At 38.1% G+C, this 144,179-nt stretch overlaps 2 protein-coding genes and 1 long non-coding RNA gene across 8 annotated transcripts; 2 read left to right on the top strand and 1 right to left on the bottom strand.

Moving 5' to 3' along the window:
• The first annotated feature begins 7,071 nt into the window (after nt 1-7,071).
• On the top strand, nt 7,072-113,858 carry ZNF292 (zinc finger protein 292). Of its 6 annotated transcripts, none has more exons than XM_063619038.1 (9): nt 7,076-7,262; nt 32,714-32,787; nt 67,900-68,054; nt 68,266-68,344; nt 70,576-70,711; nt 85,352-85,554; nt 93,711-93,847; nt 95,731-95,872; nt 104,816-113,858. In XM_063619038.1, exons 5-9 carry the CDS (start codon nt 70,594-70,596, stop codon nt 111,968-111,970), a joined length of 7,755 nt encoding a protein of 2,584 aa, XP_063475108.1. In that variant the 5' UTR covers nt 7,076-7,262; nt 32,714-32,787; nt 67,900-68,054; nt 68,266-68,344; nt 70,576-70,593; the 3' UTR covers nt 111,971-113,858. The 6 variants fall into 6 exon arrangements, with proteins under 6 accessions (XP_055113861.1, XP_063475108.1, XP_063475117.1 ...); XM_063619040.1 differs by lacking the exons at nt 7,076-7,262; nt 32,714-32,787 and adding exons at nt 33,489-33,816; nt 37,293-37,436; XM_055257886.2 differs by lacking the exon at nt 32,714-32,787 and having other exon boundaries at nt 7,072-7,262.
• A 17,585-nt stretch (nt 113,859-131,443) lies between these two features.
• LOC134732664 (uncharacterized) lies at nt 131,444-134,091 on the top strand. Its single transcript, XR_010116083.1, has 2 exons — nt 131,444-133,678; nt 133,870-134,091. It is a non-coding gene; the product is annotated as an uncharacterized lncRNA (long non-coding RNA).
• Nucleotides 134,092-134,352: 261 nt separating this feature from the next.
• On the bottom strand, nt 134,353-136,983 carry GJB7 (gap junction protein beta 7). The gene is given in 3 exon segments (XM_063624332.1): nt 134,353-134,460; nt 136,269-136,496; nt 136,498-136,983. Coding segments are annotated over 3 exon segments (822 nt in total).
• Between the last annotated feature and the right edge of the window lie 7,196 nt (nt 136,984-144,179).

Genomic DNA, 144,179 nt, shown 5'->3' on the forward strand with positions numbered 1-144,179 from the left:
ATTTACCCTTACATGTATAAAATGAAAAATGCCTTTTGTCATAGCAGATAAATACAGGAAAAGTTTTGAACTGTCTTCCTTCTATCCCTGCATACCTCTTCTGATACAGCTGTTAATAAGTAATAAAGTTATTATCCTCAGCAAGTAACCTTGCTAGAGAATGCACAAGGAAGGGATTGGAAAATGCATATTTATTGAAAACATACCCACTATGTGCCAGGCATTGAACTAGGGCTTAGGGTCCAAATGATTCACAAAACAAACGCTTAGGATAATCAGGATGATCTGAAGAAATTATGACAAGTTGGCTCTAATTGTTTTAAAGTTGTTTATGCCCATTGCTGGATGGAGCCAGAAGGAAGGTATTCAGGCATTTTTTGTAAAATTGGTGAAAGGGACATAAGTTGAAGAAAAGAAGGAGAAGACAGAATTAGACAACCACAGGTCTAGAACTGTATAATCTGAAAGGCCCTGGAGTGTTAGTTAGAAATGCAGGTTTCCAGTGCCCAACCTCAATCTACTGAATAAGACTTTCTAGAGCTGTGACCTGAGAATCTGCATTTAAGTCAAATTGTCTAAGTACCCTTTATAAGACTAAGTTTGAGAAACTCTGCTGTAAGGTTATTTCCACTCTGAAGAATGAGTCCTACCTGGAGATACTCTCCTTATGTTTATTTTCTCCTTAGATTTCTAGGAAGGTCTTAGGGCCCATATTAGGGAGTGAGGTAGATGTTAGGGAAAAAACTCAATCTGTGCTTTTTAAAATTTTGCCGTCTCTCTTACATTTTCTCACAATACAGATTTTTAAATTCATCTCAAGAGATTCTAAATTTCCAATCCAATTGTTTCCTTAACATGATTATTTTCTCAACAGCTTCATCATGAGTTTTTCCCTTAAGTTTGTGTAAGAGAAAGCTAGAGACCATGTATTTGCAGTTCATCTGTTATACTGTAATAACTGAGCATACATCTTGTCTTTTGATTTTACTTGTGTTATAACTTTGATTACAGATAATTTTGTTGATAAATCAGTCTCCTAAAATATTTGAAAGACTGTTATAAATAAGGTCCTAAAGTTTAGAAGGCATCTGATCTCTCTGTAGAGTCTAGAACATTTTAGATAATAATGACGATAAGTATAAATCAATATATGACTGCCAAGTATAAACAGAATTGAATCTAGTTCAATGTGCATTTATCGATTACTTATTATACTGCAATTTGCCAAAGGGTATTAGAGGAGGTAAGCTGGTTATAAGATACAGTTCTACCCTCAAAGGGCTTACAGGATGGTGAACAAAGCTCATCTACAGACTAACTTTAATAAAAGGCAAAATGACAGATTTCAAATAAAAATGCAGTAAGTAGTAAATCAAAATAGGAGCTTTGGAGAGTGACTATTTGTGAGGCAGGTAACCTAAGGAAAAGCAGAACAAATAAGTCAAATCTACTCTGTTTACAGATGTTGCACCCAGATTTTACTCCACCAGAGCACACCAAGCACAACAGAGAAGGCTTCACAGAGGAGCCTGGTTACAGAGAAATTCATGAGGATGAGGATTTGAGGAGAGGGGCAACGAGTAAGATAATATTTTTGTAAGGCCTTGCGTGGCGGCTCAAGCCTATAATCCCAGCCCTTTGGGAGGCCAAGTCGGGTGGATCACCTGAGTTCAGGAGTTTGAGGCCAGCCTGGTCAACATGGTGAAACCCTATCTCTACTAAAAATTCAAAAATTAGCCCAGTGTGGTGGCGAGCACCTGTAACCCCAGCTACTCGGGAGGCTGAGGCAGGAGAATCACTTGAACCAAGGAGGCGGAGGCTGCAGTGAGCCAAGATGGAGCCACTGCACTCCAGCCTGGGAGACACAGCGAGATTCCATCTCAAAAAAATAAAAATAAAAAAAAGAGAGAGAATATTTTTGTAAAGATGTGATAATGTGATAGAGGGTAAGCACTTGGTGGGAACAACAATTCTGGCCTGATACATGAGTAGAATACTACTCAAAATGATATTATTTACATTATTATTATTGTTGTTATATTGAAGAACATACCTATAAGAATTACAGAAACCAGCAAAACTAAGAAGTTGATGTCCTAAAATGGGAAGAGACCTGGGAATTTCCAAGTTTGTCACATCTGCACGGTACTATTTCTTTAAAAAGCCAAATGCCACAAAAGTTGTATTCTCTAATTTTTTTTAATCACCTTGAATTTCTGATGAGGCAAATGAGGCACAGTGATTAAAATTTAGAAATATAGGAAAAAAAAGGCACTTTAAAATATTTCTCTTTGATTCTTCGGAGAAATGCTGTGAACCAACTCCAGGATTCTCTATAGAAACAGGCTGGGTGTGGTGGCTCATGCCTGTAATCCCAACACTTTGTGAGGCCGAGGCGGGGTGGGCTGATCATTTGAGGTCAGGAGTTCGAAACCAGCCTGGTCAACATGGTGAAACCCTATCTCTGCTAAAAATACAAAAATTTGCCTGGTGTGGTGGTGGGTGCCTATAATCCCAGCTGCTTGGGAGGCTGAGGCAGGAGAATCACTTGATCCCGGGAGACACAAGTTGCAGTGAGCAGAGATTGCGCCACTGCACTCCAGCCTAGGTAGACAGAGTGAGACTCCATCTCAAAAAAAAAAAAAAAGAACAATGTATACCACATTTATGCTTCCAAGATTTTATTTTGCTTTATTTCACAATTATTTTCATCTTGGTTAAATTAGAAGTTAGGATAATTGAGGCTCTATTAAAAGCATTTTCTTTAAATGTTATTCTCCTTATTTGCATTTGGCTTTTCCTCAAATGGAAAGGAAAACGATATCCAAATAGACAATTTTTTAAAATCTCTCCTTATTTAATTACCTGTTCATGTAAATATATGAAAATATATATGCTAGCCTTTTTTTTTTTTTTTCTGGGAAAAACTCAAGAGCTACAATTAATCCTCTTAAATGTGAGTCCCATGTTTTCTCTGCTTCTGGAATCACTTCAACATGTGGCACAGCACCTGCCTTAATATTTTTAACATCATATTGACTCCTTTTGCTGTTCCTCTCGAAGAAAATGTCTTCCTTGGAAAAGTGTGGTGTCTAACCGATCCCAATAGCGCTTTAACCCATGCTCTTTCTCTTTGCATCTGTGGGCACAGCACTGGTTCCCAGACTCTGGGGGTGGGGGTGGGGGGTTTCTACTGGACCAAACCCAGGATAGACTCCGTCCCTCACTTCTGAGATCCAGAGGCTGCCTGTCTGTGACTGGGCTGCCCAGCCCTTTGGAAGAGAGTAGGTTGATGGAGCCTCTTCGAAATCAGGCAGCAGTGCCTGCGCCACGGCCTCTGCACGACAGACTCCAGCAGCCCCGGGGTGGGTTTCCGGAGGCCCCGCGCCCCGCCGCATCCTGGAAAGGCTCCAGAATCTCTCGGCCTGGGGGCCCCTGGCGGCCTCTGCTCCCAAGCAGGGAGTCGCAGCCAGGCTACAGCTGGCTTGATCCTCAGTGCTGGGTGGAAAAACCGCGGCGGCAAACGCCGGGCCTGCAGCTGCTGGTTGTCGGCGTTGCTGGCTAGCGGGCGGCGGCGGCGGCGGCTCCGCGACAACAGAGGACGCGAGCAACCCGCGCAGCGCCCAGCAGGGCCTTGGAGGGTGGAGGGGCGCAGGCTGGGTTAGCGGAGCAGAGCGGACCGATCTGGTGCCCTCCGTGGCCCCAGGCCTGCGGACCTTCTCTGTTATGCGGCCCAGAGCGAGAGCGGGGGAAGAGACAGCGCCCCGATAGTGGCGTGCGCACTCCGCCATCCCCGGGCCTCAAGCTTTCACCTCGCGTGCTGGGGCGAGGGCGGGGCTGCGGGGTGTACTGGGTCGGGGGTAGGAAGGACCTGCCAGGCCTTAGCCCTGAGCTATCCGTCATCCGCTAAAGCCGCGCTCCCTGCATCCCTGGCTTGGCCCCCAGGTTTTGCGCCGCTTGTCTGTAGCAGACACAACCCAGCTCCCTTACTGTCCTCAGGCCTGGCTATTTCAAGAATTCCAGAAAAAGAGTGCACCGGCGTGTGCGGGCCGGTGCTGCCCGGAAAACCCGTGAAGCAGGCACGCACGGCCCGGATGCAAGCACATCTGTCCCCTCCCCCAAAGGTCTCCCCAGCTTTATTGATCGCGTGGGTGGGGGTAGGGATCTAAATTTGTCTCCCAGATTTTCTCTGAAATCGAGTCTCTTGGGAGTGAAGGTCCATATGATTATACCACGTCCATAGCAGTCGCGTTGTGTTCAAAATGGGCATGGGTGCTCGCGGCGCGGATACTGAGTTCCCCAGAGACGCGGAGTCTTTTGCTCCAGGGGCTTATTCTTGTTTTCTCAATGGAACAGGTCTTCGAATTTCCCCAGGAACATCTCAGTAAGTAGGGGTGTGCGTGTTTGTGTGTTTGTCAGTGTGTGTGTGTAAATGGTTCCTATGAGCTGACAGTTTGGTATTTAAAGAACAAATGGACATAAGCACAGAAGTCATGCCTTTTCTATGGATAAGATTGAGATTTCTGAGATTTCCAAGACAAGGTTGACCTGTCACGGGATATATTTTCAATCCTTCTCATTTAATTAAAAAAAAAAAAAGCCTGCACTTCTGTAGAGAATCGTTGGACATTCTTGTTAGTATCTTAGATTACTTTGATGTTCTAAGTTGAATACAGGCATGCATTTTCATAATAGAACATTTGCCATATCGTATGTATTCCCATTGCAGATCATTTTCCCACAAAACTGTAAGCTTCTTCAAGGCAGGAAGAGCTTTTATTCGCCTCTGGCTTGTCCCAAACCAAGTAGTGCCTGCAAATATCAAGTACACAATAAATAAGTGTTAATTACACCACTCACCCCCAATCCTTACATTTCCTGTAGGCTCTAAATATTTCTATGTGTGTGCAAAGGAGAAGAAATGGAGGAATGTGGAGATAGGGTTCACAGATACCAAATAAAAGTAAAAGACATGGCCATCCATGCTGATGGACATTTACCAGATAGTAATGGTGCTCAGAATCAATTTGCTAATCAAGTCTCCATAGTTTTAGGGTTGTTATGTGCAAGAGGTAGGAATGACCTACATTATCAGGCAATTCTCTTAAAAAATCAGTATCTGGATATATATGTCTCCCACCCCTCAACCCCTATTTTTTCTTCCTTTCTATAGATTAGGTGTGGTGTAAACCATTATACTTGAAGTGGAAATGAGGTTGCTAACCTGTGATACCTTACCAGTCCTTGGATTTACGGGTACATTTGGCTAATCTCATATTTCCCTTTTTGCATTTTTTCACTGGAATCCTAAGATAACATAAACTGGTGAAACCTGGTTTGGGTATCTAAAATACTTAACTTGGGAAAGTGAACTGCAAATATTAAAAATCATTAGCTGCCTTAATTGTTGCTTTTTCAACTCAGTGATACTATTATATCCTCTCTTCTCAGCCTTTCAATGTACTTCCCAGTCTCTTCCATGAGTAAACATTTGAAGATTAAACATTTGAAGATTCTACCTTGTTAATATGTAATATTAACTGATACTGTTTTTCATAAGGGGTTTAACTGTGCCTGGTCACCTTATATAATGCGCTTTAAAAACATTACCATCACTGATGCGTTATAAAACATTTATTCTGGACAACATAGTATGTAGAACACTTTCCATTAATTACTAGAAATCTCTTGAAGAGGACACTGCCCACAATGGGAATTATTTTTTAGATGCTTGTACTAGAAAAATATACTTCACCCAGAGTAAATGAAAAGACTGGGTGCCTTATCAATATCATTGTTTCTAAATTTCTGTAGACTATTCAGTTGCAAGACAGATAGGTCTTTTGTCTAATGCTCTAACTGTAAAAAAAATTAGTTTTATTAAGAACTTTAAGGTTAAGCTCTTCGATTTTTGTAGCACCTCTTCTACTCTTTTGTTCAAGTGCCAAGTATTAATTCCTTTCAGCTTGTAAGTAAAATGTGGTTCAGAATGCTACCTCTATTTGTAGCATTAGGGAAAAAAATGCTGTAGATATTTATAATAATTCTCGACATTGTTTTATTTTAGCATCAATTTCCTCTCCTCCGTTATGATTTCTAATGGAGTCCTTATTGGTGTTTTTTTTTTCCTTGACCTACTTTCTTTTCAATAGCTTTCATATATAGCCTGTTTTCATTGTTGATTTCTGTAGAGTGTAGCAGAGTCTAAATCACGGTGAAACAGAGTAGTTAGTTATCACTTACTCTAGAAATGTTTTCATGGTTTAAAAGTCATCTGGTCTGTTCATATTGTGACTTCTTTTAAACTACGCTTTTCATGAATTTGCTCCGTTCTCCAGACTGAGGATTGAACCTCATTCTGCTCTGACCCAATTGTTCTTTTCCTTTGTTGCCTCCACCCCCTAGAGAATGTGTTTCCAGGGGACAGGCGTTCTTGGTGCTGAAGAGGAGGAGAGTCAAGTGAGACGAGATCTGGTACCTCACGCACTAGATCCCTCCTCTCTGGCCTGGTGAGAAGTCAGAGACAATTTTGAGAGTTCATAGTCCTGCCTCGGCTCTCACGCTTGCGGTCCATGGGCGGGTTTTACCTTCTCTCTCTTCCTCTGCTTCTGGCCTGCTTACAGGCCAACAGCAAATGCAGCCATTGCCCGAGACCACTCAGAACTCTCCCTGTGCCATCCTCTTGGGGAACAGGAGGATATGTCCGTAGAAGACTTCGTGGACTGGGGAAAGCCACGCCGGGATCGGGACGCCGGAGAGGGTCGCCCCTCCCCAGGCTTTTTCCCGTCGCAGCGCCCACGTGACCGAGAGCAGGCCTTCACCAGCCCGCCCCTTTCGGCCGCTGCTGCCTACTTCCCGCTCGGAGTAAGTAAACCGCGGTTTTCCGCACCGCCCCAACCCCGCCCTTCTCCTTTCCCCTTGCCTTCACCTCCCTCGGGCTCTCTCGCGCCACTCTCCCCACCCCCATATCTTCCCCATCGGGTCCTTTGTACGTGCTCGGCGCCGTGCAAGCGCGCCCGGCACGTGACCCCGCCGAACGTGGCATTGTGTTATCACGTGACCCAGGTGCGTACGCGACGGAGCGGGGTGTGAAGATGGCGGACGAAGAGGCCGAGCAGGAGAGGTTGAGTCGCGGCGAAGGCGGCTGCGTCGCGGAGCTGCAGCGCCTGGGCGAGCGGCTCCAGGAGCTGGAGCGACAGCTGCGGGAGAGCCGGGTACCGGCCGTGGAAGCGGCCACCGACTACTGTCAGCAGCTGTGCCAGGTGAGGGCGCCCGGTGGTCCCCTCCCCCTTTCCCCAGCTAGAGGGGGAAGAGGGCGAGCGAGCGCCAGGCGGCCGAGAGGTGGTCGCAGCTTCCTTGGCATCATCGGCGCCTCCGCCCGGGTGGGAGCGGGAGTAGAAGGAAGGCGCCTTTGTGTGGCTGCAGTTGTGGCGGTTGTTGTCTTCTGCAGCTCCTGGCTGGGGGAAGGGAGTTGTGGTCAAGGCGGAAAATCCCCCCTCCCCTTTCCTTCCCTGAACTCGGGACTGCGCGGTCCCCGCGGCTGAGGAAATGTAGACGGTGCGGATTGGAGAGAGTAGGAGGAGAATGGAGGCCAGGTTCTCTTCCTCGTCCTCCTCTTATTGTGCACTGGGGATTACCGCGCCTCCCGCCTCTGCGCCTCTGCTTCCCACTCCGACGGGCCTCCGCCCCCACTGGTTTGATTCCTTTGCCTTCCCCTGCTTTCATCCGTCCCGCCCCCAGCCCTGGCCCTGTCCTGGCTGTCTCCGGGCCTTTGTTGTTCGAGTTTCGCCTTAGGACTGAAGGGGCCTTTGTTGATGTTCGGAGGAGCAGTCCCCGCCGACCCCTTCTAGTTGAGCTAGACGTTCGGGAGGGGGTGCTTGGCGGAGGTTGTCCCCTCCTGCCCATACTTGCTTGCTTGGTGCACCACTTATCTCCTTAGTGTAGAGGAGCTGTCCCTATACATCTGTCTCAGGTTGAATGTCCTTTTGGGGCGGCTTTTCCAGAGTCCGTTTCTCATTTGCTTTCACCCTTCGAGGAGTATGATTTCCGCTATCCTTTCTCTCCCGATCACCCCCTCACCCCTGTTTCGTGGAGTCCTTCCTATTTGGCTTCCTGATGAAGTGGGAGAAGACTGAGGTTCATGTGGATCTCTGCTTTAGGTAGTTTCAAATCTTTTCTTTGCTTGCCCAGGGACACTGATCACCAGTGACTGCATTCTAACCAGAATTTGGAATGTTAATAACACTGTTTGCTAATGATGAAAATCATTTCATCCATGATGAAATCGGAGAGTTTGGGACTACATTTGGACTTCATTACGAGCCTTACACTTAGGATTGAAATTTCAAGGTAGTGTTGCTGGCTCTGGTGAAGACTTTGATTTGGTTGTCTTGAGGAGGAAAAAGAAGACACAATTTACACAGGTCATATTTAGATTTAACTTGTGAGTGTATCGTTACAGAGAATTCGTTTTGGAAAAATATTGGTCTAAACGTAGAACAATGGTTGACCATTTTAGCTGAGTAGATTACATTTTCACTTATTTTTTAGCTTCCAAATATTGAAATATTTCCTTTATTATGTCGGGGATACGTGATCACATACAAAAGAATTTCCGTTGCTATATGCACTTTATTGTCACAAATTATGTGATGGTTCATAATCTTAAAAACAAAAACTGTGAGATCAAGTGGTGACGTCTAGGAGGATGTGCAGTGTGAAAGCTCCCTACTTAGGTAAATAGGTCTGGTGGGTACCTGTGGCAAAATTAAAGTCTCATTCCTTTGAATTCTAATATTAAAAAATTGTTGAAATTTCTCAGTTTCTCTACCTTGCAGTACCCACTCATTCTTAATTGGTCTTTAAAGATTTATTTTAGAGATAAAAAAATTTCTCTAAGGCACCCATAATAGGAAGTATTTCATTTGTAAGTCGAATCAGTTTTTATATAATAATCAGTGAAAACTATTAAAGTCTAGCTTTGCTGAAAGACATTTTCCCCTAATAGTGTCTACTGATAGTTTTAAGGCTAATTACTGTAAATTCTTTTTTGTCAGAAGTATTTATAAGCAGGATTAATAATTCTGGGAAAATAGAATCTCATGCAAGCTGGACTCCCCCCACCCTTTTTGTGAGTGTGTGACATTGTAAAGTTATCACTTAAAGATTATTTATTGATTTATTTGAGAGAGGAGTCTTGCTCTGTCACCCGGGCTGGAGTGCAGTGGTGCGATCTCAGCTCACTGCAACCTCCATCTCCTGGGTTCAAGCGATTTTCCTGCCTCAGCTTCTCAAGTAGCTGGGACTACAGGCGTGTGCCACCAAGCCCAGCTAATTTTTGTGTTTTTAGTAGAGATGAGGTTTGGGGTTTCACTGTATGTTGGCCAGGCTGGTCTCGAACTGCTGGTCTCGAACTGCTGACCTCAGGTGATCCACCTGCCTCTGTTTCCCAAAGTGCTGGGATTACAGGTGTGAGCCACTGCGCCCCGCCAGACTTGAGTTTTTTAATGAGTGAAACAGCATTTTAAAAATCAGAATGAAAGTAATTTCCTATATTAGTTTCATTAAGTGATTAGTCTTACCACATAAATTGTTATTGATGCTACTGACAAAAACATCAAACACTAATGAAACGAATGCTGGATTTGTGGATTTCAAAAATTATAAAATATCTCATACACTGTAATCTCAGAATAATTTAAATATGCTTAAAAGGAGTCTTCATTTGAAACGATACAGAATGTGATTTCCTCTGGAACATTTTCTGAGGTGAGGTTTTTTGTTTTGTTTTTCAGGTAACCTATTTATGTTAGTGATCTTGTCAAGTGGAGGTAACTTGAAACAATTGTTTATTTATGTTTATTTACAGGGGTGGAGGTGGCTCACACCTGTAATACCAGCAGTTTGGGAGGCCGAGTTGGGCGATCGCTTGAGCCTGGGCAACATGGCATGGCCCCTTCTCTACAAAAAATACAAAAAAACAAAACAAAACAAAAAAATTAGCCAGGCTCTGTGGCGAGTGCCTGTAGTCCCAGCTACTCAGGAGGCTGAGGTGGGAGGATCATTTGAACCCGGGAGGCAGAGGTTGCAGTGAGCAGAGATGGTGCACTGTGCACACTCCAGCCCGGGTGACAGAGCAAGATTCTGTCTCAAAAAAATAAAAAATAAAAATAAAATTGTATCTTAGCAATTATTACCTAGCATTTTGATACCAAGTTGAGTGAAGCAATGGTTAACAATTATAGAATTTATTGGCGCAATCTAAATATAGTACCAGGGATACTAGGAGCTAGAAATTATGTCTTAGTTTCTAACCTTGAGATTATTATTTAACTTTTTCTATTTAAGCTTTTCCTGTAAAACTGGGATAGGCACACGCTTCAAGAAGGCAAAGATGAATAAACGTTTGTCAAAGTTAATGGGCTTCAGAATTAATATTCTGTCAGTGTTGATGCTCAGTGCTTGTGTAACTTAGTTTTGCACTTACTTTAAAAAATGAGTTTACATGCTATGTAATTTTTATGAGCAAAAGTTCAGTTTCTGGAGAATGTGGTGAAACCCACAGAAATAGGAGTTGCTTATGATCCCTAGTTTATAGATTTTTATTTTTGAGTGAGGTAGGAGATTAATAGATTTTTTGAATTCTGAGTAGCAAAATAGAAACGAAAGGCATTAAATGTTTTTCTTATTAACAGTTCTGGAAATAAGCCACCCCCCCCTTTGCTTATTTAAATGAGAATTTGCTTAAAGCTTAAGTGGGAGGAGGGAAGAGTAAGTAGAGGATGGGCATAGTAGAGCGCATGTCATAAATTTTAAATTTTTTATATATTTTATTTTATTTTTGAGGCATGGGGTCTTGCTATATTGCCCAGGTATGATCATAGCACGCTACAACCTCAAACTCTTAGGCTCAAGTGATCCTTCTGTCTCAGCTTTCTTTCTTTTTTTGAGATGGAGTTTGACTCTTGTCACCCAGGCTGGTGTGCAATGGCGCAATCTGGGCTCACTGCAACCTGCACCTCTCGGGTTCAGGCAATTCTCCTGCCTCAGCCTCCCGAGTAGCTGGGATTACAGGCATGTGCCACCATGCCCGTCTAATTTTGTGTTTTTACTAGAGACAGGGTTTCTCCTTGTTGGTCAGGCTGGTTCCGCCCCCCTCGGCCTCCCAAAGTGCTAGGATTATAGGCGTGAGCCACCACGCCCGGCCCTGTCTCAGCCTTCTAAGTAGCTGAGACCTCAGGCATACATCACCATGCCCAGCTCTTAAATTTCCTTGTATCTTTTCAAAGTTAGCTTTAATATGGGCAATATAACCAACTCATTTTCTTAAAATTGACTTAGAATAAGTATATAGAATAACCAGAAGTAATTTCTTGCATTTACTTGTTTTAGGATTATTACTGTATTTATTGTACAAAAATTGGTTATAATTGGAACCTTTTAGACTAGTTAATTGTATTAGACTGGGCCAGTAGTCACTCATTCAACATTTCTGTTGAACATCTACTGTATACAGGCTAGGCAAGGATGATCATGGTCCCTGGCTTCAAAGAGTTTATAGTCTCTGGAGGAAGGTAGACAGGTAATTGTAGTAAACTATGATTTATATATTTTATCACTGAGATGAGTACAGTAAAGAGGGAGGTTATTTGGGAGTTTTAAAAGAAGCATTCCAACAGAGAAGTTGTTCTAAAGGGATTTTAAAATAATAGTTCGTTGGAAAAATTGGCCATTGTAATAGTTGATTTGTTGGAGTATATTTGCTGACAGCACTATATACTGGACTGGCTGACTGGTTGATTGTAACTGTTACTGACCATTGATCAGTAGTGATCTGGTGGCTGACAGTTGTTTTAAAGGGTTGAATTACAGTCGTGTGTGTATGTGTATACATACATACGTGTGTGTATATATGCACGCACACACACACACACATATATATATATATATATATGCAAGGACCTAGGTTTAGATGTTACAAAGGATATAAGATACAGGAGACTCTAATAAAAAAATATGTGTTTGTGTGTATATATACATATATATGATGTGTGTGTATACTTATATATGGTGTGTGTGTATACTTATATACGGTGTGTGTGTATATATATACATATATAATTGATGTGTGTGTGTGTGTGTATATATATATATAAAATTTTCTTAATTCATCTAAGCAGTGCTTCTCAACTGGGCATAGTACTTTCCTTACCTCCAGTTCTCTCTTCAAGGGCACTTAGAAATATGTGGGATCAGGTTTTTGGATGTTGCTATGACTAGGGATGTGGTACTGGCATTTAGTGCCCATGACCTTGAATGCTAAATTTTCTGAAGTGATCAGGACCGTCCCAACAAATGAAAACATAATTGCTCTAAGTACCCTTTTCAGAAACATTGAACAGAAAGAAAAATAGTATATTTAGAAGTTTTTTTTTTAGTCCTTATGCTCTTTTCATATTGAGATAGTTAAGCTTCAGAAATGTACTTTATTTGGAACAGTTCCAGGTAAATGATATTCAACAATATTTAAGTATACTTTATACTGACCATGAGAGATCAAGAAACTTTTTACTTTCTTAGCAGAAATTACAAGCAATTACTTAAACAGTTAGTAAAACAGCTTTTACTAGGTTAAAGAGGGTAGCAAATTCAGCATAGTTATCCTGATTAAAGAAAACATTTGACATTTCGATATAATAAATTCTGTACTTTTAAGAAGGCATTTATATGCAAGGACCTAGGTTTAGATGTTATAGGAGATAAAAGATACGGGCAGCTAGTGGGATATAAATTAGTAAGATAATATTTAAATATCACTTCAGAATGACAGCTGAAAAGATGTCAAAAGGCAGTGTATTAACAAATTTGTTTTGCTTTATTTTTATTTATTTATTTATTTTTTGAGACAGGGTCTCCACTCTGTCACCCAGGCGGGAGTGCAGTGACACAGTCACGGCTCACTGCATCCTTGACCAACTGGGCTTAAGCGATCCTCCTGCCTCAGCCTACTGAGTAGCTGGGACCACAGGTACACATCAACATGCCTGACTAACTTTAAAATTTTTTGTGGAGACAGGATCTCCCTACATTGCCCAGATTGGTCTCAAACTCCTGTGCTCAAGCAGTCCTCTCATCTTGGTTTCCCAAAGTGCTGGGACTATAGACGTGAGCCACTGCACCCAGCCTGGTTTTGCTTTTTTGTTGTTTGTTTTAAATTGAAAATGTACTAGTTGAAATGGTTTTTTTTAAATTCACCCTGAGAAAGGGCATACGATGAAAACTTGATCTTTTTCCCATTCTAGAGTTCCGGTCTCATTTCCACAAAGACAAATGCCCTAATGGTTTCCAGAACTAGTTTGCTCTTTTTAAGAAAATAAAGATAACTACACTGCATCTTGCTTTCCCTCCCCCCAAAAGCATCTTCTAGCTCATTCCATAGCTGCTCATGTAAGTTTATGGCTTTCCGTTTTATAGTATATAGTAATTCTAGTTTATGGCTGGGTCTAATTAATCAGTTCGTTATCAGTGGATATTTAGGAGAGTAAGTTAATTTTATGTATAGCAACTTAAAGAGTTCAAAGTAGGTAGTAAGCACTTCAGGCTGGGGTATCAGGGAAGGCTTTACTGAGGAGGTACTATTTGAGCTAGTCTTGATTACCTTTATTAGCCATTATTGGTGCCTGATTGGTATAAGAAATAAAAACCAAATTAAAACTGTTAGAGCTACAGAATATTTAGATTACATATTTAGGACATTTCTTTGTGTATTTTATGTCTCATCAGTTTGATACACGTTGATTCTTTTGTTTATATACATGTTACATTATAACTGCAAGATCTTTGAAACTAAGCATTTTCCTTAAAAATTAGACTTTCTTTTTGACTATTAGAGGCTATCTTAATTTGTAGGACACTTCAAATCAGAAGAAAAGATAGCTTGCTTGTTAATTAGTGATAATTACTTTAGGTATTGAGGGAGCAATAAGTCATTTAAACTTTTAGAAGTTTAGATAGTGCTCATGGGAAATAATTTTTTAAATGTTCATAATTAGTATGATTGCATGTTAGAGATAATAAATTCTATTTTGCAGAGTATGCTTATATCAGTTTTAGCAAAACTAAGCTTTGCTTGCCCCCTTCTTATCCTTTTTGGTCCTAAATTAAAATGAGGGAAGAGAAGATTTATTCTGCAGCTGTACTTCATAACATTTACTAACCTGCCAAACAGGATTTTCATAGGTTTTTGACTATAAAACTGCTGCTCTACTTACTTTCTTGAGATTCTGTCAAAGATGAGAGGTTACATTATTTTTCCCAACTCCTACAGATAAATTCAGTTTATAAAATTAACCAATCAATGTGAGTATCCTCATATAGTTGTAAAATGGAAAGTTTGCTTTCATTAATATGTTTCCCAGCATACATACACTGCAACTTTTAACAATGTATTATTTTCCAGGAGAGCCTTCTGATTCATTGTTTTTCTTTTGGCATTGGCAGTTGCACAATGTATCTCAAAATAAAAATGTTACCTTTTCCCCCTTGACTTACATTAAAAAAAGAAAGACTAAAGGTCTCTAAGTATATATGTTCAGCTAAGAAGATTTGTTAAAATTCAGTTACATACATAGGGCTGGGCACAGTGGCTCAAGCCTGTAATCCTAGCACTTTGGGAGGCCAAGGCAGGCGGATCATGAAGTCAGGAGATCGAGGCCATCCTGGCTAACATGGTGAAACCCCGTCTCTACTAAAAATACAAAAAACTAGCTGGGTGTGGTGGCGGGCGCCTGTTGTCTCAGCTACTTGGGAGGCTGAGGCCGGAGAATGGTGTGAACCCGGGAAGCGGAGCTTGCAGTGAGCCAAGATGGCGCCACTGCACTCCAGCCTGGGTGACAGATCGAGACTCCGCCTCAAAAAAAAACCAAAAAAAAAAAAAAAAACCCACATACATTTTAGTTACATATATCTTTTGATTTATTCTAATCAGATGTTTAAATTGCTCTTATGTGGGAACACTAAGGTAGCTATGGAGAATTATGGAGTGGACCTCTACCCGTAAAGAGCTTACAAAATCTATAGCATGTATCAATTGTTAAGTGACAGTATTAGTAAGGCATCTAGCGGTATAGTAAGTATGGATTAAGAGAAGTAGAGCATCTTGAAATTATTTTAGCCGAAAATTGAACAGGAAAGGAAAACACTATTTACATTGGATCTTGAAGGATTTTGGATAACCAAAGAGAAGTGGGAGGGATGGGAATAAAAGCTCAGATAAATGGACCAACTATTCAAACTGGCATTTTTGGAAAAAATGTCAAGTGATAGGATTGAAAGGATAGATTAAAACCAGACTAAGACTTCAGGATGCCAAGCCAAGAAGTTTTGATTAATCTTATAAGCGTAGATTTATGGTTACATGGCCTAAAGACTCATCTTTCTGAGTTTGAGGCATTGAAATAAAAGTTAAATTCAGAATGTTACAACCCTTGTTTCCCCCACCCTGACCCCCCAGGTATCCTATATCCATTATTGTCATGTTACAAACTATCCAAAAACTTAGTACCTTTAAAAGAACAGCCATTTTTATTACTGTTCACAACTCAGTGGGTCTGCTGAGTGGTTCTGCAGTCAGCTCTCAGGTTTTCTGGGGCTAAATAGTCCCAGATGGTTTCATTCATATGTCTGGTGGTTGTCAGACAGGCTGGTCTAAAGGCTTCACTTGGGCTGGCTCATTTCTCTATTCTTAGCCTTCTCTAGTAAGGTAGCCTGGATTTCTTTACATAGCATCAAGAGAGTAAGTTCTTTTCCACACATGCTTTACTTTGTATGCCCCTCCTGGTGTCATATTTACAATGATGTCCCGTTAGCTACTGCCGATTAAGTGGTCAAGCTCAGCCGCCTTGTGGGAAGGGGACCACACATGCTATGGGTACAGGGAGATGTGATTCTTTAGCGACCGTTTCTATAACACTCTACCGCATGTCCCTTTTCCCTTTATTTCCTACTGTAGTGTGAGGCACTTTTATAAGACACATTTAATTTTTTTCCTTTCAGTAGCACTGCCTCTGCTTTCTTTTTTGTCACTCATCTTCTCTAACCACATCTGACTGTCCCTTCGATTTGCAAAAGTGGCTCCCATTCCTGCTTTCTGATCTCAATCTCTAAATAGAAGAGAGGCATCCCCACCCCATCACTGAGACTTTAGAAGATTTGTGGAATGACCTCTTTTTTTTTTTTTTTTTTTTTTTTTTTTGATATGGAGTCTCGCTCTGTCTCCCAGGCTGGAGTGCCGTGGGGTGATCTCGACTTACTGCAACCTCTGCCTCCCAGTTCAATCGATTCTTCTGCCTCCACCTCCCAAGTAGGTGGGACTACAGTCATGCGCCACCACGCCCATCTAATTTTTTTTTTTTTTTTTTGTATTATTAGAGACGGGGTTTCACCATGTTGGCCAGGCTGTTCTCCAACTCCTGACCTCTTGATCTGCCCGCCTCGGCCTCCCAAAGTGCTGAGATTACAGGAGTAAGCCACCTCACCTGGCCAGAATGACCTCTTTATTTACCATGGTTCTTTACCTTGATATTAAACCTGGTCTGAATTTGTTGTGTTACATTATCTCTACCTTGTATAGTCTAATAATGACATCCTAGTTCTCGTCCCAATGAACTTGCTTTTAACATTCCTTTCAGTTTGTGAAATTCCCCAAAGTCCTGCTTTTGTCTTTCTCAGTGGCAGTCTTGTAACAGTGTTTCTCAAATTTCAGTTTGCAGAAATCAAAGAGAGCGTAGATCTCAGTTAGAGTTACAAGTTATTAACCTCAGCTTATCCAGGTTAACCATTCCAAATCTGAAATGGTAAACACTTCTGGTCCCAAGCCTTTTCAGATAAGGGATACTCAACCTGGTGTAAGATATAACTTTATTTTACTTCACCATTTAGTTGTCACACCGAAACAAAATGACCACAAAACAATACTTACCTTTACTACGTGAGATACATTCTGTTTTTCACTTATTTTAAAATGTTGCTCTTGATTTTATAATCCACCAATAGGTCATAACCCACAGTTTGAAAAATACTATTTTAGAGGGTCACTGGGATTCAATTCAGTAGTAAGTAAAAAAGTAGGCAGTTCCTATGTTTAAGCTAGTCTTTTAGTCTAGTTGGCCCAGAACATTCTTTTATTTAGGAGAAGCATCAAAATTAAAATACAGTTTTACATTTCTTTTTTTTTTTTGACATAGAGTTTCGCTCTTGTCTCCCAGGCTGGAGTGCAATGGCGTGATCTCAGCTCACTGCAACCTCTGCCTCCACGTTTAAGCGATTCTCCTGCCTCAGCTTCCCGAGTAGCTGGGACTACAGGCAGGCACCACCAAGCCCGGCTAGTTTTTGTATTTTTAGTAGAGACTGGGTTTCACCATGTTGACCAGGCTGATCTCAAACTCCTGACCTCAGGTGATCTGCCTGCCTTGGGATTACAGTCGGGAGCCCTGTCACCTGGACAGTTTTACATTTCTTAAAGTGAATGCTAGAAACCCAACATATTATGTTCACAGAACCCGATTTGAGAAATACTGATGCATAGGAAAAAATCTTCTCTTAAGCATGAACCCAGTGCTCTCCCTCCTTCATTGTTTACTTTTTTCAGCATTTTTATTATTCTACAGGAACTTTCTGCTCCATTTAAATTTATTAATTCCTCACAAGCATATCTGTTCATTTTACTGCCTTTGTGACTGCTTAGATAACTTTGCAATGTTACAATAGTGGAAAGCCAAATGGCTTTGAGTTCAACTATGAGCTCTCCCACAATCTGGGAGAAATATTTAGCTCTGTAAGTCATGCTTTCTTTGAAAAAATCAGGCTGAGGTAAGGGATGATAAATACCCACCCATAGAGGGTAGTAAGAGACACTGGTGAAGGCTCCCAGCACAGTGTCTGGCACAAGGAAGACATCATAAACAAGTAGTTTTTGAGTCATTCTCAACTCTACTTGTACCTTAAAGCCCAGCGTGATCACGTATTTTCCAAGTATACCCTTCTCTGGTCTGCACTTGCTCTGAGAGTTACTTCTGACTTCTGTCATTGACTATGTTATGTTGCTTGTATAGCATGGATTTTTCAGTATGGTTTAACTTTATTTTCAGTGTTTGAAAATTTTTTCAAGCTTTGTCAATTTTGGTTAGGAAAGTATACATGAGTCATAAATATGTATGCATTTGTTGCCTTTTGTTTCTATATTGCATGCTTTATGTCCTCAGATTTTGGATTCCTTCATTGTACGTACAATGCTTTGATGTAGTAAGTTCTTCGTAAGTATTTCTTTGAGATTTTTTCTCAGAGCTTTACTTGTCCTCAAATATTAACACTTTTGAGTTTTGATTTGCCCAAGGTCCCAGAGTTAGGATATGGTTAGAATCTAGGTTCAAATTGAGTATATTTTGCTGCCTGTGTCTCCCGTGTTCTATTGTTAAAGAGTTACTTGACTCTTTTCCTGAAATAGGTTATACTGTTTTATTGTAGTAGTGTTGGAAAACTATTTTAATAGTAAAAATACTACCATTTATTTCCTTAAACTAGGAAATGAACTGCAGGAAAAATCGTTTATTTATTCCATTAGCAGTTACTTGGTGCTTGATTTGTGGCAGACACTGTACTATTGGTATAGGAAAAATTTGCCGTCACTTCAGCGAAAAACTTGCAAAAGCTAAACTTCTGAAGGCAATCCTGAAATCTTTTTTCCCTCAGTACATTTTGTTTTCAGTTAAAGTAAAGCTGACTCTTGAATCTTCTGTTTTAGGCCGGGCGCAGTGGCTCATGCCTGTAATCTCAGCACTTTGGGAGGATGAGATAGGTGGATCACCTGAGGTCAGGAGTTTGAGACCCGCCTGACCAACACGGTGAAACCCCGTCTCTACTAAAAATACAAAAATTAGCTGGGCTTGGTGGCACATGCCTGTAATCCCAGCTACTTGGGAGGCTGAGCCAGGAGAATCGCTTGAACTAGGGAAGCGGAGGTTGCGGTGAGCCAAGATCGTGCCATTGCATTCCTGCCTGGTCAACAGGAGTGAAACAAAATGCTGTCTTAAAAACAAAAAACAAAAAACTTCTGTTTTAATGACAACCTTGCTGTTTGTACGTTTAGTTTTCCTGTAATACTTTTGAAATTATGAGATTGAGGAGAGCTATGTTTGTCAGATATATTTTGCTGCTCTTTAAGTGGTTGAGAAAGTAATTTGAACTAAGATTGTGTAGGAATTCTTGGCTGATTCAGAAAATGCCACCTAACTGGCATTCAGAATTAAATGTGATTATCCAGAGTGTAGTCCTTTCTTTACCTATAAAGGCAGAACCAAAAGGACACTTAGTGAAGCTTCTGCATTGTCTTTGGCTGAAGGCACCCATCCTCACTCAGACTGTCATTGTCCAAAATCAGTAACGTTGTTTTACTTACAAGTTAGGAAATTCAGTTAACTAATTTCCATAATCTGCAAATGGGTGAAACCTTGGAGTTAGAGGCAAGACCAACCAGATTGAAGAGAAAGGGAATCAGTATTCAGAACAGGCACTGTTAGATGCTTTACTAATGATGAATTCTTTAATCTGAAGACCTAGGAGATCATAGGATTCAAGAACCATTTAGTTTGTTTTAGTGTCCAAGTTAATTCAAATTGCCTCCTAGGAACTCATCATTACTACTATGTAATACTTGCTCAGTATGACCCAGTGTCATCAAGAAATGTTAAATTTTATTAAGTGATTGTTTAGGAAGACTGAGGCATATGGTTGAATGGCTAAAACTAAGCAGTGCTTTAAAAAATAAAATTTCAAATACCTGGACAATGTCTTCATGTGGAACATGTGGCATCCTTATTGATGCCTGATATAGGAGGTGATGTTATATATTAGCTTCGTAATAGTTTTTTTTGAGGTCGAGTTTCACTCTTGTCAGGCTGGAGTGCAGTGACGTTATCTTAGCTCACTACAACCTCTGCTTCCCGGGTTCAAGTGATTCTCCTGCCTCAGTCTCCCGAGTAACTGGGATTACAGGCGCGCACCACCATGTCTGGCTAATTTATCTATTTTTAGTGGAGACAGGATTTCACCATGTTCGCCAGGCTGGTCCCGAACTCCTGACCTCAGGTGATCCGCCCACCTCAGCCTCCCAAATTGCTGGGATTACAGGTGTGAGCCACCGCTCCTGGCCAGTAACAGGTTTTATATTTAGAAAGAGGTAATTAAATTTAAAAATAGTATGATCATCCCTCGGTATTCATAGAGAATTGGCTCCAGGACTTCCCTTAGATTCCAAAATCCCCAGATGCTCAAGTCCCTTAAATGAAGTGGCATAGTATTTGCATATAACCTGGCACATCCTCCCAAATACTTTCTCTGTAGATGCTATGTAAACAGTTGTTATACGGTTTTGGTTTTTTATTTGTATTTTTATTGTTGTATTGTTACGTTTTATTGCTTTTCTTTTTAATTTTTATTTTTTTGAGACAGAGTCTTGCTCTGTTGCCCAGGCTGCAGTGCAGTGGCACTATCTCGACTCACTGCAGCCTCCGCCTCCCGGGTTCAAGCGATTCTCGTGACTCAGCCTGCCGAGCAACTGCAATTACAGGTGCGCCATGATGCCCAGCTAATTTTTGTATTTTTAATAAAGACGGGGTTTCACCACGTTGGCCAGGCTAGTCTCGAACTCCTGACCTGAAGTGATCTGCTCACCTCAGCCTCCGAAAGTGCTGGGATTACAGGTGTGAGCCACTGCGCCCGGCCTGCTTTTTTTTTAAAATGTATTTTCCATCGAAGTTTGTTGAATCTATGGGTACGGAACCCATGGATACTGAGGGACCCCAGTAATTAACAGTTGGCTTGGTTCCTCATTGCAGACAGTGTTATACAGATAATCAGAAAGCTATTATATCAACTATTTGATACAAATAATCTAAGTCTAGCACTAATTTTGATTTACCAAAGTTAATTGAAGTAGTTATTTGTGATATTGAGAAAATTATTTCCAGTAAATAGGAATGATTATGCTACTTTTAAAAGATGAGCCATTAGCATTTAGTTGTTTTTTTTGTTTTGTTTTGTTTTGAGACAGGGTCTCACTGTCACCCAGGCTGGAATGCAGTGACGCCATCAGAGCTCACTTCAGCGTCCATCTCCCGGGCTCAAGCGATCTTCCCACCTCAGCCTCTTGGATAGCTGGGACTACAGATGTGCACTACCATGCCCAGCTAATTTTTGGTAATTTTAGTGGAGACAGGGTTTTGCCATGTTGCCCAGACTGGTCTTGATCTCCTGGGCTCAAGCAATTCGCCCATCTCAGACTCCCACAGTGCTGGGATTACAGGCGTGAGCCACCGTGCCCAGCCTAGAATTTGTATATACTCAAAATAGTTTACATTTTGCATTTTTCTATGTGAACATATGCATGTATTGCTGATCTTTCCCTACTTTTTGCAAATGTGATAGATTTCACTATATATAAAACTTAAAACATTATACGTTAACTCAAGCATTGTCAATTTATATTCTGAAATAATGCAAATTTTTATTTTTAAAAAAACAAAACTTCTACAAGATTATTATATTATTTTAGGAGACTAAAACATAAAAGCCTGATACTTAAGTAGTTTGAATCTGGTGATTTATTCCATGACTTAACCTATTCATATTTGTATAATCTTATTTTAAACCTTGGCTTGGGATTTTTCTTAATTGCCTCCCTAAAATAGGGTAGTGCACATTGCATAAAGTGACATTGTCAATAAAATTTATATCCTCAAACTGACCATGAAGTTCATCAGCATGAAGATATTTTGTAGAAAGCATTTCTGAATGCATGTGTCATAAAACTGCTTTTTTAGTAATTAAGAATTAACCCTAGTAAGTGAAGTTGAGTATGTTGGCAATAAATTTATCAGTATATCCAGTATTGTGACTTGCTTATGAAATATTTTTGAAAAGATTACCTGATACTGCAAATTCTGCCTAAGGAGAAATTATTTTCAACACCAAAAGACCTTTGAGGATTTACCTATAATTGAATGAAAATATTTGTGGTGTGGGTTTTTTATTCCATGAAAACCATTCTTTATAGGTCTTGTTTTATTTGACCAAAAGAAACTACATCCTAGATTTTGTCTTTCATATATAGTTTGCTTGACAGCCCATTAGATACTGCGAATTAAAATCTTGGGATTCTAAGGATGTTGGTTTTTTCACATATTGTTTGTTGTGACCTTGGCATGCCACTTGTAGCTTTTCCTTGTTTCTTTGTAGTTTTCTTTGTTTCTTTGTTTCTTTTCTTTGTTTCATTCCTTGAACTGGGGACCTTTTGTGGTTGTTATTAGAATTGATGAAAGCCATAATTATTTTAAATGATTGTTGTAATATAAAGTAACACTTTCATTTACACTTAGACTACTTTGGAAACACTTTGGATGTTTTATGTATGATATGACCTAGCATAATTTTAAAACATTAATAATTCCACTGTTTTCAAATTGCCCATGATTATCACTTTTAAAAATAACATTAAATTACTGATTTATTAATTTGTTTGAAGCCTACATTTTAAAGAAAGTAGGATTAGACTTTATAATAATTTATAAAAGATCCTTTTGCATGTGTGTGGTGGAGGGTTTGGAGTTAGTTGATGGGAGTGAATGTACCAGGAGAAGATTAGTGGCTTTATAGTTGAAACCTTTCCTTTGTCCAAAATTTTAAACTAGAATTTGAGAGGCTGGGGATGAGAGAGAAGCTGGGATTATATAGTAACTAAAAGAACAGATTTTGAACTATGATTTGAATTCCAACTCTGGCACTTCCTGAAGGACTTCAGGGTTGTGATTTTTTTGTTTTGTTTTGTTTTAATCTCTGTTCTTACATATAGACTAGAGGTAATAATATCTGCTTAAAGCTGTTGTGATTAAGGCATAATGTTTGCTGAGTACTTTGCTTATTATGGTGCTAGAATTACAGAGTAATTGTTAGTTATTAATACATTTAAGAGGAGTAGATCCAAAATGTTCCCTCATAAAATAACATTAGTTTTAAAAAATTATTTAACCCACTATACCAAAAATGTTGTAATTTCACCAACATAAAAGTTGACATAGTTTACAGTCTTTTTTTGTACATCTTCAAAGTCTGGTATGTATTTTATACTGATGGCATATGTCAGCTTGGACTAGTTAACATTTCAAGGGCTGTATACTCACATGAATCTCAATTGTAATGAAATATACTGGTTTGCACCCTTTCATTGTCTGGCACATCTACTTGTAAACCAGTGTGAATGTCTGCCACTCTCCAACCTCTATATCCTATCACCTAGATTTAAATCAAGATATACCACCAGCGAAACGTACTTATTATTGAACATTAAACTATGAGATTAGCACTATGTCTAGTACTAGTTAAATGGCAACAAAAATGCCTGATATGGAGAGTTCAATTCAACCATTTATCTGTTTGCAAATACTAACAAAGGTAACTGTGAATGGGCAGTCTCTTTTTCTTCATAGCACTTAGCACAATTACTAATTTTCTGTAGTCTCTTTTACTGTGTACTGTTTCCCCTATGATACCGTATGAGGGAAGGAACTGCATCCACCTTGTTTGCTACATTTTCTCAGTGAAAGCAGTGAACAGCTGTTTTTCTCTTTAGAACAATTTATGATAGCCTACCCCAATCATTAAAAAGTAATCAGGAAATTTCCCAGTAGTCAGAATCACATTTATCTTACCTTCATCTGACTCCTCCTCGAAGACACACCAGAATCAGAATGGTAGAGGCACAAATGGACAAGTAACAAGAGAACAGCTCTTTTCATCAACCTCTTAGACTTAAAGAAAAAAGAAAACAATACATATGCACCTGGTGGGAAAGAATAGTGAGTATTGTTCCCCAGGAGTCAGTGAGTGGCATGGTTCATTAGCACCCTGGAGACTAATTAAGCATTCTTTAGAATGTTTAACCATTCTAAGTTAAACAATAGAAGTACTATAGTAGTCATGATAAAGGAAAACCTAATACCAAGAAATGCCCTGAGTTTTTCAAAATGCAAAATAAAATAGGACCAGGCATGGTGGCTCATACCTGTAATCCCAGCACTTTGGGAGGCCAAGGCAGGTGGCTTACTTGAGCCCAGGTGTTTGAGACCAGCCTGGGCAACATGGCAAAACCTCATCTCTATAAAAAATACAAAATATTAGCTGGGCGTGGTGGTGCACACCTGTAGTCCCAGCTACTCAGGAGGCTGAGATGAGAGGATCACCTGAGCCTGGGAAGTTGAGATTGCAGTGATCCAAGGTTGCACCACTGCAATCTGGGTGACAGAATGAGACTGTCTCAAAAAAAAAATTTTTTTTTAATTAAAAAATGAAATGGCATGTAATGATTAAAGGTGAAATCTGTTTCAAATAAAATTAAAAACCTATACTTATGTTTTAATGATATAATATTATATTATAATGTCATTTTGATAGTCTCAAGATTATAGGAATAACTTTATGTAGTATAAAACCTGGAAAGATGGAAGAGTTGAGAGTGACAGCAGCTCTTACTTTTTTATTCTATATACAGTAAAATGGCACTTTAATAATACTGGAATTCTCCAGATTAATTTATTGTCAGTTTTGTAATTTTTGCACAAAAAAAAATCCAACTCCTTATCAAGTGTTCCCTGTTTTGTAAACTGCTGATGTACACTAGCATTCCATATCATTCAAAACATTTATTCATCCATTGTGTATAAGTCAATATTTTAAAAACTGAATCATATTTAAAACTCCCTAAAGAAGATTACTTTTTTATTTTCTGTTTAGGCGAGCATTCCAAAAGTGGGGTAAATTTAGCTTCTTCACTGTGTTTCTTTCTTTTTTTTTTTCTTCGTTTTATGGTCACTTTGATAACCGCTGGAGTCACTGCATTGGAAAACAAGGTCCTGGTCCTGATGCTTTTTCTGTTTCTCCTCCTTTGGTTCATCTTCCCAGAGGCTATTCACATTAGTAATAATCTGCAAGTCTAACTCTTCCTTTGGGGTGACATCTGCAAAATTTGCTAGCTTGTGGTACCATCATCCACTTCATTCATCTCTGGGTCTTTCTGATTTCTCTTTTTCTTTTTTGGAAGTTTTTCAAAAGCTTCTTCAGTTCTGGTTTATCAGAAACTTCAGAGCTCTTGGATTGTAAACTAGTGATTGTTTTCCCTAAATGCAGAATATTTCAGCAGCATCTTAATCTAGATGAAACACTTCATATTCTGGTTCATCACTCACATTTATCTCCACAGCCTGCCACTGCTCGGCTGACATCTCAGATTTAGGGATGGACGTATTAAAATATTTTTGTACAAAATAGCCAGTCTGACTAGAAGACACTGTTAACTGTACTATAACCTTTTACCCTGGTTCAGGGCAGAAAATAACAAAATCTGCTTCAATGTTAAGATTAATGCGTTCTTGATAATCATAAATATCTCCCAGTTCACCACAACTTTCATGTTATATGCAATGGGGACACCTAAAAGGCTCTCAGAATAATGCCGGAGCTTCACATTGAGCTTCTCTGCAATGCCAGTGTATTTCCTGTTAAGGTAGCAGAGTGATGTGCTTTTGGCTGGGCCACCAGGCAGGAATTCACCAGCACCCAAGCAGCAGGATAGGTCGGCAGCTCTAGGAAAGGAAGGACATGTTCAGCCTGCGGCAGCACCTCTGAACAACCTGCAGCCATGTGGCTTGTCCAAGAACATTAATCTTAGTGTTAATAAAATACTGTTCAGTTTCTTGTCATCTAGATAGTGGTTTTACAGTTAAAAAAATAGAATAGGGAAACTCCCTTTTCTCCCCAGTCTTACCTGATACCTTGATTTATAAAATAAAGAAGTTACTGCTGCAGAACAGTTTGACAAGTAGTGCTCTAGAATATAACAGCACTGTTGGTAGGGGTCGTGAAGGGAGTTAAAGTGTAGTTCTGACAGTATTTTCTTCCTAAACTGTTGTTTTTTCCTCCTATTTCCTCTTTCTACTGCTTGCTTCTCTGTACTAAGATAGTGAATGTTCTTGTCCTAGAGGCATAATAAAGCCATTCCTGAAGAGTTTCATACCTTTGATTTAATTTTTAAAGACTTAAATGCTGCTTATTCTTGTCTTACGTACTAAGGTACATTAAACTCATTTTTTTGGTACCTAAGATTTTAAATATATTTCTCTGGAATCATGGCACTGATGTGTATATAGTATGAATAGGGGAATTATACTTTATCAGAGGAACAATAATATCAAACAGTGAAATTTATACAGATAATACTCAGTGCTAATGTTTCTAAAAATTTATTGCGAAGACCGAGGTTATCTTACACATTTCCTCAAGTCATCTTCTCAAATTTTCTCTGGACTTTTCATTTCCTTCCTGGGAAACCTAAGGAAGAAGTGGCTGTTCCCTTTCCAAAGTGCATCTTTCCGTATGTGTACTTGATCCCCACCACTTCAGAGAACCATCCCACTTTTTTGAGTCTTCATCACTTTTCATCACTTCTGTCTTTTAGCCTATAAATGTGTACATGTCTTTTTCATCTTTTTGCTTCACTGGTCATCTCTCTTCAGATTTTGCCCCTTCCTCTGACTTCTTCTCTCCTTATGTGAAACTTCTTCCTAAAAAGATTTTCCTGCCGGGCGCGGTGGCTCACGCTTGTAATCCCAGCACTTTGGGAGGCCGAGGCGGGCGGATCACGAGGTCAGGAGATCGAGACCACGGTGAAACCCCGTCTCTACTAAAAATACAAAAAAAAATTAGCCGGGCGTGGTGGCGGGCGCCTGTAGTCCCAGCTACTCGGAGAGGCTGAGGCAGGAGAATGGCGTGAACCCAGGAGGCGGAGCTTGCAGTGAGCCGAGATTGCGCCACTGCACTCCAGCCTGGGTGACAGAGCCAGACTCCGTCTCAAAAAAAAAAAAAAAAAAAAAAGATTTTCCTTAATTCTTTTTTTTCCCCTCGTTGTTATTGCCAGACTTCTTGGAAAGGTATTGTTTTTATTGCCTTCATTACTTTTTCATTGCAGTTTGGATTCAACTCCTCACCATTCAAAAGAAAATGTTCTCTTTTTTTGGGTTGGGGTCTCACTCTTGCCCAGGAGTGCAGTGGTGCAGTCATGGCTACCTGCAGCCTTGAACTCTTGGGCTCAAGTGATTCTCCTGCCTCAGCCACCTGAGTAGCTAAGACTACAGGCCCACACCACCATGCCTGGCTAATTTTTAATAATTTTTTGTAGAGACAGTGTCTCACTATATGTTGCCCAGGCTGGTCTTGAACTCCTGGCCTCAGGCGATCCTCCTGCCTTGGCTTCCCAGAGTGCTAGGAGTACAGATGTGAACCACTACCCTTGACCAAGAAAATGTTCTTTTAATGGTCACTTGGCTTGGCATATCTGTAGTACTTGTAGACCTGCATAGCAACCCAGTAGTTCAAAGACTATTTCATGTGCCTATACATTGTTTTAAAGAAAATTTGTCAGCATTTAAAAAATCATAAACTTTCATATTGAAATGAGAGTTTGGGGCTTTTGGAAAATCAGAAGATCTGGCAATATTGAACTAATGCCTGGCTCTGGACTGAAATGGCTTCCTGGCCAACCCCTCTTGGCTGTTTAAAATGTTTGTGACCCCACCTAGACTTACCTTCAATTTATTTACACTAGGCTCCTGGTTCTACGTTTGTGACTGTTTATTGTCTTTACTCTTCCTTTCACCTTCTGGAAGGTAAATAGTAGCTATTATTAATATATTAAAGAGGACTAGATCCAAAAGTTTATAGTATATGTGTGGTAGGGGGGCTTTCCCTCGCAGGGAAGAAAAAGTATTATCTTTTTCCCACCTGTCACTAGGTTCGTGGCTGAGTCACCTTTAACAGAATACAGATTAACAAGAGAAAATAACACAAATTTATTTAATAAAAGTTTTACATGACATGGAAGTTTTCAGAAATGAAGACCCAAAGATACAGGGAAACCTGTGTATTTCAGTGCTTAGATTTGATGAAGAATAGACAGTGGTGGGGAAATATGATTGGACAAAGCAGGTAGGATCTAATGGTAATAAACTGGGGGGGAACTTAGCAAGGCCTGTTTGTGCAGATTCTTAATGTCCCTGTGTTTTCAGAGATAAGGACATTTCCTTTCCTCAGGGAATAGCGAGGGCACATCTGGAATGAGGGTCTTATGACCTACTTTAGAGGAAGGTCAGAAAATTGTTTTATGGCCTGTTTCAGGGGAGAAGGGTGGGAGGAGGTCAGAAACCTTCCTGGTTCTGCTACTTTCTCAAATGCCAAGGTACCATATTTTGGGGTAGCGTTTACTGAACCCTATCACCCTCAATGTTTTCCTTTCACTCTTCACTAGCAACACTCAAGCATTTTTCCCAACTCATCATTATGTCTGAGGCAGGACTTTCTCCTCAGAAAGTGGTTCCTGATGGCCTGGTTGATAATCCATGCTTTACATACTCATCTTCAGCAGTCATCCACTCTGACAGTATCTCCCATCACTCACTCTGGATAGGATTTCCAGTTGTCCATTATTTTTATAGACTTTTAGCCCTTGGCTTCCATTTTCAGTCACCTGTGGAACTCTAGCTTGTGGATGTTCAGTAAGTACTTCTAATTAAATGTCTAAAATGGAACTCACCCACTTTTCCCTCCATCCTCCCACCAATAAGAAAGCCTGTTGCTATTCTAATGCACCGCCTCCCCCCGCTCCCGCCCCCCCCCCCCACACACACACTTAAGTTTTTAAGCTTTGGCCAGGCACCGTGGCTCACGCCTGTAATCCCAGCACTTTGGGAGGCCAAGGCGGGCAGATCACCTGAGGTCAGGAGTTCAAGACCAGCCTGGCCAACATGGTGAAACCCCGTCTTTACTAAAAACACAGAATTAGCTGGGGGTGGTGGCACATGCCTGTAATCCCAGCCAGTCAGGATGCTGAGGCGGGAGAATCGCTTGAACCTGGGAGGCGGAGTTTTCAGTGGGCCGAGATCGCACCACTGTACTCCAGCCTGGGTGACGAGCGAAACTCCATCTCAAAAAAAAAAAATGTTTTGAATCCTTCAGTCATTTTTAGCTGCTCTCATTTCCACAGGCCAGTTACCAAGTTTTGTCAATTTTATTCCTGTACTATTTCCTGTATCCTTTGCTGCTTAAATTTGGTATGTCATTACTAGCTACATAGTTTTCTTGCCATAGGAAAATTTAACAAATACTTTTGTTTTTCATGAAGGTACTTTTCTGTCCTCCATTCACTTCTTTTTAAATCTGTCTTCTATACTGTCACTAAGATTATTAGTTATCCTTCCAAAGCACAGATACCATAGTTGTTCCTTAAAGACTTTAAAAGACTATGTGATATTGAAGAATTCAAATTCTGGATTGGACACCGTGAGTTAAAATCCCAACTTCACCATCTACTAGTTGTGGGCTCATTTTCTTAATTTCTTTAATGAGGATAGTAGTCATATCTACTTCATAGGTTTGTAAGGATTAAGTGAGGCATCAGTACAGTGCACATCACATTAACAAGCACCATGTAAAATGCTGTTGTTCCATGAAAACTAAAATTCAAGCTCATTAACCTTACATTCAGGAATCTTTCATGCTTCCAGTGTCCCATCCTGACTGATTGGCACCATATCTCTTATTTTTTTGTAGTCTTAGGGCTTTGTAGTCTGTTCTTACACTACAGCTTATGTATCCTCCCTCACTTCTGTGCATTTGCCTTAGCTTTCTCCTTTAGTGTTTTCTTTTTTTTATTGACTGGGTTTCACCACATCTCTTTGCTTTAGTCTATGGTAAGGCTATTCAAATTCTACATTTTTCATTAGGCCTTCCTATGCTACTAAAGGGATTTAATTACGTATTCCTCATTCTTTTTATTGAACTGTGTATGTTTTTCATAGTTTCTTTGTATTATGATTGTGTTTCTTTCTTCTACCTCCCAAGTTGGTGTTCTTAAAAAACGGGACCATGCCTGGTTTGCTGAATTGTAGGTTATTAAATCTTGTTGAATGGTTTTCTCCTTGAATAGGTGGTTTCAGTTTTTGGAAGAAAGGTGAATTTTGTGCCTTTAAGAAGCTGTTCTTTACTGAAATTATGTTACTTTTGACTATTCTTATTTCATCTCATTTCTGAATTGGGTATCTATATTCAGGGCAAGGATTCAGTTTGATCAAACAGTTCTTATAAAGCAAATGTGAGTGTATAATTAGTAGTACTCTTATTAGCTTACATTTATTAAAGTTATGTGCCAGGAACTGTTAGACGTTTGTGTGTTGTGTATGTCTACCTGTGTGTGTAAGAGAGAGGGAAATAATTTATTTAGTCCTCAGCACCTCTCTGAAATAGGTGGTTACTATCCCTGTTTATTTATGAGACCACTAAGGCACAGAGACGTAAAATAGCGACCTAGTCAAGTAACTAGGAATTTTTAACAACACAAGAAAAGCAGAACCCAAACTTAAGTAAAACATTTTATTTCTTTTTTTAGGGACAGTGTGTAGGTGTGATTGTTGAAATTTGCTTTAGGGTACTAAAGGAATTTGTAAAAGAAAACTTTAATCTTTTGAAACTAAGTTTCAGGAAAGCAGAATGTAAGCATTTTACCCTTGTGGAGTCTGAGTAATACCCTTATTTAAGAATGTGCTAATTAGGGTTCTTTGTTCTATAGTAGTGGGAATTTCATTAGTTTTGAATTTGAGTGATGTATAGGTCCTTTAAAGGTGAACAATACATATTTATGAACTATAGTGATAGCAATTTGTTGAAGACATTGTTTCCCAATCTTTAAATATTAATATAAGATTGTTTGTTTTATTGGATTAAACAAAAACAAGTCTGTGTTTGTGATATATGTGGCTTCTTTTTTTATTTATTTTTTTATTTTTTTATTTTTTGGGAGATGGAGTCTCACTCCTTTGCCCGGGCTGGAGTGCACTGGCGTGATCTCGGCTCACTGCAACCTCCACCTCCCAGGTTCAAGAGATTTTCCTGCCTCAGCTTCCCGAGTAGCTGGGATTACAGGTGTGCGCCATCATGCCCAGCTAATTTTTATATTTTTAGTGGAGACAGGGTTTCACCATGTTGGCCAGGAGGGTCTCAAACTGCCAACCTCAGGTGATCCGCCTGCATCAGCCTCCCAAAGTGCTGGGATTACAAGAATCAGCCCTGTGCCTGGCCAGCGTGGACTCTATATAGTATGAAGGAGTATGTAAAATCTGTGGAGAGAAGTAGGGGTATTTTCTACAGCAGTGGTCTTTAAATTTTTTAATTGGGTACCTTACCAGCAAACATTTGAATAGGAAACCTCAATATAAGTATATCTAATTATAAATCATACGTATAAATATATATACTATCTCGGCGTATATAGTTTTTCAAGTCTGGTTATGATATAATTTTATGTTTTAGAACAATTTAATAGAATTTTTTTCCTACTGTACTTCAGTGTACATCCTCTGTTTGGAAACCACTAGTTTATAGTGCTATGAGTAATGAAGTTTTCTAAGAATACATTATTACATAACTGCCTGATTTATTTGCCCTATTTCCTCCATGTACTGAGACATTACAGCAACAGCCCATTCAGATTTTTTTCATACTATCTTTTAGTCAAATTTAATGTACTGTGTATTTCTAGTTTATTGCTTCTGCCATGTTTTATTCTTTATGAAGATCCCCAAGTATTGAGTGTGCCAGTTATCAGATTCTCTCCCAGCTCTAAATTACGTCTTCATTACTTGATCTGCAATATTGGAGCCTAACCCTTTAGGCCAGGGGTGTCCAATGTCTTGGCTTCCCTGGGCCACATTGAAAGAATTGTCTTGGGCCACACATAACATACACTAACAATAGCTGATGAGCTGAATCTCAAAAAAAAAAAAAAAAAAAAAAAAACCAAAAAAAACCCAGAACGAAACAAAAACCTCATAATGTTTTAAGAAAGTTTTACGAATTTGCATTGGCCCGCATTCAAAGCCATCCTGGGCCACATGTTGAACAAGCTTGCCTTCAGCATTTCTTCTTTGTATGATGTTAATTTTGTGAGTAGAGAGTGCTGGAAGGACAGTGCACAAGGGCGGGCGTATGGTTTTGTTTCTTCTTACTGTGAATGCACGGCTGCCAGTAGTGTGGCTATGGATATCCAGGGGTCCTCTGCCCCAGGTATGTGCCAAGAGCAGTCAGACCCTTGTCTAGCTTATAGCCCCAGCCTCAGCTTAGTGACCTCCTCTCTGTAGTTTTCCCAGCATGAGGCTGCACACCCCAGACCTCATGCCTGCCTTCTGGAGAGCCAGCTGCCAATATTCCAACTTCCCCTGCATGTCTGCTTACATTCAGGAGGGCTTTCCTTGTGCAGGCCCTGCTGGTAATCAGATTCTCAATGTCCCAACTGACTGTGTGTGCTCAACCTCAAGCCCCTTAAGCCCCAGCAACCACACAGGGAGAACTACTTTGCCATCCAGTGGGCTGCAGCCATACTTCCAATAAGGCCTGAACCCTAGTTTTGGCGAGGAGACCCTCTTTTAAGTTTGTTCCTTCCGTGGATACCCTCACTCAGCCCCTGAGTACTTGAGTATTCTTCAGAGTTTTCATTACACATTGATAATTATTTTCCTATTACAATTAATAATTGTAATTGAGAGTTCCCTGATTCCCCTTGCAGGACGTGTGACAGAGGTGTGGCTCACCTGCTTGGTCGCCCCGCAGCTCAAACCCCTAGGGGGAGCATGCAGACAGGTAGGTGCAGAGACCAGGACGAAAGCTTTGGGCCCTTGGCCCCATGGTAGTGTCTAAGGGTGAATGCCTGCAGCCCCACTGGTACAAAGCTCTTTCTTTCAGCTTTGCCATCTGCAGACGGCTTTGAGTGTTAATCAGCTCAATGGACCCTCTGCGTTATTACAAGGAAGAGGGCCAGTGTGACAGCCTTCCATATCCCAAGCTGTTCCCCAGCGTCCCGGATCACACGCAGGCTCGAAGGATGAGTGCAAGATTTTATTGAATGGTGGAGGTGGCTCTCAGTGAGATGGATGGGGAGCCAGAAGGTGGAGAGGTGGGGGATATAACCTTCCCCTGGAGTTCAGCTGTTCTCAGCCAAACTCCTCTCAATATTCAGGTGCCTCTTCCCTCCTCTGCCATGCCACCCTGATGCTATCTGCCGCTCTCCACCGCTCCTCTTGACATTCAGCAGTTTGTGTGTGTGCCCACTAAGGTCTTGAGTTAAATGGGGGCAAGATGGGGGAAGTGGCGGGCCAAATGCAACTTTTTGGGCGCAAAAACAGGAATGGCCGTCCTCTTTTAGGGCCACTGGTCTTCAGACTTGAGGGTGGGGCATTTGCCGGGGATCCGCCCTCTTCTACCCAGTATTTTCCTGTCTCCTGTTCATATGTATATGAAACTTTGCCTGTTCAGGTTAGGGTGTGGTTCTCTTTGTTTTTGTTTTTTTTTTTGAGATGAAGTCTCGCTCTGTAGCCTAGGCTGGAGTGCAGTGGCACTGTCTCCACTCACTGCAACCTCCGCCTCCTGGGTTCAAGCAATTCTCCTGCCTCAGCCTCCCAAGTGGCTGGGATTACAGGCACGCACCACCACATCCAGCTAATTTTTTTTTTTATTTTTAATAGAGACGGGGTTTCGCCATGTTGGCCCGGCTGGTCTCAAACTCCTGACCTCAGGTGATCCGCCCATCTCAGCCTCCCAAAGTGCTGAGATTACAGGCGCCCGGCAGTTCTCATTTTTTTGATTGGATCCTACCAGATGCAATGGGCTAAAGTGAGTTAAATTACATATTATCCTCGTGCTTGAAAACTGAAGATTAGTACCAGTGCTTCCTCCTCACCCACTCATATACAGGGCATATTTGGGTCACTGCTAGCCCATGGTAACTAGCTTTGTTATTAAAAAATATCATGGTTGTAAATGCAGTTATTCACTCTAGTGGGATATTACTATGCAGGAGTGGCCCTTAAAAGTCATCGATCCCAAAAATGAGCTGAGAGAATGGAATACTTGTGTAAGTGTGTTTCCATAGTTAAAAGTCTATTATATTTTAATTTAAACAAGAAACATCAAATGAGAACTTTTCAGTTCTATTACTTTATTATCATGCCTGGTAGCTTAAAAAATTTCCACCTGGTTATTTCCTTTTGAGTAAATTAGCAAGTGACAGTCATGTAAATTATCTTTTAAAAATTTCCCCAACTAGGAGGCTCGGGTAAAAGAAAAGCACTCCTACACTTTCAGAGGATGTGGGGTTGGTGAGGCAGAGAGACAGAAGACGAGCTATTGTGACTAATTTATTAGTGCTAACTTGTTACTAATAGATGGTTCATTTGTAGACATCTAAATATGATTGTGTTCATTTTCATATTTGACTTTTCCTTTGAAGTTATATGTGTAAAATAGGTGATGATGATATGTTTCTAGAAATTGAAGGAGGAAAGAATAAAAGCAAATTAACAATCATTATTGATTCCATAGCAACGTGTTAAATTTGCTATATCCAGTAGCCTTTACATTAGTATAGAAGTAATGAGCCTGCATTTTGTATTAAGTAAATTATATTATTTTTAATAAATCAGTAAAACAGCAGGATACCAGAATCTTTTTGAGAGATTTTCTGCTTCCTGGTCCTACTGCTTTAACTTCACTGTTTGTGACAACTTTGTGTAGAGAGATATTATTGAAGATAAAACTGATGGCCCTGGCTCTGTAGGTGATCTTCCCAGTGAAACACTCATGGAGATAGTATTTTACATAAATTTTTAAAAGCAGTGATGACTTCTGTGTAGGAGTCAGTTTTTTTAAACTTAGGTTATAAATGACTGTGTATACAGTGAATGTTGCTGAAAAAGAAAAAATGCTTGCAATAAAGTTACAAATAGTCATTTTCCCCCTGCAATTAAGAGAATGATGCTTCATTCAAGTCTTTGACACCTTAGAGTCAGTAAGGGTGTTAAGTACTAGAGGAAGTTTATAATTACAAAGAGCTGCATCTAATAATCTTAAAGGCAAATAGAATGCTTTGCAACAGACAGTAACAGGGAATAAAATAATTTAAAATATATATTGCTATCACATACTTTTTTTTTCTTACAGGCTGGCCCCTGCAGGAAAATATAACATGAAATTCAAGCATATTGTATCTAAGAAGTTACTGTTTAAAAAAAAAAATGGTCCCTTCAGTTGGGGTTGAATCATAATTTTAAAAGACACAATCCTGAACACCATAATCCCAAATGTTGAAATCCTGAAAGATCAAAATCCCTAATGTCTAAAATCCCAAAGGATTGAAATTCCATTAATTCTGGAAAAAATAATTTTTACAAACTTTTTAAAAGATGTTTATTTACATTTTTAAAAGGGGATTTGAGAATCATAAAATACCATAGAACATAAACCACTTTACACCATAAAATAGGCAGTAATGACATACATATTTTTGCAAGCATAAATAGATATACTAAGGATAGTCACATGGGTATAACAGTTATGAGCAGATAAGCCATATTCATAAAGAAATAGGTCACAAAGTGAAATGTGTAAATACGTATCAGTATGGTTGGTAATTGTATACACGCAGTATTATAGCTGTAGTCATCTAAAACACCATGATGGACAACTAAGTCTTTTGATGAGGTCAGCCAAAAACTGTAATGATCCTCACCACCACATATGCAGTTGCCCAGAGAGCCAAGATCTCAAGGGATTTTGTCTTTCACAAATACAGAAGTAAAAAAAGGACATCTCTATTTATGGAAATTTCAACGTTTTCACATATACACACAGTGCTTACACACAAAGTCAGTGTTGTGATAATGCACTTTTGTAGAGTCACATTTACTAAAATGCATATAACGAATTAGAACTCTCTAAACCTTTATACGATTTATACCTCCAGTATTGGAAATGATGTGAAGATGAAAGATAGCATAGCTAATTGGCACAATGTGTGAAGGGGCAGAAGTAAACATGATTGAATAATTTGGCATGGGAGATTTCTCCTACTTTTTGCCTGCATTTTCACTTCTGTGAACTTTTGGAGAGTGGTGTACTCTACACATTTTGTAAGTATATGTTGTCTATTTGGAAGTCTGGTTATTGTTTGGCCATTGCAATTAAGTATTTTTCTGCTTTCACATCACCAGTAATAATTAGTTTTTAAACTTCTGTCTTTCACTATTAAGGAGCTTAGTGCGCTCAACTTACCATAGCCTTTTTTTTTTTTTTTTTTTTTTTTTTGAGGGAACAATTCCATAGATGTCTTCCATTGTGTTGTAAGGAATACAATAAGAAGGAATGATTGGCTTCTCCAATACTAGGTCTGTATTAGGGTTCTCCAGAGAGAGAACCAATAGGATATATATATAGATATATGAGAAGAGATTTATTAGGAGAATTCACGTAAGAGATTCTGGTGGCTGAGGAGTTCCACAACAGGCCATCTGCAAGCCAGAGACTCGGGGGTTGCAGTAGCAAAACTCTGTCCGGTTCCTAAGGCCGCAACCAAGGAAGCTGGTGGTGTAACTCTTAGTGGGAGGTTGAAAGCTTGAAAGCTTCAAGGACCCTGAGGGGCTGCTAGTGTAAGTCCTGGAGTACAAAGGCCCATGAGCCTGAAGTTTTCATATCCAAGGAAGCAGAAGAAAAGTCTTGTCCTAACTCTCAGAGACCAATCCATTTTCTGTATTTGCTCTCTTGGCTTCTGGCCCATTGATGGTGCTCGCCCACAGTGAGGTTCAGATCTTCCCTACCTAGTCCACTCAGACTCACACACTAATGTCCTCTGAAAACATCCTCCCAGACACACCCAAAATAGTGCTTTAACAGGTTTTTAGGTATTCCTTAATCCAGTCAAGATGACACCTAAAATTAAGTCCGTAAGTCTACCCTTTGACCACATACCCATACACATTTCCTTAAACTATACTTAGTTTCCAAATAAAGACATTAACAAAGTAATAGTTCCACCTAACATGATGCAACTCATATGATGCAAATATCCTGTGTACAACCCAAAAATGCGCTAAACCTTTCCCCAGAATTCGACTTTCAGGGTTTTGACATTTCAAGATTTTAATCTTTCAGAATTATGATTTTCAGGATTTTAGACTTCCGAGATTTTGATGTTTTGGATTTCAACATTTAGGATTGTGTGTTTTGGGATTATGATGAGCACTGCTTTCGTTACCGGTGTCACAATTTAATTAATACAGTAATTTAATTCTGTTGGTGTACCATTTGTATTCTAGAATATTCTAGAACTTGAAGCATCCTTTCTTTGAGAGGAGGTCTTGCCCTGTGACCCAGGCTGGAGTGCAGTGGCACAATTTCACTCACTGCAACCTCCGCCTCCCAGGCTCAAGTGATTCCTGCCACCTCAGCTGGGACTACAGGTGCGTGCCGTCACACTCAACTAATTTCTTGTATTTTTGATAGAGATGGGGTTTCACCATGTTGCCCAGGCTGGTCTTGGACACCTGAGCTCAAGCTATCTACCCACTTCAGCTTCCCAAGGTGCTGGCATTACAGGCATGAGCCACCACAACCAGCCCTCTGTATTTTTCTTACTTTTTTTAAAAATTTTTTTAAACATTTGCTAATTTATTATAAAGGATTTTACAAAATATTGACAGGAAGAGATGTATAGGACAAGATACGGGGGAAAGGGGCTCAGGGACTTTCCACGCCCTGCCTGGGTACACCTTCCTCCAGAAACCTCATGCACATTCGGCTATCCAGAAATTCTTTAACCCAGTCCTTTTGGATTTTTATGGAAGTTTCATTACCTAGGCATGATTGATTACATAATTGGCCATTGGTGATCAACTTAGTCTTCAGCCCCTCTCCGCTCTCCAAAGGTTAGGGGGGCGGGTGGAGATAAAGTCTCAACCCTGTAGTCATGCTTTGGCCTTTCTGATGTCCAGCCCCTGTCCTGAAGTTACCTATGGGCTGCCAGCCATCAGTCAACTCATTAATATACAAGGAAGCCTTCAGGCATATTTTTCTAGGTTAAATTCCCAGACTAGTTACAAAAAGTATTTTTTAAATTCACAGTAAAACTGTAATGTTTCTTTATATTCTAGTACAGGATACTGTGCAGGAAAGACCACTGTCAAATTCAGAGTTTTGTTTTGGGAATGCCTTATCACTTCATTCTCATTTTCATTCCCTCTTCCTTCTCCAGTCCTCTTTCTCAAATAGCTGATGTTCTCATATTTCTGTGAGTAGTACACTTTGCATCTTCACTCAAACCTATTCCTTCAATATAGGAGAGCTCAGTTAGCTGCTAAAGAAAGTAATATGAACTAACTTATGATACTGTATGGATGTGCCTTAAGTAAATAAGATTTCAGGTAGATAATAAGTATGGGGAAATGGCCAGGTGCAATGGCTTATGCCTGTAATCCCAGCATTTTGGAAGACTGAGGTGAGAGGATCACTTGAGCCCAGGAGATTGAGGCTGCAGTGAGCCGTGATCATGCCACAGCACTACAGCCTGGGCGATAGAACAAGACCTGGTCTCAAAAAACAGGCAGGGAAGTACAGGTGATTTGGAGGAAGGATAATTTGGAGTGGAAGGCTCTCCAAAGAGGCAAGCCTCCCAGTTGCTGCTGTGTCCAGTCTTTTGTTATAGTTGTTCCTGTATTCCAGAACTTAAAGTTTCTCTGAACGCGTGAACTAAAAATTTTTCCTCCAGCTACTCACATTACATTAGCAGCAAGGGTTCATGGGATAAATGAGGAGGGTAAGACTAGAGCCTTTGGTGTGTGTGATTTTCTCAGTTCAGGACTATAGTTGTATATCATTCTAGTCTTTTTTAGTTATTAATATTATATGAGCTAGTAAATGTTTTCCTCACTTCAGTGACATTGCGTTTAATTTCTAATCTTAAGACAAATAGTAATCCAAAGTTTTAGAAAAAAGAAATTCCTGCAGTAACTAGAAAAAGTTGTCAGTCTTCTCTGATTTAAATGTATATTAAGTACTATTAATTATGGGTCCAGGTCAATCATGATAAATATCAGTAAAGTTTAAAAGAAAATCTTGTTCAGTAACTCACTTTACTAAATCTTATTGCTTGAAAACATACATATTTACAGCCAGATCTTAAACCGGAGAGTGGTTGAATGAACCCACTCTGTGGTCAAATGTTTGATATTTGGCCAGGTACAGTGGCTCACACCTGTAATCCTAGCACATTGGGAGGCCGAAGTGGGCAGATCACCTGAGGTCAGGAGTTCGAGACCAGCCTGGCCAACATGGTAAAACCCATCTCTACTAAAAATACAAAAATTAGCCAGGTATGGTGGCACATGCCTGTAGTCCCAGTTACTCAGGAGGCTGAGGTGGGAGGATCACTTGAACCCAGGTGGCAGAGGTTGCAGTGAGCCAAGATTGCACCATTGCACTCTACCCTGGGCAACAGAGTGGGACCCTGTCTCAAAAAAAAGAAAAAAAAGTTTGATATTTGCTGTTGACTTAATATAGTTTGATGCTCCTAGATTAAAAGCTGTGTTTACTACTAAGCTGTTTCCCTATATGAGTAGTTGCAAAATTAAATGCCTGTAGACCCCAGGCATGTAAATTAATGACTTGGATAGAGAAAGGACAGTGGGAAACGAGAGCTCTTACCCTGATTCACCAACCGCTACCTATCTGCTTATTACTGCCATATGGGAATGCTGGCCAGTGTTGGCTGAGTCTTTTGATTTTTCAGTGAGAACTAGGTCCAGTTGCTTGTGTATAGTGTCTCAATTTTGAAATATTGGCAATTAATTCAAAATACCTGGGGGAAAAGACCCCAAAAGACTGTATGAGCCAAATAAAACATGCCTGGGGAATTTATTCTTAGATATTTTGAGCATTCTGTAGTTGGCCAGTGGTACATGAAAAACAACTCTCTGATGGTGAGTTTTGATTCTTTAATTCTACCGTGGTCTCTGTGCTTTCGTCATTATTCACGCACCTGGAAATTGTACGGTTCTGAATGCATTTGGAAACGGGTGTAGAAATGGTCAGCATGGCTAGGGTAGAGAAACAACTCAGGCTGTTTTGATACCTTGAGCAAAGAGAAATCGCTAAGGTAAAGATACCCAACTGACAGATAATGTAGAAATCCCTTACTGTCTTCCTGGCCTTATATTTCTATCATAGGCCTCTATGCTTTGTTTAATTTATCCTGAGATCTCAGATTTTTAACCAGTATTCTAAGCTTCTAGAACTATATAAACATTGTATATATCCAAGAGTGATTTTATGAGTATTTCAGTGGAAGGATAGAGGAGAGCAAATCAGATAACACTAGCTTGTAACCATGTTAACTTGAAAATTACATGATTAAAGTTCTTACAAAATGCTTATGTTAAAATTAGTTTTTAGAATGTCAGTTTTCTTGTTTAATTTTCTGCATTGTATTACTATATAGCCAGCCGTAGTAATTTTTTTTTTTATTAAACAGTTTAATTCACTGTTGTTTTGGCTGTTTTTACTTGAAAAACAACAGTGAATTAAACTTTAATAAAAAAATTACTATGGCTGGCTATATATTAATCTAAACAAGACTTTTTTAATACAACGCAGATAAATTATTATAGGTTTGCAAATGAACATAATAATGAAGGCTTTTAAAGTCTTTTTCAGGCCAGGCGCCTTGGCTCTTGCCTGTAATCCCAGCACTTTGGGAGGCCGAGGCAGGCCGATCACCTAAGGTCAGGAATTAGGGACCAGCCTGGACAATATGGCAAAACCCTGTCTCTACTAAAAATACAAAAATTAGCCAGGCATGGTGGTGGGCGCCTGTAATTGCAGCTACTGGGGAGGCTGAGACATGAGAATCGTTTGAACCTGAGAGACAGAGGTTGCAGTGAGTTGAGATCGCACCACTGCACTTCAGCCTGGGCGACAGAGTGAAACTCCAACTCAAAAATAAATAAAATAAAAAATAAGTCTTTTTCAAAATAAATTTTGTATTAGTTTTAAATTTGTAGAAGCATGGGGAAGATAGTATAGTGAGTTCACATATAGCCACAGTTTTCCATTAGTCAGATCTTACATTCACATAGTATGTGTCACAATTAATGATCCAATATTCATATATTATTATTAGTAGTAGTAGTAGTAACTAAGTCCATACTTGATTCATATCTCCTTAGGTTTTTCTTAATTTTTTTTTTCTGTTCCAGAATCCCATCTAGGATACACATTACATTTGTAATGTCTCCTTAGCCTCCTCTGAGCATGATTATTTTCCAAACTTTTCTTTTAGGAGTAATGGCCATGTAATGTAGTATGTAGAATATCTTGAATTTGTCAAATATTTTTCTCATTATTAGACTGGGATTATGTTTTTTTTTACAGGGTGGGGGGAAGAAGACCACAGAGATAAAGTGCCATCATCAAAGATGTATATTCTCAACATGACTTAGGACAGTTGATGTTAACTTACCTGGGTGGTTTAATACTGTTTGTCAGATTCTACACTGTAAAGTTATTCTTCACCCTTCCCCTTCCATACTGTACTTGGAAGGAAGGAAGCCACTATTTGTAGCCCACACTTAAGAGGTTAGGCTCTGTCTCCTTGAGGGCAGAATCGAGATAAACTGTTTGGGATTCTTCTACATGGGAAATTTTTCTTCTCCCACATTATATTTATTCAGTGATTTATTTATGTCAGTATAGACTCATGGATATTTATTTTATACTTTGGTTAATAATCCAACACCACTTTATTTTGTTGCTCAAATTGTTCCAACTTTGCCCACAGGAACTCTTTCACTTGTATGTCCCTTTGATATATTCCCTAACCTTTCTGTGTGTATGCATGTATGCATATGTGTGTATTAGAGGGATATTCTAGTCTTTGGATTGAGAAGAAAATTTGTAAGATATAAGTTTCGTATACAGACACCTTCCATTTTGGTATCCTTTTGCTAACCATAGTACCACATAATAACTAACAAAATTTATTATGTTTATGCTTTACTGCTAGCTTTCTTCATTCAAGTACTTTCAGAAGCATTAATGAACATTGTCTTAGAAGTGCACATTGTTAAGAAAGATCCTAGGAGATTTTTAAGTTATTAGAGCAGTGAAGATTACCTATGCTTGCTTACAGGGAAATTTATCAGGAAATGGAGTTCTTAGGCCAGTGAATATGTATTTTCATTTTTTATTTTATATTTTTATTTATTTTTTGAGACAGAGTCTTGCTCTGTCGCCCAGGCTGGAGTGCAGTGGCATGATCTTGGCTCATTGCAACCTCTGCCTCCCGGGTTCAAGTGATTCTCCTGCCTCAGCCTCTTGAGTAGCTGGGACTACAGGTGCGTGCCACCATGCCCAGCTAATTTTTGTATTTTTAGTAGAGATGAGATTTCATCATGTTGGCCAGGCTGGTCTGGAACTCCTGACCTCAGGTGATTTGCCCACCTCAGCCTCCCAGGATATGTATTTTCGAGAAGACTGGAGAAAAATTTCTCCAAAGGTACATTTAAATAGTTAATAAACATCTTTGAAGCTACCTCTCCGGCACATAGTATTAATAGTCTTTTTACATTTTTTCTTCTCTGTTTCTTCTTAAGTTATAAAAGTAACATTCTTCTTTAAAAATGAAGCAATACAAATATTTTCTTCCTTAAATTGTTCCACTCTTCAGAGGTAACTGTTTACAAAATTGAGTATACTAGACATTTTCCTATACATTCACACAAATACAATTCATTTGTACTTATATGTTTATATTTTAATAGTTGGATCATATAATAATATTCTGTACCATACTTTTTTTTTTAACCTAATGATAAATCTTGGTCATGATTCCATATCAGTGTATTCAAAGCTACTACATCCTTAAATATAATGTTTCATAGTGTGGACATTCCATAATGTGTTAAACCAGGAGTGTTCAATGTTTTGGCTTCCCAGGCCCACACTGGAAGAAGAATTGTCTTGGGCCACGCATAAAATCCACTAACACTAATGATAGCTGATGAGCTTAAAAAAAAAAAATCACAAAAAACTCATAATTTTAAGAAAGTTTACAAATTTCTGTTGGGCCACATTCAGAGTCATCCTAGGCCACGGGTTGGACAAGCTTTTATTAAACAGTCTTCTATTAGTGACACTTAGATTGTTAACAATGTTTTGGTTAGAGTTTATGTCAAGATACCCTTATATTAATATCAATATCTTTACATGTGTGCGGCAATAGTTGGTTAGAATTGTTTTCTGGAACCAGAATTTTTGGTTCAGAGGGTATGCCTGTGTAAAATTTTGCATTCCCAAATTGACCTCCAAAAGTGCAGTGATAAACATTCTACAACACTTGTTTTTGAAGCTTTATAATTTATAATTACAATCATGTCTCCTTGTTGCTTTTATTTATTTATTTTGAGATGGAGTCTTGCTCTGTCACCGAGGCTGGAGTGCAGTGGCGCAATCTCAACTCACTGCAACATCCGCTTCCCAGGTTCAAGTGATTCTGGCTCAGCCTCCCAAGTAGCTGGGGTGCAGGTGTGCCCACCACACCCAGCCAATTTTTGTATTTTAGTAGAGACAGAGTTTCACCATGTTGGCCAGGCTAGTCTAAACTTCCTGACCTCAGATGATCCACCCCCCCTTGGCCTCCCAAAGTGCTGGGATTACAGGTGTGAGCCACCATGCCTGGCACTTTTAATCTTTATGTGCCTGATACTGGGGAGGTTTGAGAATTTGTTTCTCATAAACGTTTGCTTTGTGATGGGGAAGCCTTTCTAAGGGTAACACAAACTTAGAAATGATTAAAGATTCACTGATAGATTTGACTACAAAAACATTTATAACCTCTTTATGGTGGGAACCACAAAAGGCAAACAACAGACCGGGGAAGAAAATGCTTTTAACATAGAACTTTGTTTTTATGGTTTGCGGATTAATTTATCAGAGAATGAGTTGCAGTTTCTCATTGGAACTTTTGCTGTATGTAAGAAGGTCCAATAAAATATCTCAACAGTCTTTCTAGAGCTACTGAAACAATTCTGTTATTTTAAAAAGTGAATATAAATCTAGATGCACTTTTTAGGGTGAGGGTGGTTTTTTTTTTTAACCCTAGTGAAAATAACTTTTTTTGTAAGTTTCTTAGAATTCCATCATTCGTAAGTCAGTTATTGTGCTTCCATATACATGTTGTACATTCCAATATACACTGTAATTATTCACAAAAAGGACGATTTTACATTTTTTTATCATGGACACTCTTCCACATACCCAGACCCCTCTAGGAAACCCTTATTCAATTAGGTTTGTGCCCTTCCGTAATTTTTTAAAGCTCCTGTAGTTCTGTACACACACACAGATACATCCACACATATAGACAATGCCTTTGTCAGTTCTGATTTTTCAAAAATGGAATTACATACTTCATTGCGTTTAATTATTAAATAAATAATGGCTCATGTGAATGTTTCCATGAGAATCTTAGAGTAACTGTATCACAGTTTATTCATTAATTCTCTACTGATGAACATTTACTTTTTTGTGAGATCTTGACCGTCAGGAACAGTATTGCATTGCACGTCCCTGTATTTTAAGTTCACATATACTGGTACTTTTATTTCAGTAGGCTGGATTTCCAGGGATCTTAATGGATAAGGAATAGATTTGACCAGGAATGAGTTCAATTACTGTTGTATGAAGACTCTTCAAGCAAAAAACATTAAATATGAGGAAATTATTTTCTAAAGACAGGGTTTCGTTCCTGTTGCCCCAGCTGGAGTGCAATGGCAACTCGGCTCACTGCAGCCTCCACCTTTGGGCTCAAGCAGTTCTGCCCTAGCCTCCAAGTATCTGGGATGAGGGTAATTTTAAGTACAGGTTGAGCTTCCCTAATCTAAGAACCCTAAATTAGAAATGCTCCAAAATCTTAAAGTTTTGAACACCAACATCATGCCACAAGGGGAAAACGTACCTGAGCTTATGTAACAGGTCACAGTTAAAATGTGGCCACACAGCTCGGTATGGTGGTATTCCTGCAATCCTAGCACTTTGGAAGGTGGGGTCAGACAGATCGCTTGAGCTCAGGAGTTTGAGACCAGCCTGGGGAATATGACGAAAAACATTTCTATCAAAAATTCAAAAATTTGCCAGGCAGTGGCACACCTGTAGTTCCAGCTACTCGGAAGGCTGAGATGGGAGGGTTGCTTGAGCCTGAGAGGTTGAGGCTGGCATGAGCCAAGATCGCACCACTGCACTCCAGCCTGGGTGACAAAGTGAGAGACCCTCCAAAAAAAAAAAGAAAAATGCAGGCGCAACACAGTTTATTCAGTGTCCCCAAGGGGGAAAAGAACCTGCGCCCTTCAACTGTGATGTATCTTTTCTGCACATACATACTCAGATTCCCACACAAGCACGCCCTCCGAGGGTAATAAGACAGCTCGGTATGCACAACCTTTGTTTCATGCACAAAGTTATTTAAAAACATTATATAAAATTACCTTCAGGCTAAGTTTAGAGTTTACATGAAACAAATGAAGTTCATATTTAGACTTGGGTCTCATACCAAAGATATCTCATTAGTATGCAGATATTCCAGAATTTGAAAAAGCTGAAACACTTCTGATCCCAAGCATTTTGGATAAAGGATACTCAGCCTGTACTAATTTATCTTAACAAAATCTAGGAACTAAGATGAGGAGAGATAGAGGAGGGAGATAAAACATCTTAAAGGTCTAATAGAGGAAGAGGAAAAACAAGAACAGAGGAAATAAAAGTATTATAACCCTAGAACCTAAAGGTCTCATCCTTTAGGTGGATAACTAGGGGAGAATTGGAGCACGGGAAATTCAGTGTGGAAACTTTTTCATGTCATATGTCTAGAAAAGGCACAGCTATCAGAATGAATTTAGAACTTCTAAATAAGTGTGGAAAACAGAATAAAAACAAATTTGGTAGCACAAATAGGGAAAAGGAAGGGGGAGATTAAATGATAAATATAGAAGGAATAAAATTAAATGTGAATAATTTGAGTTCACTCTTAGACATAAAAATGCTGTTTACAAGGACTTTTTAATTTAGAGTGAAAAATGAAATTTAATATTTATGTAAAATTAGAAAAAAGTTCAAATTAATGAAGCAGAAGTAAATAGAATTAAAAATAAATGAATTTTTTGAAAAAGAGTAAATTCATAAGTAAGTTTAACTGTTGCACATCTGACCAAGTGAAAAAAGAGAGAGCAGAAGTAGGCAAAATCAGGAATAAGGAGACAACCATGGATCTGGGGGGAGGAACTAAGTTTACTGCTCTGTAGCACCAAATTTGAAAACAAGAAGAAATGGTGGATTTCCATTTAAAATACGAACTACTGAAATTGAATCAAGAAAAGTCTGAATGGGCGGGGCGCGGTGGCTCATGCTTGTAATCCCAGCACTTTGGGAGGCCGAGGCGGGCGGATCACGAGGTCAGGAGATCGAGACCACGGTGAAACCCCGTCTCTACTAAAAATACAAAAAAATTAGCCGGGCGTGGTGGCGGGCGCCTGTAGTTCCAGCTACTCGGAGAGGCTGAGGCAGGAGAATGGCGCGAACCCGGGAGGCGGAGCTTGCAGTGAGCCGAGATTGCGCCACTGCACTCCAGCCTGGGCGACAGAGCGAGACTCCGTCTCAAAAAAAAAAAAAAAAAAAAAAGAAAAGTCTGAATGGATACAAGTTCTATTGTTAAAACTGTTATAGGCCATAAATAAAAGCTTCCAAATTTATTTTACAAAGTACTTTAATATCAAAACCTAACAAATAATGTTTAAAAAGAAAACTGTAGGCCAGTTTCACATATGACAAAATATATATGCAAAAGTTTAAATATTAGGAAATAGAATCCAGCAATATATGCGAAAAATCCTTATAATGAAACAGATGGTATTGCAGGAATTCAGTGCTGGTTCTGTACCTGAAAATGTCTGTATACTATATTAAATTGAAAAGCTCATTTGAAAAAAAAAAACCTGTATTCAGTAGATGCTACAAATGGCCTTCGATAAAACACCATTCCCAATAAAAACTCTGTAAAATGGGAATAGAGGGAAATTATCTAAATGTAATAGGGACTAAGTTTTAGAAAATAATAGGACATAATTTTAAATGATAAAATCACAAAAATCTCCATTGTAAACAGGTTACAGATAGGAATCCCTGTTAGTACTATTTTTATTTAACATAGTGTTAGTAGTTTAAGACAAAGTAAAACATTGAAGAATAGATTAGAATAACTGTGCAAAAGATAGTGAAAGGGGGATTTGCCTTTTCACATTTTAGATTATAGCAATATGTAAACATTTAAGGAACAGAAAAGTATATTAGTAGAACAAGTAGAGAGTGAAAAAATTCTGGTACAAATTGGGAAGTTGGTATATAACAACATAGTGTTCAATTCAATGGGAAGAGTTTAATAAGAGGATTTTGGTATCAACTGGCTGTCCAAAGACAAAAATGGACCGTCACATCATATACAAAATTGTTTTTTAGATGAAGATTTAAACACAGGCACTCCTTCATTTGTGTGGTGCACATTGAGGTGTTGCAGAAATGATGAATGCTGAAACTGCAAAGCAATTTTAATACTTTATCAGTTGGAAATTTTATAGTTTTCCTGTCATCGTTAAAATTTTCATTAAACTATTAAAAATACCCATGACTGGTCATAAATGTATTGGGAAATGGAAAAGAATTAATACACTAAAAATACAAAAAATAGGAAATATTTAAAATTATCTAAAAATTTGAAACATTAGAAAAATTGAGAACTAGGCAGGGTGTGGTGGCTCACGCCTGTAATTTCAGCACTTTGGGAGGCTAAGGCAGGTGGATCACCTAAGATCAGGAGTTTGAGACCAGCCTGGCCAACATGGGGAAACCCCATCTCTACTAAAAATACAAAAATTAGCCGGGCATGGTGGCACATGCCTGTAATCCTTGCTAATCGGGAGGCTGAGGCAGGAGAATCGCTTGAACCCGGGAGGTGGAGGTTGCAGTGAGCCGAGATAGCACCACTGCACTCCAGCCTGGGCAGCAGAGTGAGACTCTGTCTCAAAAAAAAAAAAAAAAAAAGAAAAAGAAAAAAAATTGAGAATTAGGATGTTCTATTTGTAAAAAGCTTATCAAGAATACTTTGAATGATGCTTGCCTTCTAATTATATAACTTAAGATATGGAGCAAGCATCTCTTCTGTGCCTTGCCAGATTGTCATTTTCTTTTCTAAATTTGTATTTTAAACATTTTATATAGTACTTTGCATTTCCAAAGTCATGAAATATTTCAGAGACTTCCTTTAATGTGATGTTTTTTTTCCTCTGGGATATCTTCATCTTTTGGTCATAACCAGTTTCCAATTCCACTTTCAGCATTGCCACTTTTTGTTTCCTTGCTGCACTTTCATTTTTGTTGGTCAGTCCCCTCTTTTGACTGTTCACTTTTGTAAAATGTCAAGTCAGTGTATCACTGGGAGACAGGAAGGCAACACAGTTACACACTTTGCTGTTCACGCATATACTGAGTAACAAACAGGTGCCCAATAACCAGTTGCTGTCAAATTTTGAGAAAAGTTATGTGATTGCTTAGTGATCATGATGCACATCTCTTATTTACTTAGTGATTTGTGGACCAAACATCCAGAAACTATGCACTTACTCAAAAGTTGATACACTGTGGTAACTAAGAGTTGAACCAGGTTGTTGGGGACTATTATTTACACTGTGATGACTGGTACCTGTGTATTTCAGAACTGTGCAAAAGCAAAGACTGCTTGTGTTCATGACACACACACAAAATCTTGATAATCTGAGAGACTGCGTATTTAGTCCTTCCTAATGAAGACTTTCTAGTCTTTATATTATTCCCAGAAAGTATAAAAAGACAGACATATTTCATAATATAAAAATGAATTTTTATGGTAAAAATAATAAAGCCAACAGGAAAAACAATAGATCCAGAAAATTATTTCTAAAACTGGTGATGAACAAAAGGTGAATTTCTGTAATATATTAAATTCTTGCAGTGTGACAAGAGACCATCAGCGTGATAGAGCAACAGACAAAACAAATCCAGATGTCCAACAAATGAGAAAAGAAGTCAGATTCGTTATTAAAGAAGTGCAAATTAGAGAAACTGTAGAATTTAATAGGCTGTATATGACTTCTTGCTAGAGGTAATACAGAGAAAGGCACTCTCAAACTTTGGTGGACATGAGAAAACAACCTTTTGGGAAAGCAATCTGGCCAGTAAAATAAACCTGGCCAGTAAATGTGTTAGTAAAACAGCATATCTGTTTGCTTTATTCTAGCAGTTGCTCTTCTGGAAATCCATCCCGTAGCAGAAAATTTAGTATTTCATTTAATTGCAGTAGGTTAGATAGTACCATAAATGTTTTTGAAACCTGAGTACAATTTGAGAATATCAGATTTTTAACATTTGGGTTTTTTTTTTTTTTTTTTAAAGCATTAAGTAAGGCTGGGCGCAGTGGCTCATACCTGTAATCCCAGCACTTTGGGAGGCCAAGGCGGGTGGATTACCTGAGGTCAGGAGTTCAAGACCAGCCTGGCCAACACGGTGAAACCCCATCTCTACTAAAAATAAAAAAAAATTAGCCAAGCCTGGTGGCGGATGCCTGTAATCCTAGCTACTCGGGAGGCTGAGGCAGGAGAATTGCTTGAACCCCAGAGGCGGAGGTCACGCCACTGTGCTCCAGCCTGAGCGACAGAGTGAGACTCTGTTTCAAAAAAAAGAAAGCATTCATTAAAGCCTGAGTTAGTTTCAATTTTTTATCTAAGAAGTATCTATTTTAGTTGAAAGAAGTACATTCATTTCTAGCTTTCAACAGTGTGTGTTTTCAGTCTTTGATTCTGGGTTATGAGGGTGCTACAGTTAAAGGGATTTTCAGATCATTTCTATTTTAAGAATATTTATGTATCTTAAGAACAGGTCTCTCTGAAATATAGTTAATTTTTCCTGAAGATAAAAGTAATATGGTTTGAATCATTGCTGTTTTAAGCAATGTTTAATAGATACTGATTGGTATTTTCTTTTTCATCAGTTTCAAATTGATTCTGTAAATTTGGTAAGTTGGAGAGAGAATTCAGATAGCTAGAGATCTGTGTAACAAATGACACCAATTAGCTTAAAATTTAAATCCTGACATAACCAAGTCACCATTGCATGTTTGTTTGTTTGTTTTTTGAGATGGAGTCTCGATCTGTCACCCAGGCTGGAGTGCAGTGGCGCCATCTCAGCTCACTGCAATCTCCGCCTCCTGGGTTCACACGATTCTCCTGCCTTGGCCTCCCGAGTAGCTGGGACTACAGGCATCCACCACCACGCCTGGCTAATTTTTTGTATTTTTGATAGAGACGGGGTTTCACTGTGTTAGCCAGGATGGTCTTGATCTCCTGACCTCGTGATCCGCCCGCCTCGGCCTCCCAAAGTGCTGGGATTACAGGCGTGAGGAACCGCGCCCGTCCTATTGCATGTTTATGTGTTCCATGTTAGTAATTTTAGAAAATATTAACATTAGAACTACTTCGTAGTTGGGAAATGGATGAGACTTAGAATAGGTTTTATAAGATATGAAGTACTTAAATATATTAGACTTGGGGAAGTTACTCTCTGTGAACTTTGCAATCTTTATCTGAAACTGTTTGAGCTAGATGTGAATCAGAATTTAGAAACGTTCTTCGTTCAAAAAAGAATATGGTGCATATATTGTATTACACGATAACTTCAAAAGGTCCTTGGGTTGCATTTCATAAACACAGCAAAATACATGGATATTCTCACTAAATGGGATAACAGCTATCAAATATTTCATTCCTTTTTATTGTTGAAAAATATTCAGCCATATGGATTTATTACATTTTGCTTATCCATTCAAACCATTGATGGACATTTGGCTTGTTCCTAGTTTTAAGCTGTTATAAATAGTGTTGCTGTGAACAGTCACATACTTTTCTTTTGGCCAACATGCTTATATTAGTTTTGGGTGGATTGCTAGGAGTTGAATTGGTGGTTTGAATAGTAAATTTATGTTTAACTTTTTAAGAAACTGACTATCCAAAGTGACTGTGCTATTTTACATTCTCCCTAGCAATGCATCAGAGTTCAGTTTCTCTGCATACTCACCAACACTTGGTATTGTCTTTTTAAAATTATAGCCGTTCTAGTGGATGTGGTTTCTCATAGTTAAATTTGTATTTCCCTAATGGCTAATAATATTGAACATCTTTTCATGTGCATTTTCAGCCACTTACCTTCTTCGGTGAACTGTCCATTTAAATCTTTTGCCCATTTTAAAAAACCAGGTTGTCTTTTTATTATAGAGTTGTAGTAGTTCTTTATGTATTCTGGGTATGAGCCCTTTGTTAGATATATCATCTATAAACATTTTTTTCTCAGCCTATGGCTTGGCTTTTCATTTTTTAATGGAGTCTTTTGAAGTGCAGCCATTTTTTATTTTGATGAATTGAAGTCCAATTTATGAACTTTATAAAAATAGATCATGTTTGGTGTTCTAAGAACTCTTCAAGAAGTTTTATAGGTTTAGCTCTTCATTTAAGTATGTTCCATTTTGGGTTTTGTGTATGATGTAAGGTAAGCATCTCATTTCATTTTTATGCATGTAGATATTCAGTTGTCTGAGTACCATTTCCTGCTCTGAGAATGGATCACATGCCCTCTGGTTCAGCCTATATTAACATTTGTTTCTAGGAAAATGTTTTTAATTTCTTTTTCATCAAAAAGTCACTTATACAATGAGTATAAATGACTAAGGGAAAACCTATTTCTGTTGAATTTTATTTCTATTCAGAGTAGTTACTAGAGAATATAGAAATTAAAGGAATCAATCACCTTTAAAGCTGGATTTCCTACCATTGTATTTCATGTTCTGAAGTAAGGATGTATTGTGTGTGCCAATTGGCACATAATAGACATACACAGTAGACTGTGGCACCCTTTCTGGCTTATCCCCAGCAAGTTGAGGTTGAGGCTTGTGCTATAATTATTTATGGCAGCTAGACTCTACTTCTTTGAATCTAATTATGTACCTACTGGGCTTGTAGGTCTCTGAAGTTACTAGGGGTTACATTCTGTATAAGGGGGTTTACTCTTAAGGATTTTGGACCTCCCACATGATATTTAGCTATATGTTGGGCTAAAGTCTTCACTTCAGATTTGAGCCATGTATTTACCTTCATTATGACTGCTTGACTATGGGCGTCACGATGTAAAGGTACAGATCAACCAGACATACTATGTTAGTGTTTTTGGAAAGTAAGTTCAAAGCCAGAAGTACTGTGGAGACTAAGCTGAAGTCAGAATTGTCCTTTTCCGAGTGTTTTATACGGAGAAACAGTTATATAGCATTATGAGAATTAATTCAGTGGATGAAGCCTAAAAACATTCCCTATGTTATATGCTAGATATTTAAAAAAAAAATCTCTGCTCCCATTAAAGTCAGGTTTCTTAGGAATTAGGTTAGCATCAAACATGCTCGTGTTTTTGCAAGATTGAAACCCTTTGTGCCAAGGCATCAATGTGGTTGCTTCTGTAAGCCTAGTTTGTAGCAAAGAATATACAAGAACAGAGAAATTATGGGCCACACCATGTCAGGCTAGGGAATAGGGAAGTTTTGGGATTATGATTGGTTCGTGCCATCACAATGCTACGAAGAGAGTAGGCCCTGGAGCTAGAAGTTTTAGAATTCTCAGAAAGTCTGGAGATTGTGTTATAACATCCATTTTGGAGATTATTTAGGGATTCAAAGCTATCAGAAACTCAGTTTTGTGAATGGTTATTTCACATCCTAACATTGAGTATATATGGGAATGTGAATCATGTTAAATTCATAATTGATTTTCTTTGAAAATGCTAAACTACTACTGAAATAACTACTGCACTGGGCCATTTGCCAGGGACCGTAGACTGAGATATGGGGAAACAAGTGTCTCAACCAGAACAATGTGGAAGTAAGATTATTGGATTTCATCACAAGTAAGAGATTCTCCTGAATTCTCACAATTTGGGAGAGAGATGATATAAAGGCAACATACTCAGAAGTAAAAATGGTGGTGGACAAGCTCAACCCTGAGATTCCGAGGTAGACTTATATTTATATTATGAATTTTGTATTATGCATATGGCACTATGTATCATTTGTGAATATGAGATACAAAATGTGTTCCCAGTTTGTAGCCTTTTATTTGATTTTCTGTGGGGTTTTGTTGAACAGAAGTTTTTAATTCTGTTGTATCTGCAGTTATTATTATCTTCCATTATGGTGTGTATTTTCTGTCTTAAGAAAACCTTCTTTGCCCTAAGGTCTTAAGATGTTCTCCTATGTTTTCATCCTAAAGTTTGTTGTTGTTGTTGTTGTTGTTTTATTTTTTTCCTTGTAACGGAGTTTCGCTCTTGTTGCCCAGGCTGGAGTCCAATGGCATGATCTCGGCTCACCGCAGCCTCCGCCTCCCGGGTTCAAGCGATTATCCTGCCTCAGCTTCCCGAGTAGCTGGGATTACAGGCATGCACCACCAGACCCAGCTAGTTTTTGTATTTTAGTAGAGATGAGGTTTCTCCATGTTGGTCAGGCTGGTCTTGAACTCCCGACCTCAAGTGATCCGCCCACCTCAGCCTCCCAAAGTGTTGGGGTTACAGGCATGAGCCACCGCACCCGGCCTCATCCTAAAGTTTTAAAGTATTGCTTTTCACATTCAGTTACTTGTCCATATAGGATATAGTTTTGTTGTATGCTGGGAATAGTTATAATTTTTCTTTCCTGTTTAAATGGTTGTTTCAGGTTATTTATGGAATAGTCTGTACTTTCCTCACTGGTTTCTGATGGGACTTTTTTATATACCATGCTCTCACATGTATGTAATTCTGTTTTAAAGCTCTTTCATTTCTGTCATCTATGCCTATAACAAAATCACACTGTCTTAATTTCTATAGCTTTGGGATAAGTCTTGCTATCTGATTAGGGCAGATAATCTTCCAAATTCAAAAACCTGGCTCTTCAAAATTGATTTGGCCTTTTGTATGATTTTTAGAATCAATGTGTCAACTTCTGTAAATAATCCTGTGGAGAATTTCATTGGCATTGCTTTGACTTTTTAAATTTGGCTCATATTGTCATCTTTAACTTGTCTTCCACTATCTGTGTATGTGGTATTTCCATTTATGCACCCTTCCTTTTATTCTTTAAATAAAGTCTTATACTTCTTTTTTTTTGAAAAGATCTTCTAAATACTTTGTTAGATTCATTCCTAGGTACTTCACAAGTTTTGTTATTGTGAATGTTATCTTTTTAAAAATTATAGTTTCTAATTGCTTTTTTAAAAAAATAGAATTGCAGTTGATTTTGTGTATGGATCTTATATCTAGCTACTATACTGAATTCTCTTGAAGTTCTTACGTGTGCGTTGTCTGCGGTGGTGGCATGTTTATCTTATCTTTCTGGTTCTTACTGCTTTTATTTCTTTTTCAGATTGTGCTGATTAGCCCTACAGTTTTGAATAGAAGTGGTGATAGGCATTTTTGTTTTGTTTTCTGACTTTAAAGGGAAATGCTTCTAACATTTCATACTCCCAGAATGTAGTTTGCTGTGGGTTTTTCTGGATACCCTCTATCACGTTAAAGAGCTTTCCTTCTGTTCCTTGTAAAGAGATACTGATTCTTCTTTACCTCAAGTTGCATTCTGATTACAATAGTTTCCCCTCCCCCTGCCCCATCCATGGTTTTGTTTTCTGTGGTTTTAGTTACCCTGGTACAAAAGTATTACATACAGTAAGGGGGAAGAGAAAGAGACCACATTCACATAACTTTTATTAATACAGAATATTGTTAATTGTTCTATTTTATTATTTTTGTTAATCTCTTACTGTGCCTAATTTACAAATTAAACTTTATCTTAGGTATATGTATATATAGGGATAAAATAATATATGTAGAGTTCACTACTATCCAGGGTTTCAGGCATCCACTGGGAGTCTTGGAATTTATCCCCCATGAATAAATAGGGGACTACTGCATATCTTTTTAATGGTTTTGAGGTAATCATATAATTTCCCCCCTTAAAATCTGTTATTAGAGTGAATTACATTAATATATTTTCCTTTTTTTTTTTTTTAAAGTGAGACAGGGCTCGCTGTGTTGGCCAGGCTGGATTGCAGTGGCATGATCATGGCTCACTGCAACCTTGACCTCCAAGGTAGAGGTGATCCTCCCACCTCAGTGCCCCAGAGTAGCTGGGACTACAAGCACATGTCACCATACCTGGCTTACTTTTTGTATTTTTAGTAGAGACAGGGTTTTGCCATGTTGCCCATGCTGATCTTGGACTTCTGAGCTTAAGTGATCCGCCCGCCTCAGCCTACCAAAGTGCTGGGATTACAAGTGTGAGCCACTGTGCTTAGCGATTTTCCTAACTTTAAATTATCCTCACGTTTCTAGGATAACACCTACTAGTCCCAAAATACATTTAAAATGTATATTGCAACCCTTTCTCTTCCCTTCCTGAATAATTCAGTCCTGAAGCTATTATGTGGGTCGAAGCAAGGAATGTATCTGCAATGGAGGGTGGGGTGCTGCAATGGCCCAGAGTGGAATGTCAAAGAACAGATTGAGTAGTAGCCTCATGATGGGGGAAGGCATCAGAGCCCACTCAAGATAAGGAGGGCACCATAGGGAGGTGGCTAGGGTGGCTGTGTGTGGTGATTTAGGGCCCAGGTGAGATGAGTTAGGCATCCATGGGTGGGGAAGGAACTACCTGGTATGGGGAGTCAGAGCCAGAGCAGGGTGAGCAGGCATAGGGGCAGCCTGGCATGGTATGTGAGAGCCTAAGCAGAACAGGAAGGGACAACTACCTAGAGAGGCGCCTAGTTCCAGCATGCCGAGTCAAAGCCTAAGCAGAGTGAGGAGGGCAGACACTACTTTAATCAAGGGATCAAAATGAACATCATCCATAATGTGTACCACCTGACAGGATATAATGAGAAGAAATGACCATTACTTCTGTTCTCACTAAAAATGCATAGCATAAATCTAATCAAGAGAAAATACTAAAGCCAAATCGAGGGACATTCTACAAAATAAGTGGCCTATAATAATCTCCAATGGTGCCAGGGTCCTGAAAGACTCTTTCAAGTGTTACTTAGGATTTAAGGAGACTGAAGGGACATGACAAACGCAAACTGTACTACTACTGTATCTTTTTCTATAAAACATCATTGGGATAATTTGGCATATGTGAATAATGTCTGCAGATTAAATAGTAGTAATGTATCAGTGTTTGTTGCCTGATTCTGGTGGTCATACTGTGGTTATGTGGGAGAATGTACCTGTTTGTAGGAAATACATACTCTTTGAAGGTAATGAGGCATTAGGTTGGCCACTAACTACCAAATAGCTTAGGAAAAAAATGTCTTTGTACTGTATCTCCAACTTTTCTTTAACTTCGTGATTGTTTCAAAATATATGTATTTTTTGATTTAAAGTTTATTGTAGGATTTGGTTGGTAACATTTAGGATTTTTTTTTTTTTTTTTTTTTTTTTGATACTAAGTCTTGCTCTTATCGCTCAGGCTGGAGTGCAATGGCATGATCTTGCCTCACTGCAACCTCCGCCTCCTGGGTTCAAGCGATTCTCCTGCCTCAGCCTCCTGAGTAGCTGGGATTACAGGCGCCTTCCACCATGCCCAGCTAATTTTTGTATTTTTAGTAGAGACGGGGTTTCACCATGTTGGCCAGGCTGGTCTGGAACACCTGACCTCAGGCAATCTGCCTGCCTCAGCCTCCCAAAGTGCTGGGATTACATGTGTGAACCACTGCGCCTGGCCACATTTAGGATTTTTAAATCGCTGTGTATGTCTGAGATTGGCCTGTGATTTTTCCTTTCTCATACCATATGTACCCAGTTTTATTCTCAAGTTTATACTAGCCTCAAACAATGAATTAGTGAATTTTCCCACTCTTCCTTTCATCCAAAAGCTTCTGTAATAAAGAGATTATCAGTTTCCTAAAGAATTGTTTGCTGGGATTTTTCCCCCCTCCCCACTGGCCCCAGACATGATCTCTCTCTCTGTCTTCAGGCTGTAGTGCAGTGGCAAGATCATAGCTCACTGCAACCTCGAACTCCTGGGCTCGAGCAATCCTCCAGCTTTAGCCTTCCAAGTAGCTGGGACTACAGGCTTGTGCCACTACACCTGGCTAATTTTTTAAATTATTGGTAGAGATGAGGTCTTACTATGTTGCTGTGGCTGGTTTCGAATCCCTGGCCTCAAATTATCCTCCCACCTTGGCTTCCCCAAGTGCTGGTATTACAGACATGAGCCACCATGCCCAGTCTGCGTGCTGGACTTTTCTATAAAAATTGTATGGTAATTTTTTTTTTTTTTCCTTAACCTGGATTCAGTTTCTTAATAGGTAAAGGACTATTTTTTTTCTATTTCTTTGTGAGACCATTTTAGTAATGTTCTAACCATTCCCATTTTATTCAGATTTTTAAGTTATTTTCAGATAAGATGATTCTTAATAATCTCATTTCAAATAAAATTATTCAATATATTTTGATTTTAAGACATCTTTATTGCTCTTGTAGTTATGGTTCCTTTCTCATTTCCAATACTGTTGATTTGTGCCTTCTCTTTTTTTCTTGACCAGCTTTACCAGATGACTAGGTTTAGTTTTGTTGACCCTCTCTGTGTGTTTTCTTATTTTTTTCTTTTTTTAAACATCTTCACCACAATCTGTGTCTTTATTTTCTATGTCATTTATTTCTCATCTTAGTTTTATTACTTTTACGTTTTTATATTCTGAGTATATCCTGTTCTTTGTCCAATTTAAGTTGGCTACTTACGTATTTTCACCAAATTTTGCATAATAAACCACAAAAACCTTAGTAGCATTTAATGTAAGCATTATCGCTCACTCATCTGAGGTCTGGCCAAGTATCTGTTGATCTTGGCTGGACTGAGAGATATGTTTCAGATTGGCTGTTACCTGATACGGGTTGGGCTCAACTGGAGCAACAGGATGACATCTACCCCTCATTACCCTGCTGGGAACAGCAGGCTAATCTAGACGTATCTTCTCATTGTGAGGGCAGAACCATAAGAGAAAACAAGATGCTTAAACTTACAGCTGTCCTACTGTCACTTCTGCCACATTCTCTTGGTCAGAACAAGTCACATGGGTTAGGAAAATATTTTCTACTATTATGATAAGTACTCCAAAGTCATGTGACAAAGGACAGGGAAACAAGGAGAGGTGAAGAATTCAATCTACCACAATTCCCACCCTCAGTAGTTTGCTTTTCCAAACTCTTCATAACAGAAAAGTTAAAAGAATAGTACCATGAATACCCACATAGCTTTCACCGAGATTCCTCCTTCATTCACATTTTGCCATATTTGCTTTATCTCACACTTTATTTTCTTTTCTGAATCCTTTAAGAGTTAGCCAGTATTATGACATTGCCCCCCCCCTTATATACTTTAAGCGTTTATCTCCTAAGGCCAAATACATTTTTCTGTATACTCACAATATAGTCATCACACTCAGGAAATGTAATATCGACACATCACTATTATCTAATTACAATATATATTTAAATTTCTCTATTTGTCCCAATAATATTCTCTTTGGCTATTCTTTATTTTCTCTTTTTTAAATGCAGCCAGTTTTCTTTTATTACAATATATGAATTCCTAACAATCACTTTGTCATGCAAAATTGCACATTAAAGATCACAGGGCTTATCGAAAAAGTGTACTTAAGAGACACAGCATGCAAAAACGTCATCACACACAGAAGCTTATTGAAACAGTAGCGCAGTTTTATACCTATTAAGTAGTTAAGAAATACATAGGTAGTTTACCTTGAAAAAGATCTGAAGTTTCTTTGCAGAAGTGGGCACCAGAAGGAAAGTGGGTATCGAAAGGGATGTAGTTTGTGAGTTAATGTGAAATTAGCAGGAGGAGAGTTCTCTGAAATTGGATAGAAAGTTGTAACACGACGTGTGGAATGGGTATCGCTAATAACACTCATGGTGAACTGAGGTAGCTGGTACATGTTTGATTTGCGTGCGCATGTGCATTTTGCATATTCTAGCAGCTCAGTTCATCTGGGTACAGTTGTCTGCTTTCACCTAACGTTTCGCACCAAGAAGTAGTACATAAGCAAATGAGAAATTCTTGTTTTGCTAATGTTGTATCAGAACAAATGTGTATATATGTATTTTTTTTAAGCTGTAACAGAAGTGACAGTATAAACATTTGCATCTAAAACTGTCCCTCTTAAGATTGCTTTAGCTGCATCCTACGAATTTTGATAGGTTGTGTTTTTGCTGTAATTCAAGTCTAAGTATTCTCTGATTTCTATTATGGTTTCTTTTACCCCTGACTGAGAAGTACAGTTTAAAATTTCAAGTTTGTAGTTTTCTTTGTTAGGGTATTCTTTTGTTAAGTATTTAACTTTATTGTGTTTTATTCAAAAAATGTGGAAAAATGTGAAAAAAATATAAAAAATGTGAAACATATTCTTTATTTCATGTGACTGTCTATGTGGCCTAGTTTGTGTTCAGTTTTTGTAACTGTTTTACTTGTGTTTGTGAAGAATGTGCATTTTCTAGTTGGTGAGTCTAGTTTCTCCAGACGTAAATTATCGTATTTTTTTCTTAGCTTAATTTTCTGTGTGTTTATCACCAATTCAATCCAAATTCTCCCTCAATTGTTTAAATCTCCTCTAAGCTTATTCAAGCACATTAGGTTATCTATCAATTTCATCTTGAAAAAATTTATCCAAAATCCATCTAATATGCTATAATTATTTTCCAGGCCTATTGCACAGCTATCTTCTTGGAATCTTACTTCGTTCATCTCTCTCATGTTAGAGCTCCCCTTTTTCTATATATCATTCTGACTCCTTTACTGTTTTATTTTTCATTTTGGTGAAATTCTTTCTTCAATAACATCCTGAAAAAATGTGCCTAGAAGGTAAAAAAATTTTAGACCACATATGTCAGAAAATGACTTTTCTATTTTAATAGTTGTAATCATTGGATATAAATAGTTTCCCCATAGCTTTTAATGCAGTGCTTCATTTTCTTTTTGCTCCAGTGTTGCTGTTGAGAAGTCTGCTGCCTCCTCCCCCACCAATCTTATTTTGATCCTCTCTTTGTTTTTGAGCTCTGAAATTTTATGAGAAAGTACTTTGGTACAGTTCTATTTTCAGTAATTGTGCTGGACATTCAGTGGGTCTTTTCATTCCTAAAATTCATGTTCTTAGGTTCTAGAAAGTTAATTTGAATTAAAAATTTTCTTTATTCCCCTCAATTTCTCTATTCTGACTTCCTGGAACTCCTGTTATTAATTATGGGACCTCTAGCATTACTCTTTAAATTTTAAAATCTTTTTTCTCCTATCCATAATTTTTATTAGTCTTTTTTTCTATAACTATTTCTTATAACATGGTGTTTTTGTTCATAGATGTAATATGTTTTCTCACATGTCGAAGAATATCACTGATAGTTTATTGAAATTTTACTTTCTCCCTGCATGGTTTCTCTTTATTCAAAGTTGCTTTTTTTTCCCCCCTTGTTTTGATTTCTCTCAACTTTAGAAGCTTTTTAAAAATGTCTACTGGTCTTTAAATACCATATTTAGGGGCATACTGCTAAAAAGGTGATTGAGAGCTCCAAGTTCATGTATAACATTTGTTGTGATTTTCACAAATAAGGGGGTCTAGTTTGTTTCATTCCCTGATGAAGGCTTGGTGTCAGAATATTGGGTCTTTTCTTTTTGATTTCCCGGAAAAAGACTCAGCTAGGGACCTGAAAGTTCAGGCAGTGAGTTGGAAAAAAGGGGCTTGCTGTCTATAGGGAGTATGTAAAGTTGACTTAGTGCCCTGAAAAGTAAGATACTTCTCGTTGACTGTGTCCAAACACCTCTTTTTAAACTTCTTTACTGAGGAAGAGTGGCAGTACCTCGCTTGGGTTTTCTAGCTGTGGAGAGTGAGAAGGAAATCAGGGAGGCTTAACTCCTAAAATAGACTTTTCAACCAGTTATCTCAATTCGAGCCCCACTTTCACCCCCCATTTTCAGAGGCATCTGGTGCTCCGTGTTCCTGAGCCCTTTGGTGATTATGCAGAGTTAGTGGGTTTTGTTTGTTTGTTTGTTTTTGTTGTTGTTTTTACCTAAAGCCTATTTAGGAGTCACTTTTCTTGGAGTGTCAGTCTTACATGTGCTTTCCAGCTTTTAAGATTTTATTTCTTTTTGTTCCATTCCCATGTTCCTATTCTTATGGGTTTATGCCACTTAAAAATATTACTGTAGTTTCAGTGAGGTTTGAGGAGAGGAGAGTAAGGTGCAAAATGAATGTGTCCAGTCTACCATTTCTATACAAAACCTTAAAATACATTTTAATAACTTAGAAATTTTAAAGAGTACTTCACATTCGTCAAAGGCTCCTCGGGGTTTAAAAGGTCAAAACTGTAAGACATTATTTGCCACCTTTCAGTCGTGTACAGTGGAGTTTTCCAAAGTTTACATGATGTGTCGTATTGCAGCAAATTAAGTGTATAAACCGATATGAGAAACCTGCTCTTTTCTCTTGTCAGGCATTGAAGAGATTTGAAAAATGTAAAACAATGCCTGTCTTTTCACTTTTTTCAGAAAATGCATTTTATTAAAAATATTTATAGTAATGTGATGGGTTTATTGTTATTTTAAACTTGTTTATAAGTAAAAGTCTCAGTTTTCGTTTTGAATATGGTGAATGTCAGTAGTTGTAACTCACATAAACAACTCTTTGGGATCGTCAGTAATTTTTAAGAGAGTAAACAGTCATGAGATCAAAATGTTTGAGAACTTCTGTTCTAGAGAACCCTAGATGTAAATTGAAAGTGGAACATGAATGTAATAGTATAAACATAACCAACACTCCACTAGTCTTACCTTTACATAGGACAATAATGTAATTTAATCCCCATGTTTATTAAATATAACACCCCTGTGGTTTTATTTCTCTTTTATTTTCCCTCCTAGTAATCCTTAGGGCAACTAAAGGAAGCTATCAGAAGTTAATTACACTCTTTCTCCCTAAAGCATGTATGTTCTCGACTCTGCTGATTTAAATAATGAGAAATAAACTTAAGAGCCAAATTGTTAAAGTGTGCATTTTTGTTCTCAAGGAGGTAAAAATTGGCTCTTAAAGAAAAAAGTTTTTTTTTAATTGCTTGTTACATGTAAACAGATACATAGTTTAATTTGTGGTATCAAAATTTCATTGAGGATGATGAACAATTAGGAAAAAAAGTCAAAAGTCTCCTTAAGAGGGGACAATAATGAAAAACACAGCGAGAAACACTGTGTTAGAGATCCTTTAACCTTTTACCTATTTCTTCTATCCTAGGCTTGCCCCAGAACACACACTATAGAGCAGATGCAGTAGCCACAAATAACTGTAGGGATCTAGTAGCTTCCTTAAAGAATGAGGTGAGGCAGACCGAGGCAGGCGGATCACGAGGTCAAGAGATTGAGACCTTCCTGGCTGACAAGGTGAAACCCCGTCTCTACTAAAAATACAAAAATTGGCCAGGCTGGTGGCGGGCGCCTGTAGTCCCAACTACACAGGAGGCTGAGGCAGGAGAATGGTGTGAACCTGGGAGGCGGAGCTTTCTGTGAGCCCAGATCATGCCACTGCATTCCAGCCTGGAGAGCAGAGCAAGACTCTGTCTCAAAAACAAACAAACAAACAAAGAATCAGGTGAGGTATGTAGCAACCACAGAGCCTGTGTCTGATCTCAGTGGGAGATCTTGGGTCATCACTCAGCCCTAGCTAGTTGCCATGCTGGGATGTGGACCCAAAGTTGCCAGTTTTTTTTATTTTAAAAGAAAAGCCAGAAACCCAAGTTTTTATGTAAAATATATGACTTCTAAATATTAGAAACTAATTCAAATATTTTTTAAACAACGTGCACATCAAAACATCCATGAGCCACTAGTTTATGAACACACACACATACTCACTAGTGTAGTCCCTTCTGGTATGGTGGAGTGTGTCTTTAATATATGACTCCTTTCAGCATCTTCAACTCTGAATCATCTTGCTCCTCTTTGAATAACTTCAGTTGGTGGGCTACCATCTGTCTCAGGAGGCCAACTTGTTCTGTTTTTGGTTTACTCTAATGGTTTGGTAGTTCTGTCTTATAGGAAACAGCAAAGTGTCTCTTTTAAACTTCAACCTAGTGGTCCTGGTATGACCTGTGAGACACACAGAATAAAATTAACTCCTCTCTTACGTGACAAGCCTCTAGATTTGTGAATTTGGCTAATTTAATCTAAAATTTAATCCAAATTTTAAAAATTGGATTTACAAGTCAATTTTTATTTCTCCAGAAATGTATCACGTAGTAGTTAAGAATGAACACTCTGAAGTCAGACTGAGGATTTGAATCCCTTCTCTGCCTTTTCCTAGCTCCGTGATCTTACGGCTTGTTATTTCACTACTTTTGGTTTGTTAATTTTTAATATAAGCATATTACTGTAATTTACCTAATTACTGAATAGGTAGTACATGTAAAGCTGTTAGAACAACGCCTAGCACATGGTAAATATTCAGTAAATATTATTTAATATCCAGATTAAGCATCCCTAGTTCCATCAGTCATTCATCAAAAAACAGTTTTAAATTTTCTTACCATATTTTTCTTACAGGTTACTCATTAATGGAAGCAATATGGTGCATTGCAGGAAGACGTTTAGGTTTTGTTCCTTGTCTTTTCGCCTCTGTGCCATCTCCCCCCAACTCATCTTCAAACCAGATTACAGTGACTTTTATCTTTGTCTGTTCATATGTGTATAAATATATGTGTATAGACAAATTCATTCATTCTTGAAGGGGTGTGGGAACAAAAACCATTGGTTTAATCAGGAAAAAAGTGTAGGATTTTGGTCAGATGCCAGTCGCAAGTACCAGGTCCCCAAGTCTGTCCAACTTGGCTACAATGTTAGGGGTTCTCACAACCCCCTCCTCAGGGTCAGTAATTTGCCAGAATAACTCACAGAACTCAGGAAAATGCTATACTTACTATTACAAGGTATTATAAAGGATACAAATGAACAGCCAGATGAAGAAGTACCTAGGGTGAGATCTGAAAGGGTTCCAAGCACCAGAGCCTGTCTCTGTGGAGTTGGGATGTGCCACCTTCCCAGCACATGGATGTGTTTTCCAACTCGGAAGCTCTTAGACTACTGTTGTTTAGGAGGTCTTGTGGAGTACATAGGCATGATTGATCAAACCCTTCGCCATTGGCGATTGGGTTCAATCTCTGTGCCCCTTTACCTCCTGCAAGACTAGGGGGTGGGGCTGCAAGTTCCATCTCTAATCATGGCATGGTCTTTCTAGTGACCAGTCCCTATCTTAAAGCTATCTAGAAGCTCCTCAGCCTAATGTTACCTCATTAACATGAAAAAGACACTTATGTAGATTTCATGGGTTTTAGGAGCTCTGTGCTAGGAACCTAGGACAAAGACCAGTTATTTTTATTATACCATACTTGTATGCCTGCCAATGGCACAAACTGAATTCAAAGACTGATCATGAATCTTAACATCCCTTTTGATTGAATTGTTGCATCATTGAATTCCAAATTTTCTTGTATAGTCTTTCCTAGTTCAATGTTGGTTCAACCAGGAAATAATCCCAGGTTTTAATTGCTCTAATCAAAATCACCATGCAAGAGAATGTTTTCATTTCTAGCAGTCCATAGTTCTCTGTCTTTGTCCTCTGAATGATCTAGCTGGTCAAAAATTGGAGAGTATAACCATTTCAGATCCATAAGAAATATAAGTTCTTCTTTATTTGAGAGCTATTTAGAAGAAAGTTAAGAATTCTCCTGTGTAGGGGCCAAAAGAAAACTTCCCCTTCATCCTCTGAACGTTCACTGAAAATCAACTGACAAACAGCAGATTAATAGGAGAAATGGCATACAAATTTATTAATGAAAGGGAGGTAGGGAAATGTGGATGATTTTAGAGGAGGATTGTAAATTATTTTTCGGGGAATTCAATGGACTTTTCAAGTCCATACAGTGGCCTGCTACAAAGTCTATTGCGCCTGCTAAGCATTCAGTGGTTTGTGACAAAAGTCTGGCTAGATGTGTTGACAGACTTCTGTCTTCCTGCCCTATAAGTTCAGTTAATGAAAACTCAGGGAGGAGACTGTTAGAAATGCTTATTCCCGGTGCCACAAAGAAATTGCACTCAAACATAAATTTAATTTTCACAGAAAGGCAATTTTTACTTTCTGCAGAAAGGGTGCTCCTTGCAGATGGAACAATGGTGAGACCACACCTGGACAGGGGAGAGGGGAAGGAGTTCTTGTTCCTGACGCAGGTAGCCCCTACTGCTGTGTCGTTCCCGTATTGGCTAGGGTTGGCCCGCACAGTCTAAGCTAATTCCAACTGGCTATTTTAAAAAGAGCAGGGGGATTGAGCCAGAGTGGTAGGGTGAGTAGTTTGGCGGGAAGGATGGTTAGAAACAGGTAACTAAAGGTGACTTAGGTCAGAGCAGGTGACCAGAGGTGACTCAGGTAAAGCAGGTGACCAGGATGAGTCAGGATGGACCAGGTGACCAGGGAACAGATGTGAACTACTGATTAGGACTGGCGGGAAAGTTGTTTACTGAAGCTTAGAAGCAAGGGGGTGAAGAGAACCAGGAAGTTAAACTTTAAAATGGAGAATCAAAGAATAAGAGAGCTGAACATACTGACATACTGATTCTTTGAAGAGAAACTTGGGGTTCACTATATTTAACAGAATCAAAGGTAATTTTCTTCTTCTTTGGTGGGCCTGGACTTTAGACAGATAAGGAAACTTCACAGAACAACTTCATACTGTGTTTTGGGAGAAAGAGGATCAAGAGATGGGAAGAAACAGGGGAAGGTCAGAGAGACTCTGAGGCTTCTTCTTCAGCATGTCAAAGTGCCACAGTTTGGGGTATCAGTTTCTGAGCCCCAACACCTGCAAAAGTGAATCTCTGGATTGGGATTATATGTATAATAGTGACATGATTAGGCGAATAAAAGGCTTTAATTTCTGTGTTTACATGGAAGCTGAATCATCTTAGGTATAACGTAGGCAGCTTCATCTCATGTTCCATGTTGACCAGCTACAATGTCATTTGTTCATCATTATATTTAACAATGCCAAGAGGGTACAGAAACATGGATTCCCCTCTTCCCCAGCATCTCTATCCCTGCTTGGAACTTAAAAGATAGAAATAGCTTTACCTTTGGGTTTCATGTGGATTGAGCTAGGGAACTTATCTCTGGTTGTTTTATCCTCACATAGAATCTATTTTGTACCATGAAGGTTTGGGATATAATGGGATTGTGAGGTGAGGTGAAAGTGTGGATGAGAGCAAATTTGTTTCAGGGTTCATCTGGGAAAGATTGGGGTGTTTTTTCCTGGATAGCTGAGAAACAAGTTTTTCCACTTCAACTTTACTGAGAAATTTTGCTGTGGAGTTGGTTTTGGACCTAGTTGAGTATCCCCCGACACCCCATCCTTCATCCTGCACTGTGGCTGCAGGTTTTCTGTCCTTCTGTCTCTAGCAATCAGTATTTGCCCTCACTTCTTAGGGGGAAAGGAAAGGAAAGGAAAGGATTAGTTGAGAGCCAAGGTCTGTGAATATATGGCTACTCAGTAGGTGAGTAGTTATTTTGTTGCCCTTTAGTTTACCAGCTTACCTTTTCTGTTGCTTTCGTCTAATCACTTACTAATTCTGTTAGTTGGAAGTCAGTAGAGAGGACAAGGTAGTAAGTGCTTTGGTAGCAGAATACAATCCCCCCCACCCCCTTCCCTCCCTCCAGTTTTTAAAAGTGCTTCTGTATGCCAGAGGATACAGGCCCTCAGGAAATTTTTTTTTCCTTCAATACCCTATTTTCTAGGAAAAGACACCTGAATTTCCATATGTTTGATTAAATGAGTCTTAAACCTTGAAGTGTGGAGAGGAGCAATTGTGGCAGTCTTCTGTGTTATAAAAACATTTAATTAGAATCTCTCTTCATTTAGCATAACTATAGAACCTTTTAGATAAGAGTCTTAACATGTGTGTTTCTGTATAACTTCTCTTTCCATTATCTCCCATCTCTTATTTAGTAAGATAAATAGCGTCTTTTAAAGTAATTCTGATGAGGTGAATTTAAAATATTTACTTAATTGAAAGATGAAAAATATTTTTAATTAAAAAAACACTGTTACAAAAATTACTTAACCTTATAATAATTCTTTAATATCTTTAATGTTGATTTTATATGTTGAAAGTCTTTGGATGACTTTTTAATTGCTAGTGCTTGTCAAAAAATTATTTGTATGTACTGTTTTGTTTTTTTTTATGGAGTGAAAAAGGACATGTCTTTGCTGACCATACATGATTCATTTTGTTGTTCAATACTGAATTTTCTGCTGCTTCTACGAGAAATAGAAAACAGATATTATTTCAAATTCTTCACTGCATGCCTGGTCAAGTATTACTTGCCCAGGTGTCTTTTTAAAATAACTTTTAAAACTTACCAGGGAATAGAGGAGATGACTCTTGCACTATTTAAAACTAGGCTTGATGAAATGATGCTGTTGCTGGATGAATTAATACTAATCTTTTCTCCTACAGAGAGCTGCCAAAAATATGACTATGACTTTATTTCATGTAATATTTTAATCAATATAAACTACTTTGTTTTTATAAATAAAAATTTGTATTTTTCAAAATTTTTCAGGAAAAAACACAGCTGATGAGTCAATGTATATTTTGATTTACATTTTGAATACTTTTTATTATTCCTTCCAAAACAGACACTCCTAGAATATGCAGAGAAATGGAAAACTTCAGAAGATCCCTTACCTTTATTGGAGGTATACACAGTGGCTATCCAAAGTTATGTTAAAGCCCGACCTTATCTTACCTCTGAATGTGAAAATGTAGCCTTGGTTCTGGAACGCTTGGCATTGTGAGTAGACCTTTGAGTAAATAAACTAGATTTAGCTTTAAAAATACACACACACACACACACACACAAAACATTAAATCTGAAGTCTTATAGTTTAATTTTAAATAGATTAGTTATGGGGAGTCTGCTTATAATACTAGAATTACTGGTTTTATAATTTCCTTTGAATTTTAATAATTATTCCTTTCCTTACCAACTTTTTGTTTTTTAGAAGCTGTGTTGAACTTTTACTGTGTCTGCCTGTTGAGTTATCAGATAAACAATGGGAACAATTTCAGACACTGGTGCAGGTGAGAATCTTTATCTTTAGATTTAATACAGGTATATCTTATGTCAGTTTTCCTTACTCTTAAAAAAATTATTCAGTTAAGCTTTAAGACATCTCAATAATGACATACATTAATTACTGATCTTATTGACACTAGTGTCTTACGTATAGTAGATCTCAACAAATGTTTGCTAAATGTGTATATACATTTAGATAGATTGAATAATCTTTATGATCAGATAATTAGGGCTTTGTAAGAGCAGCAAGGGAACACAAAAGAAAGTGCCCTCATTTGTATTTAGAAACAGTTAAACTGGTTTCTGAAAGTCTTCAATGTGCTTTATAAGAATTTCACGTATATCATTTAATCCTCAGGAAAATTTGTGTGGGTAGGTATATTTTCCCCATTTTAAAGGTGAGGAAACTGAGGCTCACGCTCCAAAATAATTATATGCCCAAACTTGACTAGCTAATATCACATAGTAGTTAATTCGAACTAAGGTTCTTTATTCCAAAGCCCATGCCTTTTCTTCTGTCTGAAAACACATGCTTTGTCTATTTTATTTAGTGTTGTTATTCTGCTTATATGAGGTACTACACAATTTAGCAGTTAGTTGTCTTGAAGTTTTTTCAAGAATGTTAAATTTTGTTTCAAGCACTAGAGCTGGATGTATTATGGCTTCAACTAAATTTTGATTAATTGGTTAGTTAAAAAGAATGCTCCTGCCAGCTAGTTTCAAAGCTGTAGTTCTCTTTCTCTCCATTTCTCTATCCAGAGTTCTTAAAATATCTTTAGGCCTTAAGATTTTCTGTAAGAAATATATTAAAGAGGTATAGCCTTAAATTTTAGAAGCATGTAAAATAAGCTATAGTTAGGCAAAGAAATAAACTTTCCTATTTTAATATTAAACATTAAAATCTACATCAAGTGCAACAGGCCCTTGAAGGTGGAATTCATATCTTATTTAACATCATAGGATTCTGCATAATGTCTTACACGTAACAGATGCTTAATAACTGTTTGTTGAAATGAAAGTGTCTTGTCCTGTTTGTCACATTGCAACTAACTTTTTGATCATGCATATTCTACTTCAGATATCCGTAACTTGTATCTTAGGGTTTTTTTCCAGAAAGTATTTTTAGGTAAATTACTTTGAAACTTCCTATTGCTTGCCATTCAGATACACCCTACCACAGAATTAATATGCATAACCAGAATTCCAAATGCTACTGATTTTGATTGCCAACGTAAGACAAAATTTTACACTTTCCTTTTTGAAACAAAAGGACTAGTTAATACCTTTTTAGATGGATTATGAAGGAAATAACTCTTTACATCCCTGTACATTCAGTTACTTAAAGAAAACTTAGTAAAGCACCTGAACTTTGTTGGAATGGGAATATTTTGGATGGCTTTGAGGATTAGACTTTTTGTTTGAACATAGCATGCAGCCTTAAGAGTTTCTACAACACTTTGCTCCCATTTCTGAGCTTCCTCAAGGTTAGTTTATGCCTGTTTAACAGCATTTATTTCCCCTGTGTTTTAACTATTTAAACATTTCTTTACCCCACTAGAGGATAAGCCCCATAAAGTCAGGGACTAGTTGCTCTTCTCTAGAACTTTGTTCATAGAAATTCTCAATAAACAGTTTCTGAACTGAATAAAAACTATTGGTCTTTTGTGGACTGAAGACTATGCCCATTTCATGAACACTTGGAAACAACTAGCAGGCAACATTCATCATCAGCTTTAATGTGAAATTGCCAGAACTATACAATGAATAAATGAAAAAATCATACATTTAGTTATTTTCTTTTCGTAATTCCCTTTTATTGGAATATGCATAAGTTGTCACTTAGTTCGTTATGCAAATCTTTTTATTAATGGTAGATTTGGGGGAAAACTTTTTTAAACACAGAGGATATAAAATGTGTAAGGTCTTTTATGCGTATGGATATTCTGATTGCTTTCTTGAGGAATAACTTTACTCCTGGCTTAGATTTTGGGGAAGAAAAAATACAGACTTACTTCTGTAAATACATTATATTTATTTAAGATTTGTAAATGATTTATTTCTTATCCTTGAAATTCATCTTTAAATATTAGAAGTAAAGGAATTGAGTACTTTGTAATGTGATGTGAAATTTTTAAGATGAAAGTCTTTTCAGAAGTTTAGTGTTATATTTAAAGCCTGATAAGCTTGCTTTTAAAAATCTGTTGTAATTCTTTGGATGTTTATTTAATATTTATAGGTAGCTCATGAAAAGCTGATGGAGAATGGCAGCTGTGAATTGCATTTTTTAGCCACTCTAGCTCAAGAGACTGGGGTGTGGAAAAACCCGGTACTGTGCACTATTCTTTCCCAGGAACCATTGGATAAGGATAAAGGTAAATTTTCTAGAGAGAGAGAAAAAAAGAATAATTAGACTAGAAAAAATAAGTGTTAAAGTTGTTTTGATACAATTTATCTCAAGATATTCCAAAGAAGGACCATTTAATTAAATATCTTCTGAGGTGTGCTTGAGGCCCTGCGCCTTTATTTTATTTTGGGGAAGATGTATTTATATGATTATAGAATCGTAGATTAACAGATAAACTAGAATTTTTTCCCAACATCTTTTTAATAGAGGAATTCCTTCTGTAACTTCTGACAGGTGGCAATCCAGTTTATATTTGATAATTTATTTGATAGTTGGGAGAAACAGAAATAGGGTGCTGAAACGCCCTTCCTCAAAATAAGATAAGAAATCAGTGCTAGAACTCTCTAAGTCTTTTGTCTCTAAGATTAATATGCTTTCTCAGTTTATTGCTCAGTCTTATTGTATCCCCTGCGTTTTTCTTATATGAGCTCAGCCTGGTATCCTATTGAAAGTAGATGGCTAAATTACTTATATGTATAACACTTAATGTTTTTTAGAGTTTAAAATTTATATAGACCCTGAAGAAAAGTACAGTTGTCTTCTAGATACTTTTCTTGAGATTATTTAGGAAAATGTGCCCAAATATCACCCTAACCTTTCCCAAGGTATTTAACTGAAGAAGTAAATTTTTTAAAGAAATTGTAATTTATCTAATGGAAAAGCATATATTTACCACTGTAAGCTTCTTCCGTCATTTATTGCTGCTTTTCTTGATGATCAGTGGCAAATTCTAGGAAATTTTGCTATATGATAGCAAGTTATGAAGGCCATGAGAAGGGAGTGTTAAGTCTATTGCTTGTGAGCTCTTCTGGTACTTTGATATTTACCCAAAGCCTTCCCAGCCAATCTTCAAACTTCTCTTTAGGTTGGTTATTCCTACTTGATTTCTGTCTTCACCATTTTCTCCATGCTTTCTTGATCGTTCTAGCAGTGTACTTGTTTCTTAGTTTTCACAAGAGGTTTATTTTTAGTATCCCCTACCTTCATGGATATCCAAAAATTAGCTACAGTGTTCTCGAGACCTTGGAAGGAGATCCTTTCATTACTTAAAATAATGGTAGTAATTTATTTATTTATTTACTTATTTATTGAGACAGGGTCTTGCTCTGTGGCCCAGGCTAGAGTGCAGTGGTGCAATCATGGCTCACCGCAGCCTCACTTCCAGATTCAAGTGATCCTCTCAGCCTCCTGAGTAGCTGGGACTACAGACACATGCCACCACACTCAGCTAATTTTTGTATTTTTATTTTTTGTAGAGACAGGGTCTCCCTGTGTTACCCAGGCTGGTCTCGAACTCCTGGGCTCAAGCCATCCTCCCACCTCAGCCTTTCAAAGTGTTAGGATTACAGGCGTCACTGACCACACCCAGCCTAACAATAAATTTAAAAGTTGAGAATCTTAGATTTCTTTTTTTGCCTTGCCATATTAACTTTATTCCCAATAGATTAATACCAGTATTCTTTACTTCTAGCACCAAATTATACTTTCTGATCTTCTCAGCTTTTAGAAATATTAGATGTGATATATTAGTAATAATATCAAATTACGAGTTCCTCACAATTTGGAAAGTGCTTTTATATGCATGGTTTTATTTAACCATCATAGTGAATGCTGTGATAAAGATAGGATCTTTTTTGTCCCTATTTTTCAGATGAGAAAATAGAGGCTCAGAAAGATGAGTATTTTTTTCTTACCACATTACCAGTGATGAGAGGCAGAGCCAGGAATTAAAATCAGACCTCAGCCTCTCCCTATTATGCCCTGTTGCATCTAGCCTAATAAAATAGAATTGTACCTACTCTAAATAAAGGAGTAACTCCTTGTCCCATTGTCAATTTCTGAACAGCGTTTTGCCAAATTCACATATTATGCTAAAGCAGGAAAAAGGAACCTTTATCCTAGCAGAGATTTCAGCTTTATTTGAAAATATAATGTGCTTGATTTCTTTACTTGTTTGAACGTGCCTAACATTGTTATCTGTTAACCAATGTCTCTGCCCATCTCTGTGCTGCTTTATTTCTTGACCTTTATCTGTCATAGCCACTGGAATAATTAGGACTATGCAGCCAGGAGGAGTTTTCTGCAAATTAGATGGATTGTAGGTAGCCAAACTAATACAATACAACTCATGAAAAAACCAGAGAGATGTTACATGATTGAGAGATTTGCAGCCATAATCTAGCCTGCAGTAAGTTTGAAGAGAAGAATAAGAGCCCAGAAAAAGAGTATACCTCTATAGGTTATACTCATTCATTTGTTTATAGTGAAGCCTTTGAAGTTTTGATGTAGTATTTGAACAGTGAATAGTCTGATTAATTCTGAGTTATTTTAGTTTATTTTTTTCAACTGACTGATTTTGGACCTACTAAAGCCCAGCTCAACCAAGAAATACTCTGATTTGGGAGAGTGAGGGTGGACAGGACTCAAAGATACTGGTTTCACGTCAGCATTTGAGTATCCTAGAGTGAGGTAGCTCTAATAACTAAACCAATACAAGTCAAGTAGATGGTTTTGAATATCAAAGGAACTTTAGGCATACTTAAATATTACTTATGCCTCCCTTTAGTCATAATCTTGGGATTGGAAAGGTACTTAATGCTCAATTATTTGTTACTTAATTTTAATTCCCCTCTAAAACATCACTGATAAATTAGCTTTTGCTCAAACACTTCTACAGTATGGTACTTATGTAGTTCAGTCTATTCTTAGCATGTGATTAGAAAATCTTCATTGTGAAAATTGTGAAAACTAATTTTTGGAGTTTCCATCTTTTGGATCTGGTGCTGCCTCTAAAGCCATAGTAAAGTATAAATCTCTCTTTCACTTGGTAGCAATTGAGATTTTTAAAGATTGCCATCATGTCTACACTTAGTCTTCTTTTCTTTAATTTTTAAATTTTGTGGATATATAGCAGGTATATATATTTATGGGAGTCTTCTTTTGTAGACTAAAAACCTTAATGTGGCATGATTATAAATCTACAATCGTGATTCTTCTTTTTTGAGTGCATTTTATGTTTTTGTAGTTCTCTTAAATGTGTAAATCTCAGCACTTCATCTGTACTCTAAATATGATCTGGCCAGTTTTGAGGTCAGAGTATCCTCTTTCTCTTCATGCTAACCATTTATACTTAAGTTAGTGTGATGTAAGATGACATTACGTTTTTGGGCAGCCATGTAATTCTCACAACTCAATGAAGTTACTAAAATCATTTAAAATTTTTAAAAAATAAATGCTTTTAATTATGTCTTCTCAATCTGCGTTCGTATTCTTTTTCTTTTGGTATACAAGTGTATTACCTTTTTCTTCCTGTGTAATTTTACCGTATTAGATCCATTCTGTCTCCCCAACTTGTCAAGATTCTTTTTAATCTTGATTTTGTTATTCAAGGATTTTGTCCTTCCCAATTTCCTCTCATTTTGCAGACTTCATTTTCATATACCATATTGGCATCCAGGTTCTTCATCATAACCATAAAAAGATCATGTCCAGAAATCAAGTTTCTGGGATACTTAAAAAAATCTTTCTGCTTGCCTTTAGGATGTAAGATACATCCATATCCGTTGATGATTATTGTTTTATCAAATACACCTATTTTCCCATAATGCTGGCCCATGGTTCTCCTTTTCTGTCTAAAGGATTTGGTGAAAGACCATAACAAGTGTTTGTGGCTGTGAAAAACTGGCTGTGACAGTTTTTCAGACTTTCCTTGTTTTTGACAAATGTTTGGCTAAAGTTCTCTTACGTAAGATTATTCAATACTGAGGTTAGTCTGACCCAATTTATTTTTTACATAAAATTTTTTATTTTAGAATAGTTTTAAATTTATAGAAAAATTGTGAAGAGTTTCCATATACCTTACACCCAGTTTTCACTCTCATTAATATCTTACATTAGTTTGGTACATTTGTCACAATAAACTAATATTTATACTTTGTTATTAATTAGTCCATACTTTATTCACATTTCCTTAGTTTTTACCTAATGTCCTTTTTCTATTCCAGGATCCCATCCAGGATACCACATTACATTTAGTCGTCATGTCTCCTTAGGCTCCTCTTGGCTGTGACAGTTTTTCAGACTTTCCTTGTTTTTGATGACCTTGACAGTTGTGAGGAGTACTGGTCAGGTATTTTGTAGAGTGTCCCTCAATTGAGATTTGTCTATATTGTTGTCATGATTAGACTGGGGTTATGGGTTTTGAGGAGGAAGACCAGAAAGGTAAAGTACCATTGCCATCACGTTATATAAAGGGTATCTATTGTCAACATGACTTATCACTGTTTTGAGGTTTTTTGGGATTTTTGTTTGTTGTTTTTTGAGAAAAGGTCTTACTCCATCTCTCAGGCTGGAGTGCAGTGGCACAATCCCAGCTCACTGCAACCTCCAACTCCTGGGTTCAAGCAGTTCTCCCAACTCAGCCTCCCGAGTAGCTGGGACCGCAGGCGTGTGCCACCATGCCTGGCTAAACTTCTTTGTATTTTTTGGTAGAGTTGGCGTTTCACCTTGTTGGCCAAGCTGGTCTCGAGTCCCTGACCCCAAGTGATCCACCTGCCTCGGCCTCCCAAAATGCTGGGATTACAGGCATGAGCCACTACACCCAGCTGACTTACCACTGTTGATGTGAACCTAGACCACCTAGCTGTGGCAGCGTGTGTCAGGTTTCTCCACTGTGAAGTTACTCTTTTCTCCCTTTCCATGCTATATTCTTTAGAATGAAAATACTATGTGCAGCCCATACTTGAAGTGGGAAGTTATGCTCCACCTCCTTGAGGAGGCAGTATCTACATGTTATCTGGAATTCTACACAGGAGATTTGTCTCCTCCCTATTTATTTTTTCAATCAGTCATTTATATTAGTATGGCCTTATATATATTTATTTTATACTTTGGTCATAATCTGATACTACTTTATTTTGTTGCTCAGTTTCTTCCAGCTTTGGCATGGGAGCTCTTTGACTCTTGTGTCCCTCGTCAGTGGGTTTTGTTTTTTGTGTGATTACTTCCTTGCTTTCTGGCACTGTAATATGCTCCAGGCTCATCTGGCGTATTTCCTGCCTGAGTCCTGGAATCAACTGTTTCTCTAGGGAGGACTTGTTCCTTTTATTGGAGAATGGTATTAGAAACGAAGATCTATATTAAACTAAGTATGAATTCTTACTGATGTCTCCAAGTCTAATTCATTAACACAAAGATCATTGTAGCCTCCTTCCCTTGCTTATCTGTGACCTCCCACTTCAACAAAATGTCACATAATTGGAATCATATAGTATGTAGCCTTTCAGACTAGATTCTTCCACCATTGGCCATCCATTTACTTAATCCTAGTATACCCCTATAGGAAAAAACTTTATTAATTACAGTACAGTGCTTTTGTACAGTCCTTTTTTACTTTATTCTTACATTCTCCACTCATTTCCAAAGTTACTTAGGTGAGCACCTTATTTCTCCATTCCTTTCAGTGAGGTTCTTTTCGTACATTTGTAATACAGTTATTTTGTTGTATTCTTTATTCCACCTTGGGCTTCCTGAACCTCTTAAATAACTTTTTTTCAATTTGCATACCTTAAGATTCCCTCTGTGTGTTGTATAGTTTACAGATTTTGACAAATGAAAATAATGTCATGTGTCCACCATTACAGTAGTATACATAGTAGTTTCACTCCCTAAAAAAAAAAAAATCAACTGTGTTTCACCTATCCAGCCTTCTCCCAAACACCTGACAACTACTGATCTATTTGCCATCTCTATAGTTTTGCCTTTTTCGGGATGTCGTGATTAAAGCTTTTCATTCAAGCTTCTTTCACATAGCATTGTATATTTAACATTCATCCAGGGCTTTACATGTCTGTTAAACCAATGAGCTATTAGCTTATTCCTTTTTATCACTAAATAATATTCCATTATATGGCTGTACGACAGTATCCATTCACCTGTTAAAGGTAAATGGCTAAACGAACTGTGGTACAGCCATGTAATGGATGCTAGTTTTTGATGTATGTGCTGCCAGTTTTTGGTGATTTGAATAAAGCCGTTATAAACATTTGCATGCAGGTTTTTGTGTGGATGTCAGTTTTCAGATCAGTTGGGTGAAAATACGTAGGAGTATGATGGCTATGTCATATGGTAAGAATGTGTTTAGCTTTGAAAAAAAAAACTGTCTTCTAAAGTGCCTATACCATTTTGTATTCTCATCAGCAGTGAATAATTCCTTTTGCCCCATACCCTTATCAGCAATTGGTATTGTCTGTTTTTGGAATTTTAGCCATTCTAATAGGCATGTAGTGATATCACATTGTTATTTTAATTTGCATTTCTGTAATGACAAATGATTCTGAACATCTTTTCATATGCATATTTGCCATCTGTATATCTTGGGTGAGGCATCTGTTCAGATCTCTTGCCTTTTTCTTAATTGGGTTGTTTGTTTTCTTATTGTTGAGTTTTAACAGTTCTTTGTATATTTTGGGTACAAGTTCTTTTTCAGATACGTGTTTTGCAAATCTTTTCTTTCTCTCTTGTGAAAGAATCCTCTTGTGGCTTGTCCTTTCTCTTAAGAGCAACTTACAGAGCAGAAGTTTTACATTTTCATAAAGTCCAACTTCCCAGTTTTTTCTTCCATGGATCGTGCTTTTGGTATTTTATCTAAAATCTCATCGCCAAATCCAAGGCCATATAGATTTTTCTATGATCTTTTCTAGAAATTTCATAGTTTCGCATTTTACATACGGGTATATGATCCATTTTGAGATGAATTTCTGTGAAAAGTGTAACTTAATTTATGTTTAGTGAATTCATCTTGGCTCTTACTAGTCTCACTTCTTTTTCTGAACAATCACAACCCATCTTTTTTAATATAATTAATTTTTAAACTCTTATTCAGGATTACATCTGTTGCCGTTTCTACAGTTTAGCAAGGAGTACCATCAGCCCTGTTTTGAAAATTACATTTTGCCATCTGTTTTCACTTATTCTATGGTTTGTTCTACTCTTAAATCTTAAGCTTATCAAAGAAATAGAGTAGTAAGAGTAGAAGAAATATACTTTTCTTTGCTATCATAAATAGTACATAATCAAACCCAAGTAGGAGACTTGCCCAAGAAGGTCTCACCATGCTCAGTTTTATTGTTCTCAGCATTTTTGGTGAGTTAGGTGTCATCTTGGGTTTTACTTTTATTAACATTTTGCATAGGTTGTTAGCACCAGGTGTCTGACACTCATGGTGGTGCATCCTTGGTCTTAAACCTGTTTTTCCTGCTTTTGTATGTATTATTTTAAACTCTAAGCTCTAAGACAACTCCCTATTATAGTCACACTGAATTTTTTAGGCACTTTCCCTCTACTTCTATATTGGGTTAATTTGCAGTTGCATAAATTGCATTTTTGTCAGCTTGCCAGTCCTTTCTTGCATCTTGAGCACTGCAGTTCTCTTTTTTCCCCCCAGAACTCTTTTGTTTTCAAAGGAAATTTCTAAAGCTTAAGACTTTCCATGATACTTATAAATCATTAATGGTTTTGTGGGAAATAAGCCCTTATTTTAGTAATAAACTTTGCATTTTAAAGTGAAAATGGAAAAATTGCTCTTAGTTTGCTAGATATTAGCATACCTAAGATGCAATAATATTTTAGCAGGAGAGGGGATGGGAGGAGAGAGCTAGCGATAACTAATGTTGCCCAGGTAAATAGAGTGAGGTCAGATCTGATTACGTGCGGATTATACCCAAATATTTCATAATTAAATATAAGTATTTAATTATATGACCCAAAGTTTTCAGTTTTACTAAAAAGGATTTTTAAACGCGCTCTTTGGTTTCTTAAACCTCCTAGACAAGTACATTATTTTTTAGTGTGTGTAGATGTGTGTGTGTGTGTGTGTGTGTGTGTGTGTGTGTGTGTGTGTGTATATATATATATTTTTTTTTTTTTTGAGACGGAGTCTCCCTCTGTCGCCCAAGCTGGAGTGCAGTGTGTGATCTTGCCTCACTGCAACCTCCGCCTCCTAGGTTCAAGCGATTCTTCTCCCTTAGCCTCCCGAGTAGCGGGGACTATAGGCATGCACCACCATGCCCAGCTAATTTTTTATATTTTTAGTGGAGACAGGGTTTCACTATGTTGGCCAGGCTGGTCTCGAACTCCTGACCTCAGGTGATCCACCTGCCTTGGCCTCCCAGAGTACTGGGATTACAAACGTGTGCCACCATGCCTGGCCTTAATGGGTATATTTTATAATGTTACATGGAAAAATATGTCAGAATTTAGTTAAATCTAATACTCATAATTAAATCTTATTTTATGCAAAAATTGTAGCATACGAAGTTCATCTATGATATGAAATACTTTCTAATCTTTGAAAGTTAATTCCATTTCCTGAAAATGTAACATCTTTCTTCAGGAAAGGATAAGAGGTGGGGTCAAGATTGATTATCTCTAATTGGTCATTTGGAAGTTACCATGAGCAGTAGTCTCAATCCTGGCTGTAATTAGAATTACCTGGAGAGGTTTTGGATAGACCAGTGCCAGGGCCCTACCTCATACCAATTAAATTAGACTCTCTGGGCAACCTGTATTCTAGAGCTTGAAGTATTGTGTTTTATTAAATATCTTAATTTGGGTTTTTTTTTTGACCAACGATGCTGAATTGTGTTTTTTTAGTATATTTTTAATTGTGGTAAAAAAAAACACACACACACACACAAGATAAAATGTACCCTCTTAACTATTTTTAAGTTTGGTAATGTCAAATACATTTACATTGTTGTAAACATATTTCAGAACTTTTTCATCTTGAACCCCAAGATGAAAACTATACCCATTAAACCACAGCTCCCCTTTTCCCTTACCCCTCAGCCCCTGGTAACCACTACTCTACTTTTTGTTTCTATAATTTTGTGTACTTTGGATACCTTATATAAACAGTATCATACGATATTTTTCTCTTTATGACTGACTTATTTCACTTAGCATAATGTCCTCAAGATTCATCCATGTGGTAGCATGTGAAAGGATTTCCTTCCTTTTTAATGCCGAATAATATTCCATTGTATGTTTATACCACATTTTGTTTATTCATTTATCTGTCGTAGTTGGACATTTGGATTGCTTCCACCTCTTGGTTATTGTGAGTAGTGCTACTATAAACATGGGCATACAAACACTTTTTCAAGACCCTGCTTTCAGTTCTTCTGGGTATAAGCAGAAGTGGGATAGCTGGATCATATGGTAGCTGTATTTTAAATTTTTTGAGGAACTTCTGTACTGTTTTCCATAGAGGGTATATCATTTTACAGTCCTAACAGTATTGTACGAAGGTTCCAGTTAATCCACATCCTCACCAACACTTGTTTTCTGTTTTTTTTGTAGTAGTCATCCTACTGGGTGTGAGGTGGTATCTCATTGTGGTTTTCATTTGCAGTTCTCTGATGATTTTTGATGTTTCATATGTTTGTTGGCCATTCGAATGTTATCTTTTGAGAAATATCTATTCAAGTTGTTAATCCATATTTTAATTGGGTTTTTTTGTTGTTGTTGAATTAAAGGAGCTCTTTATATATTCTTGATATTAATCCCTTATCAGAGAAATGATTTGCAAATATTTTCTCTCATTCCTTTTCACTCTGGTGAAAAGGTTGCCTTTTTACTCTGTTGATTGTGTCCTTTGCACAAAAGTTTTTAAGTTGTGATGTAGTTTTATTTTTGCTTTTGTTGCCTGTGACATGTTTGGTGTCATAGCCAAGAAATCATTGCCAGTCCATTGTCATAAAGCTTTTCTCTATGATTTCTTCTAGGAGTTCTGTAATTTTGGATTTTTCATCTAAGTCTTTAATCCGTTTTGAGTTAATGTTTGTATATGGTGCAGGAATAGGGTCCAGCTACATTCTTTTGCATCTAGGTATCTAATTTTTCCAGCACCATTTGTTGAAGAGACTGTTCTTTCCCCATTGAGCCACCTTGGCACCCTTGTCAAAGATCATTTGACCATATATGATAGGGTTTATTTCTAGACTCTTTTCTATTTCATTGGTTCACATGTCTGTCTTTATGCCAGTATCATCAGTGTTTGATTACTTGAGCTCTGTAATACATCTTGAATCAGGAAGTGTGAGACCTTCAACTTTGTTGTTCTTTGTCAGTTATTTTGGCTTAAAGATTCTATATGAATTTTAGGATGCATTTTTCTATTTCTGCAAAAAAAAAAAAAAAATGCCATTGAGATTTTCATAGAGATCGTGTTAAGTCTATAGATTGCTTTGCCTAGTATGGATATCTTGATAATATTAAGTCTTATCATCCATGAACACAAGATACCTTTCCATTTATTTATGCACTTCATTTCTTTTAACAATGTTTTATAATCTTTAGTCTACAGGTCTTTCGCCTTTCGCCTCCTCCTTGGTTAGTTTTATTCTTATTTTATTGTTTTTGTTGCAATCGTAAATGGAATTATTTTCTTAATTTCCTTTTTGAACTGTTCATTGTTAGTGTATAGATGCAACTGATATTTATGTGTGAATTTTTATATCTTGCAACTTTACCAAATTTGTTTATTAGTTGCAGTAGTTTTTAAATGGCATCTTTAGGGCTTTCTACATACAAGATCATGTCATCTGCTAACAGATGATTTTACTTCTTTTCAATCCCGGTGTCTTTTATTTTTGTTGCCTAATTGCTGAATTAATTCTTTCTTTCTTTCTTTCTTTCTTTCTTTCTTTCTTTCTTTCTTTCTTTCTTTCTTTCTTCCTTCCTTCCTTCCTTCCTTCCTTCCTTCCTTCCTTCCTTCCTTCCTTTCTTTCTTTCTTCTTTCTTTCTTTCGATGGAGTTTTCGCTCTTGTTGCCCAGGCTGGAGTGCAATGGCACAATCTCAGCTCACTGCAACCTCCACCCCCCAGGTTCAAGCAATTCTTCTGCCTCAGCCTCCCGAGTAGCTGGGATTACAGGCATGCGCCTCCATGCCCGGGTAATTTTGTATTTTTAGTAGAGACATGGTTTCTCCATGTTGGTCAGGCTGGTCTTGAACTCTCGACCTCAGGTGATCCACCCACCTTGGCCTCCCAAAGTGCTGAGATTACAGGCGTGAGCCACCGCATCCAGCGTAATTGCTGAATTATTTCTAAGAGAGAATACAAATTAAGTGTTTTTAAAAAGGATAAGTGATCCTTGCTTTGAAAGCAAGGGAAAGCCACTAGAAGGTTTTAAATAGGGAAGACAATCAAGTGTGTGCTTTAAAGTAATATCAGAAGCACCCTGGATTCTAGTGAAGCGATGGAGGTGGTAAGGGTAGATGGAGAAGACTAGCAGATTGCTAGGAAATAGTCTGATTAGTGATTTGGGCTGGGTTGGGTTGGATTGAGGGAACAATGTAGAAGTGGAGATGAAGAAGAGTTAATGGAATTGAGTATTTAGGCATTGGAAGTGACACAACTAGGTGATAGATTGATGTCTGGGTGAAAAGGAGGTAGGAGAGGGCATTTTTAAGGCAGACTCTTAGGTTTCTGCCTTGAGCACAACTGAATAGATGGAAATGTGGTGATGACGCATAATGTGATGTAGAGATTTTGTATGCTGAGTTTGAGATGCTTTTGAAACAGCTAGTCAAAGATGCTGCAAAGGAAATCATGTGCAAATCTGGGCATCAGAATAGGAACCCAGTAAATGAGTTGACCCCACTTTAGGGGGAATCTAGGACCTAGTGTAACCTGTGGTACATAGTGCACAATTAATTCTTGTGTAATTATCACAGAAAATCAACTCATATTTTGTATTTAATTATCTTTAATGTAGGAATTAGTAGTTTACTTTTAATATTATGAAAGTGACATGGCCAGGCGTGGGGGCTCACGCCTGTAATCCCAGCACTTTGGGAGGCTGAGGCGGGCGGATCATGAGGTCAGGAGATCAAGACCATCCTGGCGAACACGGTGAAACCCCGTCTCTACTAAGTAAAGTACAAAAAAATTAGCCGGGCGTGGTGGCAGGCGCCTGTAGTCCCAGCTACTCGGGAGGCTGAGGCAGGAGAATAGCATGAACCGGGGAGGCAGAGCTTGCAGTGAGCCGAGATTGCACCACTACACTCCAACTTGGGTGACAGAGAGAGACTCCGTCTCAAAAAAAAAAAAAAAAGTGACATAGGAAGAAGGCTCTTTTACATTTTTAATGAAATTGGCTAAATATCATTTATTTATATTGCCATGTAAAGTAGCGTGGTAGCGTGATTTATGTCACATAGCTCTCTTGATAGGCCCAAATATAGTAAAGCCTGCTTTTCTGTTGAAGTCTGTGAATATAGAGAAAACATAAAAAGGGGACACATGAGTAAAATTATAAATATTTTATACTTTTGTGGGATGCTAGTGGGAAAAGCAGGCTAGGGAGTGAAATTTGATATGTCTAAACTACTCAAAGATAAGTCTGAGAAGCATGAAAACAGTCTTTGTTGCAGTGAAGAAATAGAGGGAGAGAAGTGAGTTTTCAATAGGACTGAATTGAGTGTAATCCACTTTTGATCCATTTGAATCATGATCTTCAGAATATATAATTATCTTCCTTTAAAGGCTCATGCTGCTTCACAGGTTTTTACTGCTGTAAGGTGCCATTCTAATGAGAAGTAGACCCAGTAGTCAAATAGAAAAAAAAAAAATTCTTTTTCTTATCTCACACTGTATAAAGCTAGAAGTCAGAAGACTCATTCTACTCCTAGCTATGTCATTAATTGGCTTTATGTCCCTAGGAAGTCACTTGTCTTCTCTGAGCCTCAGTTTACTCATCTGCCAAATGATGGAACAGACAAAATGATCTATAAATTTCCTTCTACTCAAATATTCTGTGTATTTTTGAAATCCATTTTGCCCTAAGTGTGGCAGTGGTTTCCCATCATTAAGAGACAAACAAAAGCCTATGGTTTTGAAATTTGCAATATTAATATTTTTCTACATTGATTTAATGCAGAAATTACACAATTTGTCATTCTAACTTAAATGCTGCTATTTGAGCATGTAGGGCCTATTTGAGATTGGGACCATCAGTTTTGTGAAATACTTCCCACCTTTACGTTATTTCTTCACCATGATCTTTTAGAGTCTGTTGATTATGACTTTTTTTGTGAGAATATTTGCAATAATTCCCAGACTTTGTATCTCTAGAGTTTCCTTTGGAGAAAATTGTTGAATTAGGAAACTAAAGCTCTTTGTAGCCAGAATAACTTTATTATAACTTTGTTTTTTATCTTGTATTTCAAATCTTTTGCTTTGACAGTGAACTAAACTGTAACTGCAATATAATTGTCCTAATAGGATAATACAATATTAAAAAAGAAAAGTAATGCCCTTTATCTCATAAAGACGTATAGTCAGAGGCACCAGAAACACATGCTTTATTTATCTGTGCTTAGCCTTTATGCCTTTTGATTTAGTGTAATGTAAAGAGTAGAGGGTAGCAGGTGAAAAGGTCTAGACTTCAAGAAAAGGATTAGATTTGAGATCTTGTGTTCTATTGCTTGTGTGTTTATGGTTTTAATACCGACGAGCCATGATCATAGCATTTTATAGACAAATCTTTTCTATAGTGGAGTACAGTTAGATCTAAAAATGAAAGTACTGGAGGGAAACAAAGGATATTACAAGAAGTAAAGAACATCTCTCGTTTTCTGTCTTCTAACCTGCAAATTACTTACCAGATATATCTTTCAGTCTGTTAACAAGCAGAGAAGATAGTGTGTTTTATTCATAGAGCATTTTAAATGTTATTACTAAAAGCCTTCCCAAGGTTTCAGGCTAGCCATTGTCAAATTTTTAAACATGATTTCTATTCTAGTAAAGAACACTTAAGGAAAAATTTAAACTTGCACTTGTTAAAACTTAAATTCTCCTTCATAAATACAAAAAATAAAAATATTACTTCTTATTTGTAGATGACCAAACAAGCACTAGGGGATAGAGGTTTGAACAAAGTAGAAATGTTTTATGCATAAGTGACTGTTCTGAGTTTATTCATTGATGTTTTAAAAATAATGACATAAAACCCACAGAAGTTTTATTGTTTGGCAAACTTTTCTCCCATCTTATTTATTTTTCTGTAGATATTTTGATTCATTAATAAAACATCTATTTTTAAAAGTTAGATTTCAGCTTTGTAAAATGAAAAATATACCATCAATATTGAACAAAATATTAGTTGAATCTGTTCTTCTGGAATGTCCCAGTAGCTTTTTGTGGTTACTCATCATGTAAGGTTGTAATGCCCTAGCATTACAGATTTTAAGGATGCTAACTGCTGGTGTTGAAGAATAACTACTGTAGGAAAAAAATTTAGTGTAATTTTAATAACAATGACTGTTAGCATTTAACACAGAATTATTTTCGTCAACAACAAGTTTATTCAGCTCACTCTAAATGGTCCCTTATGTAAGGGCCAAAAGTTCTTAACTTTTAAAAGTTAGCAATATAATCTCTTCTTGCTTATAAGGTCAAGTCTTTTGTGATAGCCTTACTAGCAATAATAGAAAATGCAAAAAGGCATTTTAGTTTCTGTGTTTAAAAAATATTTCTTATAAGCGTTTGTATTGCAAATGAATTATTACCAAATGTTAATAATCCATTCTGTCTTGTTTTTAAAGTGAATGAATTTTTAGCTTTTGAGGGTCCCATCTTGTTGGATATGAGAATTAAACATCTAATCAAAACACATCAGTTAAGTCAAGCAACTGCTCTAGCAAAGCTGTGTTCTGACCATCCAGAGATTGGCACAAAAGGTAGTTTTAAGCAAACTTACCTTGTCTGTCTTTGTACATCATCACCAAATGAAAAGTTAATCGAAGAGGTGAGTATGTTTTCTTTCATTAGTAATTATTTTTTAAGTTGAGAAATTAATTTTTAATTAGAATGTCTTTGATTTCCTTTTCTCTTAGATAGTGAAGAGATCATTGTCAATCTTACATTTTCGGTATGTTCTTGAGTGGTGGCAACTTGATTCTAAGTAGCTTTTAGAATTACATGTAAACTGATTGCACCTAGTTTCTGTTTTAAATAATATACATCTTTTAAATGCTTTGGCTAAATTGTGGGAAAGATAGTGGTGGCTTAACAGTTTAGTAAAATATCTATATTTGTCAGCTTTGGGCCTTAACTTCAATCTTGTCTGACTTTAAGATACTTGCACATCTTTTAAACTGCTTAATTTAAGTAACTTTATAGAATTTTTGTGACTTATCTCTGGAAATACTTTGAGATAAGTCATATAAATTCTATATAGGATATATATATATGCACATCTATGCTATATATAATTTTGAGTACGTGTTTATTTGCCTATTTAATGTAAAACCTTATTTTCTCTCTGAGACATTGTGTTTTCACTTCTAGTTTGGTATAAAGCATAGTATTCACGTATTTGTATAGTTTATGACTACAAAATTCTGAGAATGGAATCATGATCCAAATGGGAATGTTGCAATTTTGCATTTTGAGGGACTCACAATTTCAAAAGGAAGTTGGAAACAGGGTAGGAGAATTAGAAGTTGTTGATCAAGAAACAGGGTGTGTATATTTAAAGAATTTAGATAAACCTGTAGTAGAGTAACCGGGTGCTGTGGCTCACGCCTGTAATCCCAGCACTTTGGGAGGCCGAGGCGGGCGGATCACAAGTTCAGGAGTTTGAGACCAGCCTGGCCAACATAGTGAAACTCCCATCTCTACTAAAAATACAAAAAATTAGCTGGGCATGGTGGCGGGTACCTGTAATCCCAGCTACTTGGTAGGCTGAGGCAGGAGAATCACTTGAACCTGGGAGGTGGGGGTTGCAGTGAGCCGAGATCACGCCACTGCACTCCAGCCTGGGTGACAGTGCAAGACTATCGCAAAAAAAAAAAAATTTAAAAGAAAACCTATAGTAGGTTGATCAGTGTTCAGTGGGCACTGAATGTGTACAGGTATCATTATATCTCTAATATACATATCCTTTGACTCCAGAGCAATAGAGAGGAAAACAAAGGGATTGTAGGTAAAACATAAGGATATGTTAAGGGAAAAATTGAGATATGAGACAGAGAAGTAAACTGATAGAGCATGCATGATCCTCTTAGACAGAGAGGTATTGTCATCAGTCTCAAAACAGAATAGCCTCATACAGAAAGCTCAATGCCACGTGAGGTTTGTAATGATGATTGTGTGATTTTTTTTTCCTTGAGAATAGACAAGTATGAAGGCAAGTGGTAGGCTTGGACCAAGATTAGAAATAAACCTTTTGGGTTTCTTATGTGAGGATGTAGAGGATACTGGGAAGAGTGATGTCAGACAGTTTGTAGGCTAGATGGAGTAGAACCATGGTCTGTAGCCTAGGATATTATATCACTATTAGTTTGGACTTCAACTAGTCTATACATTTTTTTCTTTATTGTTTATTTTATTACAGGTAATTGGCCTTTTAATTGCTATTATATATGAGAGCAAAATGGAAGACTGACATTTTCTTATTAGTTCAAAATAACTAGATAAGTTAATTTGCAGATGTATACAATTTACTGAAATCACCTTTGACATGTGTTGTAACATTTAAAAAAAAAATCATTAGTTATTGTGCTGCTGCATCTCAGATATTTTTCAGTGCCACGAAAGCTTTTATTATCAGTTCAGTCCCTGCCCTTAAGGTCCATCTGTCCTCCCTTCCCCTTCCACAGATTTGTATTAAGTGAATGATTTTTTCTGTATAAGCATTGGTGGGGATTAGGGGGAGGTGGGATTTAAAGGTGAATAAGGCATAGGCCCTTCACTAAAGAAGCGTATCTCCTATTAGGAAACTGACTACCTAAGCATAGAGTTGTTGGGTTAGCTTTGAAGTTGAAGACTATGAATTTGTGTCTCAAGTAAAAATCCAGTAAAAAAAAATCTGTATTTCTAGCTCTCTGAATAATCCAGTCTTGCAATACTGAGCCTAAGTTCCTTCTTGGTTTAATTATCCAGAGTTGAGTAACAGCAGTCCAGCCTGCTCTGGGAGATGATCAGGAAAATTCTCTGTGAAGACCCTGGGTACTTTTAATGTCATATGGAACTATTTCCCTCCCCCCACTTCTCATGTTAAGCAGGTAGAATTAAGACTTTTCATGTTCATAAGCAGGGTTCACTAAGGTCTATATACTCCATCCCAGGAAAAAAACTAGATCGTATAGTGCAGAATAGGACAGATAGATGTTAAGTCTACACATACATAGCACTACACATATGTAGTAACATTACTTTGTTAAAAGTCCTTTTTTGCTTAGAGATTGATTGCTCTTTAATGTTTCTCTTATAAACACATTAGAAACATTCATTGTTCCATATGAGGTGAGTTAAGAGTTATTGTCCCCAACCCAGAGACATTGCCCCCTTTAGAAGAGGTGTGCACCCTGTGCTCTCTCTTGCCCACCCTACTCTTTGTCCACTTCATTAATGTACATTACTTGCCTGGTTCTTACAAGTATTTGAGGTTTGGTTTTGTTTACGTGTTTCTTAAAGGATAGTAGGAATAGACTTTGTTAGAAGGAGTCAGCAATGGCCTGGATTGGTGGTGATCTTTCTGAGGAAATCTTTGTCCAAGTGAGGCAAGGGATTGACTGTTTCCCAGTACCCTTTCAGTGTGATAGAAACAGCAGCTAGTTGATACCCCATAGGTTGTTTTTTTTTTAAAAAAGAAAAGAAATAGCAGCTAGCCTTGGTAGATGGCAGAGGAATGGGGCTGGGAGAGATGAGTGTTTATCTGGCCTTTCTGGAAGGAATGAACTTTGGTCTGGATTCTTGGTATAGTAGTAAAAAATAAAGTTAGCAGTGTCTAGTTTAGATCCAATATTTCTATTTGTTTGATCATTAAAATAAATATAGAAGTTTAAAAACTAAAACTTTCTATCTTGTATCTCTGTAGCTGTCTCATTTCCCCATTTAACACTCCACTAGGTAATTATTATTAAGATTAAAATTTGATATATAATCTTTCTGACATTCTTCTCTGCACATACATGCATTTTTAATACTTAAAATTGCATACACACTCCCTGGTTGCCGGTCCCTTTTCCCCTTATTATTGTGGACATGTTTCCATATCATTTCATATAGACCAACCTTATTCTTTGTCATGGCTACATAATTCCATAGTATGGATTTGTAATATCTTTAACCAGATTGGTAGACATTTAGATTGTTGCCTTTTACATACATCCGTGTATCCTTGTGGGGAGTATACTGGTAGGGTAAATTTCTGGAAGTGAAATTGCTGGATCAAAGAATCAACACATTTTAAATTGATAGGTTCAAACTGTCCTCCAGAAAAGATTATGGCAATTTATGTTTCCAAAAACAATATGTGAAATATCTTCTTAGAGATTATTAAATATTTGCTAGCCCAAGAGTTAATTTTGATTAACTCTTGATTTTTTATTTTCCTAGTTATGACAGGTTTAACATTTATTTTCTATATGGAAAACAATGTTATGTTGATAAGCAAATCAATTATTTTTTAAACTGTTTGTTTGTTTGTTTGTTTTTTGGAGACAGAGTAAGCTTGCTCTGTTGCCCAGGCTAGAGTGCAGCGGTGTGATCTCAGCTCATGGCAACCTCTGCCTCCTGGGTTCGATTAGTTTTGCCTCAACCTCCCAAGTAGCTGGGACTACAGGCGCACGCCGCCATGCCTGGCTAATTTTTTGTATTTTAGTAGAGACAGGGTTTCACTGTGTTGCTCAGGCTGGTCTCAAACTCCTGAGCTCAGGCAGTCCTCCCGCCTTGGCCTCCCAAAGTGCTAGGATTACACACGTGAGCCACCGCACCCAACTGAAACTGTTTTTGAAATGTGATTACAGCCAATACTTTTTAAAAGTATACTTCATAAATTCATATAAAATATTGATAGTGTTCTATATTTTTTGAATAGTTGGCATCAAGAGCCATTTTAAAACATACAAATTATTATTTACATCTTTGAAATAATTGTTATGCTGTACAAAGGGACTTTATTCAGCATAATATGTCTTTAGCGAACAGATCATTCTAATTGGTTTTAAATATTTTATTAAGAGTTCTAAATTTTCTGGTAGTTAAATTTTTGCTCATTTGTCAGAGCAATAGAGAATAGTCCCTGTGTAGGTAATATACTGGTAATCTCTGAATTTTGCTTCTTTGGATTTTTAAATAATTCTTGTTCATTGGTGGCTATGTTTCACTTTTCATAATTTTAATTAGTAATTTACTACTTTGTATGACTTCCTTATTCCTACATTCTATTTAATGTCATATTTTTTCAAGACAGCCATCTAGTGGCAAATAAGAGAAATGAAGGATCCCAAGTACACCATAAAAGTTGTTTCATTAGTATGCCTATGAAAAACGAAGTTTGCTGTGTTACTGAATATAGCAGATGTTTCAGTTGGTATGTTGCATGTATATGGAAAAAATACACAGAGGCAATCACACATTTATATTTTTAAATATTAAGAGTAAGCTGGGTGGGTGCAGTGGTTCACACCTTAATCCCAGCACTTTGGGATGCTGAAGTGGGTGTATCACCTGAGGTCAGGAGTTTGAGACCAGCCTGGGCAACATGGTGAAACCCTGTCTCTACTAAAATACAAAAATTAGCCAGTCGTGGTGGCACTAGCCTGTAATCCCAGCTACTCGGGAGGCTGAGGCATGAGAATCAGTTCAACCTGGGAGGTGGAGGTTGCGGTGAGTCGAGATCGCACCATTGCACTCCAGCCTGGGTGATTGAGCGAGTCTCCATCTCAAAAAAAAAAAAAAAAAAGAGAAAAAGAGTAAGCTAATGATAGTAATAACACTGGGGAAGTAAATTTCTTGCCTTGTACATAATAGATAAATTTGGTACCATATGAGCACTCAGCAAGAGTGGCTTAGGTTTTATTTTTTATTTGATTTTTTTTTTAAATTTTTTGTTTTTTCTTGAGACAGAGGTTTGCTCTTGTTGCCCAGCCTGAAGTGCAGTGGCACCATCTCAGCTCCCTGCAACCTCCACCTCCCGGGTTCAAGCAATTCTCCTGCCTCAGCCTTCCAAGTAGCTGGGATTACAGGCACCTGCTACCATGTCTGGCTAATTTTGTATTTTTAGTAGAGACAGGGTTTCACTATGTTGGTCAGGCTGGTCTCGAACTCCTGACCTCAAGTGATCCACCCCCTTGGCCTCCCAAAGTGCTGGAATTTCAGGCGTGAGCCACCGGGCCCAGTCTAAGAGTGGCTTAGGTTTTAGAAGAACAACAAAAATGATAAGATTAAAAATAAATGAGACTTTCAAGAAATACGGATTTTTATTAAACCTGAACAAGTGAAAATCCGTATTTAGCATCATACAAATATATGGCCTTAGTATGCCTGTGCACGTGGAATTCTGGAAAGAGCACAGGCTATGAAGCTAAACTGAGGTTGACATCTTGTCTTTGCCACTAAGTGCGTAACTTTGAGCAAGCAACTTAACTCTTAGGCCTTCTTTCTTTAAAAGAAGTATTAGCATTGGCTGAGCACAGTGGCTCATGCCTGTAATCCTAGCCCTTTGGGAGGCTGAGGCGGGTGGATCACGAGGTCAGGAGATCGAGACCATCCTGGTTAACACGGTGAAACCCCATCTCTACTAAAAACAAAAAACATTAGCTGGGCGTGGTGGCACACACCTGTAGTCTCAGCTACTCTGGAGGCTGAGGCTCAGGAGAGTCGCTTGAACCTGGGAGGCGGAGGTTGCAGTGAGCTGAGATTGCACCAGTGCACCCCAGCCTGAGCAACAGAGCAAGACTCCGTCTCATAAATAAATAAATAAATGAAATAAAATAAAGTAGTAGCATCTACCAGGCAAGCTGTTTGTCTGCAAGCAATGCAATTTATCTGCATGAGTGTGACAGGGTAATTGTTTAACGTAACTTTGAATAAAATATATTGTGATGAAGTAAGTGGAAAGAGCTTGGATTTTTTTTTTTTTTTTTTGAGGCCAAGTCCTGCTCTGTCACCCAGGCTGCAGTGCAGTGGTGCGATTTTGTGTCACTGCTGCCACCTCCCAGATTTAAGCGATTTTCCCACCTCAGCCTCCCGAGTAGCTGGGACTACATGCATGCATCACCATGTCCAGCTAGTTTTTGTATGTTTTAGTAGAGATAGGATTTCACCACGTTGGCCAGGCTGGTCTCGAACTCCTGACATCAGGTGATCCACCCACCTTGGCCTTCCAAAGTGTTTGGGTTACAGGTGTGAGCCACCATGTCCCGCCAGAGCTTGGATCTTTGTGTCAGCCAGACATGATTGGATTTGTGGCTTAACCACTTAACTAGCACGTTCATCATACAGATGGTCCCCCAATTTATGATGGTTCAGCTTACTATTTTTCAGCTCTACAATGGTGCGAAAGTGATACACATTCAGTAAGTTTCTGGACATATGATGGGGTTACATCTAGATAAACTTACTTTGAATTGAAAATATTTTAAGTCAAAAATGCACTTTCAACTTAACATTATTTTCAACTTAAGATGGGCATATTGGGATGTAGCCCCATCATAAATCACTGACCATCTGTATATAAAATGTTAGTGATAATACCTACCTAGTGGGAAAGTTATGATTAATAATATACTTAAAATGTCTGACAGTGTGTTTAGCATATTGTAGATATTTTTAAGTCTTTATATATCCTTCAGTCTTTTTTTTATTTGCTTAAATCAAGTTGCTTATAAAGATTTGTTGAAAAAGAGGCAGACAGAGGAGTAGGGGAAACAACACTGTACCAGGTAGTACAAGACTAGATTTCAGTCTTAACTCTTCCACTAACTTCATAATTCCTTTAGGTAATCATTTATGTTGAACACACGATTTTTTTTTCTTGTCTTAGTGTTTTCTAAGAAGGCCCAATTTAATGTGTAAAATAGAACTTGTGAATCTATTGCCCCACAGCGTTTATCCTCATTATCAAAGATTGACCTCAGGATTACCCGCATTCCCCATTTACATACTTGTTGAATCCTAAACACATTACATTTTACACATGCACACTTTTGCTTACTCAATATTTTATGAAAGAGAGAAAATCAACTAGGAGAGGCATAGTCTCCTCTGTGGTACGTGAGTGCTAATGATCTGTTTTGTCTTCAGTTCTTTTTGCCATCTGTCAGTTGTATCATATTGGAATTAATCTTTCTATTCTGTGGAACACTGGTAATTTGTGATTGTATGCTGTTTGTCAGATCCCTTGTCTTATAGCAGATGCTTGTAGCAATCACAGGTAAAGTCTGTTCGTTTTATATAGTACATCATTGCAATGAGGTAATAAATTTTAATTTTTTAAAAAAGAAATTATAGATGTAAGTGCATCATTAAATGAAGCAAGTTGCCTTCGTCTAGGTTATACGTACACATGCATGACTGTTGGCAAGCTTTGAGATGGAGTAAATTTATATGAAAAGAAAAATAGTGGAGATTTGTAGCAAATTGAGGTGAGCTTATTTTAAAAGTGGTATAGTTACATAAAATGCTTCATACTGTATTTTTCCCTCATGAATAGATATGTAGTTTAGTCTATACCCAGTGTACCTCTCTATGTGTCTCTGTTGATTCTAATGCTTGTTTAAATCAGTGGATAAAAGGGGAAAAAATAAAATACCGCATTTTTTTTTCATGATCAGATCTGATTTAATGGGTAGAGAGTGCTTATAGTTACCATCAGTTAGTTACATAGAAATGCTTGTAAATTCTTAAATAGTTGGTTCTCCGGTGTTTCTTGATATTCTCAGAATTACTATATAAATTTCTACTGGCTATAAAGAAAGGTGTTTTTTTTTTTTTTTTTTTAACTGCAGCCAATCTTTGTCCCAGTAATGGCAAATTATGACTGACTTGATAGTGTATGAATTAATGGTATTTTATTCATAAAAACTATCTAAATAATGAAAAACTAAAGGTATATTGCTCTATATCCTAATATAAAACCATTTTGTGGCATATTTCTATTGGCTTTTTCTTTAGATTTCAGAAGTTGATTGCAAAGATGCACTGGAAATGATCTGTAACTTAGAATCTGAGGGTGATGAAAAAAGCGCTCTTGTCTTATGTACTGCATTTTTGTCACGTCAGCTCCAACAAGGAGATATGTACTGCGCTTGGTGAGTTGATTTTTTTTTTTTAAGAAATATTTGTTAAATAAGAATGCAAAATAGGCTGTGAGAATTCATATAACTTAGGAACATAATTTAAAATCTTTTTAAGACAAAAGGCTTATATTTAGATACTACGTGCTGTGCAAACTTATTAACAAGTAGTTGTTACAACTCAAAACTTTGTGTATTAAAGGCCAGACAATTCCTTAGCATGCATACCAGTAATTATCTTTGGTCAGGAAATTTTTAAGTGTTAGAAAGTGAAAGAAAGACTTGTTTTGTCTAATGCCACCATAACATTTTTTTAGATATGTAAGCAATACATTTCTTCTTATGGTACATTTTCAACTGGGCATAGCTTGTTATATGTAATCCTTTGGGAGGCTACAGGAAACAGAGATGTTGGTTTCAGTTAATGTAAAAACTGAAGATCAGCTGCCTTAAATTAGCTTTAGCTAACACAATTTATCTGGTCAGTCAACAGCACTGTTAGTCTTCAGTGTTGTGTTGAAAGTATGGGAACACATAAGAAAATTTGGTTTATAAAATTCCAACATTTAAGAATATTTACCAAATGACAGCATACAAATGAATAATAGAACAGGCAAGGTAAATCAATGGTTGTGTAATCAATAAAGATTGAAGCTCATAAAGGATTTCTTAGCATTGAGCCTCGTTATGAAGGAAAAATAGTATATGCAATACAGAGAGGCTTGGTGTGAAAGGCAGAAAAATTCTGAAGGGAGAATAAATAAGTATTTATCCAGGAGAAGTGTAATAGGTTTTCTAGTTATACTAGCATGAAAATCAGTGATGACTAAGAAATTAATGTGTTATGTTGGTTTTTACAAAGGCATCAAAAGCTGAGTTTCATATGCTAAGCAAAAGCAGTCCATTATAAGCTCTTGAAGGGCAACATAGAAGTTTATGTTTAAGAAACACTGTTTAAGATAAGCAGTTGTGAGTTTATTGACGACTCAGTAGTGAGGGCAGAGTTGGGCAAAGAAGTAGTAGTACAGAGTTCAGACAGAAAATCAACTGGAAAGCCAGTAAATCAACTGGGAAATTACTGTGGCACAGATTGGTTTCTTCTGGGTTTGTTGTCATCATTGGTTCTTATATTCATCTAATAATAATAACCTTATTGTCAATTTTAAATTTGTTAGAAGATAAAAGATAAATGCTGTTTAAAAATCATGTCATTGATTTTTTATATATATATTATATATATATACACACATATATATGTACACACACATATCTTGAGCTTTCTTATTACATAAAGTTCACATGTTGCTCAAAGTTACCATCTGTAAAACTTGTTTAAATGTTAAATGCTGGCCAGGCACAGTGGCTCATGCCTGTAATCCCAGTACTGTGGGAGGCCGAGGTGGGCAGATCACCTGAGGTCAGGAGTTTGAGACCAGCCTGGCCAACATGGTGAAACCCCATTTCTACTAAAAATACAAAAATTAGCCAGGCATGGCAGTGCGCGCCTGTAATCCCAGCTACTCAGAAGGCTGAGGCACAAGAATCGCTTGAACCCGGGAGGCAGAGGTTGCAGTGAGCCGAGATTGTGTCACTGCACTTCAGCCTGGGTAACAGTGAGACTGTCTCAGAAAAAAAAAAATGTTAGATGCTTTCCTAGTAAAAGGTAGTGCTTCTCTGGGACTGAAAAATATTAATTAATAAAATGATAAATCATATTCTGATTTTATTTGGTATTTAGAAAATTGGGATCTGTTTTCTTGCATTTAAACTTAAGCATGCATATAGGATTAGAATATAAAACCAGTTTTAATTTCAAATGTAATGAGTGGACTGATGTGGTCCATGATTATTACCTTACTGCTCCAACTTTTCTTATTATAACTTTTTTTTTTTTTAAGGGAACTTACTCTCTTTTGGAGTAAATTACAACAAAGAGTAGAACCATCTATACAAGTGTACCTTGAGAGGTGTCGTCAACTTTCTTTGTTAACGAAAACAGTATATCACATTTTCTTCCTGATTAAAGTTATTAATTCAGAGGTAAGAATAATCAGAATATTTTTAAGGTTAAAATGTATACATTATCATTAATAAAAGACTATAACTTTTATGATTTTGGCACCCTTTTCGGTGATTTTTAAATTTTTTCAGTTAGTCCTTTGAACATTTTCTTGTTAGTCCTTTAAGATATTTGATACAGAAAAACTTAAAAATGCAGTTGGGATCCAGGGGCTTGTTCTTACTTAGCCAGAGGAAAAGTAATATATGTAATACTTAATTTATATCATTCTTCTGTTTTGGTTCTAGGGGTTATACTACTTTGATAATTTGGCTATAGAAATTTAAAAAGTAGGCTGGGCACGGTGGCTCATGCCTGTAATCCCAGCACTTTGGGAGGCCGAGGCGGGCGGATCACGAGGTCAGGAGATCGAGACCATCCTGGCCAGTGTAGTGAAACCCTGTCTCTACTAAAAATACAAAAATTAGCCAGGTGTGGCATGCACCTGTAATCCCAGCTACTCGGGAGGCTGAAGCAGTAGAATTGCTTGAACCCGGGAGGCGGAGGTTGCAGTGAGCTGAGATTGCGCCACTGCACTCGAGCCTGGGCAACAGAGTGAGACTCCATCTCAAGCAAACAAACAAACAAACAAAAAAAGAAATTTAAAAAGTATAAAGAAGAATATATAGTGCTAGGTTCCTCTGCTAGCAGAAGGGAAGATTACATTATCTAAAATTTTACAAACAGCCACAAATACGTGATAAAATAAAACAAACATCTTTTTTAGTGTATAGCAGCTGAGATTGCAGGAATATTTGGGCTCCAAAGGTAAAACCTAAAAACAGGAACAGAAAGCTTGAACTGATGCTGAGCCTCATCTAACCTGGAGATTGGGATATGCTGCTACTTGCAGTAACTAAGTAGTTGGAAGTTTGATATCTACACAGGGACAGGAGATAGCTATACGGATATAAGATCCTGGGCCGGGCCAGGCTGCTCACATCCATAGTCCCAGTACTTTGGGAGGCCAAGGTGGGCGGATCACTTGAGGTCAGAAGTTTGAGATCAGCCTGGCCAACATGATGAAACCCTATCTCTACTAAAGTAAGTATAAAGATTAGCCAGAATTGGTGGCGCCTGCCTGTAGTCCCTGCTGAGGTGGGAGGATGGCTTGAACCTGAGAGGTAGCGATTACAGTGAGCCAAGATGGCACCACTACACTCCAGCCTGGGTGACAAGCAAGATCCTGTCTCAAAAACAAAAAGCAGGCCGGACATGGTGGCTCATGCCTGTAATCCCAGCATTTTGGGAGGCCAAGGCGGGTGGATCACATAAGCCCAGAAGTTCAAGACCAGCCTGGCCAACATGGCAAAACCATGCTCTACTAAAAATAAAGAAAATTAGCTGGGCATGGTGGCAGGTGCCTGTAGTCCCAGCTACTCCGGAAGCTGACACAGGAATCGCTTGAGCCTGGGAGGTGGAGGTTACAGTGAGCCGGAGGTTATAGTGAGCCAAGATTATACCACTGCACTCCAGCCTGGGAGACAGAGCGAGACTTGGTCTTAAAAAAAAGAAAAGATCTTGGGCCAGCTCTACTTGTCTACTTGGGTAGGTAGATCTGAAACAACCACCCCCTCACCACCACCTCCCACCACCCGCAACACACACACACAGACATGCTCACGCACGTGCATGCATGCACAAGCACTACACGAAGCTGGAACCTGTGAAGTACTGTAATTTTATTGGAAAGGTAGACTAGAAAAATAATTCTAACACGGATGGTAGGGAATTTTAGGTATGTCCAACTGGACTCTGGGTCAGAGGAGGAAAATCTTCAGGAAGTTATAACTACAAGTCTACCCTCATACAGATTTGGGAGCCACATTTACCCTAGCTGTGTAGTTCAGAAATCCCTATGCTAAGTAAGTAAATGTTTAAGAAGGTGAGGATGAATACCTAAGATTCCTGCAGAAGGAAATGCAGAACTGCTTTAGGAGGGACATATTGTCAACACAGGCATCTCATAAAGCCCTGCTTAGCCTGAGTTCACCATTAAGATTTATAAACATACAAAACTATCTGACCTGAGTGACTTTCAGCAAAGGAATAATAGGATTACTTGCCTAATACTTTAAATAATATAATTATGGAAAAATCTAGGAAGTATATGTATTTAAACACTTAAAATAAGGAATTAAAGTATGAGAAAGACAGTGTCAAAATGACCAAGCAGATCGTAAAAAGAGTCAAAAGAATGTTTGGAAATAAACATACATAGTTATCGAAATGAAAATTTTAGCAGATGGATTATACAGATTAGACACAACTGAAGAGGGAGTTGATGAACAGAGGTTGCATATGTGCTTCCATTTATTTTTTACTATTAAGTATTAACTCAAGTTTCATAAAGTTACTGATTTTCTTATAGTAACCTTTGTAGAAATGCAGTTGGTTTCCATTTAAATGTACATAGAAAACACCTTCCAAAGGTGCTACCATTGTGTAGAATCTAAAAACTGAGATGCAGCATGATAACAAGAAGTATTTTTAAATGAATTTTTTATTTGTTTTTTATTTGTATTTTTAAATTGTTTTTGAAAGGAAAGACCAAAAGATACTTCCCTATCCCTCTTTATAAGTACCTTTTAAAATCTGTCATTGGTCAGTAAGTCTTAGATGTATCTTCGTTTTTCTCTCCTAAAAATAATTTCTCTTCATTTTCAGGAGGAAAGAATATGAATGAATCCTGCTTTCCAGTTTTTCCTCTGTCAACCTTGTTAACTTGTCCTGATTTTTCATTTATATATTGTGGTGCTGCAGTTAAACAAAGTAGCTGGGTGTGGGAGTGCATGCCTGAGACCCAGCTAATTGGGAAGCTGAGGCTGGAGGATCACTTGAGCCCCAGATTTGGAGACCAGCCTGGGCAACCCAGCAAGACCCTGTCTCCAAAACAAAACAAACAAAAACCTGAAAGGGGCCAATAATAAGTTTCCTATGAAACTACTATGCAGCTTTAAATCATAGGTTGCGCCACTAACTTAAAGAGCAGCATGATAGAGTAGAGTAGAAAGAACTTGGAACTAGAAGCCAAACTGGGTATAAATCTTGACTTGCAATTGACCTTAATCACTGTAGGTTTCATGACTAAATCAGATGAATTGAGGAGGTTAGGTAAAAGTGACCATCCTTCTTCAGTTTTACTCACTACTCATAAAGAGACCATGGTGGGCCAGAGGATGGGGTGCAAAAATATTGGACAAGAGCTGCATTGTCCATTACGGTAGTCACATTTTAGTTGCTGAGTAGCTCCATGTTGCTAGTGGCAATCCTATTGGACAGCACAGATATAGAACATTCCCGTTATCACTAATAGTTCTGTTGGGTAACAGTATTTTAGAGAGTTTGGGTTCAGAATTAGAGTATATAAAAAAGCAGTTAAAAGTATGAATAGCTTTGGAAGTTGGCAATGGCAGCAGCCTTCTTTTATGTTGTTGTTGCTTTTGTTGGTTCGTTGGTTTTTGAGAGAGTCTTCCTCTGTCATCCAGACTGGAGTGCAGTGCTGCTGTCACAGCTCGCTGCAGCCTCAACTTCCCAGGCTTGAGCAATGCTCTTACCTCAGCCCCCTAAGTAGCTGGGACTACAGGTGTGTACCATCACACTTGGCTAATTTTTTTATTTTTTGTAGAGGTGGGGTCTCACTATATTGCCCAGATTTATCTCCAACTCCTGGGCTCAAGCAATTCTCCGTGCCTTGGCCTTCCAAAGTGGTGGGATTCAGGTATGAGCTACCACACATGACCTTTGCAGCAGCCTTCTTGACAGGAATAGTATGCACCATGGTAATTGCTCTTTGTCCAAAAACCTTCTTATTGCATGAAATTTTTTTCCCTTTTTTTTCTACTTTCTGAAATCTGATCAAGCAGAGGTTTTATCTTAAAACTAGATTCATAGATTATTATTATTTTAGGGCTGAAGAGACCTTAAAGTTAAGCTATAGTGATTAGATTCTGGTGTAATAACTCTTTTCAATTTCCATATAGAGGTTAACCTCGATGTAGTGATTTGAATTAACTGGTAACCTTTTTTTTTCTTTTTGATATGGAGTCTCCTTCTGTTGCCCAAGCTGCAGTGCAATGGTGCAATCTCGGCCCACTACAACCTCCATCTCCTAGGTACAAGGAGGTATGATTCTCGTGCCTCAGCCTCTTGAGTAGCCAGGATTACAGGCAGACGCCACCATGCCCAGCTAATTTTGTATTTTTAGTAGAGACGGGGTTTTACCATGTTTGCCAGGCTGGTCTCGAACTCCTGACCTCAGGTGATCTGCCCGCCTCAGCTTCCCAAAGTGCTAGGATTATAGGCGTGAGCCACTGCACCCAGCCAACTGGTAAAACAAGTTAAACAAAACAAAACAAAAAAACTCCAGGAATTGAAGACTATCAACCAGCTACTCATATGTTAATTTAAAATACAGTTAGCCCTCCATATTCATAGGTTCCACATCAGTGGATTCAACCCCTACTGATTGAAAATGTTCAGAGGCCAGGTGTGATGGCTCACCTGTAATCCCAGCACTTTGGAAGGCTTGAACCTGGGAGTTTGAGGCCAGCCTGAGTAAAACAGTGAAACCTGATCTCTACCAAAAAAAAAAAAAAAAAAAATTAGCCAAACATAGTGTTGTATGCCTGTAATCCCAGCTACTCAGGAGGCTGAGATGGGAGGATCACTTGAGCCTGGGAGGCAGAAATTGCAGTGAGCCAAGATCATGCCACTGAGCCAGGTTCACTCCACTGCACTTCAGCCTGGGTGACAAAGAGACCCTGTCTCAAAAAAGAAAAGGAAAAAAAATTCTATAGAGTTCCAAAAAGCAAAACTTGAATTTGCCACAAGCATACTATATTGAATCTATGCAAATGAAGTAATATGTAGCCATTGTATTAGGTATTATAAGTAATACAGAGGTGATTTAAATTATGTGAGAGGATGTCCATAGTTTGTATGCAAATACTATGCCATTTTATATAAGGGACTTGAGCATTGTGGATTTTGGTATCCACAGGAATCCTGGGACCAGTGCCCCCAGATTCTGAAGGACAACTGTAATTAATGTCTTAAATCCTAATTGAGATCTGCAAAGGAATTGGAGCAGATAGCTTGGGATCTTTTTATTTATATAGTATACTCTTCCCTAGACTCCTTGAGGTTTAAGAGTTGAAAAATACATCCCTGCCTTTAAGGATTTTGTAGTCTGTTGATGGAAACTTAAAACCAGTAGCAATATTATATGGGTCTTTCTACTAGAGTGGAATCTTGAATATCCGGTGAGGGTACATTGCTTAGTGCAGTGCCTGGTATAAAGTAGGTGCTGAATGAATAAAAGAAGTGGGCCATAATAACCCACTTGCCTATTTTCGTTACTCAATTAGTAATAGCTAAGGAGGGAGGAGAGAGTGTTCCTAGTCACAGAAAAAAAAACACATAAAGTAGTATCAAGACAAATGAGAGAATGGAATATTTGGGGAACTACAGGTAGCTCAGTTGTTTGAGTAAAGGGCAAGATAAAAGAGGAAACTAGAACAGATGAGGCAGTGGTCAGACTGTGAAGTCCTTTTTGTATTCCACACTAAGGTTTATATTTTATTCTGAAATACATGGTAATTATTTAAAGAGTTTTAAAACAGGGTAAAGCGTGATGTTATGAGTGGGTAGGGAAGGACTGAATGGGATGTTACATAGGAAACTAAAAGTAACATGCAGGCCTTGGGTGGCTTTAGGTCAAGAACACTAGGCAGCCAGAGGAAAAGAACAGAAAAGGCAATGGAAGAGGGTACAAAAGACAAACCTTTCTGTTTCCCACAACTTGCTTGGTGCTGTTCTTTTCCTGGAAAGGGATTGAGTTTCTTTTCCTCCTCTGAATTAATGTCACTTAGCTTTCTGTTCCTGTGACTCATCAATTTAAGCTGGTGCTATTAGTATTTATGATTAACTGTTATGAATTAAATAGATTTTTATGGGCAAATCACTTAATTACATTGTCTTCATAGAAAATTGTTGTGAATTCAAATTCAACTTTTAAAACTTACCTGCTGTATAGCCAGTTTAGGATTTGAATATTGCCTGTTCACTTATTTTCAAGTGCACACATGAAAGATCAGAAGAAAAAAATTGTAAATATAGTTTCTTTTGTTTCGTTGGCATTAATGTAAAGGTTTCAGGTTTAATTATAACATGAAAATGTTTTTAAAGCAAATTTATTGAGGCTCCTCACCCTTAATGAATCAAAATGAACCTTTGAATTTAGTTGCAGACTGAATTAGAATAGAATGTCGGTGGAATTCCCCTTTTAAATAATTTTAGATGTGTCTTGTGAGCAATAAGTAGAATTCTTTAATCAGCTTTTGCCATTCCTGGAGAAAAGGCTCAACATTCATGTGATATAAAATAGTTATGTTCTGCAAGACAGATACCCTTCATCTAGAAATCCTTCATTCTCTGAATCCTTTTTGTTTGTTTTGAGACGTAGTTTTGCTCTTGTTGCCCAGGCTGGAGTGCAGTGGTGCAGTCTCGGCTCACTGCAACCTCCGCCTCCTATGTTCAAGTGATTCTCCTGCCTTAGCCTCCTCAGTAGCTGGGATTACAGGCACCTGCCACCACGCCTGGCTAATTTTTTGTATTTTTAGTAGAGACTGGGTTTCATCATGTTGGCCAGGCTGGTATCAAACTTCTGACCTCAGATGATCCACCTGCCTCAGCCTCCCAAAGTTCAGGGATTAACAGGCGTGAGCCACCACGCTGGGCCTCTCTGAATCCTTTTTTAAATTCATTTATTTCTCCATCATTTCCTGAATTTCTGAATAATCACACCCCTTCTCAGAACTTTCACCAGTAAGAACTTATACCAGTTCTTCTGACATTATTATATGTGCCTTCAGGATTACTTTTAATCATCTTTGTGGTTTACTTGACCGTTAATTCCTCCCAGACTTCTTTGTGTCTTTCTTTGTGTAGTATGCAGCTTCACAGACCACAGGTGATTTTTTTCTTTCTTGCATATCGTAATAGAGGAGTGGCCTAATTATTCACCATTAGCAGCCCCTTAAGGCATGTAACAGAGATGCAGATGTTTTACTGTACAAGTTTTAAGGCACAGATCTATCTAAGAATAGTATAACATATACAAGTTTATATGAAATCCAGAGACACCCATATGGTCCCACTTCCTTCCCAGTTTTCATCTTCCCTGTCATTTTTTATTTTTTTTATTATTCTTTTTAAGAGACAGGGTCTTGCTCTGTTGCCCAGGCTGGAGTGCAGTGTGCAATCCTAGCTTACTACAGCCTCGAATTCCCAATTTCAAGCAATCCTCCTGCCTCAGCTTTCTTTGTAGCTAGGATTACAGGCACATGCCACCATGCCCAGCTAATTTTTTTTTTTTTTTTTTTGATAGAGATGAGGTCTTTCTGTATTGCCTAGGCTGGTGTCAAACTCTTGGCCTCAATCAGTCCCTCCCACCTTGCCTTCCCAAAGCACTGGGATTACACACATAAACCATGAGCCACCATGCCCAGCCTTTTTTTTTTTTTTTTTTTTTTTTCGGAGACAGGGTCTCACTTTGTCATCCAGACTGGATTGCAGTGGTGCACTCTCTGCTCACTGCAGCCTCAGCCTTCCAGGTTCAAGCGATCCTCCTTCCTCACCCCCACAGGTAGCTGGAACTACAGCTGCATACCACCACACCTGGCTAATTTTTGTACTTTTTGTAGAGATAGGGGTTTCCCTATGTTGCCCAGGCTGGTCTCGAACTCCTGAGATCAAACGATCATCCTGCCTCGGCCTTCCAAAGTGCTTGGATTATAAGCATGAGCCACCGCACCCAGCCTAACCTATCATTTTAAAAATAGGTCTCTTCATGCTACTCTTTCTATTCGTTTTCTTTTTGGTCATTGTGCTCTTGCTGTTTCTAAAATCAAGACCAATTCAGTATCCCAGGCTCCTTTTCCTTTTTAGTAAAAATACTAAAATACTTTTGCCCTACAAGTTTAAGCTTGTTTTAGTAAAATATTTTCTTCTTAACTTAATGAAAATAGAGGCCCTATCAGTTCTCTCTACTTATTTTCTTTGTTGCCTTTTGATCCTGTATCGTACATATTTTATTCCAATGAATGTGGCCACATCCTGTGGCTATCTTATTTCTCATTTATCATTTTTCCCTTCTGGTCTTTAAAACCCATTTTTCTCTCTTTACTCCATGTGTCTTTCCAATGACTCTTACCTTTGTTATTGCTATCTAATAATAATAGTTCAAGATGCTAATTCAAAAGAAAAAGTTTGTTGAGCTATGTCTACCCCTACTCCTAATTCTTAAGCTGGTCCAGCCGTGAGGTAGGTAATTTGGCATTTGGTTTTATGATAGCACTAGAATCTCCACTATTAGGGATAAGTACCTTATTTTATAGAAGCAAATTATTTCTTTCAGTACTGATAAGTTTGGAAATATGGGGATGTTCTCAGTTGTTTTTGTTTCAGTTAGATTGCTTATGCAAACAGGAAGTAAGAGTTAAAATAAGGATGACATTTATTGATCATTTACTATGTGCCAGACATTATACTAAACTATAACACATACTTAATCTCCTTTAATACAGCAATTTAATGAAGTTTAAGTGCTATTTTGGCCTCTATTTTATAAGTGGGATATGAAAGGTCAAAAAAGTTAAATAACTTCCAAGTTTGCCTAGCCATTAAATAATTTCATACCAAGGTCTTAGCTTCTAATACTTATGCATTTTCTGCCATTCTATGCAGTTCATTTTACATACACACATACCAGACTAAGCTTCAGTGCTTTAGAAGGGGAATCCTTTCATAAGTTGCTATTACAAGATTTGAGAAAAACAAATCTCAATCTTAACTAAATTCTGAAATAAATTAGTGTTGATTAGTGTAGATTAAATTAACTTTTCCTATTTGCTTTTTCACAGACTGAAGGGGCTGGACTTGCTACCTGTATAGAACTGTGTGTAAAAGCTCTTCGCTTGGAGTCTACTGAAAATACTGAAGTGAAAATATCTATTTGCAAGACCATTTCATGTTTGTTGCCTGATGATCTGGAAGTTAAACGTGCTTGTCAACTGAGTGAATTTCTTATTGAGCCTACAGTAGATGCGTATTATGCTGTGGAAATGTTGTATAATCAGCCAGACCAGAAATATGATGAAGAGAATCTTCCAATACCAAATTCTTTACGCTGTGAGCTGTTACTTGTATTGAAAACTCAATGGCCCTTTGATCCAGAATTCTGGGATTGGAAAACCTTGAAACGACAATGTCTTGCATTAATGGGAGAAGAAGCATCCATTGTGTCTTCAATAGATGAACTAAATGACAGTGAAGTATATGAAAAAGTGGTAGACTACCAAGAAGAGAGTAAAGAAACTTCTATGAATGGGCTTTCTGGTGGAGTTGGTGCTAATTCTGGCCTTCTTAAAGACATTGGTGATGAAAAGCAGAAGAAGAGAGAGATAAAACAGTTAAGAGAGAGGGGATTTATATCTGCTAGGTTTAGGAATTGGCAAGCCTACATGCAGTATTGTGTGTTGTGTGATAAAGAGTTCCTTGGTCACAGAATAGTACGACATGCTCAGAAACATTACAAAGATGGAATTTATAGTTGCCCCATATGTGCAAAGAACTTTAATTCTAAAGAAACTTTTGTCCCTCATGTCACACTGCATGTTAAACAGTCTAGTAAAGAGAGACTAGCAGCTATGAAACCATTAAGAAGATTGGGAAGGCCTCCAAAGATCACAACTACCAATGAAAATCAGAAGACTAATACTGTGGCTAAACAGGAGCAGCGACCTATAAAAAAGAATAGTCTCTATTCAACAGATTTTATAGTGTTTAATGACAATGATGGTTCAGATGATGAGAATGATGACAAAGATAAATCCTATGAGCCAGAAGTGATTCCAGTCCAGAAACCAGTACCTGTTAATGAATTTAATTGCCCTGTAACTTTTTGTAAAAAGGGCTTTAAGTACTTTAAAAATTTAATTGCTCATGTGAAGGGGCATAAAGATAATGAAGATGCCAAGCGCTTTCTTGAAATGCAGAGCAAAAAAGTTATTTGCCAGTACTGTAGGCGGCATTTTGTGAGTGTTACTCATCTCAATGATCACTTACAGATGCACTGTGGCAGTAAACCATATATCTGTATACAGATGAAATGTAAAGCTGGTTTTAATAGTTACGCCGAGCTTTTAACCCACCGAAAGGAGCATCAAGTCTTTAGAGCAAAATGTATGTTTCCTAAATGTGGAAGAATTTTTTCGGAAGCTTATTTACTATATGATCATGAAGCACAACATTATAATACATACACTTGCAAGTTCACAGGTTGTGGTAAAGTTTATCGTTCTCAGGGTGAGCTGGAAAAGCATCTGGATGATCACAGTACTCCTCCTGAAAAAGTGCTGCCTCCTGAAGCCCAACTTAATTCATCTGGAGATTCCATTCAGCCTTCTGAAGTGAATCAGAACACAGCAGAGAATATTGAAAAAGAAAAATCTATGCTTCCTTCAGAAAATAACATTGAAAACAGCTTACTAGCAGATAGAAGTGATGCTTGGGATAAAAGCAAATCAGAATCAGCTGTGACCAAACAAGACCAGATGTCTGCCTCTGAGCTCAGGCAAGCTAATGGACCATTGTCAAATGGTTTGGAAAACCCTGCTACTACTCCTCTGCTTCAATCCAGTGAAGTAGCTGTGTCCCTTAAGGTGTCTGTCAATCAGGGGATTGAGGATAACTTTGGAAAGCAAGAAAACTCAACTGTGGAAGGCAGTGGTGAAGCACTGGTCACAGACTTACATACGCCAGTTGAAGATACTTGTAATGATTTGTGTCATCCAGGTTTCCGGGAGAGAAAAGAACAAGATTGCTTTAATGATGCCCATGTTACTCAGAATTCTTTAGTAAATTCAGAAACTCTCAAAATAGGTGACCTTACCCCACAAAACTTAGAAAGACAAGTGAACAACTTGATGACCTTTTCTGTGCAAAATCAGGCAGGATTTCAAAACAATTTACCAACTTCCAAATTTGAATGTGGAGATAATGTTAAAACATCATCCAGTCTTTATAATTTACCTCTTAAGACATTAGAAAGTATTGCATTTGTTCCGCCGCAGTCCGACCTAAGTAATTCATTAGGAACTCCATCAGTGCCTCCAAAAGCTCCAGTTCAGAAATTCAGCTGCCAGGTCGAGGGATGTACTCGAACCTATAATTCTTCACAGAGTATTGGGAAACACATGAAGACAGCACACCCTGACCAATATGCTGCATTTAAAATGCAGCGCAAAAGTAAAAAAGGTCAGAAAGCTAACAACTTAAATACACCAAATAATGGAAAGTTTGTTTATTTTTTGCCATCACCAGTGAACAGCTCAAATCCATTTTTTACATCACAGACCAAAGCCAGTGGGAATCCTGCTTGTTCGGCCCAGTTGCAGCATGTCTCGCCTCCCATTTTTCCAGCTCATTTAGCGACTGTACCAACTCCATTGTTGTCCTCAATGGAAAGTGTCATAAATCCAAATATAACTTCTCAGGATAAAAATGAACAAGGTGGTATGTTATGTTCCCAAATGGAAAATTTACCTAGTACTGCCTTGCCAGCACAAATGGAAGATCTAACCAAAACAGTTCTGCCTTTGAATATTGACAGTGGCTCAGATCCTTTCCTTCCTTTACCTGCAGAAAGTAGTTCAATGTCTCTCTTCCCTTCACCAGCAGATAGTGGGACTAATTCTGTTTTTTCCCAACTGGAAAATAATACAAATCATTATTCCTCACACATTGAAGGAAACACTAATTCCTCCTTTCTAAAGGGGGGTAATGGTGAAAATGCAGTTTTTCCTTCACAAGTTAATGTTGCAGATAACTTCAGTAGCACCAATGCCCAACAGTCTGCACCTGAAAAAGTTAAAAAAGACCGTGGGCGGGGCCCAAATGGGAAGGAAAGAAAACCTAAGCACAACAAAAGGGCTAAATGGCCTGCAATTATCAGAGATGGGAAGTTTATCTGTAGCAGGTGTTACAGGGCTTTTACTAATCCCAGATCACTGGGTGGGCACTTATCCAAGCGATCTTACTGTAAACCACTGGATGGAGCCGAAATTGCTCAAGAACTTCTGCAGAGTAATGGACAGCCTTCTCTTCTTGCCAGCATGATTCTCTCCACAAATGCAGTAAATTTGCAACAGCCACAACAATCTACCTTCAATCCAGAAGCATGTTTTAAAGATCCATCATTTCTACAGCTTCTTGCTGCTGAAAATCGCTCGCCAACATTTTTACCAAATACATTTCCTCGGCCTGGTGTGACTAACTTTAATACCAGTGTCAGTCAAGAAGGTAGTGAAATTATTAAACAGGCTTTGGAAACTGCTGGCATTCCCAGTACATTCGAGGGTGCCGAAATGCTTTCTCATGTTTCAACAGGTTGTGTCTCCAATGCATCACAAGTAAATGCAACAGTGATGCCAAATCCAACTGTGCCACCCCTGTTGCAGACTGTATGCCATCCAAACACCTTGCTGACCAACCAGAATAGGACATCAAACTCCAAAACTTCCTCCATTGAGGAATGTAGCAGCTTGCCTGTTTTTCCAACGAATGACTTACTACTGAAGACTGTTGAAAATGGTTTGTGCTCTAGTTCATTTCCTAATTCTGGTGGGCCATCACAAAATTTTACCAGTAACAGTTCTCGTGTTTCTGTTATAAGTGGTCCTCAGAACACAAGATCCAGTCATTTAAATAAAAAGGGAAACAGTGCTTCTAAGAGAAGAAAGAAAGTTGCTCCTCCACTAATTGCGCCTAACGCTTCCCAAAACTTGGTAACAAGTGACTTAACAACAATGGGACTCATAGCAAAGAGTGTTGAAATCCCAACTACTAACCTTCATTCAAATGTAATTCCAAGTTGTGAACCTCAGAGTTTGGTGGAAAATCTAACACAGAAATTAAATAATGTTAACAATCAGTTATTTATGACTGATGTAAAAGAGAATTTCAAAACCAGTCTTGAGTCCCATACAGTGTTAGCCCCTTTAACATTAAAAACTGAAAATGGTGATTCCCAAATGATGGCTTTGAATTCATGCACAACTTCAATAAATTCTGATTTGCAGATTTCTGAAGACAATGTTATACAAAACTTTGAAAAGACTCTTGAAATTATTAAAACTGCTATGAATTCTCAAATACTTGAGGTAAAAAGTGGATCTCAGGGTGCTGGTGAAACATCACAAAATGCTCAAATAAATTATAACATTCAGCTTCCTTCAGTAAACACTGTGCAAAATAACAAATTACCCGATTCTTCTCAGTTTTCCTCCTTTATAAGTGTCATGCCAACAAAAAGTAACATTCCTCAGTCTGAAATATCACATAAGGAGGATCAAATACAGGAAATTTTAGAAGGCTTACAGAAATTAAAATTAGAAAATGACCTATCCACTCCAGCATCCCAGTGTGTACTGATAAATACATCAGTGACACTGACTCCCACGCCTGTTAAATCAACTGCAGATATCACAGTTGTTCAGCCAGTTTCTGAAATGATAAACATTCAATTTAATGACAAAGTTAATAAACCCTTTGTGTGTCAAAACCAAGGCTGTAACTACAGTGCTATGACAAAGGATGCACTGTTTAAGCACTATGGTAAAATTCATCAATACACTCCAGAAATGATTCTTGAAATTAAGAAGAATCAATTGAAATTTGCTCCCTTTAAATGTGTAGTACCTACATGTACAAAAACATTTACAAGAAATTCTAACCTCCGGGCACACTGTCAGTTGGTGCATCATTTTACAACTGAAGAAATGGTAAAGTTAAAAATTAAAAGGCCTTATGGAAGAAAATCTCAGAATGAAAATGTGCCGGCCTCACGAAGTACACAAGTGAAAAAACAGCCAGCTATGACAGAGGAAAATAAAAAGGAATCTCAGCTTGCTTTAGAATTGAGAGCAGAGACCCAAAATACCCACAGTAATGTAGCAGTGATCCCAGAACAACAACTTGTAGAAAAAAAAAGTCCTGACAAAACAGAAAGTTCTTTACAAGTGATTACAGTTACTTCAGAACAGTGTAACACAAATGCAGTCACAAACACACAAACCAAAGGACGGAAAATTAGGAGGCATAAAAAAGAAAAGGAGGAGAAAAAACGAAAGAAGCCAGTTTCCCAATCCCTTGAGTTTCCAACAAGATACAGTCCTTACAGACCTTATCGATGTGTTCACCAGGGATGCTTTGCTGCCTTTACGATACAGCAAAACTTGATTCTCCATTACCAGGCTGTACACAAATCAGATCTACCTGCATTTTCAGCAGAGGTCGAAGAGGAAAGTGAAGCTGGTAAAGAAAGTGAAGAAACTGAAACTAAACAAACTTTGAAAGAATTTCGATGTCAGGTAAGTGACTGTTCTCGAATTTTCCAAGCAATTACTGGCCTAATACAACACTACATGAAACTTCATGAAATGACTCCTGAAGAAATTGAAAGTATGACTGCTTCAGTGGATGTTGGGAAATTTCCATGTGACCAGTTAGAGTGTAAATCTTCATTTACTACATATTTGAACTATGTTGTTCATCTAGAGGCAGACCATGGAATTGGACTAAGGGCAAGTAAAACAGAAGAAGATGGTGTATACAAATGTGATTGTGAAGGCTGTGACCGTATATATGCAACCCGGTCGAATCTCCTCCGACACATTTTCAATAAGCATAATGACAAACATAAGGCTCATTTGATTCGTCCACGAAGATTAACACCAGGCCAGGAAAATATGTCAAGCAAGGCAAACCAAGAAAAATCAAAGTCTAAACATCGGGGGACGAAACACAGCAGATGTGGAAAGGAAGGAATAAAAATGCCCAAGACCAAACGAAAGAAAAAAAATAATTTAGAAAACAAGAATGCAAAGATTGTGCAGATTGAAGAAAATAAGCCTTATTCTCTGAAACGTGGGAAGCATGTATATTCTATAAAGGCTAGAAATGATGCCCTGTCTGAGTGTACAAGCAGATTTGTAACCCAGTATCCATGTATGATAAAGGGATGTACTTCGGTTGTTACAAGTGAAAGCAATATAATTAGACATTATAAGTGCCATAAATTATCTAAGGCATTTACATCACAACACCGAAATCTTCTTATTGTATTCAAACGGTGTTGCAACTCACAAGTAAAGGAAACATCTGAGCAAGAAGGTGCTAAGAATGATGTGAAAGATTCTGACACGTGTGTATCAGAGAGCAATGATAACTCAAGAACAACAGCTACAGTTTCACAAAAGGAAGTTGAAAAAAATGAAAAAGATGAAATGGATGAACTAACAGAATTGTTTATTACAAAATTAATAAATGAAGATAGCACAAGTGTAGAGACCCAAGCTAATACTTCTTCAAATGTAAGTCATGATTTTCAGGAAGATAACCTCTGCCAGTCAGAAAGACAAAAAGCAAGTAATTTGAAGAGAGTTAATAAAGAAAAAAATGTCTCACAAAATAAAAAAAGGAAAGTTGAAAAAGCTGAACCAGCATCAGCAGCTGAGTTAAGTAGCGTGCGTAAAGAAGAAGAAACTGCTGTTGGCATTCAGACCACTGAGGAGCATCCTGCATCTTTTGACTGGAGCTCTTTTAAGCCAATGGGATTTGAAGTATCATTTCTGAAGTTTCTTGAGGAGTCTGCAGTGAAGCAGAAGAAAAATACTGACAAAGACCATCTAAATACTGGAAACAAAAAAGGATCCCATTCAAATTCAAGAAAAAATGTTGATAAGACTGCTGTGACTAGTGGAAATCATGTATGTCCTTGTAAAGAAAGTGAAACGTTTGTACAGTTTGCCAATCCATCACAGCTTCAGTGCAGTGATAATGTAAAAATTGTTTTAGACAAGAATCTTAAAGATTGCACTGAGCTTGTCTTAAAGCAACTTCAGGAAATGAAACCTACCGTCAGTCTGAAAAAACTTGAAGTACATTCAAATGATCCAGATATGTCTGTTATGAAAGATATCAGTATAGGTAAAGCCACAGGCAGAGGTCAGTACTGATAATTAATGTAGTATAAATACATCCTTTACCATTTTATTTTAAATAGGAAGCCATCAAGCATGCTAGAATTGTGCAACTTTCATTATATTTTTTTGTTGTTGACATGAATTAACCTGGCCAAAAACAAAAAAGAAAAAAAAAACATGACATTTGTCATGTAAAACTTTTTTTTATCCCTATGGGACTTGAACAGAATCAGTACTTCAGTTATTGTAAATAGTGAGCTAAACCTCAAATTTCTATCACCCAGTTGCCCTTTTCATGAACTAAACAATTATCTGTGTGATTGGTATGTTTCACCAGGTCACTGCTCATGTATAACAGTACTCTTTATTTGTAGATACCTTTTTTGTATATATTTATTATTGTAAATCATGTGCTGCCACCAGCAGTCTGTAAGTCTAAACTATTAAATGACACATTTATATTTGGAATTTTAATTTTTAACTAAGCGATCAAGTTTTTTAAATTGTTCTTTTATTGTTTTAAATTAAGAACTTTTTGAACTAAAACCAGAAACTCTGCCATAGTTCATTGATTTTTACATGGAACATTTATTTACAAGGTGATATCAAGATTACTTTTCACAAAATAGGCACATTATATCAACACTTTGCTCTGCTTTGTAAATTTGCCATCCAGGATTTTGAGGTGGTATTCATGTGAAATTAAAGCAGACTCTCTAGCAGTTTCCTATAGTTACAGTTTTTTTTTTTTTTATTGCTTCTAATTGGATATAGTTACTATGAGTCCATGAAATACAATAGAAATGTGAATAAAGAATTTACTACATTGAAGATTTTAAACATTTGGTATTAAAAAAAATCCTTTGTGAATGTGATAGAAAACTAGTAGTGTGGAGCAGTGTAAATATTTGAGGTGGTGATTTGTGAGTAGCCCAGTATTGCCTTAAATAAAATCACATTTCATTTCTTGTTTTATACATGTGATCTTATAAAGATTTTTTGTTTTGTTTTGTTTTCCATTTTCTGAGATTTATAGATTGGTGTATAGCTTTAAACTGTATAAAGTTTTGTGGAAAGATTTTTTTAAACATTTTTATAAATCTTAAAATTGATATCATCAAAGTGAGCCCATCTTGTGTTTATAAAATACAAGAGTCCTTAACATTTATAATTACATAGATAAAGCACTTTCTATAAGGAAGTTGGATGTTTTGATTTTACTGTTTATAGATGTTAGATTGTACAGATTTGTCTGTATTTCTCACCATATCTAATGATACTTTTTTCATTAGATTGGTCTTCAAGAACAGTATTAGTTATAATTATTTTGGTTATTCAGTATATAGTTAGCTCTTACAGTTTAGCTTTGTTCACCATATTTATACTGTGGATTCACAGCCAGAGGTAGAGGTTATTCCAGGAGAGTTGATGACCTTCATTTAAAGTCCAACTAAAATCAGTAGTAGAAACATAAGAAAACATCCTTGCAATATTTACTTTTGTTTCTGTTTGCCATAAATAGTAACATTGGTTTTTTTATTTTGTGTTTGTTATAAAACAGTTGCATTCACAATATTATTGGCCTGAGATATTGATGATATTGTGATGGTATGAAAATGTGTACATTCCCTGTGCAACATCAGATTTGCAGGAAAAATGAAGCACTTACTGAAATCGCTGGTACTCTGAATAAATAAGCATGGTCAAGGAGTGAACTATTTTCTTTTGGAAATTTCTTTTTAATTTTCATTATTAAAGTATCGTTTTATTTTTAGGGCCTTTTGGGTTTTATTGAATAGTTCATTTCACCTCTTTAAGACTTACTACCAATAAGCATAAAACCTGACACGTTAAAATCCCTGCCCTTTGGTGAGCCCACTGTTATTTATTAAAATAAAAGTTATTTTATGGGTGATTAATACATGGGTTTTCTTTTTCCTAAATTAACCATAATTTAAATAACTGAGTAGTTTTAATATTAAATTTTTGTTAACAACTGAATGTTTCCATACAGTTTTCTTAGAAATTGACCTAGCTCTTAAAGGTGGGCATTTGGCAAAACTGCCCTATATAGCACAGTAGCAAGTAGGTTTATTTGTGATCATTGTAACTGTGAGCCACTGTTAAGTGAAAATGCCAATGTATTGGGGCCTTTCTTTTGCTCATTAGCTTAAGAAAATTTATAACTAGACATTTCTAATTGTTCTATATGTCATGGGGAAGAGTTTGCCAACATTTAATGAAATTTTTATATTCCAGGTAATGTATGCTAAAGGTAGTTATGAGAGAGTGGGCTTTTTAGCATGAAACAAAAAAAAATCAAACTATGGTAAAAAGATATGAATTTATACAACAGCATGTTGGTAAATTTTGATATGGAATGTAATGTCTAAGTATTAAAAAAGAATCATAAAATATATTTTTTTCATGGTATACTTTTCCCCAGCCTATTGTCTTGAGATACCTTCTACAGCCTAAATTTGCTAAAGTTTCATTAAAAAGTAGTTTTCCCTCTTCCGAACCCGCAAAGTTTGCATATTACAGATCAGAACTGTGTTATTCAAAATACATCATCTTAAGTGAAATGTAACAGTTTTGAAATTTTCAACAGTTTTAAATTTAACATAGGTACATTATTATTTTAAAGGGCTAGACAGATTTTTAAGGCAAATTTTTATCAAGTGAGCAGTCACAGTTGCTATAGAAAATAAGATGAAAGTACAATAATACTATACCTAGGGACATCAGAAAGAATGCCCTATTTTTCTGGAAAAGGAGGTAGGTAGTTCTGAAAGTCTTTGTAGAAAATATGAGTTTTGAAAGATGAATGCTCACTGGTTCAGGGGGACATGGGAATTCCAGGCTTGGAGGTAGAGCGTAATTGCAGTATTGCCAGTGGGCCACTTGGAAAGATAGGAAGTTGAAGAAGGTGAAGCTGAAGAAGCAGATGGGTGGTGGGATCAGGAATGTTCTTGTATGCTGTATTAAGTCTTTATTTTGGTTTTTGAAAATTGTTATTGGATGCATGTACATTGAACAATTTAATCAGTATCAGTTTTAGAAAGATAATTGTCATGGTATAGTGGATAAATTGAGTAAGTTGGAGATTAGTTAGGGCGACCTAAAATAGTCCAGGCAAAAAATGATGGGAGCCAGAAGAAAGGCTAATGAAGTTGGGAAAGAGACTAATGGATAAGAGAGATACTAAAAAGTAATGTCTAAGGCAGCCTGTTTCAGCATGTTTATTGTAGTGAGATACTAGGCAGGTGGAAGGTGATTGCTGTGATGAAATAAGTTTTCTAAATTGTGTGCTGTAGTTCTCTCTCTCTCTTTTTCTGTCTTTTTTTGGAGACAGTCTCGCTCTGTTGCCCAGGCTGGAGTGCAGTGTGGCGCGATCTCGGCTCAGTGCAACTTCTGCCTCCCAAGTTCAGGTGATTCTCCTGCCTCAGCCTCCCCAGTAGCTGGGACTACAGATGCATGCCACCACACCCAGCCAATTTTGTAGTTTTGGCACAGTCTCAGCTCAGTGCAACTTCCACCTCCCAGGTTCAAGTGATTCTCCTACCTCAGCCACCCAAGTAGGTGCACACCACCACACCTGGCTGATTTTATATTTTTAGTAGAGACGGTTTCACCATGTTGGCCAAGCTGGTCTTGAACTCCTGACCTCAGGTGATCCACCCGCCTCCACCTCCCAAAGTGCGGCTGTTACAAGCATGAGCCACCACACCCAGCCTCTCAAAGAATTTAATGCATGTTTGCATATTAAAGACAAAAGTTCTACTGTAAATATGTAAAAAGTTGAAAGGGAATTCTCCAGGCTTAATTGACCCTGAGAACATTTGTCTTCCTTTAATGTTAATATTTAGTTTTATATCCCACTGAACTAGCATTCTAAAGAACACACTTTGGGAAATGCTGATCTCAAATGGTATTTATTCAACCAGGACTGATAATCAATATGTGTACACCAATTCAATTGTATCAGCTGTTTGCAAATGGTGATGATTCTGATCAATTTATATATCCCAATGGGTTGATTCCTTTGCTGTATTGGTGGTTAATGTTTTGAATATTACCTGGTATTCAAGTAATACTCATTGAATTTCAAGTAATTGTGATTAAGCATTGATTAAAATCCAGTCATACTTGCCAGAAGCCCCTGCCTTTAAACATTCTTATCCTACTTCCCATTTCCCACTCTTCTCATTTCATTGAATGCATAATAACCTTCCTTCCCCCACTTCAAAGCCTATCTGGAATGCTTATTTCTCTTATTTCTATGGCCTACTCCATATCCGTCAGTTCACAGCTTAAATGTCACCTCATCGGAAAGACACCCAGATCATAAAGTTTCACATGCCCATTCTTTACAACAGTTTTTTAAAAAATATTTATTTTAATCTGTATCTTCCAACACTACCAGTCAATGAAGAAAATAATACCTGTGTTCTTCAGTGACTTTGCCACAATCAAACCCCATATCACTTCCAAATCTTCAATTCAGTTTGTTTTTCTAGCCACAAACTTGTAGCTCACCTGCTCAAGATATCTCTGCTAAAAAAAATACTTCTACCTTATTACTACCACTTGCTGACTCTTCATCAGCTTACTCCTGTCCTCAGCTTGTTCAGCTTAGAAACTAGATCCCATTGCTACACGCACTCCTTTGCAAATATCATCAGACCAGACACCTCTCCCTCTGTCACAATCCGGAAAAATCCTCAAACCGTCTGTCTACTCTTGAGCAGTGGAATGGAAGAAAATTATTCCAGGAGATAGGTTGGTAATCCCAAAACTTAAGTAGACTCAACACTACCTGGCAGTTTTTCTATAGTTTTCTGGTAACTTGCTTCCACAAGCTTAAATGACATACATCCCTCATTTCATGATCTTTTAACCACATTTTGCTGAGGAAAAAGAAAAACGACATGAACCTTTTCAACTTTTCACCACCAAATCAATAAACCTGCTTGTATTTGCACTCTATTCTACTTAGTAAAAACCAATTCATCTCCTGGATTCCATCCCTCCCCCCACCCCCCCCACATCTCCTTAAGAACTTCCTGTTGCTCTCTTGTTTCATCAATATTTCTTTTACTTGATCCTTTCCAACAGTTTATGAATAGACTCTAGTAGAAAAAATAGGGGTGAGACACTATTTCATCCAACTATAACCCTATTTGTTTGGTCCCAGTTACAGCCAGTGTGACTTCTCTGCTCATATATGCTCCATTTCCTCACTTCTCACTCAACTGCCACTTTCTGTGTTCCCACAACTCCTAAAATTTTTTCTTGTTAGGATCACCACTGTCTTCCATGCTGCCGTTATGTATTGTTTATTTTTCTGCCCCCACTCACTGCCTCAGGAGCATGCAGAAAGGTTGATGTCTCCTTGAAATATTCTCTTGGTTTTCTCCTTACCTATTCTGGCTGCTCCATTTCTGATTCCATCCCTAGCTCCGTTTTGAGTACCTGACTTCTGGGTCACTATTTCTCTCTACACTCTATTTGCATGATTCTGTGGAGTTTAGTATCTGATCAATGTATCTATCCTACCCGTATTTATACCTCTGAAGACCAGAGTTTTCATAGTTCTCTGCTTGTATATTCAACTGCCTACTTCATAGTTAAGTATATCATGTCCAAACCTTTATGTCCTTTGCCCTACTTTCAATCTGCTCCTCTCCCGAAATCTCTTATCTTGATAAGTGAAGTCACTACCTGGTTTTCTGAAGCTAGGCTTTTAGATATCATACCAATTCGTTTTTTCCCTTTGTTTAGTCACAATTGTCATTTTTACGTTCTGATTTTTTTTTTCTTTTTTTTTGAGGCGGAGTCTTGCTCAGTCACCAGGCTGGAGTGCAGTGGTGTGATCTTGACCCACTGCAATCTCCGCCTCCTGGGTTCAAGCGATTCTCCTGTCTCAGCCTCCTGTGTAGCTGGGACTACAGGCGCACACCACCACACCCAGCTAATTTTTGTACTTTTTAGTGGAGATGGGGTTTCACCATTTTGGTCAGGATGGTCTTGATCTCCTGACTTCGTGATCCGCCCGCCTTGGCCTCCCAAAATGCTGGGATTACAGGCATGAGCCACCGCACCCAGCCGTCATTTCTACCTTGTAAGTAGGAAGGAACCTTTTTTGTCATCATAACTCTAATCCAAATCACCATCATACTTTGCCTAAATTAAAACAGCCTCTCTACTGGCTTGCTTCCAGAATATTCCCCACCAAGCAGATTGGTATTTTTTTTTTCAAGTAATTTCAAAGGGAGGAAAACTCATGATTTTCCCACTGCACTTTGAATAAAATGTTTATTTTTTACTAAGTTCTATAAAGGAATAATACAGGGTATTCTCAGGATATATAATAGGGTGAGAATATGATACTCTATACTCTGGTGAGGGAAAACAATAAAGACTTACCTATAAAAGTAAAAATTAGCCGGGCACGGCGGCTCATGCCTGTAATCTCAGCACTTTGGAAGGCCAAGGCAGGCAGATCGCCTGAGGTCAGGAGTTCAAGACCAGTCTGGCCGATGTGGTGAAACCCCATCTCTACTAAAAATGCAAAAATTAGCTGGACGTGGTGGCAGGCACCTGTAATCCCAGCTACTTGGGAGGCTGAGGTAAGAGAATTGCTTGAATTCAGGAGACAGAGGTAGCAGTGAGCTGAGATCACGCCACTGCACTCCAGCCTGGGCGACAGAGTGAGACTTCATCTCAAAAAAAAAAAGTAAAAATTAGGGGAGGGAAGGCAGTGGAAACTCAGGCTAAGGGAAAAGCATGTGTAAAAAGCTCTGATAAGAATAGCTTTTGGGGAAATGATAGAAAGTTGCTAAGGATAAATTTAAAGTGAAGGAAGGTAAGCAAGAGCCAGATCACTTAGTGTCTTAGGAGGACCTAATTGTATTCGACTTTATCCTAAGTAATGAGTTCACATTTGGTTTTTAAGCAGAGGAATGAGATTTCTTACACTTGGAGTTTTAAAAGTTTACTCTGGAGGGGAAGCATTCCAATGGGGAATTCAAGAAGACTGGTTAGGAAGCCTGTCCAAGTCATCCAGGAAAGAAGATACCAGCTTGGAGTAGGTTGGTGCTGGCAGAGAGGGAGAAAAGTTGATGGACTTGAGAGATCTAAAATATTGCACAAGACTTGACCATTAAGGATTATGGGAAAGGAGGGAGAGGAAAGAAATAATGAGGTTTTTGGTTTAAATAAATGGTTGACGACATACCATTTCTTCATGTAGCTAACATGAAGAGGAGCAGTTTTATGAATGGATGGTTGCTTAGGGAAAGAGAATACAGAAAAGGGCTGAATCCAGAAGAACTCAGTACTTAGATTAATAGCAAAATAGGGGAATCATGGCAACAGTAGGATGGAAGTATTTAAAGGAGGCATGTACAGCTCTGTTACAATCTGCCAACATAAGAATTTAAAGTGTCCTTTGGATTTAGTGGTAAGAAAATGATCAGTGGCCTTTGCAATTACTTAGTTTTAGTGGAAGCCAGAAGAAGGTTGAGGATTATAGAAAGCAAGTTTAAATGCCTATTTTTGGAAAGTTTGTGAAGGGGAGGGAAAGATGGACTGGTGGCTGAAAAATGTCATGGAATTTAATCAAAGTTCTTAAAATGATGGACAAAATAGAATATATTGAAGTGCCAGTGAAAGGATTTGGTAGAGGTTACGATGTGAGGAATAGCATTTCTTATAAAATTCATAAGTTTCTGTCTTTAGTATTTGTGAATGTTGATGCTGTTTACCAAGATAACATAGAAGGAATTGGATTGGAGGAAAGGATAATGTTGAGTGTGAGATTCCTGTAGGTCATCCATGCAGAGATGTATAGTGATCAGTTGTTTTTTCTTTTTTAAATTTAAGTTCAGAGGTACATGTGCAGGTTCGTTACATAGGTAAACTTGTGTCATGGGGGTTTGTTGTACAGATTATTTAATAATCACCCGAATATTAGACCTAGTACCCATTAGTTATTATTATTGATCTCCTCTCTCCTCCTACCTTCCCCTTCAATAGGCCACAGTGTCTGTTGTTCCCCCTCCGTGTCTATGTGTTTTCATAACTTAGCTCCTGCTTATAAGTGAGAACATGCAGTGTTTGGTTTTCTGTTCCTGTATTAATTTGCTAAGGCTAATGGCCTCCATCTCCATCTGTGTTCCTGCAAAGGATATGATCTCATTCTTTTTATGGCTGCATAATATTCCATGGTGTATATGTACCACATATTCTTTATCCAGTCTGCCATTGATGGGCATTTAGGTTGATTCCATGTCTTCGCTATTATGAATAGTGCTGCAGTGAACATAAATTTTTTTGACTTTTTATAGCCATTCTGACTGGTGTGAGATGGTATTGCATTGTGGTTTTGATTTTCATTTCTCTAGTGGTCAGTGATACTGAATTTTTTTCATATGTTTGTTGGCTGCATGTATGTCTTGAAAACTGTTGGTATCCTTTGCCCACTTTTTTTGAGGGTTTTTTTTTTTCTTGTAAATTTGCTTAAGTTCCTTATAGATGCTGGACATTAGACCTTTGTCAGATGCAAAGTTTGCAAAGATTTTCTCCCCTTTTGTAGGTTGTCTGTTTACCCTGTTGATAGTTTCTTTTGCAGTGCAGAAGCTCTTTAGTTTAATTAGATCCCATTTGTCAATTTTTGCTTTTGTTGCAATTGCTTTTGGAGTCTTTGTTATGAAATCTTTGCCCATGCCTGTCCTGAATGATACTAAGATGCCTTCCCAGAGTTTTTATAGTTTTGGGTTTGACATTTCAGTCTTTAATCCATCTCGAGTTAAGGAAGGGGTCCCATTTTAACCTTCTGCATGTGACCATCCACTTATCCCAGTGCCATTTATTGAATGGTATCCTTCCCCCATTGCTTGTTTTTGTCAGCTTTGTCAAAGATCAGATAGTTTTAGGTGTGTGCCCTTATTTCTGGGCTCTCTATTCTATTCCATTGGTCTATGTGCCTGTTTTTGCACCAGTACAATGCTGTTTTTGTTACTGTATCCCTATTGTCTAGTTTGAAGTTGGGTAGCATGATGCCTCCAACTTTGTTCTTTTTGCTTAGGATTGCCATGGCTATTTGGGCTCTTTTTTGTTTCCATATGAATTTTAAAATAGTTTTTTCAAGTACTGCGAAGAAAGTCATTGGTAGTTTAATAGGGATGATATTCAATCTATAAATTGCTTTGGGCAGTATGGCCCTTTCAACGATGTTGATTCTTCTTATCGATGAGCATGGACTATTTTTCCATTTGTGTCATCTCTGATTTCTTTCTTTTTTTTCTTTTATTTATATTTTTTTTTTTGAGGCAGAGTTTCGCTCTTGTTGCCTAGGCTGGAGTGCAATGGCACAATCTCGGCTCACAGCAACCTCCACCTCCCAGGTTCAAGGGATTCTCCTGCCTCAGGCTCCCGAGTACCTGGGATTACAGGCATGCACCACCACGCCTGGCTAATTTTGTATTTTTAGTAGAAATGGGGTTTCTCCATGTTGGTCAGACTGGTCTCGAACTCCCAACCTCAGGTGATCTGCCCACCTTGGCCTCCCAAAGTGCTGGGATTACAGGTGTGAGCCACCACGCCCAGCCCAGTCATCTCTTTGGGCAATCATTTATTTGGGCAGTGTTTTGTAGTTCTCTTTGTAGCAATCTTTCACCTCCCTGGTTAGCTGTATTCATAGGTACTGTATTTTTGTGGCAGTTGTGAATGGGATTGTGTCCTGATTTGGCTTTCAGCATGACTGTTGTTGATGTATAGTAATGCTAGTGACTCTTCTACGTTTTTTTGTATACTGAGAGTTTGCCGAAGTTGTTTATCAGCTTAAGGAGCTTTTGGGCCCGGACGGTGGAGTTTTCTAGATATAGGATCATGTCTGCAAACAGGAATAGTTTGTCTTCCTCTCTTCCTGTTTGGATGTCCTTTATTTCTTTCTCTTGCCTGATTGCTCTGGCTAGGACTTCTAATACGGTGTTGAACAGGAGTGGTGAGAGAGGAGATCCTTCTCTTGTGCCAGTTTTCAAGTGGAATGCTTCCAGCTTTTGACCATTGAGTATGATGTTGGCTTTGGGTTTATCATAGATGGCTCTTATTACTTTGAGGTATGTTCCTCCAGTGCCTAGTTTATTGAGAGTTTTTAACATGAAAGCAGTGTTGAATTTTATCAAAAGCATTTTCTGCATCTGTTGAGATAATCATGTGGCTTTTGTCTTTAGTCGTGTTTATGTGATCAGTCACATTTTTGGTTTTCATATGTTGAACCGACCTTGCATCCCAGGGCTAAACCTAATTAGTGATCAGTACTTTATGTGAGACTCTGAAACTTGCCCACGCCTATGTCCTGAATGGTATTGCCTAGGTTTTCTTGTAGGATTTTAATGGTTTTAGGTCTAACATATAAGTCTTTAATCCATCTTGAATTAATTTTTGTATAAGGTGTAAGGAAGGGATCCAGTTGCAGCTTTCTACATATGGCTAGCCAGTTTTCCCAGCACCATTTATTAAATAGGGAATCCTTTCCCCATTTCTTGTTTTTGTCAGGTTTGTCAAAGATCAGATAGTTGTAGCTATGCGGCATCATTTCTGAGGGCTCTGTTCTGTTCCATTGATCTATGTCTCTGTTGTGGTACCAGTACCATGCTGTTTTGGTTACTGTAGCCTTGTAGTATAGTTTAAAGTCAGGTAGCGTGATGCCTCCAGCTTTGTTCTTTTGGCTTAGGATTGACTTGGCTATGCGGGCTCTTTTTTGGTTCCATATGAACTTTAAAGTAGTTCTTTCCAATTCTGTGAAGAAAGTCATTGGTAGCTTGATGGGGATGGCATTGAATCTATAAATTACCTTGGGCAGTATGGCCATTTTCACGATATTGATTCTTCCAACCCATGAGCATGGAATGTTCTTCCATTTGTTTGTATCCTCTTTTATTTCATTGAGCAGTGGTTTGTAGTTCTCCTTGAAGAGGTCCTTCACATCCCTTGTAAGTTGGATTCCTAGGTATTTTATTCTCTTTGAAGCAATTGTGAATGGGAGTTCACTCATGATTTGGCTCTCTGTTTGTCTATTATTGGTGTACAAGAATGCTTGTGATTTTTGTACATTAATTTTGTATCCTGAGACTTTGCTGAAGTTGCTAATCAGCTTAAGGAGATTTTGGGCTGAGACAATGGGGTTTTCTAGATATACAATCATGTCATCTGCAAACAGGGACAATTTGACTTCCTCTTTTCCTAATTGAATAACCTTTATTTCCTTCTCCTGCCTGATTGCTCTGGCCAGAACTTCCAGCACTATGTTGAATAGGAGCGGTGAGAGAGGGCATCCCTGTCTTGTGCCAGTTTTCAGAGGGAATGCTTCCAGTTTTTGCCCATTCAGTATGATATTGGCTGTGGGTTTGTTGTAGATAGCTCTTATTATTTTGAGATACGTCCCATCAATACCTAATTTATTGAGAGTTTTTAGCATGAAGGGTTGTTGAATTTTGTCAAAGGCCTTTTCTGCATCTATTGAGATAATCATGTGGTTTTTGTCTTTGGTTCTGTTTATATGCTGGATTACATTTATTGATTTGCGTATGTTGAACCAGCCTTGCATCCCAGGGATGAAGCCCACTTGATCATGGTGGATAAGCTTTTTGATGTGCTGCTGGATTCGGTTTGCCAGTATTTTATTGAGGATTTTTGCATCAATGTTCATCAAGGATATTGGTCTGAAATTCTCTTTTTTGGTTATGTCTCTGCCAGGTTTTGGTATCAGGACGATGCTGGCTTCGTAAAATGTGTTAGGGAGGATACCCTCTTTTTCTATCGATTGGAATAGTTTCAGAAGGAATGGTACCAGTTCCTCCTTGTACCTCTGGTAGAATTCAGCTGTGAATCCATCAGGTCCTGGACTCTACAGTTCTGGATTTTAAATATCTTGAGGGCAAGTGGTCTGTCTTATCTCCAAAGCATTTAGCTCAGGATCTGGGGTATAGTTAGCATTTATTACATTTTATTGGAACTGAAGGAAGAAGCAAAATCAGTCTTTAGATCTAATGTACAAGTCTGAGAGTTAGCCATTTTTAACCTTAGTTTGAGGAAAGAAAGGACAGCATGCCCAGAAAGCCCATGGAAAAAGATATCCAAGGCAAAAATCTTGAGGAACACCAACATTTAGTAGGCAGAAGAGACCAGCAAAGATAACTTAGGAAGGAAGAGTCAGGTGAGAACTAGGACAGGGAGTGAGTGTACAGAGCATTATGGAAGCCAGAAGAGGGAGAATGATGAAGTGTCAATGGTCATGCCAAATGCCATTGAGAGATCAATTAAGAGTAAGATAAAGACTCTACTAGAATTAACTGTTGGTGGTCATTGATCATTAGAGAAGTTTTAAAGAATGCCAAATACTGTTTATTTTCTAGTTTAATTGAGCTAAGGAAGCAAAAGCAGGTAGTTGTTACTTAGGTAGGTAGGTAAGTCGTGGATGGAACCTGGCCCCAAGAACACAGGTTGGGAGTATTAGCATTACAGAGTAGGAAGGATACCTCTTAGACTAAGTCTGTTAAGTAGAAATGTTGAGCTCCTTGCCAGGAAGGAAAGAAACAACATTACCACTCAACAGCAAGCCTTAGGAAAGTAGAAAATGAAGTTTTAAATGGTGAAAATTTGAAACAAACGATAGGAGGAAGAGCTGAGTAGGGGATATGAAAGGATTACCAGTCAGCTAATATATGCTGTTTCTCACATTCAACGCCCAGCTGATTTAGGAAACCATAATATTTTAGGAGCACCCTCTGCATGATTACATGGTATACCTGATAGTGTTCCTCAGTTGGATGGAAGAAGGAGGTGGTTGCGTAGTCCTGGTAGAAGTAATATGTTGATGAGTTGAGTCTGGATAGGGAAGGAAACAGCCAAGAGGACACATGAAAAGGGAGTGGTCAGGGAACTGGAGGTCTTAATGGTGACAAAGAGGGTATAGTGGGAATAAGGCTAAAAATTAGGTATGGAAGACTGGGACATTGAAATTTATGATTTTAGGAGTAATACAGCTCACAGTGTCTGGAAATGGCCATACAATTAGATTCCTGAATTCGATGTAGATTAACTTTGGTCCATTTTATTGGATGGACTGTACACAGAAGATGCCCTTAGTAGAAACCAGTGTGAGAAGTGCTGAAGACCTAAATTTGCTTCAGCAGGGCCAGGCCTGATGGATCATCCCTGTAATTACATGACTTGGGAGGCTGAGGTGGGAGAATCGCTTGAGCCCAGGGGTTCAAGGCTGCAGTGGATTATGATCACACCACTGCACTCCCAGGGTAGGTGGCAGAATGAGACCCGGTCTCAAAAATAAATAAAAAATAATTGATAAGGCGTGTACCTACAGGCTGTGTGGTACACGTAAGGAGTTTGGGAAAGCAGCTTCTTGAGAGTATTGTCTTGGGAGATCCAGGTTCAGTTAAGATGAAATTGCCGTATATAAGTCTGAAGCAGTAAAGAACGAGTTCTGGAGAGAATAGAGGGAACCCTAGGGAACATAATTAACAATATTGGCAGGCATATTTGGAAGAAGTCAGAGAAGAAGAATTGGAATAGTAGGAATGGGAGGATAGGTAATAGGAAGATTTTGGGTTTTAGTGGCCAAAAGAAAAGATAAACTTTATAATTCTTCAAGTCCAAGGAATCTGGTCTGTCTGGCCTGCCTAGGCCCTGTGCATCGGATCTGCTAGTGATAGTTAACATTTGTTGACTGCTGCTATTTGCTAGGCACTGCACTAAGAACTTTTCTTGTATTTCTGCTTATTCTTACACTAACTAAGAGTTAAGTGCTGTTATCCCTATTTTAAGGTGAGGAAATTGAGTAATATGAGGAAAGGCTACAGGTCTTACCTAAGGATTACACAGATAGTATGTGGCAGAGCTGAGAGTTGAAACCAGGCAAACAGTCCAGAGCTTAGCCAAATGAGATAATAGGTTGCTTAGTATTTTTAGCTGGAAGGTTCCATAAAAATTATCTTAGTATCAGAAAAGAATTTAGGTGATTACGAAGCAGTGTTAGGAGCTGATTAATAAGTGATTTTCATTTTTTAAGACCCACAGTGTGTATATATATAATATATATGATATAATATATTGTGTATCATATATATAATATATATGATATATATTATATATCATGTATATTATATAATATGTGATATATAGTATATAATATATGACATATAACATATCTATATATATATGTTTGTAGGTACTGTATATATATTATATATGATATATAATATATAATAGAGAAAAATTTCCTTATTTGAAAATTTCAAAACCATCCTTAATAACAATGTATTTACTAATGTATATGCGTGCATGTATATATATATGTATACCTATTCACCTTTGCGTATGGTTTAATTAATATTGGTTCCAAAGGAAAAAAAAGAATACGCTTCTGGAGCCATGAAGGAGGTGGCTATGTTGATGAAGGTAGGGAGCACAGAACAAAGGGGCTGTCTACCAGAGATCTGCACTGCAGTGTGTACTCTTAAACCAGAGAAGCCAAGGGAGAAATGGAAATGAGAAGCAATTGTGCAGGAGTTTAATGGATTCTGACTAGAGTAGAATTCTCTAGTCAGTGTGTATTGGGAGAGTTATAATAGAAACTTGTAGTCAGAGGTTTTGTTTGCTACCAGGTTCTTTTTGTTCCCCAAAATAGCTATGAGCATAGCAAAAGAATGTTCACTGTGCAAGCTGCACTTACTGTCTTTAGTGCTACCACCCATAGGTCTTCTGGATCCTCCTGTTCCCCTGGGTAAGTTGGAGAAAAGAAGTGGACATGATGATAATGGCCCTCATGTCCCTAGGTCCCTCTGTAGCAATGAGGTGTTCAGGAAGCCACTGAGCTTTTGAGGACACAAGTGTGTTTCAAACTATTCAGGAGCAGGTCACACCAGGCGATTCTTCACTGGAAACAGATGTCTGTGAGTCATCCTCTCAAGAGAAAGGCCCCCTTCTTGCCAAGTCAGATTTGCTTCTTTTATATGGAGGCTTTAAGATGTTTTCTTTTTTTTGTTTTTTGTTTTGAGATGGAGTCTCGCTCTGTCACCCAGGCTGGAGTGCAGTGGCGCTATCTCGGCTCACTGCAAACTCCACCTCCTGGGTTCACACCATTCTGCCTCAGCCTCCTGAGTAGCTGGGACTACAGGTGCCGGCCACCACGCCTGGCTAATTTTTTGTATTTTTAGTAGAGACGGAGTTTCACTCTGTTAGCCAGGATGGTCTCGATCTGACCTCGTGATCTGCCCACCTCGGCCTCCCGAAGTGTTGGGATTACAGGCGTGAGCCACTGCACCCGGCCGGCTTTAAGATGTTAACCAACTCCTTGACACTTAGAAGGATATACAGAGAATCTTGTTTATGTTTTTTTCAGTACACTTTTACATTATCCAAATACTTAAGTCATTCTTGGCAATCCTTGTTTGCTACTTCCAACCCTATTAAAACTGATCAGCTCATTAGATTTACTTATTTGAAGATTTTAAAACCTCAGCTGCAGCATTACAAAATTTTCTCTCAAGCATGTATACTCTCAAAGGAGAATTTCTAATCAAGGATGGCAGTTGGGTGTTCACTTATGCAGTTTAAAATTTGATCCTCACAACCACCCCTGCCCCATAAGAAGAGGAAAATTAGCAACCCCATTTTATAAAGACAGTGACATGGGAAAATTTAAAGACTTTTAACAGCAAACCTATAAAATAGGTCTCTGGCCCCTAGTTCAGAATGTTCTACATTGTCCTGGTTGATGACTGTATTGCCATTTATTTCAAGGCAGAAGAATGAAGCTTGAGATTGTCAGAAATATATAGGGAAAGTTTTTAGGTTTTCATTGTAAATATAGGAAGTAGTGCAATACACTTCCCATTTCAGTAAATAAGGCAAAATTAGAAGTTATGTCATGTCATATATTGATGTCTTCAGTTTAAAAAGTCTATCACTATAAAATGAGAAACTGAAGTAATTCTAGTTTATTTCAACAAAATCTTGAGACCCGTATGAAAGGCAACATCTGCTCTGCTAGAAGTGAAAAGACCAGAAACCTAGAATGCTCTGTGTGATCATGATGTGCCCTTAGCTGCACAAAATAGAGGCTGGTTGGTTCTGTGTAATCCTTGAGCTTTAGGTGTATGTTGTTCGGACTGCCTTTCTCTAAGCTGATATCCCTGACAATGAGAGAAAAACTGAATTTTGATTTTAAAACTGTAATCCTGTGGCCTAGCTACATTTTTTTTTTCTTTTTACTGACCAAGCTATAACCTCTAGGCAGCTTCCCTCAGAAATACAACATTGAAGCAAAGGGCAGACATGCTCTCTTAGAGTTTTCAAGTCTCATACACAGAATTGGGCCCTCAGTTACAAAGTGACGAGCTCAAAGATCCTGGAAGAGAAGCTTGGGAAGCCCAAGGCTGAGGACTGGCTCTAGATAGAACAATAGGTAATATTTAATAAACAATCGTGTCAGCAACTGTTCTGAGCTCTTTGTATGGCAATTCATTTCTCATAACTAAGAAAGGAATTAGCTACCACTCGAGGTAACTCAGTCTTATTTGTGTTATCACCACCTGACTATTCCAAGGGACCAGTGTGTTCTTGCTGAGTCAGGTTAACAATCCTAGATACTGCCTGAAGGAAAATTTATATAGTAGTCAATAGTGTGTATGTGTATGTACACACTATATACACACACCTTCAACAAAGCAAACATTGTGGTAGATTTTATAATCCTGTCAGGGTAGTGAGAAAGACCATGTCACCATTTGGCAAAATTTACATTCAAATCCTGTTACTACCTTGCTTTCTCTTCTTTATCAGAGGCCATGTTCATATTGGCTTCATCAAAAAAGTTACATACACTCCTTTTCAGCAAATGTGTATGCATAATAAATATTCAGATGTTCTTTGAGCACTTTTCTCAGAATATATTTTAATTAGGTGATTTGCTTCACTTGTAGCTGGAGTTGGTCTGGAGTGAAATTGGAAGTACAGTAACTTACATGGCTGCATATGAAGTAAGTTTAAAAGTGGAGGTGTGTGATGAGTCCATAAAGCTCATCAGTTTCATAGGCTAACTTAACGTATGTGTTGCTCAGTTACTGAATTGCACAGGATTAAGAGGCCACAAGATGGAAAACTAACACTGGAAAGGAGTATGTACAGTTAAGGTCTGAAAATTGAACCAGAAATTACCTTCCCATTATTTTTTATTTATACTTTAAAGGGGACATGGGCTAATATATGGTAGTCATTTATATTTTGGGGTACTTACAAGTTAAACAGTTATTAAAGTACAGTTTTTTTTTAATTGGGAGATGACTATGACACATTAGCTATTGGTCCATTTTAGGATTAATAGACCAGCCTTCATAATGGAAAAAGGCTAAAGCCATCATGCTTTGATTATACATATTTAATTATCTAATAAGCTTTAAAGAAAAGTAACAGTTGGTCATTACTTGGATATGCCAGTATTCCAAAGATCTTTGAAAAAATGTTTTACAGGAAATTTCTGGAAGACTGAATTTGGAGTTTTAAAAAAACTGAATTCTTGCTCAGTCACTTCAGGTAACTGGGCAAGTCACTGTATCATTCTAGGTTGTAGTCTGATTTGTAAGTATTTTAAAGATTTCTTCCAATTCCAGAATATTGTGATTTTTTTACTTCATACAACACAGTTATGCTGAAAAATTCAGAAATTTGTTCATTGTTTTTGAGCAATTACTGTGGGTTAACGCCTGAAGGTAAAATGAAGGACATAGTTCTTGCCTGCATTCAAAATGCTCACCATTTAGAGGGGGATACAAATGTGTAAGCAAATAACATAGAGATAAGTGATAGGATAAAGCCATGTATTGTTAATTATAATACCTAACATTTTAAAATAATCTCTACATGCCGTACTTTGCATGAGTCATATAATCTGTGCAGTGGCCCTGTGAGTTACGTATTATCACTTATCCCCATTTTACATTACATTTTGCTCTCTGACAGAAATATTTGTTCCAAGCCTTACAGTTTCTCAAGGTGGAGAAAAGAATTAAATCACACAAAATATTAAGTACCTCACAGGTACTAACTATAATGCCATGATTTTAAAGAAGATAAATCATATTATAACCAGTTCTTTGGGACTACCTAAATTGTCTATTGTAATGAGCTGTCCTGTCATATGTGAATTTGTTTTTTAAAGATGATTCTGTTCATCAGAGATCTTTCTGTGGACTCAGGTTTAGGTACAGCCAATACAAAGTCTTATTTTGCCATTGTCCAATATTTAGTTACTAGAACCATAGGATCTTGAAGAGTTTAAAAGAAATTTGGAATCCCAGCACTTTGAGAGGCCGAGGCGGGCGGATCACGAGGTCAGGAGATCGAGACCATGGTGAAACCCCGTCTCTACTAAAAATACAAAAAAATTAGCCGGGCGTGGTGACGGGCACCTGTAGTCCCAGCTACTCGGAGAGGCTGAGGCAGGAGAATGGCGTGAACCCGGGAGGCGGAGCTTGCAATGAGCCGAGATTGCGCCACTGCACTCCAGCCTGGGCAACAGAGCGAGACTCCGTCTCAAAAAAAAAAAAGAAATTTGGAGGTCATCTAGCTATACCTTCTATATAATCCAGAAATATTATTGAACATCTTATTCAATGTTAGGGAATCTCACCACTTTATTGGGCAACCATTTCATTGAGGCAGTTCAAATTAATAAAACTTTCCAATTATTAGGTAAAAAAAAAACTTTTATTTTCAGCCATTGGTCCTGGTTCTGCAACCTTGAAACACAAAATGAGTTGTCTTTGAAGCATTGGGAAAATAATTCACTATAGTCTGGACACAAACCTTTGTTAATACAGCTATAAATGAACTCAAAAAAGTCTCATACTACACTTTGCTCATGTTAAGGTGGTGGACAGCTAAAATTCCAAGGAATTTATGTCGTGAACTAATATCATCTTGGTCTCATACTAAAATCTTAAATCTTGGTGCAGAATGATTGCTTGTTCCATTTCACCTGACTTAAATTCTGAACAAAATTATCCCCTGCTGAGATTTTTTACGTTTCAATTTTAAATGTTTCAATTCAATTTTTTAAATGTTTCCATTTTTAAATGTTTCAAATACTAGGCATTTCTTTTGTCTTCAGTTGATATAGGCATGCCTTCTGTTTCTTCCTCCTAGTCACTAATGTGAATGTACTCTGGAACTGTTTGGAGCAGTAAGTAAAAGAAATTAACGAGTCAGTGATTTATATCAGGTAGGAGTTAAGTTGTCTCTCACATAACAACAACAAACAGACAGTAGGAGAATAGGCAGTTCGAGGCTGATAAGGCAATTTCATAATGGCATCAGTGTCCCAGAAGCCTGCCTATCTTCTTCAGAAGGTCTCACATCCATTTTCAGAGTCACCTCATGGCAGAAAGATGTTCCCGGCAACATGAACCTATGATGTTTCAGGCAAGAAGGGGTGGGGGTGGGAGAAAGATGCATGCAAACTAGGTCAGTACAATTTTTAAGCAACTTTCCCCAAAGCACCTTGTTGCTTTGACAAGAAGATAGTCACACAGCTACCTCTACATGCAGAGACTTTAAAATATGCCTTTTTAGCTGGGCATGTTGACATCCCCAACAAAATCTGGATTAAGTGGAGAGGGAAGAGGAACACAACTTTTTCTTCCAAGAAACGTTGAGCTCCTAAGTGCAGGGACCTAACCTGTGGGGATATAGGGATATAAAGAGATGAATAAGACAAAGTCCTTGACCATAATCACCGTCATTAATTTTTAATATCAAATTAATGTAATTAGGAACAATCTTCTCTAAGAGGATTGGCTTATCGGGTTTGTTTATCTTCCACAGAAAGTCAAATCTCAAGTTACTGCACTTTTCTTTGAGATAAATATGAATGAAAACTCTTGGCTAACCTAGTGATTAATACCTCTTTCAATCACAGGGCATTACTGATCATCTATTTAGTTAACATTTTTATACCAAGAATGTGGTAGTTGTATTGCTTAATATTTGTCTGCTCTGGCCCCAATCCACAGCACAGAGTTTAATAGTGACCTTTTACAAAAGAAGAGGAATCAAGTCCACTTTTTCAATGTCCTATGATTGATTCATCCCCAATTCTACACCACAACCATTCTCTCTCTCTACTCTGATAGGAGGCATTAATATATGAAGGTTTTTTAAGATAAAGTATTAACAGAAATTACATATTTCCTCTGAACATTTTTCCTTTTTAATAGAAAAAAATTAAAAATTCTTTGTAGCTGGAGCAGGATTTGATACTTCACCTTTAAATGGGAATATTGACCTATGTCAGTAACATCCAGAACTCATTTTACTTTGCTTTCAAACAATATTTGGGAACAGTATAGTATTTTTAAAAGATAAGCATCTCAGAAAGTTGTTTATTAGACTGTCTAACACTGTGGAAACAAGATGGGTCTGCAGAAAATTCACAGAGCTCCTCACAGTCACCAATATCTTTTACAGCCAAAGGAAGATTTGCTTTGTGAAAAAAGGTCCAATTTATATTAGAGAAAGTGCTTCTGGCAGGTCTTTCCTAGAATACCTTCCTTGGGCTTTTGTCATAAAAATTCAGTTGAATTCTGACATGTTTTGCCTCTACGTGCTCCACCACTGCTTCTTTCTTTCCTCATTAGTTTTTTTGTTTCGTTTAATACAGGGTCTTGTCCAGGCATGGTGGCTCAGGCCTGTAATGCCAGCACTTTGGGAAGCTGAGGTGGGTGGATCACCTGAGGTCAGGAGTTCGAGACCAGCCTGGCCAACATGGCAAACCCTGTCTCTACTAAAAATACAAAAGTTAGCCGGGTATGTTGGTGGGCACCTATAATCCTAGCTACTCGGGAGGCTGAGGCAGGAGAATTGCTTGAACCTGAGAGATGGAGGTTGCAGTGAGCCAAGATCATGCCACTGCACTTCACTCTGGGGGACAGAGCAAGACTATGTTTCAAAAAAAAAAAAAGACAGGGTCTTGCTCTGTCACCCAGGCTGGATGCAGTGGCGCAATCATAGCCCACCTCAAGTTTGAATTCCTAAGCTCAAGGGATCCTCCTGCCTTGGCCTCCCAAAGTTCTGGAAATACAGGCATAAGCCACTGCACTTGCCCTCTAATCAGTCTTTTAAAGAGCTATGAAGTGTTCCTCACTTCTGTGCTCTGTGCAATGTTAAATATACAAACAAAATAAACTAGGAATAAATTGACATCAGTATTTAAGAAAAGTGTTACATGTATGTGATGGGATATGAGCTAGAATAAGGAGAGGCAGGGCACTATAGGCTTTTAAATTATTAAAATTTTGTATTATACAGGAAAGAAAGTTATGAAGAAGGTGGCTTTACTGGGACTCTCAGTTACAAGACACAGAAATCCAACCTGAACCAGCTTAAGCAAAAAAGGAATTTATCTTTCATGTAACTAACCACAGAAAGGTTAGGGGTAGAGCCAGGCTCGGGGACAATGGGATTGAGGAGTTCAAACATCCTCAAGTCTTTGCCTTTTTCTCCCTCCTCTCTCATCTTCACGGTCTTTTTTCTAGATTGGCTGCATTCCATTGGGAAGACTGGAACCACAGCCACTTAGAGCTCTGGGCATTCTTTTGTACAAGTGCTTGAAAACATTTCCTCCCAGCTGTAATGAGAACTCCTGTTGCCAGGAACAAGGTCTGTAACTAGAAAGAGTATGGGACAAGTGCAGAGCAGTCCGAATAATCACTGCAAGCTGGGAGTGGCTTAAATGAAATTAGGGAGACCTCTGTTTAGTGATCTGGGAAGACCTATGGTTGATTTTTCAGTCTGCCTGTACTAGTTGCATGTCCCTGAAGAAAAGTGACTGCTTTTTCCTCATCTCCAAGGTTACTGTCTGCTCTATGGACACCAGAAGATTTCGGAGTAGAACAGTTGAGGTGGGCCAGTGAGACCAGGACACAGGTGTAAGATACTTCACCCTCCGTGAGCCTTAACAGAAATGGACATTTTCTTGAGCAGGAATTATGCATTAAATCTTGGGATGTACATAGCACAGGGTCTTGCTCCCAGGTACTCAATAAATATTAATTTACCAACAAGAGAAACAATATTGTACAAATTAACTGCCAATTTCTCTCAGTCAAGTACTTTGGGTCCTCACTGACCCCAAGAAAGCCATCAGAATGTTCTCATAGGAAACTCACTTTGTAAATTAAGGTACTACCAGCAAGACTCAAGGAACGAAAATCACACACCTTCCTATTTAAACATCTTCAATGCCATTGCCCTTGCTCACATTACCTTTCAGTTTCTTTTCTATACAAAGTGGAAATGCAAAGAATATATAGCCAAGCAGTTGGACTTTTTGGTTAGGCAGAATTTGCCATAACTGATGTGAAGAGGATGAGCTCCCCCAAAACATTTTTGGCATCAAACTCATCCTCAGACTGACAAAGTCCCTTGTTTCCATTCCAGTCCTGCATTCAGAAACCCTGTTTTCTAGATTCTGTGCCGTGATCAAGGTCTCAAAAACCTTAAATTTCTTTTAACCACCTATTATTTTCGCACATACACACACGAAATTCATGATTACCTGCATTCATGCAGGCTAGATGTTTTCGTGTTCAATGATAAAATATATGTTTGTAAGCTCAAGTCCAGCAGTGATCTGTGGTATAAATTGAAGAAGGGTAAACCACAAATTTCACCTTTCTCTCTGTTGTCTAGAACACAGTCTTTAAGATAGAGATAATGACCACTGCTGCTGACATAGTCTGTAGACCACATAATGACCCAAATAACCTTCATTGCGCATGACTTGTAATGAGATTATATTCTAAAGAGGGCAAGGCATGGAAGACATAATTGGTTTTTAGTTAAAATTACATTTTTATGCCCTGACTTTCTGTTAAATTCTCGAGGGAGAATAATAATTTCTTAGCTATCTTTACCAAGCAGTGTTGCAAATCCTGTTCTAAAGTTGTCAGAACATGTTTTATTTCACATAGTAATCATACCCACTGCAGTCTAGCAAAGATACCAATGACAGCCAAAGAGCATTGTGAAATACCCTTATTTTTATTCTGAAGAAATGTACATGTGTTAGAGTATTAAATCCAAAGAGAACATATCTGTGAATTTCTAGAAAAATTTAAGTAAAGAAAGTTCTAGTCTTCAAAACAAGTAATAAACTTTTAAAACATTTTTGCACCACTGTAACAACATAGTACACATTTTACTATCTGTCCTAGAGGGAGATATACTAGTAAATTATAGGCAAACTATGACTTACAGTATAGTACATAGTGAATTCCTGATTATGAAAGGTTCAACAATATGAATATTTACAAAGTATTTCAATGTTCTTTTGGTTAAATAGAAGTCTTAAGTAATTATCAAGTGGGTACATTCTTTTTCTGTGGCCTCCACTTCCTATCAATGTGTTGCCTTCTGGGGGACCTGCCTTCCTTTCTAACTCTAGAGTGACCCTTTCGGATGTCTGCTGGTTCAGGCTTAAGTGGGATACCCCCCAGTAATATTTGTACTTAATTTGGAGACCACTGAAATGATAGCTTTCCTCCCTCTCCTCTATTCCACTTATATCCAAGGATCCCTGAATCGGCAAGAGGCCTGGGCTCTGTGGCCTTTTCCCTAGGCGGGATCTTCCTGTTGAATGTCCCTCTGTGTGTCCCCAGCTAGCTGCTATCCTATCCCACAGTTTTTCCCTGCAGAGATTGAGTAGGACAGGGAGTGGGGCCTTGGCTGCCACTTTGGAAAGATTGCCAGTTCCTTCATTTCAGCTCTGAGGCCATCACATTTGCCTAAAGTGTCACTTTTTATATTTTCCAGTTCATTGTGCACCAATTGTAATGAGATCGAAAAAACAGAAAACTGACACAGGGTTTCTTTTTTTTTTTTTTTTCCTGAAAAATCTAAGCTCTTAAAAGAATCCTGTTAGATTTCTTCAGACTAATTTGCGATTACCTATTCTAAAACAACTAATGTTATCCACATACTGGAGAACCCTACAACAAAACAATGAGACCTCTGTCTAGAGCTCATAACTGAAAGCATATTGACAATGTAAAAAAATTCCTCCCAAATGATACTAAGGCTGACATGCTTTGTCTTCCAACTCAGCTTAGGCCTTGCTGAGGAGGGATGCAGGTTTTCTTTGTTTAACCCTCGTGTGTGTCACAAAGTAGCCTTGCTTCAGGTAGCAGGAGTGTGTTTATGGCCAAGTGTGAATGATGATTCTGGAGTAGGGGAGGGGTCCCTCTCCTACCACATTCAACATATCTGAGGCTGTGGCACTCACACACTGAGGACTTGAAGTTTTTTTTTAATATTTTTGGAGAAAGCACTTAATAAAGCACTTGAGAACCAAAAAACTCAGTTCAATGAAATTCAACACAATACACAAGCATGAGGTGATGACCAAGAAGAGGATGAAGATTGTCTTCTCAGTGGGTTTGGAGATGAAGCAGTCCACAATGTTGGGACAAGGCTTTAATCACACTTTTCAAATCACACTTTATAAGGTAGGGAACACTAAAGCCATCATATAGCTTATAAAATAAAGCAAGGAAGCCAATTTCAAAACCAGTTTTAACAATGAGGCTGATAAGATAAGTGTACCATAGGCCCCCATCCGTTGTACCTGAGCTGACATAGAGTTTCTTTCTGTGCCTTTTCTCTCTACCCTCACGATAAGCTACATGTAAAACCACCAGAAGCAAAGGTGTGGAGACCATGATCAGTTGTAAGGCCCAAAATCTGACTTGGGAAATGGGGAAGAAGTCATCAAAACACACATTTTCACAACCGGGCTGTCTACTGTTGCACTCAAACTCTTCCTGCTCATCTTTCCACACGTGCTCTGCTGCCACCATGTAGACCAGCAAACAGAAGACAAACATGACAGCCAGCCAAATCCATCTAATCCCAGTGGAGTATTTATTTACTCCACTCAGGAGATCTCTGAGGAATATCCAACTCATGACTTAGGCTCAAAAGAAGGCAAGACTCTGCAAAATAAGACAATTTCATCTGGATTCATTTATTTATATTCTGCAGATCATTTCTACTATTTGAGGGATTATGTAAGATAAATTACAATTTCTGCATTATAACAACTCTGGTGGTTTAGGGCTCTCTAAGAATCCCGAAGGATATGCTGTCTTACATATAAGGAGATGATACAACTGGTCCATGGACATAATTAATCCCATGTCCACTTTAATTTGAGATTTAATTGGTCATCTACCCTGCCGCCCACTACCCCATTTTCAAACAATTCTGTGTTTGGCAAAATCTTTCCAGTTTATTTCTTCCCTCTAAAGATGGATGGCTCATGTTACTGATATGAAGAGAATTAGATATGAATATCAAGGTGATCCTGGTATCTTGAGATGTCCTTCACATGCCAGATTGTTGACGCTATAGTCTCTGCTCACTTTCTCAAATTCGTTAATGACCCTCCCAATCCTTAAGGTTTATTACCTGCCCCTACTTCTTCTTGGTTCCCATATCCCATATCAGCAGCTCAGCTTGCCACCAATTTGATAATGAAAAGTGAAGCTCTCCAATACAAACTTCCTTAAACTCTGCTCCCTCACCCTCCAGACTGACATATTCATACCCAATTTACCTTCTTTATCCAGTTTGGAAGGAGAGTCTCCCTCTTCTTGCCCCAAAATAATCATTCACACTCAACATCCCATTCTTGATCTATCAGTTTTCCGTGTTTTGTATTCTGTTGTCTTCAATCTCCTCTGTCTCCTTTCTCTCAGTATACAAATATGCTTAAGTGTTGTCCATTTTTAGTGGGGGAGAGGGAGAATCTTCATAGCTTATCTTGCTGACAGTCTTTCTTCCTTTATTCCTCATTTCTACTTCCTCAACTGTTATTTACTCCTCAACTCATTGAGTCTAGTTTTTCTGCTCATCATTGTACTTAACGTTTATGCTAAATTTAGCACTGTCATGCAACTGCCAAATCTTCTGGACACTTGGATTTTATGTAATTTTCCTGTGACATTTGACACTGTTGCCTGTGCTTGCATTCCTGAAACTTCTTCAGACTTAAGTTCTATACCACTCTACCCTCTCTTCTTGTTTCACTCCTCCTGATTCTTTCATCTTCGTTTTTGTTGTCCACCTCTTAAGAATTCTGTCCTTTGCTCTTTTCTTACTCTTTATGCTCTCCCTAGAAAATCTCATCCCCATGGATTCGACTTCTGCTTTCACCTTCCTGACTCTCCCTAAATCTACATAGTTCCGTGCCTCATGATGATCATCTAAATGTCCCACAAGAATTCTGAACTTGATACATCTACAACTGAATTTATTCTTTTCCTTGCCCTTCAATTTCATTCTTATTGAATGGCATCACCAACACCCAAGCGCCCGTCAGAAATTTCATATTCATCCTAGACTCCTCTCTCATGACCCTTTTTTAATTGCCCACAAAGTTCTTCAGATTCCTCCTAAATGCATCTCAAATCCATCTCCAGGTCACTGCTGAAATCTCTGTCACTCCTACAACTCTCATTAGGTTCTATTTCCAGTCTCATCATCTCCTCCCCTCCCCTTCTAGTACATCCACGATGCTATTTAATTCTCTTAAACTTCTTCGCATCTCTTGCTCTTTTCTCAGTAAAAGCTAGTAAGAATCTGAAGTGCCTTCTTTTTCATTTCAGTGACATTTTCTTTCTGGCACTGACTGCTTCCATCTTATCACTGAACTCCGTGGGATGGGCCTGATTCATTGTTTGTTGGGTCCATGATATGCTCAGAACTCTGTTCTGTGCTTTTGAGTTGATCTCTCAAAACCACTCTGAAAGGTGGCTTTTGTTTTTGTTTTTGTTTTGTCTTTGTTTGCCTTATGATGGTGGTTGTTTTGTTCTTGCAAATGAAAAGGCAGACTCAGAAATGAAGACACTTTCTCAAGGTCACAAAGTAAGATGCAGAGCAGGGCTCAAGTCTAATTTCCATTATCTGACAGCAAGGTTTCTCAACACTTGCACCATACACATTTTGGGCTGATTAATTCTTTGTTTCAGCAGCTGTCCTGTGCATTGTAGGAAGTTTAGTAGCATCTCTGGCCCCTAGCATCTAGAAACCAGTAGCCAACCCCGTCCCCTACCATTTGTGACAACAAAAAATGTCTCCATATATTTTCAAATGTCACCTGGAGAGAGGAGACAAAATCTTCCCAGTTGAGAGCCACTGCTTTAACTTTCTACCATGACCAGTAGATATGGGCTAGAGCTCCAGGCCTGCCACGAATTTACTTTATAATTTCTCAGGTGAAAACTTTGCCTTTTCAGGTCCTGTTTCCTATTACAATAATTAATACTTCTTATTTTCTGCATAGACGCAGCCAAAAGAGAATCATGGAAATGGTGGTGTGAGTGGAAACAGAGTTAAGAAAACTGAGATGTTCCAACAGCACACATGTTGGGAGCATAATACATGTTCTCTTACAGAGGAAGCAATGTAGAGCAAGTCCACATTCCAGAGCCCTGAGAGGGCAAATGAAGGCTAAGAGGTATTTTCAGGGAAAACAAAGCTACGTGTACACAATGCCCTATTCAGCAGGGAATAAATACTTCAATGTCCTTGGTTTTCAGGACACAAACAAAATTGTATTAAATCAAAAGGATTCTTAAGCCTACCGGAAAGGTTAATGTCTTCATGAATTATTAAAACAAAGCCCCAAAGATTAAAAAGGAAAAAATATATTATGTTTCCCTATGACATGTATCATTGGGCGTTTGTCCATATTACTCAAGAGGATATTTATGTAATCTTACTAAACATTTGAAAGTACCTTGTTGGGCATTTTAGAGGTAGGAGGAAGGTAAGAGACTGTGTTGCTAAAAGAAAGGCAAAAAAAAAAAAGTGACTGATCTTTGAATAGAATCAGAGGATGATGGCATCAAATGTCATAATTATGACTTTTATTTTATAAATGTCCATCCTATTTAAAAAAAATTTTTTTTTCAGACAGAGTCTCACTCTTGCTCAGGCTAGAGTGCAGTGGTGCAATCTCAGCTCACTACAACCTCCACCTCCCGGGTTCAAGCAATTCTCCTGCCTCAGCCTCCCAAGTAGCTGAGATTGCAGGTGCCCGCCACCACGGCTGGCTAATTTTTGTATTTCTAGTAGAGACGGAGTTTCACCATATTGGCCAGGCTGGTCTCGAACTCCTGACCTTGCGATCCACCCACCTCAGCCTCCCAAAGTGCTGGGATTACAGGCATGAGCCACTGTGCCTGGCCCCTATTTTCAAATTTTTTGCTGATGGAAAGACAATGACATTGTTATTCTTTACAATAAGAATATACAAAATTAAATCTGAAAAAAATAAACCTAATAAACAATATGAAATCAGAGACCTATCACTCTTTCATATGTATATATTTGGTTCTTGTAACAATTGGAGAAAGCTGTTTATAGAATAATGTTTACAAAGCAAGCCAATTAACAGACATCTGGAAGGTTACCATGTCGGAAAATCATATAGTGAATCCTTTTAAATCTTTCTTGCCTCTATATATGTCAATGACTCCCAAATTATGTATCTCCAGTGCAGACCTCTCATCTCTGACTTTCAGCTGCCTTCTTGTCATCTCCAATAGGATGTCATCTCATAAACTTAAAATATTCAAAAGTGAAATCTTGCCAGTACTTTCTTCACTTTATGCCTCCCATCCAAAGCACTGATCCTTCTCAGTGTTCTCTGCTTCAGTAAATTGCACCACCATCCGCCCAAGTGTTGAAGCCAGAAACTTGGAAGTCATTCTTCATCCTTCTCTCTGCCTCAAACCCCACATCCAATCTACATTCAAGGCCAAAGTTTTTACCTTTGAAATACATACCAAAACTATTCACTCTTTTCATCTGCGCTTCCACCACTCTAATCCAAGCCACCTTCATCTCCTGCCTGGAACACCATAATAGCTTCCTATCTGTCACTCTGTTTCTCATTCTTGCCCCCTCCAACCCATTATCCATTCAGATTAACTTTTAAAATGGAGACTGTATATTCTCATTTCTCTGCCCTACCGTGGTTTTCTGTTGCATTGAGGGTAGGGGAAAAAAGGCCAAACACCTATCTGGACAACAAAAGCCTGTGTAGTGGTGCCTGTGCCTGCATCTCCAACCTTGTCTTGCACATCTCCAAAGGATACTGGATTCCAGACATGCTTTCCTTCTTTCAGTTTCTCCTTTAGACACTACATCCATTCTGTTCCTCCTTCCTACAATACTCTGGTCCCCTTAACCTGAATCAGAGTGGCTTTCCCTGACCCCACTAATCTAAATTAGGTCTTCCTTGGTATTCTTGTTCATTATGTTGGCTTTTTTTCCTTCATGCCACTTATAAGTTGTAATCATATACTTATTTTTGTGATTAATATCTGTACAGACCACATGTTCTTTAAGAGAAGGAGCTAGAATTGCCAGATGAAGCAAAAATGTAGAATGCACAGGAAATTTTGAATTTCAGATACTACACAGAACAATTGATTCTCAGTACGCCAATTTACCAAGCAACCTTCTGAGTAATAATTTTTTTCTTGCTGAAATTGTTTATGCTGTGCAAGGAAGTCCTCCTGAAATTAGATACAAGAGTTCCAGTTCCTGGAGATGCATTTTATAAATCAGGTCCCTGGGCTTGGCTCGTGTGGATGAATCCCTTAGAATAGATTGAACTCTGAGTAAACAATATGCCTGACTTTCTGAACTTTTGGAACTGAGTGCCAGTTCTGATTGTGATGACACTGTTGAGACCCCTGTTGAGCAGCCCACTTGTTCTTCTCTTATTGCAGGATGAGCTTTGTCACACCAGCAACTTCTTGCCCAACACTGGAGGCTTTAACTTCCTGCGAGGTTCAGGCAATGTCAAGCTGGTCTCTGGGAGGAAGACAGGCAAGCCTACCTGCATAAATACTGTCCAAAAAGCCCTTGCACTGCTAGGAGCTAGAGAGCTGCTTCGTCATTCCCCAAAAGTGCTGGTTTGAAACTTGTGTTGAAGGAGCACTGGATTTCCAATTGCCTTGCAGACTGCCAGCGACACTCCCTGAAAAATCCATCAGCCTTCATACCCAGCTCCTTTCACCTCTTAGTAACAATAATGCTCATCCTTGGGCACTTGACCATTTCTGCAGCATTTCACAGCATCTCATCCAATGCTTACCTCCATCCTCAGTAGTAAGCAGGATGTATGGTAGGACCTTCATTTTAGTGATGGAAAAACTGAAAAACTCAAAGAGGTGGGAGACTCATCCAACACTCCCAATAAGTCAGTAGCAAATCCAGCAGGAGAAGAACCCAAGTTCTGCCTGGCTAGTCTCTACTCTCCCCTGAGTGCTGGATTCTCTGGTACATTCATAACTCTGTTCTGCCTTGCACACAAATAATCTAACCCCTGAAGAAAAGCATTTCCTCCCATGGGCATCTTTCCATCTCTGAGTCCTGTTGTGCCTGCTGACACTAGCAAACTCTAATTCCCCGTTTGGATGAGGCATTTTTATTTTTGAAGATGGCCTATTTGGAAAATCCCTAAAACAGTGTTTCCCAAATCCAGGATCTGTGGCCCCCTGAGGGTTTGTTGTTATATTCTCAAGTGTCTACAAGAAGTTTATATGTACATTCATATTCCTAAGCTTTTAAAAAACAAACAGAAAAGCAAAAAACCTGAATGACCAGCTCATATTTCAGGACTGCCAGAGGATTTCAGCATTTCTGCACTCATATTTATGAGCATTCTGCAAACTACACAGCACTCAGGCCCAATCCAGTCCACCACCTGTTTTGTAAATAACACTTTTTGAGACTCAGCCATGCCTAAATGTTTACTGTTGTTGATGGCTGCTTTCATGCTAGAACTGCAGTGTGGAATAGTTGCGACAGAGACAGTATGACCCTCAAAACCTAAAATATTTACTATCTTGCCCTTTGCACAAAACATTTACATAGTACTTAAAATCATACTGGAACCAAGTACCAGAACTTTAATTATTTTAGCCTATGAGAAACAACACATAATGGATATGCTCAAGAGAAAGCCAAATAAATGAAGCCACGATGGGTAGATGTACAGCAGGAATGAAGCCTGCTAGTAGTTTGATTGGAGACAAGTGGTAGACAACAAACAAGCCATCACCTGGCCCACAGAACAAGTGAGCCTAGCTTCAAAGAATCAGGCTTCTATAGTCAGTAGCTGGTTCTCTCAATGAGTAGTGATTTAGTTTCAGCAACATGATATCTCTTGTCTGTTAAACTTTAATTATTTTAATTATATTGGTTTTGTAATGTTCAATTTTTATTTTGTAAATATAGATGCATAAGAGCTATAAATCTACAAGTAGTTTTAGGTTTGATACATGTAAATAATTGTATATTAAAAAAATAATTTTCGACACCGGGAATCGATGAAATACTGAGTAGAAAGAACAGTACCCACATAGGCCGACACATGTGCGTACACACCACTTGCAAGGTTTTTAAATTTCCTGTATAAGCATTGTCATTTTTAGAGAATCCCCTATTAAAAACAGTGCTAAATTTGCCCTCCATCCACACAGAGAATGTCCCTAGAAGGTCCTGGACTGCTCCTCTGTTGCCCCTCGTCCTGCTCATTCACATCAGCCCTCACACTCTTTGCTCAGGCCTGGCATTCTTTCTTGCCTACACCCTCTGAAAGCTCTAGAGTCAACCACACATTCCACATAGGCAACCTTACTTCGTGGCAGCTTATCCAGAAAGAGCACATGTGACGTGGCACAAAACTGAACGGCAGTATGATGAGGTTTGCAATAATTTGGATAACTTCTCTCACTGAAACTTTTTAAAAAGAAGTAATGACTACCCAGTTACAAGAAATGCAATTTTCCCGTTAAATAGACAAGATCTATCATAAGAGAAATAAGCCTAACTTACCTCTTTACACAGATGTGGAGATTAATAAGAGATCCAGTCAGTTACTCATTTGATTTAAAAAAGCATAAGTTGATTATATTGTTTCCCTGAGAGCAAACTAGTGCTTTAAGCCCAGTGGTTTCCAAGGTAGTGTAAGCCAAACAGGTGTAACCTGATCATTTGTTTTGGCACATAACTTAGATGAGAATTCCTGAGTTTCTGCTGTTTTCAGTATGTATTGAAAGAGAACTGAAACTGGAAAAAATCC

This window comes from Symphalangus syndactylus, chromosome 2 (genome assembly GCF_028878055.3).
Source record: "Symphalangus syndactylus isolate Jambi chromosome 2, NHGRI_mSymSyn1-v2.1_pri, whole genome shotgun sequence".
Lineage (NCBI taxonomy): Eukaryota > Metazoa > Chordata > Mammalia > Primates > Hylobatidae > Symphalangus > Symphalangus syndactylus.

Bases quoted from the DNA above. Each gene is read 5' to 3' on its own strand.
- ZNF292 (XM_055257886.2), top strand. From the start codon at position 7,095: ATGGCGGACGAAGAGGCCGAGCAGGAGAGGTTGAGTCGCGGCGAAGGC. The intron at 7,263-67,899 runs GTGAGGGCGCCC...CTTCCAAAACAG, and splicing joins ACTGTCAGCAGCTGTGCCAG to ACACTCCTAGAATATGCAGA. The intron at 68,055-68,265 runs GTGAGTAGACCT...TTTGTTTTTTAG, and splicing joins GTTCTGGAACGCTTGGCATT to AAGCTGTGTTGAACTTTTAC.